Source organism: Zalophus californianus, chromosome 13 (assembly GCF_009762305.2).
Source record: "Zalophus californianus isolate mZalCal1 chromosome 13, mZalCal1.pri.v2, whole genome shotgun sequence".
NCBI classification, from domain to species: Eukaryota; Metazoa; Chordata; class Mammalia; order Carnivora; family Otariidae; genus Zalophus; species Zalophus californianus.
Window position 1 is genome coordinate 70,476,385 of NC_045607.1, and position 126,516 is coordinate 70,602,900.

The following is a 126,516-nucleotide window of genomic DNA, read 5'->3' on the forward strand; positions in this document are numbered from 1 at the left end:
GTGCCTGGGTGGCTCAGTTGCTTAAGCATCCTAACTCTTGATCTCAGCTCAGGTCTTGATTTCCTGAGTTTAAGCCCTGCTGTTGGGCTCCATGCTGGGTGTAGAGCCTACTTAAAAAAAAAAAAAAAAGTTTAGGTGAATTTGATTATTTGCTTTATGTTGCAGACATTTTGTTACCTACCAAGCACTCATTTCCCACCTTCACCCCCACCTTCCTTCTAACGTAATCTTGATTTTTGTTAGTCACCAGCCTTGTCAGCTCGCTGTGACTGTGTGTGAATGAGAAAAGGCATCCTTTCCCCCAAGCACTTTACTGCCATCTGCTGAAAATTTATCCTACTAACCTTACAAATGACAGTGACTGAACGTGAAGGTGCCTGGCCCACACCCCTCCCCCTCCTCGTGCACTGCACAACTAGCACCACCATAAGCAGTGCTTTGTTTTTATCCCTCCCTTATGTGACTCAGGGAAGGTGATCCTGTCTTCATCTCAGAAGGTAGACCGATTTAATATGAAAGGTTTATTGACAATCCTATCCTCTGCCTGTGATTGCTTTACTAATGGGTATATAATCTGGCCAGTGACATTGGAGGGCAAGTCTGCGGGGGAAGCTTCTGGGAAAAGGTTTCTTCACCTTGAAGAAGGAGATAGAGGAGAAGGTCCCTCTTCCTCTGAGCAGAGTTCTGTCTGAACTCAATGCCTGAAGCTGTTAGTAGCCCTTGTGTGGAGCCAGAGCCGGCGCCCCTTCCCTGCTGCACCTGTCCCAGCTACTGGCCTCATTCCTGAGGTGATGGACACATTGCCTGATTGCCACCATTTTCAATGGGTCTTCTGTAACTTGGACTAGAATGTATCAAAACGAATAGTTTGCAACTTAACCCACTCTCAGGGGACTCCTCCTCCCGATGCCTTCCTGCCCCTCTCCCTCTCCTGCCTACCCCTGTCCCCTTTCTTCCCCTCCTCTTTTTTCTCTCTTCTTCCTCCTCCCACTTCTCTCTTCTCCTCTCCCTGATCTCTCCTTCCTTCTTCAGGCTCAGCCAGCCCCGGGCTTCCTGTTTTCCTAATCCATCATGGAAAGACAGGGAAGGCGGTCCAATGGTGCACTTTTGTGTCCAAGACACAGCTGTCTTTTCTCTTGTGCCACTGAGCACAGCTTGGACTCATGACCCAAAATGATGTTCTAATCTGGGCAGCAGGATTGAAGAAGCAATGAAGCTGAAGAGGGCAGGGGTTGCCAGGAAGGTTCTAGCTGCTATCACATGTGTGTTTTTTTTTTTAATTTTTTATTGTTATGTTAATCACCATACATTACATCATTAGTTCTTGATGTAGTGTTCCATGATTCATTGTTTGCGTATAACACCCAGTGCTCCATGCAGAATGTGCCCTCTTTAATATCCATCACCAGGCTAACCCATCCCCCCACACTATCACATGTGTTTTTGCTTTCATGTCACTGACTAGAACTTAGTCACAGGGACCACAAGTAACTGCCAGGGAGGGCAGGAAAGTAGTTTCTCTTGTAGGCATTGGGTACCAGCCAAGCTATGTAAGAAGAAGTATGGATGGATATTGGCAAACAGCAAGTTTTCACCACCATGCATGGATTTTCTGATTTTCATACCTGATACAGGCTAAGAATTTAAATAACATTTCACGTCACGGTTTTAACAACTGATGATTATTTTACAGACCTATTATTTCACTGGGGATTACAAAATGGTAATGCTCTTTTTTTGTGAGTCTGTGCAAGGGTACCCCTCGATGGATTTCAGGGTGGTCTGGGGGAACATAATGAACATGGAGCTGGCCCTTGGCATCCCAGAAGATGAGAATATTGAAATAGGATCTGGAAAGGGGTTGTTTTTGTTTTTGTTTTTGTTTTTGTTTTGTGGTATTGATTCATTCTGTACACCCTCTTAAAAACAGTTAATGAAAATGTGCACAGCTCCAGGAGTCCCCTCATCACAGCCCTCCATTCAGAGAGGTCCTTGGTTTACTGTTGTTACAGGATTTCTTTTCCTTCAGTGCCTGCAATTCTTGGTCACCCCACTTGGAAGAATGAAGAGGTAAACCAGACGAAGAGTGGTGGGCAGCAAAGTTTATTGAGTGACAGTACAAAGCTCCCACAGAGGGAGGGGACTCCTAGAGGACTGCCACCGACATTTCTAAGTCTAGGGGGTTTTATGGGCTTGTTGGCGGGCTGTTTTCATCTGATTAACCCTCCATGCCCCGGTCACCCAATCAGGTTTTTGTCATCTACCTATCACCTGGGAAAGGGTGGAGGCCTCCTTCCAGGGTGGTGTAAAATCCTTTTAAGGGTGGTTTCCTCTAAGGGCCAGCAGCCTTGTCCCCCCTGCCTTTCTTCTGACTCTCCTTTATTACTGTCACTAAGCCAGTTTACTAGCAGAGATGGAACATTAGTAATGAAGGAGAGTTGGAAGAGAGGCAGGCGGGGACAAGGGCATCCCCCCTCCCTCCTAAAAGGAAACTAACCTTAAAAGGAAAAAGACCCCAGCCTGTTATTCTAGGCTTTACTCAGTGGCCCAGCTTTTGTACCAGACAGAAAGGAAGGGGATGGCCTTGGGTGTCCTAACCCAGGCCCCAGGGCCAGCTCAACAGCCAGTGGGATATTTAGTTATTTTTTTTTATTTTTTTAAAGATTTTTATTTATTTATTTGACAGAGAGAGACACAGCGAGAGAGGGAACACAAGCAGGGGGAGTGGGAGAGGGAGAAGCAGGCTTCCCACTGAGCAGGGAGCCCGATGCGGGGCTTGATACCAGGACCCTGGGGTCATGACCTGAGCCGAAGGCAGACGCCCAATGACTGAGCCACCCAGGCGCCCCAGCCAGTGGGATATTTAAACAAAGAGTTTGATGTGGTGACCTGCAGCTGGCTTGTCTTCGGGCAGTGGCAGCAGCTGCCCTCTTGGTCCCCAAGGCTATGAAACAACACCCTGGAAGGAGCCCTAGGCCCTTTCCCACTGAACAATGAACGACCTGATAGGTAGAGGAGCTGGGGACAAAAACCTGGTTGGGTGACAGGCTCATGGAGGGTTAATCAGATTAAAACAGCCCATACCAAAGAGCCCATAAAACCCCCTAGATTTAAACACCAAACCGGCAACCTCCTTGGATCCCCTCCATCCTCAGGAGCTCTGTATTATCCCTCAATAAACTTTGCATTGCTGCCCACCACTCTTCATCTGGTCTACCTTTTCATCCCTCAAAGTGGCAGGACCAAGAACTTCTGGCGCTAAGGGAAAAGAAATCCTGCAACGTTAGTTCTTATTCCTTTGTGACTTAGTTCCCTTTAATAAAGCTTTTGCTCTGGGGGCGCCTGAGTGGCTCAGTTGGTTGGGCGACTGCCTTCGGCTCAGGTCATGATCCTGGAGTCCCAGGATTGAGTCCCACATCGGGCTCCCTGCTCAGCAGTGAGTCTGCTTCTCCCTCGGACCCTCCCCTCTCTCATGCTCTCTCTCTATCTCATTCTCCCTCTCAAATAAATAAATAAAATCTTTAAAAAAAATAAAGCTTTTGCTCTGTAACAAGTTCAAAAACATTTTGGCTTTTTTTTTTTCATATTTCATAAATTCTTCAGTGGCTGCCTGATGATTTGCCTCCCTCTATAAACTCAAGTAAGTTGGGCATGAGACCAAGTCAGTGCCCTCCCACCGAAGCAAACAGGTTGGGTTAATGACTTGTCACTGCGTGGAGGTGTCTCAGTAAGAGGATGATTTGGGGGAGGGTCTAAGGATGCAGTGCTTTCTCTAGATTGGATGCTGTCAGAAAACAGAGGCAATCGGACCTTTGGCTCTCTCAGTAAATCTCATCTATAAAGAGAGGGCTAGGGCAAGGAAGAAGTGGAAGCTGTCCAGCAGATGCCACTCATTCACCAAGATAGAAGGATATTTGGTACCGTGTGTGTGGCACAACGGCCTTGTTTTTGTCTGTGCTTGGACAACATTATCAAGCAGCCTTATTTCATCTCACTTTTTTAGTCTTGATGTTGGTATTCTGGGAGACTCTGTTCAACAGGAGCATACCACGGGGCGCTGTGAGGGCCAGGCCAGCTTTCCCACGGGCTGCGTTCATTCTTTTCACAACCTTTTCCTTCCCCCTGGCTAGCACTAAAGAAATGAATAGATTTCATTCGATTTAATTCAGAAATCATTTATTGAGCTCCTTTCCCGTGCTCCCTCCCCTGAAGCTGAATGGGTTATGCTTTAATAATCTGGTTGAGGAGGTACAGGTTGAATGAACCACAGCAGGTGATGTAGGAATCAGCCTTGAGACAACTTCACCTTGTTTTTCCTTGTCAATCTGTGACCCATCTCTCTCAGTGTACTTAGGTCACTTTTTCCTTTTTTTTTTTAAACTTTGGTTTTTGATTCTTAGCCGTTTGGTGGATGCCATTGTCAAAGACAAAACCTGCTCAAATAAGGAAGTTGGTCTTGTTCCGCACATTGCACCATGAAGAACACCCCAGATCCAAAGATTAGAGTCTCCTGGCAGGGTGGTGGTGCCTTAGACTTTTCTAGGGAGGTGTAGACACGTTACAGGTGGGGGTAATTTACAGGTGGGGTTGTTTTGCAGTCAGAAGGCTCACTTCACTGAACGGATTTCCCAGTGCTTATCTCGCTGTCTAGCTGTTTTCAGGGGGACAGATGGTTCTAACCTCAGCTAATCATTAACAACACAAAGAATGAGGGATTAGAGAGGCAGTGTCTGGCTGTGTTAGCAGGTTTAAGCAAAAGGGGAAAGATCTGTGTTGGGCCTTGTCACAGGTGAACAAGGGAAATGTGAGAAAGAGTTAATAGTCTTATTTAAGTCACTTAGAGAAGGGTGCTCCTTTTGGATAGACTGTTTCCCAGAACATAAAAGGGTGGGGAATTTCATTAAACAAAAGGTTGGAGAGATTTCATAATGTCACTGTTTTCTGGAAATACAGAGTCCAGGTAAAGTTGAACATTGTCACCATCAACCCTTTCTTGTGCTTGGGTATTGGTTGGAACAAAGTAGGCTGTCATGGCCCGGGCAACATTTTTATTTGCTCATTTATTTTATTTGCTCCCAAACCATGGGAGGTAATGACTCTCAAAGTAAGGAAGTCTAGAATTGAGTTCTCCACAGTATAAAATGTCTAGAGTTAGGATCCAAAGTGCTGGGCTCCCCTCAGGGGAATCATAATATGCTCCCTGCCTTGGTTCTGTCATCAACTTTTGAACAAATCAGCTAAAATCTCTGTGCCTGTTTAATTCACATATGAAATGGGATAATCTAACTCTGATTTTTAGTTCTGGTTACAATTTCCTTTTTTAATCATTTTGTAGAATGTATGCATGCCTCGAATCATTTATAGGATGAGGTAGGATGAGACTGTGGTGGTTAATTTTATATGGCTAGGCTACAGTGCCCAGTTTTTGGTCAAACACCAGTCTAGATGTTGCTGTGCAGGTATTTTTTAGATGTGATTGACATTTACAATCAATAGAGGAGTAAAACAGCTACACTCTATTAAATGGGTGGGCTTCATCCAATCAGATGAAGGCCTTAAGAGCAAAAACAGGTTTTTCAGAAGAAGAAACAACTCTGCCTCAAGACTGAAACATAGAAATCCTGCCTCAGTTCCCCACTTGCTGGCATGCAGATGTTATTTTTATTTTTTATTTTTTTATTTTTTCTTTTAGAGGGAAAGAGAGAGCGTGTGCATGCACAAGTACTTGGCGGGGGGGGGAAGAGTGGGGAGGAAGGGAGGGGGAGGAAGAGAGAGAACCTTAAACAGGCTGTACACCCAGCATGAAGCCCAATGTGGGCTGACCCTGAGATCATGACCTGAGCCAAAATCAAGAGTCAGATGCTTAACTGACTGACCCACCCAGGGACCCCTGGCCTGCAGATTTTGGACTGAAGACTATAACATCAATTCTTATCTGAATATCCAGTTTGCTAGCTTGCCCACCAGGTTTTGGGCTTGCCAGCACCCCGCCAATTCCTTAAAATAAATCTCACTTTCTCTCTAACTGGACTGATGGATGGATAGATACAAGTTATATCTCTATGTCTATCTTTATCTCTACACATTCTATTGGTTCCGTTTCTCTGGATAACCCTAATACAGGTATGAATCAGTAATGTGGCCAAATAACTCTTGTCTAACTCAAGAGTGTTGAATATAAAATAAAAAATTAATAAACACATGGCAACACTAAATCATTTGCAAGGTTCCTTTCCCGTATAAAATTCACTAACTCAAGTCATTGGAAGTTTGAAGAAATACATTATTGTGGCATTCATCGAAGTTTCTCTTTTTCCTATAAACTACATTCCTTCTTTTCTTTTTCCTTTCCGTTTTGATTTATCCCACTGGGTTCAGGATATTTTAGTTTCAAGTGAAAGAAACCAGACTGAAACCAGCTTAATGAAAAAGGAAATGTAATGATAAAAAAAAAAAAAAAAACCACCCCCAAACCCAGATAAGTCCAGGGAAAGAGCTGGCCTTCACCATACCCAGTTATGGTCCAGGGATTAAAATGCACAAAGACTACATCTTGTAGTTCTTTTTTGCTCTCTTGGAGGAGATCACTCTAATAGTTAGTGATTCCAGGCCACAGAATGCAAATCTTTGCCAGTAGCACAAGCAAAAATCCGGGCTTGGCTGACAAGCCTGGCTTAGGTCCCGGGTCCCTGTGGCCTGAGGCAAAGGCCAAGTGATTGGCTGGTCTACCAAGTGGAGCAGGGGCAGTTTTTGAAGAAATAGAGAGGGGGTCTGCTTCTAGAAAGGAAGAGGAATGGTAGGTAGCCCCAAAACCTTGTCTTCTACACCTTTGTATGTTCAGAATTCTTCGGCAGATGGGGATCATTTCAAGTTGGCAACTGCCGAGGAAGAGCTAGGAAAAGGGTAAGGCTGCATTCTGAATTGATCCAAGGAAAGAAATAATCCAATTTCCTGTCTGGGGGTGGGAAAAACCTAGTAACTCCCTTCCTGCACTATTCCGATTTTAATATTCTCAGGATAGACTAAGGATTGGTTGGCAGATGAATTAATTAGTATTCTTTGGTTGTGGGAATGGAATTCAATTATTAAGGCTCAGTAACTTTGATGCAGGCTGAGTTAAAATGAAAAGAAACAGTAGCTCCCAATGGTGTTTAATAAGGAGTCTAGAAATACTTTGAGGAGTGGTGAAAATGGCCTTTGGACGGCAAGTAAGAAAATATAAAACCTGAGTTCATAATCACTCTGCCCCCACTCCAAAAGAAGAACCCTATTGGTTGACTTTAGAGCTTGGTAAGGACCAGTTCATTATTCTCAAAATCAATCAATGAAAGGGAAAAAAAATCAAGCATGCATCCTGTCATTCCTAACTGCTGTACTATTTTCAGGATAACCCGATAGAGGGAAAGCTCTTCTTATAAAACAATTCCAGCTAATAAATGCGAAAAAGGATATTAGAATTAGAACATTACCATTTTGGAAGCCCTATTAAAATAATAGATCCAGAAAGTGATCATCAATGTCTGTTAAACCATTAGGTAAAATGGTAGTGGGGAACTTTTTATTTTTATTTTATTTTTTTAAAGATTTTATTTATTTATTTGACAGAGAGAGACACAGCGAGAGAGGGAACACAAGCGGGGGAGTGGGAGAGGGAGAAGCAGGCTTCCCGCTGAGCGGGGAGCAGGACTCTGGGATCATGACCTGAGCCAAAGGCAGACACTTAAAGACTGAGCCACCCAGGCGCCCAATGGGGAACTTTTTAGATGGATGGATTAGGCTGGAGGCATCTGAACTCACTCGTAATTTTTATTTATTTATTTATTTTTAAGATTTAATTATTTATTTGACAGAGAGAGACACAGCAAGAGAGGGAACACAAGCAGGGGGAGTGGGTGGGGAAGAAGTAGGCTTCCGGGGGAGCAGGGAACCCGATGCGGGACTCGATCCCAGGACCCCAGGACCACGACCATAGCCAAAGGCAGACGCCTAACGAATAGCCACCCAGGCGCCCCTCACTCGTAATTTTTAACACGGAAAGTGGGATATGCAGACACTATGTGCCTCCTGGTGTGTTGCAATAGGAAGTACACAGTCCTGTGTATGAATTATTTTTGCCAGAAAAATTGAACCTGAATCTAATCAGGAATCTAGATCTAACTACTAGTTTTCAGGAAATGTAGGAAATACAAGAACAAGGTAAAATGAAATGACAACACAAAGATGCGATTGCCAACTCTAAGAATGTGAGATGTTCTAAAGAACAAATGGGCACTGTTTTTTCAATAGATCGTTTTTTTGTTTGTTTGTGTTTTAAAGGCGGGAATTGGCATGGGTGTGGAGAAAAGGGAATCCTTGTGCACTGTTGGTGGGAATGTAAATTTGCGCAGCCACTCTGGAAACAGTATGGCAGTTCCACAAAAAATTAAAAATAGAATTACTACATGATCCAGCAATGACACTTTTGGGTATATATAAAAAAATAATTGAAAGCAGGATCTTGAAGAAATATGTACACACCCTTGTTCATAGCAGCATTACTCACAATAGTCAAAAGTTGGAAACAACCTAAGTGTCCAATGGAAGATGGGTGGACAAACAAAATGTAGTCTATCCAGACACTGAAATATTACTCAGCCTTAAAAAGGAAGGACATTCTGACACATGCTACAAGATGGATGAATCTTGAGAACCTTGAGTTGTTGTTTAATGGGTACAGAGTTTTGCAAAATAAAGAGAGTTCTGGAGATTGGTTGCACAACAGTGTGAATGTCCTCAACACTATTGAACTGTACACTTAAAAATGGTTAAGATGGAAAATTTCATGTAATGTGTATTTAACCACAAATTTGAAAAAGGCAGAGGGTAACTGTTACTGATTATGAGAGAATGAAGGGCCATATCAACCCAATGCTACATGTGGACCATGTTTGGATCCTGATTTGAGCAAATAAACTGTTAGAGAGTGAGCGAGGGAGAGCGATGCATTATGTAGAAAGCCACAACTCAGCTCAGCCCTTGGGGAGGCAGCGTTGACTTTGTCATCCAACACACATAGGCTGCATGCAGTCTTCCCTCTGCCACTTACGAACCATGTAGCATTGAGCAAATTGTTTTCTGGTTTTGATTTTTTAAATTTCTGTAAACACTTACTGAATCTCTGCAATGAGCTTAATATTTACTATCTATTAAATACTGACTATACTCAACAACGTGGACATAAAAATAAATAAAACATGGTCTCTGCGGATGCTGGAGAATTGATCAATACAAGAGAATAAAGAACCCCTCAAATAAGACCATGAATATGTGGGAATTTGTCCCATTTCATTGATTCTAAGACAATTTTTTTTCACATTTCACTTCAACTTATATGAACTGTATAAACTTATATGAAATATATTTTCTTATTCAAAATAATCTGACTTGGGGTTTCTGTTACTTGTAACATAAAGCACACTAATGATAAACTTTTCAACAAAGTCTTTTTTTATTTTAAAGTAACCCAGAGTTGGTTTTTGTTCCTTGGAACCAAGACTAATTGATTCAACTATAAAAATGACTCTAACCCAGTGTTGCTGATGGTTATCATTTTGGTGAATTTTGTTGAATATTTTTACTACCTTGTGTTCTTACATGTGAATTTCTCCCCTGAACAAAACTGAAAAAATTATTGTCAATCTAGCTACCTAACAATTTTTGAGTAATTATTCCTACTTTCAAACCTCACAACAACCCTATGAAGTAGGGATGAGTTTTATCCCAATTCTTCAGGTGAAAAAACTTGATATTATTTTGTATCCTTATTTGAAGCATTTTCCTATACCAATTTTTTGTAAACAGGAGTTTCAATGAATAGATAATATTATTTTATAAATATACCATTAATTTATCAATCCCTTTCATTGAACATTTATGTAATTTCCAAGTTTTTGCTATTACGAATAGTATAATAAACATTCTTGCACATGATTCTTTTTTTTTTTTTTTTTAGATTTTATTTGTTTGAGAGAGATAGAACAAGTGGGAAGGGGGAAAGGGCAGAGGGAGAGGGGGAAGCAGACTTCCCGCTGAGCAGGAAGCCGGATTCAGGACCCTAGGATCATGACCTGAGCCAAAGGCGGATGCTTTACCAACTGAGCCACCCAGGCGCCCCAAGCATGTCATTCTTTATCCATGTATCTGTTTTCTCAGGAAGATGACAAGAGGTGGGATTATGTATAAAAGTGATTCTTGCTAAATGCTTGTGGGTTACATTATGAAAAGTTGCTGCCAACTTTACAGGTGAGAATGGTTTATTATTTTAATTTGCATTGCTTGGTTTATTAGTGAAGTAAAATGCCATTGACATGCAAGCCAGACTTCAGTTTTCTAATCTTCTGCCTTCCAGGTCCACAGGGCCAATCTCTGGTTTTGTCCAGCACTAGACTGGACTTGGGGACTGGCATATCTTTAAGTTCCTACAAAAAACCCTCGGTCACAAATGCCTCAGTTAGCAACGCTGACTTTACTGAAGATTTTGCGGGAGAGAGGGAGGAAGGGTTCACATTGCACACCTCTCAGCATACAGCCTAAGGATCCCTGTTAGCCATTTCCGTTCTTCCTGAACCTCCCTTACCAGCTGTCTTCTCCCTCCTCTCTGCTTCAGCCTCTTCCCAACACCTTCCCCTCCCTCCATCTTACTCATTTCTTTTCAAGAGCAGTCAAATAATTCTTCTCCTGGTCTCATATGAACAATATTATCCTCTTTTCTGAAGCCTGGGTACCAACCAACTCAAACCCAGCTGTAGGCTCCAAAGTGTCTCCTCAGCAAAATTGTGTCTCTCTGGACAGGGGTTTCTCATTCCAGCTACTAAAGGTAATATCTCCATGGCTTTGAACGTGGACTTCAACTACCTCCATTTTGACCTCAAACTTTCTTTCTTTTCTTTTTCTTCTTTTTTTTTTTTAGATTTATTTATTTATTTTAGAGAGAGGTGGAAGAGGGGCAGAGGGAGAGAGAGTCTTAAGCAGACTCCGGGCTTGAAGCATGGAGCCTGGCTCTGGACATGGAGCCCCATGTGGGGCTTGATCTCACAACCCTGAGATCAGGATCTGAGCCAAACCGACTGTGCCACCCAGGTGCCCCATTGACCTCAAACTTTCTATTGAAGTTCTTCTTTCCAACTTACCTCTTAACTCAGGCAAAGGATCCTGTGGGCAAAGCATCCCCTGATGGGAACAAAACCTACCCCCTCAAGCAATGACAACTGCCCTGAGCCAGCAAGACCCCATGTGATTGACCCCAAGAAATGGTCGATTAGATTTTCACTGCCCACCTGCACATATCCTCCCACTTTTGCTGCACATATTCCTTATATCAACTTGGAAGCATTTTCAGCACTTTGGGGACAGTCTTTGGGATGCTAGTCTGCTATCTTTCCAGTGTTGGCCTCACTGAAATAAATTCCTTTCCTGTTTCACCACCATTTGTCTCTCTGCCTTCAGATTTTGTCAGCGGCCAGTGGCCGAACTGGTCTGTTTGGGAACCCTGGAGCCAGGTGCTTTCTGAAAATAGCATGGTCCTGCAAAAACTTATGTAAGCCAAATGGTGTAAAGTGAAGAAGCAACTACCATTAAATTTTACGGAAAAATTTTGACCATTCCCAAACCCCAAAAATGACCTATTGTAATTCCTCTCTGATACGTTAGGACACATCTTGCTAACAAATGCACAAAATAAATCAAGATAAAGCACAGATGCTCACAGACACACACAGAACTATGGCTGCTTGATGCCCAGGTGCTAAGTGTGGTTTCCCTGAAGGCGACTCTCTTCTCCCGGGGTGCCCGCTGCCTCTGTAAGGGTTGGTTGCAAAACAAACGCTGAACCTTATTTTGGCTTTCACCTTTTATCATAAAATCGAAAATCCTCTTTGGATTTCTTCCATTTAGCAGAAAGAGATAGTAATGTAAGTTTTTCAGCCAAGAAGCATAGTGTGAACTTTTGAAAAGCAGGGGATACCTGTAATTCAATTTAATAACTAAGTAGCTTTTTTCCCCCACCTTCATTCCTAAGTTTCATGAGAGAAGGGATGCTTTTTGAAAGTTACTTAAAAAAAGAAAAAGAAGAAACATCTCTTGGAAGAAAATGCTTGGATTGTGCTACTAAAAATGGGGAGGCATTACGGCATTTAAAACTAGATTGGAAAAATTAAACATAGAATTATCATATGACCTGGCAATCCCATTCCTAAATCTATATCAAAAGAACTGAGAACAGATATTAAACAAATACTGGTACATGAAAGTTCCTAACAGCATTATTCATATTAGCCAAAAAGTGGAAACAGCTCACATGTGCATCAAATGAACTGATAAATAAAACGTGGTATGCCCACGCAATGGGATATTATTCAGCATAAAAAGGAATAAAATTACTGATACATGCTACAACATGGGTAGACAAGGAAAACATTGTTTAGCAAAAGAAGCCGGACACAAAAGGCCACAAACTGTATGATTTGGTGAATCAAAAAGGCCCAAAACAGGTAAATCGATACAGACAGAGAAATCGGACTGGTGGTTGCCAGGGACTGTGGGAGAGGGGAATGGGAGTGACTGCTCATTGACACGGGGATTTCCTTGTGGGGTGATGAGAATGTTTTGGAACCAGAGGTGATGGTTGCACAGCTTTGTGAATGCCTAATGTACACCTTAAAATGGTTTGATGTATGTTATGTGAACTTTACTTCAATAAAAAGAAATGGAATTGGCTGCAAAAATACTGAAACAACGTGAGTCTTTCTCACATTCATTTTACAAACCGGTGGGGAGTTACTTTGGTTCCGCACTCTGCCAGAGGTCCCAGAGAGTTGGCTTTGTAGCCACGCCCGGAGCTGGCCTCCCACCCCCGTGGGGCGGGGCTTGTGGGGGCGGGGCTTGCCGGGGACGGACTTCGTCGGGGGCGGGGTCTGGGGCGGGGTCTGGGGCGCGGCCGAGCGCCCGGCCGGGAGGGGCCGCGTCCGGGACTGGCTTCGCCGGTTGCCCGGAGAACCCACGACAACAAAAGGCCCGACCGGCGGCGGCGGCGGCGGCCGGGCGGAGCGAACCTGGGTAGTTCTGCGCTGTGCTCGCCGCCGGAGACCGGGGCTTTCTCGAGCTGGTCAGTGAGTGGAGGGCCGGCCTGGCCGGGCAGGGTGCGGTGCGGCGCCCTCCCGCCCTACTGTCCGCCGCGCCCGCGCTCCAGCCCGCTGTTGCGGAGAGGGGGCGCCGCCTAGGGGTGGGGGTTCGGGCGCCTCTGCGGGACGGCTCGTGGGGTGGGGGGCGGTTGGGGCGCCTGCACAGCCGAGGAGGGCGCCGGAGGGGGCTGAGGTCGGTGCCGGGAACCCCGCCGAACGGCCGGGGGAAGTGGGGTCCCCCATGAGGTAGAAGGGCCCGGGAATTAGGGACGCGCGGGAACGCCGGACGGAACCCCACTAAGATCCTATGTTTCTGGTGCTGGTGCTTCCAGCTGCGGGAGCTGAAGGGGATGGGAAGGCCCACCCTCATGGGGGTTTCGTTTTGTCACCGGCCTCCTTTTTCCATGCGGATATTGAAACTTTGGTGCAACCCAAGCGCCGAAGAAGTCTGAAAGTCTCCTCCCTCAGGGGCAGGTTTCGTTGAGAAAGAACGGTGCCCAAGTTCTTAAGTTGAAACACCTTTTAAATAACACTTCGCTCCCTCCAAGTTTTCAATTTTTGTTTTTCCACTTTACTTTCTCTATTCTCTCTCTAGTTATTTATGCATTTGTGACCTTTTCTGAGATACTTTTGCGATTCACTGTCCATTTGCTGGGAAGTTTCTTACGGAAATATTAGCAAACCGAAATTTTTAGACAACCACTACTTCTGAAAAATCACGGGTACTGGATGGCAACAGTATTTGGAGACACTTCTTTTTGATCAGCGACATGACATCAGTGATCAAAGATTCTCTTGCCTTTCTCCGATTTCAAAACTCCATGGAGTATGCCTAAATATTACCAGCCAATCAGATTTCACCTTTCTTTACTTTTATTGGTGACATAATACATATGCTTGTGATGACTGCAATTGAGAAGAATCTGAAGTTTAAATGCTATGGATTTTTGTTAAAGATTTTATTTATTTATTTATTTGACAGAGACACAGCGAGAGAGGGAACACAAGCAGGGGGAGTGGGAGAGGGAGAGGCAGGCTCCCCGCTGAGCAGGGAGCCCGATGCGGGGCTCGATCCCAGGACCCTGGGATCATGACCTGAGCGGAAGGCAGACAGCTTAACGACTGAGCCACCCAGGCGCCCCAACTATGGATTTTTTAATACTTAAATTGGATACTAATTTTTGACAAGCGATAGATTTAGGGGACCTTATTTATCAGAATAGAATAGATAGAATTTCTTTGGCCTTTTTAGCAAAACTTTCCCATTATAAAAACCGAGAAAGTGAAAATATCCCAGTTACACTGGACCTTTTATTAGCAGTTTTGTTGGAAATAGTTAGGTTTGGCTTAACAAAGACCATAACTTTTGTTTTAACGTGATAGCATAAATAAAAAAAATAATCTGTATAATAAAAACTTCAAATGTAGATGTTTAAAGACATTTGGAAGAACCAACTCATACAGCATCCTTGTAGTTTATTTGGAAAAGTTTCTAGTACCAAGTGATTGCAGAGTCCTTTAGGATCCAAGAAAAGATATATCATACATATGAGTATTTTTTCACAGCTGACTTTAATTAGAATGATTAAAACTGCCAAGGTTAGGTGCATCTCTTTATTGTGGCCATTAAATATAGCATGTTGACTCGGGATTTTGCAGCCCAAGGGAGCTGATCTTTTTCTTTTTTTACTCTTTTGGGCTTTTAGTAGAGTGATGTATTTGTTATTTTGATCCTTTTCAGACTGTCCACTCACAAAATTATAATGCACAGTACTGCTGCAGAGTTTTTTAAAGGCTAGTGAATATTAAATATGTATTAACATTTCCATAGCAAGTAGGGCTGAAAATGTTATTTTAGTCTATTAATAGTCTACTAGGCTACTTAATGATACTGTGCAAGACTCCCCTTCTCCAAAGAGCCCAGCCATACCCCAACCTGGTTATTTTTCATTATCTGCACTTACACATTATTAAGACTACTTGTTACATTTTCTTTTTAGCTTTTCTTTTTTAAGATTGTATTTATTTGTCAGAGAGCACAAGCAGGCGGAGCGGCAGGCAGGCAGAGGGAGATGAGCCTGGTGTGGGGCTTCATCCCAGAACCCCGAGATCATGACCTGAGCCGAAGACAGACGCTCAACCGACTGAGCTACCCAGTCGCCCCTCTTTTTAGCTTTTATATGGTATGGTGTAAGCTTTATCCTACCAAAACCAAACATTCATGCACAAGTTTTTATGAAAGCTTATGTTTTTATTTCTCTTGGGTATATACCTAAAAGAGTGGAGTTGCTGGGTCAAATGATAACTATGTTTTAACTTTTTGAGGAACTGCCAGACTCTTTTCCAAAGCTTGCTGCATCATTTTACATTTCCATCTGGAGTATGTGATGTTTCCGTATTCTATACGTTCTTACCAACACTTATTTTGTTTTGTTTTTTAAATTTTATTTATTTATTTGAGAGGGAGAGTGGGAGAGAGAGAGCACAGAGGCAGGAGGGTCAGAGGGAGAAGCTGACTCCCCACTGAGCAGGGAGCCCGATGCGGGCTCGATCCCGGGACTCCGGAATCATGACTTGAACCAAAGGTAGACGCCCAACTGACTGAGCCACCCAGGCGCCCCTCACCAACACTTGTTTTGATCTGTCTTAAAAAAATTTTTTTAATATATTAATATCCATCTTTTTAAAAATTGAAGTGTATTTGACACACAGTGTTCCATTAGTTTCAGGTGTACAGACAAGTCTATACGGTATGCCATGCTCACCACAAGTGCAACTATGATCTGTCATTGTACAATGCTATTGCAATACCATGACCCTATGCTGTGCATTTTATCCCTGTGACTCATTTCATAACTGGAAGACTGTATCTCCCACTACCCTTCACCCATTTTGCCCACCCCACAACCTACTACCCTCCAGCCACCATCAGTTTGTTCTCTGTATTTATGGGTCTGATTCTGCTTTTTATTTGTTTGTTTGTTTTGTTTTTTTTTAGATTCTACATATAAGGGAAATCATATGAGGGGCACCTGGCTGGCTCAGTCCGTTGAGCATGCAATTCTTTGTCTCACACGTGAGACTCAAGCCCCACACTGGGTGCAGAGATTACTTAAAATAAATAAACAAACAAACATTAAAAAGAAAGGAAAAAATCATGGTATTTGTCTTTCTCTGTCTAACTTATTTCACTTAGCATAATACCCTGTAGGTCCATCCATGTTGTTGCAAATGGCAGGATTTCATTCACTTTTATGGCTGAGTAATATTCCATTGCATATATATACCATATCTTCTTTATCCATTAATTTATTTTTTTTAAAGATTTTATTTATTCATCAGACACAGAGAGAGAGAGAGGCAGGCTTCCCATGGAGCAGGGAGCCCGATGCAGGACTCGATCCCAGGACCCCAGGATCATGACCTGAGCCAAAGGTAGACGCTTAATTGACTGAGCCACCCGGGCGCCCTCCATTAATTTGTTGATGGACACTTGGGTTGCTTCCATATCTTGGCTATTGTAAATAATGCTAATAAACATAGTGGTACATAGATCTTTTTGAATTAGTGTTTTTGTATTCGTTGGGTAAAATACCCAGTAATGCAATTAGTGGATCATAGGGTAGTTCTATTTTTAATGTTTTAAGGAAGCGCCATACTGTTTTCCAGAGTGACTGCACTAGTTCACATTCCCACCGATCATGCTTGAGGGTTCCTTTTTCTCCACATTCTTGCTAACACTTATTTCTTGTCTTTTTGATTCTAGCCATTCTGACAGGTGCAAAGTGATACCTCATTGTGGGTTTGATTGCATTTCCCTGCTGGCTAATGATGTTGAGCATCTTTGGATGTGCTTATTAGCCATTTTTCATATCTCTGAGGAACAAAAGATTTAAATTTGCTCAAATCCATTTCATCTATTCTTCCTTATAAAGCTTATTTCTTTTGCTTTTGGTGTTATACCTGAAAAACCGTTGCAAACCCAAGGTTACCAAGAGTTACCCCTATGTTTTCTTCTAAGAGTTTTATGAGTTTTAGCTCTTACACTTAGGTATGTGAACGATTGTGAGTTAACTTTGTATATGATGTGAAGTAAGAGTCCAATTTCATTTTTATGCATGTGGATATCCAGTTTGTGTCAACCATTTGTTGAAAAGCCTGTTCTTTCCCCCACTGAATTGTCTTGGTGCTCTTGTCAAGAATCATTTGCCCATAAATTTGAGGATTTATTGGGACACCTGGGTAGCTCAGTTGGTTAAGCATCTGCCTTTGGCTCAGTCATGCTCCTTGCTCGGCTGGGAGCCTGCTTCTCCCTCTGCCTGCCACTCCCCTTGCTTGTGTTCTCTCTCCCCTCTCTCTGACAAATAAATAAAATCTTAAAAAAAATATGAGGATTTATTTCTGGATTCTCAGTTCTTTTCCATTGATCTTTAAGTTTGTCTTATACCAGTACCGTACTGTCTTGATTCCTGTTGCTTGGCTTTAGACTTGGGGAAGTGTGTCCTCTGACTTTGTTCTTTTTCAATATTATTATAGCTATTCTGTGTCCCTTGAATTTCCATATGAATTTTAGGATCAATCAATAAATAAAATCTTAAAAAAAAAAAGAATTTTAGGATCAGCTTGTCAATTTCTGCAAAGAAGTCAGCTGGGATTCTGATAGGAGTTGCATTGAATCTGTAGATAAAAATTTGGGGAATATTGCCGTCTTAACAATGTTTTAAGTCTTTCAACCCATGAACATGAGATGTTTTTCCATGTATTTAGATCTCCTTTACTTTCTTTAACAATATTTTATAGTCTTCAGAGTATAAGTTTTACATGCTTTTATTACATTTTTATTTCCAAGTATTTTATCCTTTTTGATGCTACTATAAATGGAATTGTTTTCTTAATTTATTTTTCAGGTTCATTGTTAAGTATAGCTACCAATTTAAGTTTCCCCCCCACCATGGCTTTCTTGACTTTTATTTCTTTTTCTTTTTATTAGCATATAATATATTATTTGTTTCAGGGGTACAGGTCTGTGATTCATCAGTCTTACACAGTTCACAGTACTCACCATAGCACATACCCTCTCCAATGTCCGTCACCCAGCCACCCCATCCCTCCCACCCCCCTCCACTCCAGCAACCCTCAGTTTGTTTCTTTAGAGTAAGACTCTCTTATGGTTTGTCTCCCTCTCTGGTTTTGTCTTGTTTCATTTTTCCTTCCCTTCCCCTATGATCCTCTGCGTTGTTTGTCAAATTCCATATATCTGTGAGATCATATGATACTTGTCTTTCTCTGATTGACTTATTTCGCTTAGCATAATACCCTCTAATTCCATCCACATCGTTGCAAATCCAATTTAATTTTTAATATATTCTATCAGCGATTTTCAGAAACAAGTACAAAAGTGGAAAAGCAGTTTTTCAGTTAGTTTTGATTATTTTTGAAAAGAAATGATTTAAAGTTATAGAAATCCTTAAAACTGTTTTCTTGGATTTATCTCTAATATTTGTGGCAAAGAGATATAGCTATAAAATCTAATAAAGTGTTTGCTTTCAACACATGTGTACAATTACGCAGTTATTTCCTTGCCCTAATTTTCTCCCCAGTTATTCAATATTTAGATTAGTGAACTGGGAAACATATTACTGCTGCAGAAAGAATGGCATGATGGAATCCTGTGCACTTATCTCTTAGCTTCATCATTTGCCAACTCATGGCCCCTACCCCTTAGATTGTTTAGTAGCAAATCCAGACATTTCATATCATCTGTAAATTATAGGTATATTTTTATAAGACAGATTTACTTGTAACTATCTCTCAATGAAACAAACCTGCTTTAATTGACTTTGTTTTAGAAGATGCTTAGTTTATTACGATAGAGAAGTCCATAATTAAGTTTTGTTTTTATTTTGATACACAGGAGTCCAGATCTTACATAAAATGGATATTTCTCACACTAGATATTGAATATTAAGTAGAAAGTTATTTAGTAACATCTAAGCTGCTATGGAAGAAATACCAGTAAAAGTTGCTGTAAGAATCCGACCTCTGCTGTGCAAAGAAGTTCTTCATAATCATCAAGCTTGTGTGAGAGTTATTCCAAACACCCAGCAAATTGTCATTGGGAGAGATAGAGTCTTTACTTTTGATTTTGTTTTTGGCAAAAATTCCACTCAAGATGAAGTTTATAATACATGTATAAAACCACTAGTGTTATCACTCATTGAGGGCTATAATGCAACCGTTTTTGCCTATGGACAAACTGGATCCGGGAAGACCTACACCATTGGAGGAGGCCATGTTGGTAAGATTCTCATATTCTTTGACTTTTATTTGAGACACTAGAATGAAGCTAAAATATGACTACCAGACACATAGTAGGTGCTCAGCATACTGACTGAATGAAATAATGTATAGGATAATCAGATGTGTTCATAATATCATCATCTTTGAAAGATTTATTTTTAAATATTGAAGTTTTCATTCAACAATTTAATTTATGATTATATTTGATTAAGGAAACAAGTTTAAGACAGTGTTTAGTGTTCAGCCCTTTGCCATTTTTTCCCAGTCTTACTGAGATATAATTGACATATATCTTTGTATTAGTCCAAGGGTACAATATAATGATTTGATATATGTATATATTGCAAAATGATTACTACAGTAAGTTTAGTTAACATCAATCACATCAAGTTATAAATTTTTTCTTGTGATAAGAACTTTTTTTTTAAAGATTTATTTATTTATTTGAGAGAGAGAGCACAAGCAGGGTGAAAGGCAGAGGGAGAAGCAGACTCTCTGCTGAGCTGGGAGCCTGATGCAGGACTCGATCCCTGGACCCCGGGATCATGACCTGAGCCAAAGGCAGATGCTTAACCGACTGAGCCACCTAGGCATCCAAGAACTTTTAAGATCTCATATTTTACCACCTTTCAAATACACAATGCAGTATCATTAACTACAGTTACCATGCTGTACATTACATCCTCAGAACTTACTTACAGCTGGAAGTTTTTATGTTTTGACTACCTTCACCCATTTCCCCTACTCCCTGCCTCTGGCAACCCTTTGTTGTTTTGAACAGAACTTAAAGTAGAAAGAAATGAGTTAACATGACCAGATTTTGATCTTTTAACATAGTCCACGTGTAAATATCAAGAGTCCTACAACCAGAACTTCAAGGCGACAGGAAGAATTTATTACGTGGTTTAAGGTGTCTTTTTTCCCCATTTTTAAGTCAAATTTTTATTTTATTTTTTCCATTTTATTGAGGTACAATTGATAAATAAAATTGTACTATATTTAAAGTGTACATCATGATGATTTGATGAATGTATATGTTGTCAAAGGATTCCTCCAATTTAGTTAACACATCCATCACCTCACATGTAAATACAGATTTCTATTTTATTTTTAAAGATTTTATTTATTTGAGAGTGAGAGCATGAGCGGGGTGAGGGGCAGAGGGAGAAGCAGATTCCTCACTGAGCAGGGAACCCGAGGTGGGGCTCGATCCCAGGACCCTGGGATCATGACCTGAGCTGAAGGCAGACACTTAACCGACTGAGCCACCCAGGCACCCCGGATTTCTATTTTAAATACTAAATATTTTAGGATATAATTTCTCCTGCTTGTAATTCTAGTTTGGAAAAGGTGGAATCCTTAGGATTTCCTTTAGAGCTGGAAGGAAACTTGAAAATCATTTCTCTTTATTTATAAGTGTGGTGCTCCAGCTATGGAGCGATCAAAGAAGGAGTTACTCAGAGGGCTAGTGACAGCTGGGATTGAAGTCAGGTCCTCTGTTGAGATTGCTTACTGTATTGGTATTTTTCTACTAAAAGCAAACTTTTGAGTATTGTACATATATATGTATTATTGTCTAAAATTATTGCTAGTATTCTGCATATGGATGATGACTCTCAATGTATTTCCTACTTTCATGCTTTTCAAATATGGAATATGTGACTTTGAGAAATATTTCTCATTACATTTAGGGATTGTGGGGGAGAGTTGGAGGCTGGCTGTGTGGTTTGAGGAAGCCCTGATTGCAAAGAATAAATGGAGAGTCCATAAGTGCCCAATACCCCCCACCCCCCTCACCACCATTTTTAGAATCACTGTTATGCAGGATTTAGGAGATTAAAGATACTAGATTATTTTAGGGTCTCAAAGTAGAAAAATTCAGTTTTTCTACTATAAGTTGTGTTTTTGTTTTTGTTTTTTTTTTTAGGATCATAGCCTTTTTTTAATGGGCAAATGTTTTATGATCTTTAAGACTCACTATGTTCTTTATACTAATAAGAGTTATAAAATGTTTAGAACTTGGTGACTTAATTATCGCTATATTTGCTTTTATTAAGAGGCCATGCATACAATTTAATACCTTAAGGGAAAAAGTTATTATCTATTATCCTGAAATATTTTAACTGCTATAAAATACTTTATACTTGATAACACCATTAGAAGCAGTTTTTGATTTTTTTCCCCTAGCTTTTTTTATTTATTTATTTTTAATCATTTTTTTCATCATGGTAAGTGTGCTCTTTAATCCCCATCCCTATTTCCTCATTACCCCATTCACCTCCCCTCCGGTAACCATCTGTTTATTCTCTATAGTTAAGAGCCTGTTTCTTCATTTGTCTCTCTCTCTCTCTTTTTTCCTTTGCTTGTTTGTTTTGTTCCTTAAATTCTACATATGAGTGAAATCATATGGTATCTGTCTTTCTATGACTGACTTATTTTGCTCAGCATTATACTCTCTAGCTCTGTCCAGGTCCTTGCAAATAGTAAGATTCATTTTTTTTTTTTAAAGATTATTTATTTATTTATTTATTTGAGAGAGAGAGAATGAGAGATAGAGAGCACGAGAGGGAAGAGGGTCAGAGGGAGAAGCAGACTCCCTGCTGAGCAGGGAGCCCGATGCGGGACTCGATCCCGGGACTCCAGGATCATGACCTGAGCCGAAGGCAGTCACTTAACCAACTGAGCCACCCAGGCGCCCCAAGATTCATTTTTTTATGGCTGAATAATTCCATCGTGTGTGTGTGTGTGTGTGTGTGGGTGTGTGTGTGTGTGTGTGGTGGGGTGTGTGTGTGGGGTGTGTGTGTGTGTGTGTGTGTGTGTGTAGGGGGTGTGTGGGGGTGTGTATGTGGGGTGTGTGTGGGGGGGTGTATGTGTGTGGAGTGTGTGTGTGTGTGTGTATGTGTGTGTGTGTACTACATCTTTATCCATTCATCTATTGATGGACACTTGGGCTGCTCTCATAGTTTGGGTAAATACCCAGTATTGCAATTACTGGATCATAGGGTAGTTCTATTTTTAAAGTTTTGAAGAACCTCCATAGTCTTTTCCATAGTGCCTCCACCAGTTTGCATTCCCACCTATAGTGCAAGAAGGTTCCTTTTTCTCCAGATCTTCACCAACACCTGTTGTTTCTTGTGTTGTTGATTTTAGCCATTCTGTTGACAGGTGTGAGGCAGTATCTCATTGTAGTTTTGATTTGTATTTCCCTGATGAGAGATGTTGAGCATCTTTTCATGGGTCTGTTGGCCACCTGGATGTCTTCTTTGGAGAAATGTCTGTTCATGTCTTCTGTCCATTTTTTAATTGGATTATTTGTTTTGGGGTGTTGAGTTGTATCAGTTCTTTATATATTTTGGATACTAACCCTTTATTGGTGTTATTTGCAAATATATTCTTCCATTCAGTAGGCTGCCTTTTAGTTTTGTTGATTGTTTCCTCCTCTGTGCAGAAGCTTTCTATTTTGATGTAGTCCCAATAGTTTACTTTACCTTTTGTTTCCCTTGCCTCAGGAGACATATCTAGAAAAATGTTGCTACAGCTGATGTCAGAGAGATTACTGCCTGTGCTCTCTTTAAGGATTTTTATGATTTCAGGTCTCACATTTAGGTCTTAAATCCATTTTGAATTTGTTTTTGTATATGGTAAAAAAGGGTGTTCCAGTTTCATTCTTTTGCATGTAGCTGTCCAGTTTTCCTAGCACCATTTGTTGAAGAGATTGTCTTTTTCCCATTGTATAATAGGAAAGATTAATTAATCTTTGTCAAAGATTAATTGACCATATAATTATGGGTTTATTTCTGGGTTTTCTATTCTGTTCTTTTGATCTATGTGACTGTTTTTGTGCCAGTACTATACTGTTTTGATTGCTGAAGTGTTTTTTTTAAATTTAAATTCAATTAATTAACACATAATGTATTATTTGTTTCAGGGGTACACGTCTGTGATTCATCTGTCTTATTTAATACCCAGTGCTCATTACAGTACAATTACATACCCTTCCCAATGTCCATCACCCCCGTTACCCCATCCTCCCACCCCCCTCCCCTCCAGCAACCCTCAGTTTATTTTCTGTAATTAAGAGTCTCTTATGGTTTGTCTGCCTCTCTGGTTTCATCTTGTTTCATTTTTTCCTCTCTTCCCCTATGAGCCTCTGCCTTGTTTCTTAAATTCCATACATCAGTGAGATCATATGATACTTGTCTTGTCTCTGATTGACTTATTTTGCTTAGCATAATACCCTCTAGTTCCAACCACATCATTGCAGATGGCAAGACCTCACTTTTTGATGGCTGCATAGTATTCCATCGTGTGTGTGTATGTGTATATATATACATACCACATCTTCTTGATCCATTCATCTGTCGGTGGACATCTGGGCTATTCCCATAGTTTGGCTATTGTGGACATTGCTGCTATAAACATTGGGGTGCAAGTGAGCCTTCGGATCACTACATTTGTATCTTTGGGGTAAATACCAAGTAGTGCAATTGCTGAGTCATAGGGTAGCTCTATTTTCAACTTTTTGAGGAACCTCCATACTGTTTTCCAGAGTGGCTGCACCAGCTTGCATTCCCACCATCAGTTTAGGACGGTACCCCTTTCTCTGCATCCTCGCCAACATCTGTCACTTCTTGACTTGTTAATTTTAGCCATTCTGACTGGTGTAAGGTGGTATCTCATTGAGGTTTTGATTTGTATTTCCCTGATGCCGAGCGATGTTGAGCACTTTTTCATGGGTCTATTGGCCATCTGGATGTCTTCTTTGGAGAAATGTCTGTTCATGTCTTCTGCCCATTTCTTGATTGGATTATTTGTTCTTTGGATGTTGAGTTTGATAAGTTCTTTATAGATTTTGGATACTAGCCCTTTATCTGATATGTCATTTGCAAATATCTTCTCCCATTCTGTCCATTGTCTTTTGGTTTTGTTGACTGTTTATTTCCTTTGCTGTGCAAGACTTTTTATCTTGATGAAGTCCCAATAGTTCATTTTTGCCCTTGCTTCCTTCGCTTTTGGCGATCTTTCTAGGAAGAAGTTGCTGCGGCTGAGGTCAAAGAGGTTGCTGCCTGTGTTCTCCTCAAGGATTTTGATGGACTCCTGTCTCCCATTTAGGTCTTTTATCCATTTTGAGTCTATTTTTGTGTGTGGTGTAAGGAAATGGTCCAGTTTCATTCTTCTGCATGTGGCTGTCCAATTTTCCCAACACCATTTGTTGAAGAGACTGTCTTTTTTCTATCGGGTATTCTTTCCTGCTTTGTCGAAGATTAGTTGACCATGGAGTTCGGGGTCCATTTCTGGGTTCTCTGTTCTGTTCCATTGATCTATGTGTTTGTTTTTGTGCCAGTACCATATCGTCTTGATGGTGACAGCTAGCTTTATAATATATCTTGAAGTCCGGAATTGTGATGGCACCAGCTTTGGTTTTCTTTTTCAACATTCCTTTGGCTATTGGGGGTCTTTTCTGGTTCCATACATATTTTAGGATTATTTGTTCTAGGTCTGTGGAAAAAGTTGATGGTATTTTGATAGGGATTGCTTTGAATGTGTAGATTGCTCTGGGTGGCATAGACATTTTAACAATATTTGCTCTTCCAATCCATGAGCATGGAATGTTTTTCCATTTCTTTGTGTCTTCCTCAATTTCTTTCATGGAATGTTTTTTCATTTCTTTGTGTCTTCCTCAATTTCTTTCATGAGTATTCTGTAGCTTTCTGAGTATAGATTCTTTGCCTCTTTGGTTAGATTTATTCCTAGATTCTTATGGTTTTGGGTGCAATTGTAAATGGGATTGACTCCTTAATTTCTCTTTCTTCTGTCTTGTTGTTGGTGTTTAGGAATGCCACTGATTTCTGTGCATTGATTTTATATCCTGCCACTTTACTGAATTCCTGTATGAGTTCTAGCAGTTGTGGGCTGGAGTCTTTTGGGTTTTCCACATAGAGTATCATGTCATCTGCAAAGAGTGAGAGTTTGACTTCTTTGCCAATTCGGATGCCTTTTATTTCTTTTTGTTGTCTGATTGATGAGGCTAGGACTTCTAGTACTATGTTGAATAGCAGTGGTGATAGTGGACATCCCTGCCATGTTCCTGACCTTAGGGGAAAAGCTCTCAGTTTTTCCCCAGATTGCTGAAATTTTGTAATATAACTTGAAGTCTGGAATTGTGATATCCCAGTTTTGTTTTTCTTTTTCAAGATTGCTTTGGCTCTTCAGGCTCTTTTGTGGTTCCATACAAATTTTCGGATTGTGTGTTCTAGTTCTGTGAAAAATGCTGTTGGTATTTTGATAGGGATCGCATTAAATGTGTAGATTGCTTTGGGTAATATGGGTATTTTAACAGTATTTCTTCTTCCAATCCATAAGCATGGAGTGTCTTTCCATTTCTTTGTGTCATCTTCAATTTCTTTCATCAGTGTTTTATAGTTTTCAGATTGCAGGTCTTTCACCTCTTTGGTTAAGTTTATTCCTAGATATTTTATTATTTTTGGTGCAATTTTAAATGGGGTTTAATTTTCTTTCTGCTGCTTCATAATTAGTGCATAGGAATGCAACAGATTTCTGAACATTGATTTTGTATCCTGAGAGTTTACTGAATTCATTTATCAGTTTTAGTAGTTTTTTGGTGAAGTCTTTAGGGTTTTCTATATGTAGTACCATGTTATCTGCAAATAGTGAGACTTTCACCTTTTCCTTACCAATTTGGATGCCTTTTATTTCTTTATGTTGTCTAATTGCTGAGGCTAGGACTTCCAGTACTATGTTGAAAAAAGTTTTGAGAATGGACATCTTTGTCTTATTCCTGACCTTAGGGGAAAAGATCTCAGTTTTTCACCATTGATTATGATGTTGGCTGTGGGCTTTTCATAGATGGCCTTTATTGTGTTGAGATATATTCCCTCTGGACCTACTTTGCAGAGCGTTTTTATCATGAATGGATGTTGTACTTTGTCAAATGCTTTGCATTTATTGAAATGATCATATGGTTTTATTCTTTCTGTTACTGATGTGATGTATCACATCGATTGTTTTGTGAATATTAAACTACCCTTGCATCGTGGGAATAAATCCCACTTGATTGTGGTATGATTTTTTTAGTATATCATTGGATTCGGTTTACTAATATTTTGTTGAGGATTTTTGCATCTATATTCGTGAGAGATATTAGCCTGTAGTTCTCTTTTTTTGTGGGGTCTTTATCTGGTTTTGGTATCAGGGTGATACTGGCTTCAAAGCATGAACTTGGAAATTTTTCTTCCTCTTGTATTTTTTTGGAATGGTTTGAGAAGAATGGGTATTAACTTTTTTTTTTTTAAGATTTATTTATTTATTTTACAGAGAGAGTGAGAGCTGGGGGAGGGGCAAGGGAGAGGTAGACAAGCAGACTCTGCTGAGTGGGGAGTCCGATGTGGGGCTTGATCTCAGGACCCCAGGGTCACAACCTGAGCTGAAATCAAGAGCTGAATGCTCAACTGACTGAGCCACCAAGGTGCCCTGAGAAGAATGGGTATTAACTCTTCTTTAAATGTTTGGTAGAATTCTCCGGTGAAGCCGTCTGGTCCTGCATTTGTGTTTTTTGTGAATTTTTGGATTACTGATTCAATTTCATTGCTAGTGATTGGTCTGTTCAAATTTTCTATTTCTTCCTGCTTTGATTTTGGTAGGTTATATGTTTTGAGGAATTTCTTCTAAGTTGTCCAATTTGTTGGCATATAGGTTTTTATAATATTCTGTTATGTTTGTTTGTATATCTGTGGTTTTGGTCTTTATTTCTCCCCTTCCATGAGTAATTTTGTTTATTTGGGTCTCTGTCTCTAGACGTTTTTCTAGGCATTTTAGAAATACACATGTAGTTTTTTTTGTTGTTTTGTTTAATGAGTTGAGTTATTATACCTGTGATTCTATAATTTTCCTTTTGCATTTGACAATGTAAAATATTTCATTACTTCCCGTATGGGTCATAGAATTTCACCTCGTTTTTTGGACTGTATAATATTCCACAGTTTGAATGGACCATAGTTCCTCCACTATTAATGGACATTTAGGTTGTTTCTGATTTTTACTCTCATGAAAAGATAAAGTCTTAAAAAAGTTGCAGTGTGTATCTTTGCACCATGAGTTAGTATTTGTATAAAACAGATTCCTGGAAGTGGATTTATTGAGTCAAAGGGAGTGCACATTTAAAATGTGCATAGACACTGACAAATCACTCTCCAAAAAGGCTGTAGATGCCTACCACCAATATAGGAAAGCCATTTGCTCATATGCTTGTCACTTACTGGATATTATAAATCCAAAATATTTTTCTTTTGTCATCTGATAGGTGAAAAATTGTACTTTGTTGTTTGAAGTTACATTTCTTGGTATATTAGTGAAATTGGTAGCACTTTTTATTTCCCAGGCTGTTAAGGACACCAATTCTGGGTCAGTCATCTGCTGTTTGATTTTTAAATAATGCTGTTTTTTTTTTTTCTCCATTAAATAATTTGTCGAGCATTTGTAGTATCTAGGGTACCATGCTAGGCACTGTGGCAGAATAATAATCTCTTATTTTTCAATATGGTGCTTATTTACTAATATTCATTTTCCTACTTCTCAGAACCTTGGATTTGTACCAGGCATAACATTCTTTAGAAACTCTTGTGTGTTCTTTACAGGTTCTTTCTCTGAAACAGTCTATCTCAGGAAAGTAATTATAACATTGAAAAATGTGATATTTAGGTTACTAAAATATATATTGAAGCTGTATTTTAAATATTATTTGAAATTCAGCATTTTGATAAGTCTTTTCAATTATTGTGCTTTGTTATCTGTTGAAGTAGGAAATGAATGAGCTGTTTCAAATCAGCCTTATAGTCTGGCTAATCTACAATGCATATATTGCACTGTAATTTATACATAATGCTGTTGGCTAGTTCCTGGAAACTCTCAAAAAGGGATTTTCAGGGGCGCCTGGGTGGCTCCGTGGGTTAAGTGACCAACTCGTGATTTCTGCTGAGATCATGATCTCAGGGTCCTGGGATGGAGGCCTGTGTTGGCTCCACACTCAGCAGGGAGTCTGCTTCCCCTCTCTCCACTCGCACACACACACTCTGTCTCTAAAATAAATAAAATAAATCTTAAAAAAAAAAAAAGGAAATCTTCAATCTTCACTTTTTCCTTTGTATTAGAAAAACCTACAGCTTCCTTGACTTGCCACATGATGGCAGTCTTGCATCTTAAATTAGGTGAAAGGCAGTCCACGTTAATAGAGGTTCAGATTTTCAGGATGCTGCCCAAGATCTAAACATTGGTCATTTTCAACCTGGAAGCTGTTTTTAAGGTTCATTTGCAAGCCAACTTTTTGTAGCTTAGAATGTATTTTCCATGGAACAATGCTACAAATGGTGGGCAGGTTTCTAAATTGGCCTAACATATTTAACTTTAAGTATCAATTTATTCTTTGACTTATTTAAAATTTTTAAAACTATTTTTAAAAAATTGTGGAAACTTTTACACATGAATTTTGTAGTTATGGTTTTAAAAAGTTTGTAATATAGGTATTTTCTTATGAAAATATAAATTTTGGGTTTTAGCTTTTCTTATATCTTAATTTTCACATGTGCTTTCTTTCTCTAAATTTTTAGCTTCAGTTGTGGAAGGACAAAAGGGTATCATCCCTCGAGCTATCCAAGAAATATTTCAAAACATCTCTGAAAATCCTAGCATTGACTTTAGTATTAAAGTGTCTTATATAGAAGTATATAAGGAAGACCTAAGAGATCTTCTAGAATTGGAAACATCTATGAAGGATCTTCACATCCGAGAAGATGAAAAAGGCAACACAGGTAAAGTAGCTTACTTAATTGATAGCCTTCATTAGCAAATAGATGTGATTTAATTCAGTTTCTGGATATATTCCAAAGAATCTTTAAAACAGATATCGAAGCAAAATGCATTTGTTTTTACTTTAAAATTGAATAGCTTTTTGATCACCAATATCCAATAAATCACCCAGGTGAAGCATAATTCAGACAGGTTGGTTAGATGAAGTTAGTAAGTTGTAATTCAAGGTACTTATTTTTTATGATTGCCCCCGCTCTGGGTTCATCTCCAGCGAGACTTTGAAATAGGCTAAATTAGTTTTAGCTAATTTAGCTAAATTAGGGATGGCTTCTTCCTTTGGTGTTTGTCCAAGTTGCTCCAGAATTCTCCTTTCTTCCTCTTTGATTTTGTCCCAGCACATCTATTGTCTCCTCTCTCTCTCTCTCTTTTTTTTAATTTGGACAGTTTATGTGTTTGCTCCTCCATATTGACACTTACCTATCTTTTTTTGTGCATCTCAAGGTCGAATTTCAGTGCTAACAACCTGTTAATTTCATTAAATATCCAATTGTTTGGAAATGGGAGAAAGCTAGAATAGGTCAAAATACAAATATTTTAAAGAATAACACTTTCTGGGGTGCCTGGGTGGCTCAGTCATTAAGCGTCTGCCTTCGGCTCAGGTCATGATCCCAGGGTCCTGGGGTCGAGCCCCTCATTGGGCTCCCTGGTCGGCGGGGAGTCTGCCTCTCACTCTCCCACTCCCCCTGCTTGTTTTCCTGCTCTATCTCTCTCTGTCAAATAAAAAAGAAAAAAAATCTTTAAAGAATAACACTTTCTGCTCTTCTGATTTAAAGGGTAATATGTTCAGCATAGAACACTTTGAAAACATAGAAAAGTTTAAAGAAGAAAGTTAAAGTTCATCTTTAATCCCAGAACCCAGAAAGAGCAACTTCTGTTTTTGGTGTTTCCTTCCAGATTTCTTTTTCTGTGCACATATAAATTTTTTTTGATATACTTAGAACCCTGCATATAATATTGCATCTTATTTTTTCACTTAATATTTATATTGTGATGGGCGCCTGGGTGGCTCAGTTGGTTAAGCGACTGCCTTCGGCTCAGGTCATGATCCTGGAGTCCAGGGATCGGGCTCCCTGCGCAGCAGGGAGTCTGCTTCTCCCTCTGACCCTCTTCCCTCTTGTGCTCTCTATCTCTAATTCTCTCTCTCGAATAAATAAATAAAATCTTAAAAAAAATATTTATATTGTGAGCATTTTCACACACCATTAAATACTTTTCAAACTTATGACTCTGGTCATGTGGTAATTTTGTCTTCTGAATGTATTATACGTTTTTAAATTAATGTTCCATTACTGGACATTTAAGCTGTTTCTAGATTTTCACGATTATTAATAACACTGACTTGGGTGTGTTTCTCTCGTAGAAAAGATACTTAGGTAGAACCCTTCTTGGCGATAAAGGAATCACAGACTCCTTGAGGAAATTTCCTAGCAGTTAGGAAAGGAAGATCACTCAGACTGCCTGCAGGGGGCAGTGAAGTTTGTCACCTTATTGGCCCTGTCTTGGCAGCCCTGGCATTCCTGGATGTTTGGAGAAATTGGTTTTTGTTTTGTTTTTTAGAAAGCAGACATGGTAGTTTATGGTCTTAGTAGATAATTCAGTATAGTTGATCTTTTCTGGACAGAATTCAGGCCAATGTTTTGAGCTTCTGTATCATATAAAATGTAATTATTGAATGTTTTTATCTTTGGTTAAGAAGATACAAAAATAACACATGTTTATTATAAAATAGTCAGATGCAGAAGTGTACACTATCACTTCTGATAAACTTAATAACTAATATCAATTCTGCAAAAGTTTTGGAAAGATGCAGCAAATTGTCTTAAGCCAAATTGCCATATGTCTTATATAATATTCCACTCACAACCAAAGTGTATTTGTTTGACATATTTATTTAGATCCTCTGTGTGAAGCAATGGTTGGTATCCAACCTGGATGCTGCACCATCAGTATCATTGTGGAAGCTTTTTAAGAAATACTGACTTCTGGGCCCCACTTTTCAGAAATTCTGATGAATTTGTCTGGAATGGGGCCTGGGTCTTGCTACTTTCTCTTTTACAAAGTTTCCAGGTGATTTGCAGCTGGGTTTGAGAACCATAGGTTGTGCTAAACTGTAGCCTAACAGGAAAATTTTATGAAAGTTATCCTTTGATTTACAGTTACATTGTCATAGTTTATAATTGCCGATATTTTAGCATTCCCTTTTTGTAGTAGAGGTACTTTAGAACTTTAAATGTACTAGGTTGTTAAAAAAGGTGTCATGTTGGAAATAATGAAAGCAAAATGATTATTTTTCAGGAAGACAGTGACATAACAGGATCTGAATAAAGAGGAAACATGACCTGTAATTCAAGCACAAAATCAGGAGCTTTACTGCTCTGATTCAAATCCCAAATCCACCTACTTCTTTTAGAAATATGTTTGAATATAAACAAATAATGTGGGCAGTAAGCTTTGGTTTATTTTTGGTTCTTACTCTACTGTTCTTGAAATAGAAACTTTTTTTTTTTTGAATTGCCATCACATTTGTTTACCTTTTACTCTGCTATTATGTAGGGCATACCTGTTTTTAAAATGAATAACCAATTTTATTTATACTGAAATTGTCATTTATCATTGGTCATGACCACATAATACTAAAAACCGTAAACCTAAGGATGGCTTGAATGTTAATAAAACTCAAAAGACACTAATTTCTTTTAATTAATCTACTAATTCTTAATTAATTAATTTAATTAATCTATTTTTAAAAATAGGTCTATTAGACTCTACAAGTCAAAATACTGGAATAGAGAGTTTTTCTTTTGTCAGTCATCTTAAAGAATTGAGTAGGACTCCGAAGAAACCAGATTGTTTAAAATATATATATATACCTACATTACATCTTTTAGAATGTAAATATCAAAATGAGTGCTGTCTATTAAAATAATTCCTTTGGGAGATTATCTAAAATTACTTAATGATATTGCTGACGTCACTATTATTTGGAATGCTATTGATTTTTTTCTTTTTAAGAGCTTTTCTTAGCCTGGGCAGTTTAGCAAATATTAACTGTTGTGTGGTTAATGTAACTATACTGAGTTCTGATTAAAATTTGGTTTAAAAACTTGCTGTTACTGTTTTAAGTGATTGTTGGGGCCAAAGAATGCCAGGTGGAGAGCGCAGATGAGGTGATGAGTCTCCTGGAGATGGGGAATGCAGCCCGGCATACAGGTACCACCCAAATGAACGAGCACTCCAGTAGATCACATGCAATTTTTACAATCGGTATTTGTCAAGTGGAGAAAAACATGGAGGCCGGTGAAGACGGATCGTGGTACTCCCGTCGGCAGATTGTCTCAAAGTTCCACTTTGTGGACTTGGCTGGCTCCGAAAGAGTAACCAAAACAGGGAATACTGGTGAACGGTTCAAAGAATCCATTCAGATCAACAGTGGGCTGCTGGCTTTGGGCAACGTCATCAGCGCTCTTGGGGACCCCCGCCGGAAGAGTTCACATATTCCATATAGGGATGCGAAAATCACCCGGCTCCTGAAAGATTCCCTGGGAGGCAGTGCCAAGACAGTCATGATCACTTGTGTCAGCCCATCCTCCTCAGACTTTGATGAGTCCTTAAATTCCCTCAAATATGCCAACAGAGCCCGCAACATTAGAAACAAGCCCACCTTAAACTTCAGCCCCGAGTCAGACCGCATGGACGAAATGGAATTTGAAATCAAGTTGCTTCGAGAAGCTTTGCAAAGCCAACAGGCTAGCATCAGCCAAACCAGCCAGATCCATCAAGAGGAGACTCCTGATAAAAACAGGATCCATTCTCTTGAGGAGCAAGTAGCTCAGCTACAAGGAGAATGTCGGAGTTACCAGAATTGTGTAGAGGAAGCCTTTACCTTTCTGGTGGACTTAAAGGATGCTGTCAGACTGAACCAGAAGCAGCAACACAAACTGCAGGAGTGGTTGAACATGACTCAGGAGGTGAGGAAGGCGGTTTTCACCTCCTTCCGAGGGAGCCACAGCATTGGCAACCTGGAAGAAGGGCCTCAGCATGTTACGGTTCTCCAGCTGAAGCGAGAGCTGAAGAAATGCCAGGTACGTGGATGCCTTTTGTTAGTGACTTGTTGAAGGACTCCTTTTATTTGGGCAAGGGTCATTTTGGAATTTCAGAAGTTTTTCAAAAGGATTATGTGTAAAATCTCATTTGCCTTTGCTCAGTTTCTTCTTCCCCTTTCCTGCTGCTTTGTCCTCTTAAGTCACACCCTTCTGAGCTCCTTCTCCTTTCTCTTTTAATATCTTAACTTGTTATCTTTATGAAGCAGAATCTTGCAGACCTGCTCATTAATTTAGAGGATGAAGAGAAACCCAATTTCAGAAACAAAATGAAGTTGTATGTTAGTGAGTCTTTATTCCTCTTTGGGTCAATGGTTCTTGAAGGGAAAAAATACTTCATCCCTTGAGTGTGGAATGTTGATTTTTTGAATAAACAAATCATCTTATTTGACAGTATTTAAGGGACGTAAGTATGTTTATTCATATTATATGTATGTATGTTGAGTTTAGAATTATGTTTCTCACTTTCCATTCAAACACAGTATGTGAAGATCTTATGTTACTGGGAAATCATGGAAAACAAGATATATCCAGTTCTCCTTACATGGTGGAGTCTGGTGGGCAAATGGATATTCTGCCAGTTTTTGAAAATAGGAAAACGTATAGTTAAAAAACATAGCTTTCTAGTTAGAAATCTTTCCTCAATACCTTTCTATATATTAGAAAGAAACCTCTATTACAGCAGTTCTTAAACTTTTTGTTCACATGCTTTCTTTACATTTTTAAAATTGAGGTCCCCCAAAAAGCTTTTGTTTATGGGGATTGTATCTATTGATATTTACCACATTAAAATTAAAACACAAAAATTTAAATGATTAACTCACTCAAAGCTAACAATAATAACCTGATTACATGTTAAATAAAGAACTTTTTTTTTCATGAAAGATAACTATTTTCCAAAACAAAATAAGTTTAATAAGAGTGGAACTGTTTTCACACTTTACATGTGTCTGGCTTAGTAAAAGACAGGTGGATTTTCATATCTGCTTCAGCATTCAGTTTGTTGAATATGTTGTTGTAGTTGAAGTACGTGAAGAAAATCCAGCTTCGTATAGATTTGTAGTTGGAAGGGAGGAATCTTTTCATGGCTTTTTCAGATAATTATGGATGTTCGTCTTTGCTATTACACCAAAACTCAACCAGTAGAGATTTCCTCTAGGTTACTTGCCATGTAGAATTTGAAACTGTCTTTGTTATATTAATATTTATACCTTAAAATTCATTGATCTATATGTTGTACTTTGAATGGATCTTTCATCACATGATTCTGAATTGTCACTTATTGGTCATTTGGAAATATTTGTTTCCTAAATCATGCAGATCTTCCAAATGTTAACACATATCATTAGACAGTGTCAAATAATTACATTCACTAATCTTACCCACTGATCTTACCAGCAAGGTCTTTAAGTATTGGAAGCTGTCAAAATTGTAGCAGAAATGTTTTCCAAAATTCTGATTTTTGCATGAAACTTGAATTTTATCATTTGCAACAAATATTGTTGTTTTCCTTGAAATGATGGTTTTCATTTTTGAGAAAATGTTTGTCACATTCCCAGGTGTGAGTAACCATAGTTGATCTGTCATATTTTAGAATAAAAATAGTTCCCCATGAAAAATGTGGCTAGTTCAGCTTGCAACTCAGTTGCACAAATTTTTTTCCCTATAGATAACCATCACCCTTGCTTATGCAGCAGAGCTACCATTGGAATACCTCCCATTTTGTCACATGGAATACTAAAAGTGCTCATAGGTTGAGATGAATAAAATAATTTTTATTGCTTCATCAAGATATTCTTTTTTTTTCTTTTTTCTTTTTAAAAGACTTTATTTATTTATTTGACAGAGAGAGGTACAGCGAGAGAGGGAACACAAGCAGGGGGAGTGGGAGAGGGAGAAGCAGGCTTCCCGCCGAGCAGGGAGCCCGATGCGGGGCTCGATCCCAGAACCCTGGGATCATGACCTCAGCTGAAGGCAGACGCTCAACCGACTGAGCCACCCAGGCGCCCCTCCTTTTTTCTTTTTAAAGATTTTATTTATTTAGTTGAGAGCATGAGAGCACAAGCAGGGGGAGAGGCAGAGGGAGAGAGAAGCAGGCTCCCCACTAAGCAGGGAGCCCAATGCGGGGCTCGATCCCAGGACCCTGGGATCATGAACCTGAGCTGAAGGCAGCTGCTTAACCGACTGAGCCACCCGGGCGCCCCCATCAAGATATTCTTAAGTGAAACTGGCATTTGTTTGTATTGTGAGTGCGTGGCAGTGAGGAATACAGTGACTCCTAAGACAGTCTGGTGACACTTCCTTTTTTCACGCTAGGAGCCAGCAGTTTTACCCACCCTTATGGACCATCAGTGCAAATGTCAACATGGTAAACAGGGCAAATAATGTCTTAGTATTATTAGGAAAATAGTTTTGATCTCCTGGATACGCTGAAAGGACCTAAGGAATACACTGAAAGGGTCTTTACTGAAACGCTATGATCACTGCTGTTCTATCTCAGAGCTTCTGATATTTAAATATAAGCATTTAAAGTAAATACTTCTAAAATCATGGATTTTTTTAAAAGCAGTAAGTCTGCCCTACCTTCTTTGTAGAGAGAGCAGGTCTGGCCCTTCGTCTTTGGTATAAGAAACTGGCAGAACGGGGAGTATTGTTGATGGGAAGCTTGAACTTTGAGATGCTGTAGGAGTTGGCAGTAGAAAGTGCTTTTCCTTCCTGCTCCTAAGGTGACTGAAAGTGGAAACTCAAAACCCCCTGGTTGAGGATGGGGTGGATAGTAACTTTTTCTTTCCATCTGTTGGAAACTCTGAATTAAACTTGCTCTAGATGATGAATTCTAGATTAAGACTTCCCAAAGATATTAACAGTCTTGGTGGAAAAGGATTATCATTCATGAGCAGATGGTTTTCGAGGATGCTAGCTAGACTGCAGAAATCCCAAGACTTCTCAGGACTTTGAAAGTGCTAGTGTATGTTATTAATCTCAAAGTGAGAGATAGAACGTTCAGGATTTCCAAATTAAAAAAAAAATGGATTCCTTCTTTTTGGTCTGCAGTCTTGTAGGACTAGTAATCTTGGATACCACTAAGTAGCAAATCGAGAAATATAGCTGTCATTCCTCACCCCGTATGTCTCTTTAAAAAGTTGTTTTTTAAACTTCCTTTTCTGTTCTTCTTTTCTGTGAGAGACAGAGTAACATAATAGTTAAGAACGTGTATACCAAAACCCCAAGATTTGAATCCCGACTCCTCTGCTTACTTGCTCTGTGACCTTGGGCAAATACTTCACCTCTCTGTGCTTCAGTTTCCCCATCTGTAAAATAGAAACAATATTAACAAGCACCTTGTAGGGTTGCTGTGAAGATTATTAAAGCACTAGTTCCCATAAAACGCTGAGAGGGATGCCTGGCCAGGAGTAAGGCTCCATAAATGTCAGGTCATTATTGTCTCATTCACTTTCCACCTGCCTGGGCCGATGTTACGTAGCAGCGGCAGCTAAGTGATTGGACTTACTAGTGGTACGTAGGGCCACATGCCAGGAATTACTGTGAAGGCCGCTTGATAAACTCTGTGCAGGGAGATAGCAACTCTGTGCAGGGAGAGGTGTGGATGTTCTTTTCGTTCAGCCCTGCTTCCTCAAGCCTATTACACAAGCAGGTAAGTACTTTTAAAAAAAAAAAAAACAACTCCTAATCAAGATGAGATGTGGGCCATCTTGCAGGTAGAATTACTGCCAGACTGTTGCTAGGGAAGTAAGGGCCACTTCAAAGTTACCATGTTCTCCTTTTTAGACGCCATCAGGTAGTGTTGGAATCCTTGGTTTTTGCTATTAGTCAATTATTGGAACACTCCATCCGCTAATAAATACCTGTTAAAGGACTCCATTGCCTTTCTATTCCAGATTTTGATTACAAGAACAGTATGTGAACATGAGTTTATTCAACAGTTAAACACTTTTAAATAAATAATAAATAATGTAACTGTAGTTTATAAAGCATATGTAAAAATAATTGAGTATGCAGTACTGGGAGACAAACTACATTTAAAAAAAATTTAGAGATGGAGTGGGGGGCAGTGAGGGAGGGAGAAAGAGAATCTCCAGCAGAGTCCCTGCTGAGTGCAGAGCCTGACTTGGGGCTCAGTCTCACAACTCTGAAATCATGACCTGAGCCGAAACCAGCAAGAGTCGGATGCTCAACCGACTGAGCGACCCAGGCGCCCAAGACAATTACACCTTAAGCTCAAATGCACAATTAATTTTACCATAAGAGAGGATATTAGCCAATGAGAATCAGTTATATCTTATTTTATGAAAGGTCCTATAAACATACAGAGTTATCAGGGTCATCAGTCCTTTCCTTATTTGGTCATTTGAGGATCCCAAGCAGAGAAAAGAAGGGCCTTGCCCTAAGTGCTACTATGAGGCTGTGACAAAATCGAGGCAGGCCTCAGTCTGTGGGTTCTCAGTGCTGGGCCCATCTACCCCGATGCCTTTGCCTGAGAAGTCACAAACATACTCTTTCTGTGAATTAAATCTTACGTAAAGTGAACACTGGTTTTTGCAAATTAGCTACTTGTTCTTTTCCTGTAGATTAGTAGAAAGAGCATGAGCTTTAGATCCAGGTAGGCCCTGGGGTAGAAGATCAGGAGTTGGGTTTATCCACTGTGTCATCTTGGGGAGAGGTTTTAATCTCTTAGTTTCTTCATGAAAAAGGAACCCTGTCTATTCAGTGAGATATTTTTAAAATGTCAAGTCACTATGTAGCATAGAATAGACTCTTGACAAATGTTAAATTTCTTTCTGTTTATTTAATTTAAAAATTGTTTTCAAGTATTATTTGCATATCCCAAGTTTATTTGAAAACAGGCATAATTCACTAGAAATTAAGAAAACTCTTTGTTTAACCATATTTTTAGACATCTTCAAAATATCTCTTCATAGTGAAAGTGCATAAAATTAGCAAATATTCTTTATTTGGAAATCCAAATGCATTCTTAACTCTATAGGTCAATTTGGAAAATGTGACCTCTGATTTTTAAAAACCCACATTAAAAATCTCATGGCAATTCTAGCAGACTTGTAAAAAATCTTACTGAGTGTACTCTAGAAACGGAGTAACTTTTTGTTTTAAAATAAAACCAGGAAAAATTTTCTATATAGTAATTAATTCTTAGGTTGTAGCCATGATAGGTCCTTCACACTAGAGAACAGAAAAAAGTTGAAAGTGAATGGGATAAGAAAAATTTCAAGAGACGTCATCAAACCATCAACAAATCCCAGTTTTCATGGTATTTTCTGGGCTCTCTTGAGTATTTTCCATGGTGAGTCTCTTGTGCTTTCTTTCCCTCCTCCCAGTGTGCGCTGGCTGCTGATGAAGTTGTATTTAATCAGAGAGAACTGGAGGTGAAGGAGCTAAAGAATCAAGTGCAAATGATGGTCCAGGAAAACAAAGGCCACGTGGTATCTTTGAAAGAAGCACAGAAAGTGAATAGATTGCAGGTAGAATTTCTTAACGTATCTAGTGCTGTAGATTCAGTTGAAATAGTACTTCACTAAACAGTAGGATTTGATTTGATTTGATTTGATTTGATTTATTTATTTTTAAAGATTTTACTTATTTGACAGAGAGACACAGCCAGAGAGGGAACACAAGCAGGGGGAGTGGGAGAGGGAGAAGCAGGCTTCCCGCCGAGCAGGGAGCCCAATGAGGGGCTCGATTCCATGAGCCGAAGGCAGATGCTTAACGACTGAGCCACCCAGGCGCCCCAACAGTAGCATTTTAAATGATAAATGGGAGTGTTTACAAAAACAGGTTTCAGTTGAGTTTCAGGTAACTAAAAGTGTTATTGCAGTTTTTCCCCTAAATCGGTGTAAGGGGAAATCATTTTTATTGTTACCCTGACTTATCCTTCACAAATATGAAGATGATACCCAGGAACTTAATTTGCACATCATATTATGGTTACCTTTCTCTGTGTTTTTCCATTCCATTGTTTGCCAAGGTAACAGGCAATATGATGGTGTTAAGAGTTAGAGGGGAAACACATACTTTAAAATTTATTAGATTATCCTTTCATACATCAGTGATTTGCTCTTAAACTTTGGTTAAATATTTCAACTTTTCTATCTTAACCTCCCTATTATTAACCCGAATATGACTGCATGGAACATGGTACGTCCCTAAATATTACATTCCTTGGCTGTGAACACCCCCCCCTCCACCCCTGCACCCCCAAACAGTTAATTTTATTTGAAGCCTTTCACTTCCTGTCAGGGAGCAGCTACTTTCCCAAGGGATAACCTGATCCAGCACAAGTTAGATTTTGATTTTGACATTTCATTTTTATTTTCTTTTTTAACTCTTCTAATTCTAGAATAATTTTCTTTTTTTTAAGATTTTTTATTTTTTATTTGACAGAGAGAGAGAGAGAGAGCGAGCACAAGCAGGGGGAGGGGCAGAGGGAGAGGGAGAAGCAGACTCCCCGCTCAATAGGGAGCCCGATGCGGGGCTCGATCCCAGGACTCTGGGATCATGACCTGAGCCGAAGGCAGATGCCTAACAACTGAGCCACCCAGGCGCCCCTCTAGAATAATTTTAAAACATAAAACATATACAAAACAAAAGGTACTGTTCAGTGATGGATGGCAAAGAGAGCAGCTGGGTAACCACCACCAGGTGAAGAAATAGTAGACTTTTGAGGCATCTAGGTGGCTTGGTCTGTTGAGCGTCTGGCTCCTGATTTTGGCTGGGGTTGTGATCTTGGGCTTGTGGGATCTAGTCCTGTGTAGGGCTCCATGCTTGGCTCCGTGCTCAGTGGGGAGTTTGCTGAGATTCTCTCTCTCTCCCTCTCTCTCTGTAAAATACATACTATATGAGTTCATTCATAGGTGGAATTTAGGAAACAAAACAAATGAGCATGGGGAAAAAATGAGAGAGGCAAACCAAGAAACAGACTCTTTTTTTTTTTTTTAAGATTTTATTTATTTGAGAGAATGAGAGAGAGCACGAGAGGGAAGAGGGTCAGAGGGAGAAGCAGACTCCCTGCTGAGCAGGGAGCCCGATGTGGGACTCGATCCCGGGACTCCGGGATCATGACCTGAGCCGAAGGCAGTTGCTTAACCAACTGAGCCACCCAGGCGCCCCAAGAAACAGACTCTTAACTCTAGAGAACAAACTGATGGTTACCAGAGAGGAGGTGGGTGGGGGGATGGGTTAGACAGGTGGTGGGGACTAAGGAGTGCACTTGCTGGGATGAGCCCTGGGTGTTGTATGAAAGTGTTGAATCACTATATTGTATACCTGAAACTAATATTACACTGTATGTTAACTAACTGGAATTTAATTGAAAACTTAAAAAGAAACTTAAAAAAAAAAAGAAATAGTAAACTGTCGGCCCCTCAAAAGTCCTTGGTTCATCAGGCTCAGAGAGAGTCACTGTCCTTACTTCATAGTAATGCTTTCCCTACTTTGCTTTGTGGTTTTACTATGTATCCCTGAACACTACAGTTTACATTTTGGATTTTTGTAAATTTAATCATTCAGTATATATATTCTTTAGTATCTAGTTGCTTTAATTGAATGTTTTTTTGTTCTGATTCATCCACAATGTAACTGTAGTTTGTTACAGTTTATAGCTGTATGGGATTTCATTGTATGAATATATTGCAATTAATTTTTCTTTTTTTTTTAATTTTATTATGTTATGTTAGTCACCATACAATACATCATTAGTTTTTGATGTGATGATGCACAATCCATTGTTTTTGTATAACACCCAGTGCTCCATGCAGTATGTGCCCTCCTTAATACCCATCACCAGGCTAACCCATCCCCCCACCCCTCTCCCCTCTAGAACCCTGTTTGTTTCCCAGAGTCCATCGTCTCTCATGGTTCATCTCTCCCTCCACTTCCCCCCCTCATTTTTCCCTTCCTTCTCCTAGTGTCCTCCATGCTGTTCTTTATGTTCCACAAATAAGTGAAACCATATGATCATTGACTTTCTCTGCTTGACTTATTTCACTTAGCATCATCTCCTCCAGTCCCATCCATGTTGATGTAAAAGTTGGGTATTCATCCTTTCTGATGGCTCAGTAATATTCCCTTGTATGTATGGACCACATCTTCTTTATCCATTCGTCTTTTGAAGGGCATCTCAGCTCTTTCCACTGTTTGGCTATTGCGGACATCGCTGCTGTGAACATTGGGGTGCACATGGCCCTTCTTTTCACTACATCTGTGTCTTTGGGGTAAATACCCAGTAGTGCAATTGCTGGATCATAGGGTAGCTCTATTTTTAATTTTCTGAGGCACCTCCACACTGTTTTCCAAAGTGGCTGTACCCACTTGCATTCCCACCAACAGTGTAAGAGGGTTCCCTTTACTCCACAACCTCTCCAACATTTGTTTCTTTCCCTGTCCATTTTTGCCATTCTAACTGGTGTAAGGTGGTATCTCAGTGTGGTTTTGATTTGAATTTCCCTGATGGCTAATGATGATGAACATTTTTTTCATGTGTCTGTTAGCCATTTGTATGTCTTCTTCAGAGAAGTGTCTTTTCATATCTTCTGTATTGCAATTAATTTTTCTATTCTATTGATGGACTTTTTTGGTGATGGACATTTTCTTTCTTTTTTTTTTTTTTAAAGATTTTATTTATTTGAGGGCGCCTGGGTGGCTCAGATGGTTAAGCGTCTGCCTTCAGCTCAGGTCATGATCCCAGGGTCCTGGGATCGAGTCCTGCATCTTCTCCCTCTACCTCTGCCTCTCTCTCTCTGACTCTCATGAATAAATAAATAAAACATTTTTAAAAAGAGATTTTATTTATTTGAGAGAGAGAGTGCAGGCATGAGTGGGGGGAGGGACCAAGGAAGAGGGAGAGAGAGAATCTTAGGTGTGGCTGGATCTCACGACCCTGAGATCATGACCTGAGCTATAATCAAGAGTTGGACGCTTAACCGACTAAACTACCCAGGCTCCCCTTCACATCTATATTTTTACTTATTCTTGGGGTCTTTTTGTTATATCAGTAATTTAGAGGGATGTTACAATCTTCTGCTATGATTTTGGATTTGTCTTCCTTACTCTCCATGAAGTAGTGACAATTTTTGCATTATACATATTGAAGCTGTGTTACTAAGTACGTAGAAATGCACAATTGTTACAGCATCCTGGTGAATTCACCTTTTTAATATTTTTTACCTCTTCTAGTGGTTTTTGCCTTAAAGTCTATTTGGGTATTCACATAGCCCTACCAGCTTTCTTTTGGTTAATATTACATGATGTCTCTTTCTCCAATTTTTGTGTGTCTATTTTAGTCGTGTTTCTTAGTAAGCAGCAAGTTAGATAATTTTATAATCCTCTCTGACGAATTATAAGCTTTTAATTGGATTACTTAGTTCATTTATGAGTGTAATATAATCACTCTTATATCTTGGTTATAATCCCACCATTGTCCTTTTACTTATCCTGCTCTATGTTCTTTTTCTCTCTTTTCTTATCTTCTTTAGGATTGTGTATTTTTAATTTTCTATTTTTACTTTATTAGCTTAGGTATTGTACTTTTTTTTTTTAAAGATTTTATTTGACAGAGAGAGACACAGCGAGAGAGGGAACACAAGCAGGGGGGAGTGGGAGAGGGAGAAGCAGGCTCCCCGCTGAGCAGGGAGCCCGATGTGGGGCTCAATCCCAGGACCCTGGGATCATGACCTGAGCTGAAGGTAGACGCTTAACGACTGAGCCATCCAGGCGCCCCTTAGGTATTGTACTTTTACTCTTTATGCTTTTGGTGGTTATCCTGGAGAGTATACCATACACTCTTGATTTAATAAAGTCTAATATTATTGGTATTTTTACCCTTTCCCAGGCAGTGTAAAGACTCCAGTATATGCCATTGGCATATATTTTAATTATCTGAATACGTGAATTTTTAAAAAGGTTGCCTTTTTATAGCTTAGCATTAGCATGATGAAACTTTAGGGTTTTTTTTTCTTCCTATTTAAACATTGTAGTACATGTGAAGTGTTAAGATGAATGACAATTTCTTGTTTACATAATTTTGTGCTGATAAAACAAGGATTGATGTTAGAGCTTGCTGGATTGGGTATACTTGAAAAAGTTTCTTTAGAGGATACATAGAAAGCTAAGCCACGGGCCTGCGCACGTGCGCACACACACACACACACACACAGACACACACACACAGACACACACACACACACACACACACACTGACTCCTGATACACAATTTGTTCAGCTTTTGATTTCCAAGTTCTTTTTTCTCCCAGGACTATCAGTTACCTATCTTTTATCTCTTGGTGCTTCGGCTTTCTTTTGCACTGAGGAAAGGCTCTCACTTCACTGTACTTGTGACCAGCTCATCTCCTTTGCTGCCGCCTCTACCATTTGCAATTCATTCTCCACTTTGCAACTTTCTTCTCTCTTGTTACTGCTTGGATTTCCCTCAGAAAGGCCAACGGTTTATAAAGATCAACGAATCAGAGTGCTTCAGGATGGCAAACCAACCAATCACAGTGTGCGGGACATTTTCTTTGAGTATTTAACTCTTCAGGCTCTGTTTATTGTTGCTTCCTTTTCAAAAGTTTTTACCCTTCAGAATGATCCTAGGTGCTGGTGAACATCAGAAGACTAATCTGTGGAGAAATGAGGTTTTACGGTCCTGTTAAGGTGGTTGTGGTTTGGGGCAATGTACAATTTATCTTTAATCATTACACACATATGGAGGGTCTCTATTTTAAAAATGTTCATCTCTCTTCTACAAAGAATGAAAAAATAATAGAACAACAACTTCTTGTGGATCAACTGAGCGAGGAACTATCAAAACTTAACCTGTCAATGACCTCTTCAGCTACGGATCCTTGTGGAGATGGGCCAGATGCCAGGACAGCCACAAAGAGGCCGTGTACTGTACCGTTTGATACTCGTCTGGGGCATTATATTTATATCCCAGCCAGACCCGGTTCCAGGAAGGTAATGTCGAAACACTGATCTCTTTCTGATTTTGAGATTTAAAAAATATTCTGTATAATATCACAGTGTATTTGTATGGTCTCAGCGGGGGTTTTTTCTGTTTGATTTCATGGACTTTTATGCATATTCTTTCTTTTTTCGTTATGCTTCTTTTAAATAATAAATTAATAAATAGAATGTATAGTTATATTTGGAAGGAATAGTTGAAGATGATGTCTGTATTCACCAAGGAGAAAAAGCTATCCTTTGCCATCATATTTTCAAACGTGCTTTAGTCTGATATCTTGCATGAATTTTTTTCTTTAACTACACCAAGGTTAAGAGGAGATTGGAGGGTATTTATTTTGATTTATTTGGCCTGTTTTATTATTTTCAAAATGATATTTATCTATTACTCGGTCTTGCCAAGCTGACATAATCAAGGCTATGAAGATCAATACGAAGTTTCATTTTAATTTTTGTTGGTAAATATGTGTGTGGGTGGTAAATACATGCACACAGATTTTTCTTGAAAAACAAGGAATCTCAGGATGCCTGGGTGGCTCAGTTGGTTAAGTGTCTGCCTTCAGCTCAGGTCATGATCCCATGGTCCTGGGATCGAGTCCCACCTTGGGCTCCCTGCTCAGGGGCGGGGGGCTGCTTCTCTCTCTGCCACTCCCCCTGTTTGTGCTCTCTCGCGCTTTCGCTCTCTCTCTCTCATAAATAAATAAATAAATAAATAAATAAATAAATAAATAAATAAAATCTTAAAAAAAAAAAGAAAAAAGAAAACAAGGCATCTCTACTGGAATGGAAATCTCTAATGGAAAAGACTAAGTAGCAGATTCATGAATTTTGGTTTCGATGTATTAATTTTATGAAGGGAAATGCGTTGTTTGAGGTCTCTCTGATGGTTACAGTTAAAGGGATGAGTAATAGGAGAGGTGTCCGAGGCTGCGCCATGTGGCAGGCTTGGGTGTGAACACCAGCTCTGTGCTTAGGCCTGTACATATGCCTAAACCCGTGTGGGCCCCAGGGTCCCTATCTGTCAGACTGGGGGAGACATTGTGGGGGGTGTGGAGGATTTACGTGAGATAAGGAATCTGAAACTGCCTGACACGCTGCGTCTCCAGCACATGCGCGTGGGGTGCCTCTACTGTGTCCCAGGCTCAGTGCCTCAGAGCGAGTAACACAGATGCTCCCTTACCGGTGTGGTTTTCAATCCCAAGTGGTTGGGTTTAAACATTTAAATCACTGTTATTATTCATCTCAGCTTTACTTTGTAGAGTTATCGACATGTTCTTTATGGTTGAATACATGGTAAATTTTCATGGAACATGACAAAAGGGTTCAAATTTGATAACTCTTAATTCAACTTTATGATTATATATCTTCTATATTTAATTTATTTACTGTTGGTTTGTAATGTGAAAGAATTTTCTGTTTCTTCTATTCTTTTATTTTTTAAAAATAACATCTGGGTTTTTTCCCCCCACTGATTACAAAAGTCATACATATTTATACTTTCAGTATAAAGTCTCTCTTTCTTTTTCTTTTTTACTAGACATTCACACACATACACGTACACTCTTTCAGGAGACAGAGCTCTGTGGGCTCTTGAAAAAGGTTAGGCCCTTAGGGGTTCTTACCTCTAACTGTTTGATTAGGCTTGAAACAGACATGACTGGAATAACGACTTCCATGGTTTTTTTTTGCATTTTTTTTTCATTTTTTATTGTTATGTTAATCACCATATATTACATCATTAGTTTTTGGTGCAGTGTTCCATGATTCATTGTTTGTTCATAACACCCAGTGCTCCATGCAGAACGTGCCCTCCTCAATACCCATCACCAGGCTAACCCATCCCCCTACCCCCCTCCCCTCTAGAACCCTCAGTTTGTTTTTCAGAGTCCATCATCTCTCATGGTTCGTCTCCCCCTCTGACATACTCCCCTTTTTTTCCTCTCCTGTTATCTTCTTCTTTTTCTTTTTTCTTAAAATATGTTGCGTTATTTGTTTCAGAAGTACAGAACTGTGATTCAACAGTCTTGCACAATTCACAGCGCTCACCGTAGCACATACCCTCCCCAATGTCTATCACCCAGCCACCCCATCCCTCCCACCCCCAACCACTCCAGTAACCCTCAGTTTGTTTCCTGAGATTAAGAATTCCTCATATCAGTGAGGTCATGTGATACATGTCTTTCTCTGATTGACTTATTTCACTCAGCATAGCACCCTCCAGTTCCATCCACGTCGTTGCAAATGGCAAGATCTCATTCCTTTTGATGGCTGCATAATATTCCATTGTGTATATATACCACATCTTCTTTATCCATTCATCTGTCGATGGGCATCTTGGCTCTTTCCACAGTTTGGCTATGGTGGACATTGCCGCTATAAATATTGGGGTACACGTACCCCTTCGGGTCCCTACATTTGTGTCTTTGTGGTAAATACCCAGTAGTGCAATTGCTGGATTGACCGGTAGCTCTAATTTCAACTGTTTGAGGAACCTCCATACTGTTTTCCAGAGGGCTTGCACCAGCTTGCATTCCCACCAACAGTGTAGGAGGGTTCCCCTTTCTCCACATCCCCGCCAACATCTGTCGTTCCCTGACTTGTTAATTTTAGCCATTCTAACGGGTGTGAGGTGGTATCTCATTGAGGTTTTGATTTGGATTTCCCTGATGCCGAGCAATGTTGAGCACTTTTTCATGTGCCTGTTGGCCATTTGGATGTCTTCTTTGGAGAAATGTCTGTTCATGTCTTCTGCCCATTTCTTGATTGGATTATTTGTTCTTTGGGTGTTGAGTTTGATAAGTTCTTTATAGATTTTGGATACTAGCCCTTTATCTGATATGTCATTTGCATCTATTTTCTCCCATTCTGTCGGTTGTCTTTTGGTTTTGTGGACTGTTTCTTTTGCTGTGCAAAAGCTTTTTATCTTGATGAAATCCCAATAGTTCATTTTTGCCCTGGCTTCCCGTGCTTTTGGCAATGTTTCTAGGAAGAAGTTGCTGCGGCTAAGGTCGAAAAGGTTGCTACGTGTGTTCTCCTTTAGGATTTGGATGGACTCCTGTCTCACGTTTAGGTCTTTCAACCATTTGGAGTCTATTTTTGTGTGTGGTGTAAGGAAATGGTCCAGTTTCATTCTTCTGCATGTGGCTGTCCAATTTTCCCAACACCATTTGTTGAAGAGACTGTCTTTTTGCCATTGGACATTCTTTCCTGCTTTGTCAAAGATAAGTTGACCATAGAGTTGAGGGTCCATTTCTGGGCTCTCGATTCTGTTCCATTGATCTATGTGTCTGTTTTTGTGCCAGTACCATACTGTCTTGATGATGACAGCTTTGTAATAGAGCTGGAAGTCCGGAATTGTGATGCCGCCAGCTTTGCTTTTCTTTTTCAGTATTCCTCTGGCTATTCTGGGTCTCTTCTGGTTCCATACAAATTTTAGGATGATTTGTTCCATTTCTTTGAAAAAAGTGGATGGTATTTTGATGGGGATTGCATTGAATGTGTAGATTGCTCTAGGTAGCATTGACATCTTCACAATGTTGATTCTCCCAATCCATGAGCATGGAACGTTTTTCCATTTCTTTGTGTCTTCTTCAATTTCTTTCATGAGTATTTTATAGTTTTCTGAGTACAGATCCTTTGCCTCTTTGGTTAGATTTATTCCTAGGTATCTAATGGTTTTGGGTGCAATTGTAAATGGAATCGACTCCTTGATTTGTCTCTCTTCTGTCTTGTTGTTGGTGTATAGGAATGCCACTGATTTCTGTGCATTGATTTTATATCCTGCTACTTTACTGAATTCCTGTATGAGTTCTAGCAGTTTTGGGGTGGAGTCTTTTGGGTTTTCCACATACAGTATCATATCATCTGCAAAGAGTGAGAGTTTGACTTCCTCTTTGCCGATTTGGATGCCTTTGATTTCTTTTTGTTGTCTGATTGCTGTGGCTAGGACTTCTAATACTATGTTGAATAGCAGTGGTGATAGTGGACATCCCTGCCGCATTCCTGACCTTAGGGGAAAAGCTCTCAGCTTTTCCCCATTGAGAATGATATTCGCTGTAGGTTTTTCATAGATGGCTTTTATGATATTGAGGTATGTACCCTCTATCCCTATACTCTGAAGAGTTTTGATCAAGAAAGGATGTTGTACTTTGTCAAATGCTTTTTCTGCATCTATTGAGAGGATCATATGATTCTTGCTCTTTCTTTTGTTAATGTATTGTATCACATTGATTGATTTGCGGATGTTGAACCAGCCTTGCAGCCCAGGAATAAATCCCACTTGGTCCTGGTGAATAATCCTTTTAATGTACTGTTGGATCCTATTGGCTAGTATTTTGGTGAGAATTTTTGCATCCATGTTCATCAAGGATATTGGTCTGTAATTCTCCTTTTTGATGGGGTCTTTGTCTGGTTTTGGGATCAAGGTAATGCTGGCCTCATAAAATGAGTTTGGAAGTTGTCCTTCCATTTCTATTTTTTGGAACAGTTTCAGGAGAATAGGGATTAATTCTTCTTTAAATGTCTGATAGAATTCCCCTGGGAAGCCTTCTGGCCCTGGGCTTTTGTTTGTTGGGAGATTTTTGACGACTGCTTCAATTTCCTTAGTGGTTATAGGTCTGTTCAGGTTTTCTATTTCTTCCTGGTTCAATTCTGGTAGTTGATACATCTCTAGGAATGCACCCATTTCTTCCAGGTTATCTAAATTGCTGGCATAGAGTTGCTCATAATATGTTCTTAGAATTGTTTGTATTTCTTTGGTGTTGGTTGTGATCTCTCCTCTTTCATTCATGATTTTGTTGATTTGGGTCATTTCTCTTTTCTTTTTGATAAGTTTGGCCAAGGGTCTATCAATCTTGTTAATTCTTTCAAAGAACCAGCTCCTAGTTTCGTTGATCTGTTCTACTGTTCTTTTGGTTTCTAGTTCATTGATTTCTGCTCTGATCTTTATGATTTCTCTTCTCCTGCTGGGTTTAGGCTTTATTTGCTGTTCTTTCTCCAGCTCCTTTAGGTGTAGGGTTAGGTTGTGTATTTGAGACCTCTCTTGTTTCTTGAGAAAGGCTTGTATTGCTATATACTTTCCTCTCAGGACTGCCTTTGCTGTATCCCAAAGATTTTGAACACTTGTGTTTTCATTTTCATTGGTTTCCAGGAATTTTTTTAATTCTTCTTTGATTTCTTGGTTGACCCATTCATTCTTTAGTAGGATGCTCTTTAGCCTCCATGTATTTGAGTTCTTTCCGACTTTCCTCTTGTGGTTGAGTTCTAGTTTCAAAGCATTGTGGTCTGAAAATATGCAGGGAATGATCCTAATCTTTTGGTACCGGTTGAGACCTGATTTGTGACCTAGGATGTGATCAATTCTGGAGAATGTTCCATGGGCACTAGAGAAGAATGTGTATTCCTTTGTTTTGGGATGGAATGTTCTGAATATGTCTGTGAAGTCCATTTGGTCCAGTGTGTCATTTAAAGTCTTTATTTCCTTGTTGATCTTTTGCTTAGATGATGTGTCCATTTCAGTCAGGGGGGTGTTAAAGTCCCCCACTATTATTGTATTGTTATCAATGTGTTTCTTTGCTTTTGTTATTAATTGCCTTATATAATTGGCTGCTCCCATGTTCGGGGCATAGATATTTACAATTGTTAGATCTTCTTGCTGGATAGACCCTTTAAGTAGGATATAGTGTCCTTCCTCATCTCTTATTACAGTCTTTGTTTTAAAATCTAGTTTGTCTGATATAAGGATTGCCACCCCAGCTTTCTTTTGGTGTCCATTAGCATGGTAAATGGTTTTCCACCCCCTCACTTTCAATCTGGGGGTGTCTTTGGGTCTAAAATGAGTCTCTTGCACACAGCATATGGATGGGTCTTGTTTTTTAATCCAATCTGAAAGCCTGTGTCTTTTGATTGGGGCATTTAGCCCATTTACATTCAGGGTAACTATTGAAAGGTATGAATTTAGTATCATTGTATTACCTGTAAGGTGACTGTTAACTGTCTGTTGTCTGTGTTCGTTTCTGCTCTTTGCTGCTTTTAGGTTCTTTCTTTGCTTAGAGGACCCCTCTCAATATTTCTTGGAGGGCTGGTTTCGTGTTTGCAAATTCCTTTAGTTTTTGTTTGTTCTGGAAGCTTTTTATCTCTCCTTCTATTTTCAATGATAGCCTAGCTGGATATAGTATTCTTGGCTGCATATTTTTCTCGTTTAGTGCTCTGAAGATATCTTGCTAGTCCTTTCTGGCCTGCCAGGTCTCTGTGGATAGGTCTGTTGCCAATCTAATGTTTCTACCATTGTAGGTTACATATCTCTTCTCCCGAGCTGCTTTCAGGATTTTCTCTTTGTCTCTGAGACTCGTAAGTTTTACTATTAGATGTCGGGGTGTTGACCTATTATTATTGATTTTGAGAGGGGTTCTCTGTGCCTCCTGGATTTTAATGCCTGTTTCCTTCCTCACATTAGGGAAGTTCTCTGCTATAATTTGCTCCAATATACCTTCTGCCCCTCTCTCTCTTCTTCTTCTGGGATCCCAATTATTCTAATGTTGTTTCATCTTATCATATCACTTATCTCTCGAATTCTGCCCTCGTGATCCTGTAGTTGTTTCTCTCTCTTTTTCTCAGCCTCTTTATTTTCCATCATTTGGTCTTCTATATCGCTGATTCTCTCTTCTGCCTCATTTATCCTAGCATTCAGTGCCCCCATTTTTGATTGCACCTCATCAATAGCCTTTTTGATTTCGATTTGGTTAGATTTTAGTTCTTTTATTTCTCCAGAAAGGGTTTCTCTAATAACTTCCACGCTTTTTTCAAGCCCAGCTAGTATCTTTAAAGTCATGATTCTGAACTCTAGGTCCGACATCGTACTAATATCCGTATTGAGTAGGTCCCTGGCTGACGGTACTACCTCTTGTTCTTTTTGCTGAGGTGATTTCTTTCGTCTTGTCATTTTGTCCAGAGGAGAATAGATGAATGAGAGAACAAAATGCTAACAGGTTTACAACGTCCCCAGCAAATATACTGTATACAAATCAGAAAAGACCTGACACCAGGGGAAAAGAAAGGGAAAGAAAGAAAAAAGAAAGAGAAAAAGAAAAAAAAAAAAAGAAAAAAAAAGATAAAAACTAAAACAAAACAATACAAAAAAGGCAGAATATGATCAAATATGATCAGGCTAGTGCATAGATCAGTGCCACACACTAGATTTTGGGCGTATTTTGGTCTGTTAGAAAAAAGTGCCTCCTAAAATTTTAAAGGAAGAAAGACATATATGTACAAAATAAGGGTTGATACAATGAAGGGATGGAAGATGACTGTAAAGATGAAAAGTATAAAAGATTTTATAAAAGGACTTGGTAAGATAAGTTGTTTGAAAAAAGAAAGAAGATTTAAGAAAAAAAAAAAGGAAAAAGGGAGAGAATGTGATCAGGCAGGAGACTAGAACAAAGCCATACACTAGTGATTTAGGGTATATTTTGATCTGTTAGAAGAAACTGTACCTCAAAATTTTAAAGAGAGAACAACTTATATATATATATGCCAAAAATAAGGGTAACTACTATGAAGGGATAAAATATGACTCTAAAAATGAAAAATAAAAAATGTTTTTTTTTTTAAAAAGGGATTTATAAGATGGTTGAAAAAGGGAAAAAGAAAAATAAAAAAAAAAGTCAACAAAAATTAACTTTGATGAAATAATGAATCATGGTAAAAAAAAAAAAAAAAAAAGCCATGAATCTATGTGCAGTATTCCCCTAGCGCTGGAGTTCTCCTATTCTCCTTTGATCGATCAACTTGGTCTTGGCTTGCTGGCTGTTTGTGCTGATCTTCTGGGGGAGGGGCCTGTTGCTGTGGTTTCCAAATGTCTTTGCCAGAGGCGGAATTGCCCCGCCCTTGTCGGTCGGGCTAAGGAAGCTGCTCCGGTTTGCTCTCAGGAGCTTTTGTTCCCTGCAAGCTCTCGGCACAGCTTTGGAGGCCCAGGGCAGAAATGGTGGCCTCCCAATCTCCACTTGGAGGAGCTGAGAACTCGGGGCCCCGCTCCTCAGTGTGCCCCCAGAGAAAAGCAGTCACTTCCGTGTCCCCGGTCTCCGGCCGCACTCCGTGCTCACCCGGCCTGTGATCGAGCGTTGCTATCTCTGGCTCCCGACCCCGTGTGGAGTCTCCAAACCCAGCAGATCCCTGCAGTGCGTTCCCGCACCGCTCCTCCCCGGGAAGGAAGGGGAGTGTCCCCGGATCTGCTGCTTGTTGGGTCCCTGCTGGGGGAGCCGTGCCCCGACTGGGCCGCAGATCACAGTTTATGGCAACCCCGAGCTGAGAGCCCACGACTCTGCTCCGTATCTGCAGCCGGCTTCCCTGCTCTGATACCTGGGAGCTCTGCTGCACTCAGGCACCCCGGTCTCTCTGTGACCCCAAGGGTCCTGAGACCACACTGTCCTGGGAGGATTCCACCCCCCGCTTAGCCACTGCAGCGACTTCCCTTCGCCGAGCCAACTTCTAAAAGGTCTGATTTTGTGCTCTGTGGTTCTATCACTTGCCAGAAGCGGCCGGCGGAGGCCCCTCCCCCGCCGTCTATCCTCCCGAATATCGCCTCGGATTCATTTCTCCGCAAGCCCTACCTTCCAGTAAGTGGTCGCTTCTCTGTTCAGAGAGTTGTTGCTACTCTCCTGTTCGATCTATTGTTGAGTTCGTAGGTGTTCAGAATGGTTTGATCCCTATTCAGCTGAATTCCTGAGACCAGACGAAATCTAGGTCTCCTACTCCTCCGCCATCTTGCTCCGCCCCCCGACTTCCATGGTTATTGTTTCAAATAAGCAAATCCTTAGTTTTGTTTGTTTTTAAAATTTTCCTCCTACCCCAAAAGAGCCCTGCTAGCCAGTAAAAGGAGAGGAAAGGAAGATGTAAAAGTCATAGGATTAGCAGTTTTGAGGGTTCTCTTGGTCCTACCATGTGTCCAGTAATCCAGGCCACCTCTCTTGTTTGGACTGGTTGCTGCAGCAGACGTGAAAAGGCAGGCTTGCATGGGAAGACACGTTGTATGGCCAGCCTTGTCCTGCTTACTGTTCCATTGTTCTAAGAGTGAGGCGAGAGTTTCGCATTGAATACCAGAACTAACCAAATTACACCAAAGAGGACATCTGAAATGCCATTTCATTTTCTCCCTGGAGTTTTGCCTCCTTGGCAGAGGTCTAGCTAGTATTTTCTAGCTCTGCTAATTTCTTTTAGAGTTCATTAGCTCTAATATTTTCTTGAAGTACAAATAGTCTGCATTTCTTAGGAGGAAATATTTCTGTTCTGTTCTTCATTGGAAATATTTCTTTTTTTTTAGGAAATATTTCTTATATGCTTGTTTATACATATTGGAGGGAAAGAGCAAAAAGCTCTTATTTTTAAAAGTATTATTTGTTATATTTATGCATGTACTTTCATTACTGGCTTTTCTCAATATATCATGAACATTTGACAGTCACTAAATATTTTATAACATCATGATTTTTAATAGCTGAACAATATTTATCCTGGGGGCATACAATTGTGTACTTTTTCCTATTGTTACACATTTGTTTTCAACTATCTTTTAATCTGAAAAGTTAAACACCAAAATGGAATTATAGGACATACCTACTTATGCAGAATTCCTGAAGAAAGTGCCCCTCACAACTAAATAGTATACAGGTAAATAAAAGAAAAAGTTTCCAAATTATTTATCAAAATAATAGGAAAAAAGAGAAAAAAACCCTTCTGTCTCAGTAGATATCAAAAACTCATCTGATGAAATGTAAAACTGAATCTTGATTTAAACTTATATAAAAAGGTATAACAGGTTTTTACTCTCTTAACATGGTAAATATGATATACTTGAAGCCAAGAGCCAGTATTATACATACTAAGGGCACTTCGGAAAGAAAAAAATTACAGAGGTCGTCCCACAGTGCTTAGGTATAATGTAATATCACAAATGCTGATGAAAATCTGCCATGTTTCATTGATTGTAAGACTCACATTTTTTTCACATTTTGTCATCTTTCATGGCAGGGTATGTTTTATAATTGATGGCATGTCATGGTTTGACAGCTTTTTTTCTTGATGGAATAAAAATAATTGTGTGTCTTACAGTTGATAGCATTTCAGATTTGATGAGATATACTTTTTTTTTAAAGATTTTATTTATTTGTCAGAGAAAGAGAGAGAAAGAGCACAAGCAGGGGGAGCGGCAAGCAGAGGGAAAAGTAGCGAGCCTGACACGGGGATTGATCCCAGGATGCTGGGATCATGACCTGAGCCGAAGGCAGACGCTTAACTGACTGAGCCACCCAGGCATCCCTAATATCACTTTCAGTACTTCACATAATTGTATGCTAAGAAAACCAACCGAAGTATTTTTTTTTTAAATATTTTATTTATTTATATGACAGAGAGAGAGCACACATGAGCAGGGGGAGGGGCAGAGGGAGAAGGAGAAGCACGCTCCCCGCTGAGCAAGGAACCCGATGCGGGACTCCATCCCAGGACCCTGGGGTCATGACCTGAGCCGAAGGCAGCCACTTAATGACTGAGCCACCCAGGCGCCCCTAGATAAATACTTCTTGAGTTGGTTCTTCTGTAAGTAATTCCCCTCCTCACTCCCTCATACCCCAGGATAGGGAGTTCGCCTAGAAAATTTTACTCTGCCTCCATCGTGGTACTGATATGACAGATGGTCTTATTAGGTGGCCAACTGCCGAGCCACGAAAATCAGATATCAAGGAATCTTTAGTATCAGGCAGGCTTTTCTGGGAGGGATTATGTGAGAGACCTACATCACTTGAATCTTGTCACCCATGTGTTACACATATTCCACTATATGTTAAAATTTTAATAGCTTATAATGATTTCTAGTAATAAATTGAATGCTTCCTCTAATATTTTATTTACCTTTTTTGAGAAAAAACTCTGAGGTCTGGTTACAAAGAGGTGGTGAAAAAGGAAATATTTGGTGACTAAAACTAGAATAAATGTATAACGGCAGTTTCTAATTTTTGTTGTTTTCCAAGGTCATTTTTTAAGAAGATTTATTTTTTATTATTTTAGAGAGAGAGAGCACATGAGCAAGCATGGGTTGGGGGCAGAGGAAGAGGGAGAGAAAGAATCTCTGGCAGACTCCCCACTGAGTACAGAGCCCGATGTGGGGCTCGATTCCATGACCCTGAGATCATGACCTGAGCCAAAATCAAGAGTCGGATGCTTAACTGACTGCACCACCCAGGCGCCCCTCCATGGTCATTTTTTGAGAGCTTAAGGTGCATTACCAATGGAAGCATATTATAGTATAGAAAGTTCCCATGCTAGCCCATGAAAATCTATTTATCCATGATACATATTAACTGTGTCACCTAGAGCATTAAGTCAGCTATCCCTAACCACCACCTGTAAAGTGTGAGTAAATCCATTTGGATTTCCTGCAGCGTAGTACACAACTTGTCATTGCCTCTTGTCACACCATGTGCGGGTTTCACATTGGCTGGGGAGTGCCTGTGCTATGTTTAAGAGCTGTGATCTTTTCAGTCCTGCCTCTCTTTGGTTTCATTTTTGAATACTATTTTCCATGAAGGTATAATTGGAGATAGAGAACTTTCTAGAAGGAGTAAGAGCTGTGTAGATTCTAAAAGATGTATGTGTCCATGGGGCACAACGGTATTGTGAAATTTATTTTGACTTTTGCGTATTTTCAGTAATTGGCTATTTTAAGTATAACTATCTAAGTGTCTCTTTAAAGACATTTTGAGTAATAGGATAAAAATAAACGTTAAAAAAATCACTTTTTTTGTTGGGTGGTCACTTGTAAGGTCTACACAAGTCCTTCTGTGTACTCTCTGGATCGAGTAGTTGCTGGATTTCGAACACGAAGTCAGATGCTGCTGGGTCACATAGAAGAACAAGATGAAGTCCTCCACTGCCAATTTTCTGACAACAGTGATGACGAAGAATCTGAAGGCCAAGAGAAATCTGAAATTAGGTATGATAAATATTGACTGATTTAATAAACATGTGATGCAATAAATATATATAGATGTAGGTCTTTTTTTCATTAACATGTATCTTTACCATTTAATATAAGAGTAAGTAGTTTTTGCTAAATGCACTGTCTGCTAATGTGTTATAAAAAAAATTTGAACAAAGTTATCAGTCTTAAAATTGAAAAATGATATTGCATTTAGGGCTTTTATACTTGTTGGATTTTAATTTTCAGAGAGAGTGTTTTTGGATTTCTTGATTTTGCTGCCACAGTGGGTGTGGCAGCAAAATTTTCCACTGAGTTCATCTTGGGGGAGATATCCGTTTATTTTGAGGAATATTAGTAAAATTAGTAAAATTCTTTTTATATAATTAATAATTTTGGGATTTTTTTATTGAATTTAATTTTATTATGTTATGTTAGTCACCATACAATACATCATTAGTTTTTGATGTAGTGATCCATTAATTCATTGTTTCCATATAACACCCAGGGCTCCTTGCAGTAATTTTTTAACATTACTGTCTGTTTTAGGGAACTAATTTGAGGGCAGAGGAGAAAATGCTAACAGACAAGTTACCTTTGATCCTGATCTTTTTTTTTTAGATGTAGAAGTCGCTCATGGATTCAAAAGCCAGGCTCTGTTTGTTCTCTTGTTGAATTGAATGATATTCAGGATCAAACACAAAAGTCAAGTTTGGGGAATGAAGGTACACAGACTTTCTCAAGTAATTTAGATTTAATGTTTATGAAACTTCTCTTTTTCTTTAGTCAATAATTTAAGAAGCATCTAGGAATTCTCAAAGATGGGAACTTGGTAGGAGTGCCTTCCTGTTGGTAAAACTTCCTTTATGTTCTCTGTTCTACCTCTAATTTTTCACTCTCTCTTTTTTTTTTTTTTAGATTTTATTTATTTATTTGTCAGAGAGAGAGAGAGAGCACAAGCAGTGGGAGCGGCAGGGAGAGGGAGAAGCAGACTCCCTGCTGAGCAGGGAGCCTGATGTGGGGCTCGATCCCTGGAGCCTGGGATCATGACCTGAGCCAAAGGCAGACGCTTAACCGACTGAGCCACCCAGGCGACCCTCACTCTCTACTCCTTAATAAAAAAATTTTCCCAACAGTCAGTCCTGGCTAGAGTTATAGGCTAAATGTCTCAGAATGGGGATCTTGTAGCCAGACTTGAGTTGATATTTGCATTGTACTCTTGACTACTTTAAAATACATTTTAATTAATTTACTAGGGGCGCCTGGGTGGCTCAGTCTGTTAAGCATCTGACTTCAGCTCAGGTCATGATCTCAGGGTCCTGGGATTGATCCCTCATTGGGCTCCCTGCTCAGCAGGGAGTCTGCTTCTCCCTCCCTTCTGCCCCTCCTCCCTGTTTGTGTGCTCTCGCTCTCTCTCAAATAAATAAATGAAATCTTTTTTTAAAAAAAGTAATTTACTAGCTGTCTACTGCTTCAAGGGCGCACCTGCCTACCAGTAGCAATGCATGCAACATTAGAGCCAAATTAGTCTGCTGAGTACTCATAATGTTCTAGCATACAACTGATGAGAATTTTTATCATCAAAAAACAGCATCAAAATGTTTGTGTTGCCAAAACTATGGTTATTTTTAACTCATTTCTCTTGGCCTATGAGTGGTCAAAACACAAAAAGAAAGAGCATAGGGAATATCAATCACATGACAGATAAGTCCTACCCTATGAAAATAGAGAGTATCTTATCTTTTAGAGAGCCTATATGTGTAATATTAACAAAAATGGACTATACCACAAATAAAACACATTTTAAAATGTATAAATAGTATAGATAGTGCTATAAATGTATAAATAGTGCCTATGCAAGTCACCATCCTTGAACTGTTTCGTACTGGTCTACAACCAGGTAAGAAACTTATGCCAGAATGTAACTCTGTACACTAACTTATTCACTGAGGAAGTCTTGTTGTGACAAAAACAAAAAGTTAGCTGAATTAAAACAGTGACATAGTTGAATTACATTCCAATAGCCAGCAGTCTTGGACTACACTTTGAGTAGTCTGCTTTAGGCCACATTCTCGGATTACAATAAATGTAGAAGTTAATGGGAAAAAATTTCAACCCTCTACCCACCCTGGAGATTTTATACCTTTTTTAAAAATTTTTTATTGTTATGTTAATCACCATATATTACATAATTTGTTTTGGTGTAGTGTTCCATGATTCATTGTTTGTTCATAACACCCAGTGCTCCATGCAGATTGTGCCCTCTTTAATACCCATCACCAGGCTAACCCATCCCCCTACCCTCCTCCCCTCTAGAAACCTCAGTTTGTTTTTCAGAGTCCATCATCTCTCCTGGTTCGTCTCCCCCTCTGACTTGCTCCCATTCATTCTTCCCCTCCTGCTATCTTCTTTTTCTTTTTTTTTTTTAAATATGTTGCGTTATTTGTTTCAGAAGTACAGATCTGTGATTCAACAGTCTCACACAATTCACAGCGCTCACCGTAGCACATATCTTCCCCAATGTGTATCACCCAGCCACCCCATCCCTCCCACCCCCCACCACTCCAGCAACCCTCAGTTTGTTCCTGAGATTAAGAATTCCTCCTATCAGTGAGGTCATATGATACATGTCTTTCTCTGATTGACTTATTTCACTCAGCATAACACCCTCCAGTTCCATCCACGTCCTTGCAAATGGCAAGATCTCATTCCTTTTGATGGCTGCATAATATTCCATTGTGTATATATACCACTTCTTCTTTATCCATTCATCTGTCGATGGACATCTTGGCTCTTTCCACAGTTTGGCTATTGTGGACATTGCTGCTATAAACATCGGGGTGCACGTACCCCTTCGGGTCCCTACATTTGTATCTTTGGGGTAAATACCCAGTAGTGCAATTGCTGGATCGAATGGTAGCTCTAATTTCAACTGTTTGAGGAACCTCCATACTGTTTTCCAGAGGGCTTGCACCAGCTTGCATTCCCACCAACAGTGTAGGAGGGTTCCCCTTTCTCCACATCCCCGCCAACATCTGTCGTTCCCTGACTTGTTAATTTTAGCCATTCTGACGGGTGTGAGGTGGTATCTCATTGAGGTTTTGATTTGGATTTCCCTGATGCCAGGCGCTGTTGAGCACTTTTTCATGTGCCTGTTGGCCATTTGGATGTCTTCTTTGGAAAAATGTCTGTTCATGTCTTCTGCCCATTTCTTGATTGGATTATTTGTTCTTTGGGTGTTGAGTTTGATAAGTTCTTTATAGATTTTGGATACTAGCCCTTTATCTGATATGTCATTTGCAAATTTTTTCTCCCATTCTGTCGGTTGTCTTTTGGTTTTGTGGACTGTTCCTTTGCTGTGCAAAAGCATTTTATCTTGAAGAAATCCCAATAGTTCATTTTTGCCCTGGCTTCCCGTGCCTTTGGTGATGTTTCTAGGAAGAAGTTGCTGTGGCTGAGGTCGAAGAGGTTGCTACCTGTGTCCTCCTTTAGGATTTGGATGGACTCCTGTCTCACGTTTAGGTCTTTCAACCATTTGGAGTCTATTTTTGGTGTGCTGTAAGGAAATGGTCCAGTTTCATTCTTCTGCATGTGGCTGTCCAATTTTCCCAACACCATTTGTTGAAGACACTGTCTTTTTTCCACTGGACATTCTTTCCTGCTTTGTCAAAGATAAGTTGACCATAGAGCTGAGGGTCCATTTCTGGGCTCTCGATTCTGTTCCATTGATCTATGTGTCTGTTTTTGTGCCAGTACCATACTGTCTTGATGATGACAGCTTGGTAATAGAGCTGGAAGTCCGGAATTGTGATGCCGCCAGCTTTGCTTTTCTTTTTCAATATTCCTCTGGCTATTCTGGGTCTCTTCTGTTCCATACAAATTTTAGGATTATTTGTTCCATTTCTTTGAAAAAAGTGGATGGTATTTTGATGGGGATTGCATTGAATGTGTAGATTGCTCTAGGTAGCATTGACATCTTCACAATGTTGGTTCTTCCAATCCATGAGCATGGAACGTTTTTCAATTTCTTTGTGTCTTCTTCAATTTCTTTCCTGAGTATTTTATAGTTTTCTGAGTACAGATCCTTTGCCTCTTTGGTTAAATTTATTCCTAGGTATCTTATGGTTTTGGGTGCAATTGTGAATGGGATCGACTCCTTGATTTGTCTCTCTTCTGTCTTGTTGTTGGTGTTTAGGAATGCCACTGATTTCTGTGCATTGATTTTATAGCGTGCTACTTGACTGAATTCCTGTATGAGTTCTAGCAGTTTTGGGGTGGAGTCTTTTGGGTTTTCCACATAAAGTATCATATCATCTGCAAAGAGTGAGAGTTTGACTTCCTCTTTGCCGATTTGGATGCCTTTGATTTCTTTTTGTTGTCTGATTGCTGTGGCTAGGACTTCTAATACTACGTTGAATAGCAGTGATGAGAGTGGACATCCCTGCCGCGTTCCTGACCTTAGGGGAAAAGCTCTCAGCTTTTCCCCATTGAGAATGATATTCGCTGTAGGTTTTTCATAGATGGCTTTTATGATATTGAGGTATGTACCCTCTATCCCTATACTCTGAAGAGTTTTGATCAAGAAAGGATGCTGTATTTTGTCAAATGCTTTTTCTGCATCTATGGAGAGGATCATATGATTCTTGTTCTTTCTTTTGTTAATGTATTGTATCACGTTGATTGATTTGCGGATGTTGAACCAGCCTTGCAGCCCAGGGATAAATCCCACTTGGTCGTGGTGAATAATCCTTTTAATGTACTGTTGGATCCTATTGGCTAGTATTTTGGGGAGGATTTTTGCATCCATGTTCATCAAGGATATTGGTCTGTAATTCTCCTTTTTGATGGGATCTTTGTCTGGTTTTGGGATCAAGGTAATGGTGGCCTCATAAAATGAATTTGGAAGTTTTCCTTCCATTTCTATTTTTTGGAACAGTTTCAGGAGAATAGGTGTTAATTCTTCCTTAAATGTCTGATAGAATTCCCCTGGGAAGCCATCTGGCCCTGGGCTTTTGTTTCTTGGGAGATTTTGGATGACTGCTTCAATTTCCTTAGTGGTTATAGGTCTGTTCAGGTTTTCTATTTCTTCCTGGTTCAGTTTTGGTAGTTGATACATCTCTAGGAATGCACCCATTTCTTCCAGGTTATCTAATTTGCTGGCATAGAGTTGCTCATAATATGTTCTTATAATTGTATTTCTTTGGTGTTCGTTGTGATCTCTCCTCTTTCATTCATGATTTTGTTGATTTGGGTCATTTCTCTTTTCTTTTTGATCAGTCTGGCCAGGGGTTTATCAATCTTGTTAATTCTTTCAAAGAACCAGCTCCTAGTTTCGTTGATCTGTTCTACTGTTCTTTTGGTTTCTAGTTCATTGATTTCTGCTCTGATCTTTATGATTTCTCTTCTCCTGCTGGGTTTAGGCTTTATTTGCTGTTCTTTCTCCAGCTCCTTTAGGTGTAGGGTTAGATTGTGTATTTGAGACCTTTCTTCTTTCTTGAGAAAGGCTTGTATTGGTATATACTTTCCTCTCAGGACTGCCTTTGCTGTATCCCAAAGATTTTGGACAGTTGTGTTTTCATTTTCATTGGTTTCCATGAATTTTTTTAATTCTTCTTTAATTTCCTGGTTGACCCATTCATTCTTTAGTAGGATGCTCTTTAGCCTCCATGTATTTGAGTTCTTTCCGACTTTCCTCTTGTGATTGAGTTCTAGTTTCAAAGCACTGTGGTCTGAAAATATGCAGGGAATGATCCCAATCTTTTGGTACCGGTTGAGACCTGATTTGTGACCTAGGATGTGATCAATTCTGGAGAATGTTCCATGGGCACTAGAGAAGAATGTGTATTCCATTGCTTTGGGATGGAATGTTCTGAATATGTCTGTGAAGTCCATTTGGTCCAGTGTGTCATTTAAAGTCTTTATTTCCTTGTTGATCTTTTGCTTAGATGAGCTGTCCATTTCAGTCAGGGGGGTGTTAAAGTCCCCCACTATTATTGTATTGTTGTCAATGTGTTTCTTTGCTTTTGTTATTAATTGCCTTATATAATTGGCTGCTCCCATGTTCGGGGCATAGATATTTACAATTGTTAGATCTTCTTGTTGGATAGACCCTTTAAGTAGGATATAGTGTCCTTCCTCATCTCTTATTACAGTCTTTGTTTTAAAATCTAGTTTGTCTGATATAAGGATTGCCACCCCAGCTTTTTTTTGGTGTCCATTAGCATGGTAAATGGTTTTCCAACCCCTCACTTTCAATCTGGGGGTGTCTTTGGGTCTAAAATAAGTCTCTTGCAGACAGCATATGGATGGGTCTTGTTTTTTAATCCAATCTGATAGCCTGTGTCTTTTGATTGGGGCATTGAGCCCATTTACATTCAGGGTAACTATTGAAAGGTATGAATTTAGTGCCATTGTATTGCCTGTAAGGTGACTGTTACTGTATGTTGTCTGTGTTCCTTTCTGATCTTTGCTGCTTTTAGGTTCTCTCTTTGCTTAGAGGACCCCTTTCAATATTTCTTGGAGGGCTGGTTTCGTGTTTGCAAATTCCTTTAGTTTTTGTTTGTTCTGGAAGCTTTTTATCTCTCCTTCTATTTTCAATGACAGCCTAGCTGGATATAGTATTCTTGGCTGCATATTTTTCTCGTTTAGTGCTCTGAAGATATCTTGCTAGTCCTTTCTGGCCTGCCAGGTCTCTGTGGATAGGTCTGTTGCCAATCTAATATTTTTACCATTGTAGGTTACATATCTCTTCTCCCGAGCTGCTTTCAGGATTTTCTCTTTGTCTCTGAGACTCGTAAGCTTTACTATTAGATGTCGGGGTGTTGACCTATTTTTATTGATTTTGAGAGGGGTTCTCTGTGCCTCCTGGATTTTAATGCCTGTTTCCTTCCTCACATTAGGGAAGTTCTCTGCTATTATTTCCTCCAATATACCTTCTGCCCCTCTCTCTCTTTCTTCTTCTTCTGGGATCCCAATTATTCTAATGTTGTTTTGTCTTATCGAATCACTTATCTCTCTAATTCTGCCCTCGTGGTCCTATAGTTGTTTCTCCCTCTTTTTCTCAGCCTCTTTACTTTCCATCATTTGGTCTTCTATATCACTGATTCTCTCTTCTGCCTCATTTATCCTAGCAGTTAGTGCCCCCATTTTTGATTGCACCTCATCAATAGCCTTTTTGATTTTGACTTGGTTAGATTTTAGTTCTTTTATTTCTCCAGAAAGGGTTTCTCTAATAACTTCCACGCTTTTTTCAAGCCCAGTTAGTATCTTTAAAGTCATGATTCTGAACTCTAGGTCCGACATCGTACTAATGTCCGTGTTCAGTAGGTCCCTGGCTGACGGTACTACCTCTTGTTCTTTTTGCTGAGGTGATTTTTTCGTCTTGTCATTTTGTCCAGAGGAGAATAGATGAATGAGAGAACAAAATGCTAACGGGTTTACAATGTCCCCAGCAAATATACTGTATACAAATCAGAAAAGACCTGAAACCAGGGGAAAAGAAAGGGAAAGAAAGAAAAAAGAAAGAGAAAAAAAAAAAAAGAAAAAAAAGATAAAAACAAAAACAGAACAATACAAAAAAAGCAGAATGTGATCAAATATGATCAGGCTAGTGCATAGATCAGTGCCACACACTAGATTTTGGGCGTATTTTGGTCTGTTAGAAAAAAGTGCCTCCTAAAATTTTAAAGGAAGAAAGACATATATGTACAAAATAAGGGTTGATACAATGAAGGGATAGAAGATGACTGTAAAGATGAAAATTATAAAAGATTTTATAAAAGGACTTGACAAGAAGTTGTTTGAAAAAAGAAAGAAGATTTAAAAAAAAAAAAGAAAAAAGGGAGAGAATGTGATAAGGCAGGAGACTAGAACAGAACCATACACTAGTGATTTAGGGTATATTTTTATCTGTTAGAAGAAACTGTATCTCAAAATTTTAAAGAGAGAACAACTTACATATATATGCCAAAAATAAGGGTAACTACTATGAAGGGATAAAATATGACTCTAAAAATGAAAAATAAAAAATGTTTTGTTTTTTTTTTTAAAAAGAGATTGATAAGATATTGGTTGAAAAAGGGAAAAAGAAAAAGAGAAAAAAAAAGCAGTTAACAAAAATTAACTTTGATTAACTAATGAATCATGGTAAAAAAAAGCCATGAATTCTATGCGCAGTATTCCCCTAGCGCTGGAGTTCTCCCGTTCTCCTTGATCGGTAAAGTTGGTCTTGGCTTGCTGGCTGTTCCGGCTGATCTTCTGGGGAAGGGGCCTGTTGCTGTGGTTTTCAAATGTCTTTGCCGGAGGCTGAATTGCCCCGCCCTTGTCGGTCCGGGCTAAGCAAGCTGCTCGGGTTTGATCTCAGGAGGTTTTGTTCCCTGCAAGCTCTCCGTACAGCCTTGGAGGAGCAGGGCAAAAATGGTGGCCTCCCAATCTCCACCCGGAGGAGCTGAGAACTCGGGACCCCGCTCCTCAGGGCACCCCCAGAGAAAAGCAGTCACTCCCTTGTCCCTGGTCTCCGGCCGCACTCCGTGCTCACCCGGCCTGTGACCGAGCGTTTCTATCTCTGGCACCCGACCCTGTGTGGAGTCTCCAAACCCAGCAGATCCCTGCGGTGCGCTCCCGCGCCGCTCCTCCCCGGGAAGGAAGGGGAGTCTCCCCGGCTCTGCCGCTTGTTGGGTCCCTGCTGCAGGAGCAGTGGCCCGACTGGGCCGCGGATCACAGTTTATGGCCACCCCGAGCTGAGAGCCCGCGCCTCAGCTCCGTCTCTGCAGCCGGCTTCCCCGCTCCGATACCTGGGAGCTCTGGCGCACTCAGGCTCCCCCGGTCTTTCTGTGACCCCAAGGGTCCTGAGACCCCACTGTCCCGCGAGGGTTCCACCCCCGCTTAGCCACTGGAGCGACGTCCCTCAGCGGAGCCGACTTCTAAAAGGTCCGATTTTGTGCTCCGCGGCTCTAGCACTTGCCAGAAGCGGCCGGCGGAGGCCCCTCCCCCGCCGTCTATCCTCCCGAATATCGCCTCGGATTCACTTCTCCTCACGTCCTACCTTCCAGTAAGTGGTCGCTTCTCTGTTCAGAGAGTTGTTGCTACTCTCCTCTTTGATCTCCTGTTGAGTTCGTAGGTGTTCAGAATGGTTTGATCCCTATTCAGCTGAATTCCTGAGACCAGACGAAATCTAGGTCTCCTACTCCTCCGCCATCTTGCTCCGCCCCCCGATTTTATACCTTTTTAAAAAATAACTCAGGTTAAAGAAACACTCAAATCACATATCTAAGGGCAGTGAAATACTGTGTATCAGAACCTACAGGATATGACTAAAGCTCACCATAAGCTAGAAAATTAAAGTCCCAAATGCCATGTATTTTCTCCTTTCCGTCTCTTCCTCTTCTACCTCTAGGCTGTTTCTCTGTCTGCTTCTCTTATTTAACTTCACTGCTGTTGAATACTTTATAAGCAGGTAGTTTCATTTCTCAGTTTTGCTTCTTTTTCTTTAAAGATTTAAAGATCGAATGTCTCCAGGAGAGTCAAGATATGAATTTGCAAAAATTAAGGAATTCAGAACTCATACTTACTGAAGCTAAACAAAAAATGAGAGAACTTACAATTAACATCAAGATGAAGGAAGATCTAATTAAAGAATTAATAAAAACAGGTAATACTGTCCTGTAAACCTGCTTATATGAGAAAGAAAAGCTTCTAAAATTGCTTCTGATGTTGTAACATTTATTTTAGCTTTTGACACTGAGCTCTGTCCACTGTAGTTTGGAACTTGGTATAACAAGGTGTGTTTCACAGCCAATAGGTGGAGATTAGTTACCAGAAGAACTTTGTTACATTGGGATTTCATCTATGAAAGGTTCTGCCATTGTGAGCCCTGTGTTGTGCTGAAACTCTAGGGGCACTTTTTTGCCACTTTTTAAGAAACATTACACTAGCTATCTGGGAATATGTCAGATATTTTTCTGACTCATTTTAATATTTAATTATTAGCTCTCATTCTTTTGGATAGTTTGTTTTCAACATTATTAGTAAACTTTATAGTTCAAATGTAGATCCTTTTTATTTCTCTAAGGATGTAAGGATTTATCCTTGAGAGCTATTCTCTTAGTGAGCCGAGCTTTTAGCTCTTCCCCTTAGTTTCAGATTCTGCCTGGTTGGGCGTATACACCACATCGTCTCCTCACCCTTAGCTACATTATTAGCTTTGTCTTAAAAAGCATGTCTCAGGCTTTTGGGGGTTTTGCCCCTTATAGACTCAAAGTATGAGCTTTGACTACTTTGAAATTCAGTACGGAATTGAAGGGATAATAGACCATAGCACTTCTTATTCTCACCTCCAGTGAAACATGGGTCACATTTAAGGGAACTGAAGGAAATATTACCTTCTTTTTCTTTAAGCCCAAGGCTATAATCACACTCAGATTACATGAATGATGGTGGCTCCCAGCTTCTCTGCCAGCAAGGGGCACTCTGCCTTCCCGCTTCCTTCCTCTTTCTGGCAAGCTTGCCTTCTGGCTGGCTGTACTCTTTTCTCACCCTCTCCCGCCAACTGCTGTCCCGAAGCATTTCCCTTCCTCAGTCCTAGTGATGAATGTGCTGTGCATCATTCCAGCTCCAGGTGTCCCAGATGTTTAATTGAGCTTGACCATGCTACTCCTTCACAGGCCGGATCGATGCCAGTAAATCTCTCTCAGGAATGTCTAGGAACTGATTTAGGGGTTTAAATAGCTTCTCCATCAGGGATACTGCCTGTGGAAGTTAAGGCTATGTGCCCCTCTGGAACAAATGATTTTCTTTTCGATCGGTGAGGCTACCGTGGGATCTCTCACTAAATCAGCACACTTTTGTAGCCCGGTATACTCATCCTGGTTGCCTTAAAGTAGAGGATACTTGAACTTACACAGAGAAGGTCCTCGAGGTTCTTACTCGTTAGAACCAAGGGCAGTTTGGAGTTTTCCTCAGAGATGGTGACTCACAAAAGGGTCAATGTGTGCTTGCTTTTCAGAGCCTCCTCACCGAAGTCTTCCCCCAAGTAGCAGTTATTTCAGCCAACAATAAGTGACAACTACACTGTATTTCATCATTTCTAATTACATTCTTTCACATTTTCATATCTCTGAAATCAGGATGCACCTTACCCTCCATGGCTTCCGGGCATTTTATCATGTAACTGGTGTAAATGGGACTCTCCCTTTTTTTCTTAGTGACTCACAAAGTACTGGTGTGTTGAACAATATATGGGGTCTTAAATTCATTCAAATATAGTAGCCATGTGTATTTTAAAGTTACTCAGATAATCAGAGAGTTTTAGAAGACAACTCATAGTGCATTTAGTTCAGTCATTGCTTTTTTTTAAAAAATGGAGATATTCAGTTATAGCAGTAGAACGCACTTCCCCTGATGATAATTCATCCCACGAGCTTTGGACTCTTACTTTTCCATTGCCACGAGTTTGCTGGTCTAGTTCAGGGATAAGTTGGCTGCTCAGAACAAATCAAAACCAAGTTTTTAGGGTCAGTAGCTGAGCTTAGGTTGAAAAGAGATATAGAAGTATCTGTATTTTGTTTTTCTCTATGTTCCAAATATACGAAAATGATTGAAAAAAATTCATCTTTGACAAGTTCAACCGAATGGAAAAAGAGGGGGCCAGCTCTAGAATGAAAGATTCATGAGAGACAACAATCAGATGTATTGTGGGCCTTGTTTGGACGGTGATTACAGTAAACCAATTGTAAAAGACATTTTGCGACAATTGGGGAAGTCTGAATAGGGTCAGGTAGGGATTAATATCATGAGATGTGAAAGAATTTTTGGCTATGTCCATATTTGGTATAGATGTTTATTGAAGTATGTGTAGGTGCAAAGACATGACATCTGAGATTGTTTTTACAGTTCTTCAGCAAATTAAAACAGAAGGCATGCATAGATGAAGCAACTATGGCAAAATCTTGTTAACTCTCGAATCTCAATGATGGGGATTCATCATATTATTTTTTTACTTTAGATATGTTGGGAATTTTTCATAGTAGAGAAAACACAATTATAGGGAGCAGGAAGCCAACGTGTAGTAAGCAAAAAGCCAAAGAGTCACCCCAAATATTTTTCTTACCTGGAGTTTGATGCCAGCAGAGCTAAACCCCAAATTCAGAAAATCAGAAATGTCACCCTAACACACAAAGATGAGCCTCTGAGGGGGGCTGGGTTGGCACCACGTGCCAACAGTCAGTAAGCAGCTGATTATTAAGAGGCCAGGTATCAAGTTGTATTTGATGGGGTTGGGTGAGGACAGCGGGGCTCATACTGCTGGGTCTTAAATAGATACATGCCCAACTGGATTTTGAAGAATAGAGCATTTTTAGGGTTTTGATGTTTTACTTAGTTTATTTTTTTAAACATAATTTATAATTGTTATTACTATTATTACTGTGGTGAAGGTAACGATGCCAAGTCTGTAAGCAAACAGTATTCTCTGAAAGTAACAAAACTTGAGCACGAAGCAGAACGCGCGAAGGTGGAATTAACTGAAACAGAGAAGCAGCTACAAGAGCTAGAAAGCAAAGATCTTTCTGATGTTGCTTTGAAGGTAAAATTACAGAAGGAGTTCCGTAAAAAGATGGATGCCGCAAAGCTAAGAGTCCAGGTAATTTTCTCAAAATGTAATTGTGAGCCAACTTACTTAAGGCTTACTGCTTTCGTAGCTGGCTAGGAAAGTAGTAGGATTGGGTTTTCACCAGCAAGAGAAACTGGATGGCATCTTTTCTTTCCTGGTGTGCTGGCGAGTTTGCCTCCTTCAATCTGGGTCCTATATTCTTCATTTGAAAGGTATATTATTTTAAACTTTTTACCAAGAACCATGGTGAGAAATAAAGATAACCACAGAAATTGTGTTCTTTTCTGAAGGACAAAAGATTGATGATTAAATAATACATAGAAAACATCTGGTAGGCATAGGGCACCTTGTAGACACACTCAACAAATGCTAATTATTTCAGACCATTTTCTGAAACCATCACTGATTGCCTTAAGAAAGGTTAATAACTGACTACTAACATCTCATTCTTGATTTCCTAATGCTGGACTTAGCTATGGCCTCAGAAATAGCTACCATTAAAAATGCCATTCTATGAGAAACACTCCATTACCGAGAGATTTTGTGTATAATGAAGCCATTTTCAGATGCTTTTGGGATGATCAGATTGCTCTGTGAGTCCGATTCTAATGAATTTGCTAGAATGCTATCTCCATTTTTTTCATTCATCATCTATATTACTTTCCTATTGTTTCCACTGTAGGGAGAGTGGAATTGTAGTTCACCTGTTCAGAGCATGATTTATTTATTTTTGGAACTGTGCCACAATTATTTTCTCTCAACAAGGTCACATCCACTGCACGTGACCGGACCAAACACCAAATCTCACCTCAAACATCTGGCCGTCCCCGCTAAAATTTTTACCTAAATAGCCTGTCAACACAGAGCTAACATAGTATGACTTAACATATGAACTGCTTAGAGGAGAACATGGTAGTGGTATGTGTCACCCATTTTACTTTCCTTCATAGTACTTATTTCAGGAATACATGTTTCCGTTTAGCACTTCACCTCAGAGAGTCTTGGGATCAGTTCTTTTTCACTTCTCGACCCTTAAAATTGGGACTGCAATGTCTGACAAAGTACTCATGTTAACACAACATTAGTAGAACAAAACAAGATTTTTCCTTTGTGTTTATTATGAAATTTTACTTTAATTTCATAGTTTTATATCCCAAGCTTCAGTCTGATTGTAATTTTTATACTCAGTATTAATAACCAAAATGAGTGTTTTTCTAAGGACGTTGTTTATCATATACAACTATGGTTTAAGCCTTGTTTGTGGATTTAGTAAATATTTTTTTTTCCAAGTTTTTATTTAAATTCAAGTTAGTTAACATATAGAGTTGTATTGCTTTCAGGAGTAGAATTTAGTGATTCATCACTTACACACAACACCCAGTGCTCACATAACAAGTGCCCTCCTTAATCCCCAACACCCATTTAGCCCTTCCCCTCCACCCCGCTCCTCTCCATCATCCCTTAGTTTGTTCTCTATATTAAGAGTCTCTTACGGTTTGCCTCTCTCTCTTTTTATCTTATTTTATTTTTCCTTCCCTTCCCCTGTGTTCATCGGTTTTGTTTCTTAAACTCTACATATGAGTGAAATCATATGGTATTTGTCTTTCTCTGACTGATTTATTTTGCTTAGCATAATACCCTCTAGGTCCGTCCGCATTGTTGCAAATGGCAAGATTTCATTCTTTTTGATGGCTGAGTAATATTTTATATATAATATATATATATTATATATATATCTCACATCTTCTTTATCCATTCATCAGTTGATGGACACTTACGCTCTTTCCATAGTTTGGCTATTGTTGATAATGCTGCTGTAAACATCGGGGTGCATGTACCCCTTCGAATCTGTATTTTTGTAGCCTTTAGGTAAATACCTTAGTGTAATTGCTGGGTTGTAGAGTAGCCCCATTTTTAACTTTTTGAGGAACCTCCATACTGTTTTCCAGAGTAGCTGCACCAGCTTGCATTCCCACCAACAGCGTAGGAGGGTTCCCCTTTCTCCACAACCTCTCCAACATTTGTTGTTTCTTGCCTTGTTAATTTTTGCCATTCTAACTGGTGTAAGGTGGTATCTCAGTGTGGTTTTGATTTGAATTTCCCTGATGATGAGTGATGATGAGCGTCTTTTCATCTGTCTATTAGCCATCTGGATGTCTTTAATGGAAAAATGTCTGTTCTTGTCTTCTACCCATTTCTTAACTGGATTATTTGTTTTTTTGGGTGTTGAGTTTGATAAGTTCTTTATAGATTTTGGATACTAACCCTTTTTTTTTTGGATACTAACGCTTTTTTTTTGGATACTAACGCTCATTTGCAAATATCTTCTCCCATCCTTTGCTGTACAGAAGTTTTTTATTTTGGTGAAGTCCCAATAGTTCATTTTTGCTTTTGTTTCTCTTGCCTCTGGTGATGTGTCTAATAAGAAGTTGCTGTGGCTGAGATCAAAGAGGTTACTGTTAGTGTTCTTCTCTAGGATTATGATGGTTTCCTATCTCACATTTAGGTCTCTCATCCATTTTGAATTTATTTTTTTAATCTTTTTTTCCCCAAGATTTTAATTTGAGAGAGAGAATGAGAGAGAGAGAGAACATGAGAAGGGGGAGGGTCAGAGGGAGAAGCAGACTCCCTGCTGAGCAGGAAGCCTGATGTGTGACTCAATCCGGGGACTCCAGGATCGTGACCTGAGCCAAAGGCAGCCGCTTAACCAACTAAGCCCCCCAGGTGCCTGTTTTTTTAATTTATTTTTGTGTATGGTGTAAGAAAGTGGTCCAGTTCATTCTTCTGCATGTTGTTGTCCAGTTTCCCCAACACCATTTGTTGAAGAGACTGTCTTTTTGCCATTGGATTTTCTTTCCTGCTTTGTCAAAGATTAATTGACCATATAGTTATGGGTCCATCTCTGGGTTCTTTATTCTCTTCCATTGATCTATGTGTCTGTTTTTGTGCCAGTACTGTACTGTCTTGATGATGACAGCTTTGTAAAAGAGCTTGAAGAATCATGATGCCTTTTGCTTTGCTTTTCTTTTTCAACATTACTTTGGCTATTTGGGGTCTTTTCTGGTTCCATACAAATTTTAGGACTGTTTGTTCTAGCTCTGTGAAAAATGCTGGTGGTATTTTGATATGGATTGCATTGAGTGTGTAGATTGGTTTGGGTGGTATAGACATTTTAACAATATTTGCTCTTCCAGTCCATGAGCATGGAATGTTTTTCCATTTCTTTGTGTCTTCTTCAATTTCTTTCATAAGTGTTGTATAGTTTTCAGAGTACAGATCTTTTACCTCTTTGGTTAGGTTTATTCCTACTTATTTAATGTTTTTGGGTGGAATTATAAATTGGATCTATTCCTTGATTTCTCTTTCTTCTTCTTCATTATTGGTGTATAGAAATGCAACAGATTTCTGTACATTGATTTTATATCCTGCAGCTTTGCTGAATTCGTGTTTCAGTTCTAGAAATTTTTTGGTGGAGTCTTTCCGAGTTTTCTACGTAGAGCATCATGTCATCTGTGAAGAGTGAAGGTTTGACTTCTTCCTCACCAATTTGGATGCCTTTTATTTCTTTTTGTTTTCTGATTGCTGAGGCTAGGACTTCCAGTACTATGTTGAACAACAGTGGTGAGAGTAGACATCTCTCGTGTTCCTGACCTCAGGAGAAAAGCTCTCAGCTTTTCCCCACTGAGGATGATATTAGCTGTGGGACTTTCATGTATGGCTTTTATGATGTTGAGGTATGTTCTTTCTATGCCTACTTTCTTGAGGGTTTTTATCAAGAAAGGATGCTGTATTTTGTCACATGCTTTTTCTGCATCCATTGAGAAGATTGTATGGTTCTTATCCTTTCTTTTATTAATGTGGTGTATCATACTGATTGATTGATTTGCAGATAATGAACCACCCCTGCAGCCCAGGAATAAATTCCACTTGATCATGATGAATAATTCTTTTAATGTACTGTTGGATTCAATTTGCTAGTATCTTGTTGAGAATTTTTGCATTCATGTTCATCAGGCATATTGCTCTGTAGTTCTTTTAGTGGGATCTCTGTCTGGTTTTGGGATCAAGGTAATGCTGGCCTCATAGAATGAGTTTGGAAATTTTCCTTCCATTTCTATTTTTTATTTCTTCTTTAAATGTTTGGTAGAATTCCCCTGGGAAGCCATCCGGCCCTGGACTCTTGTTTGTTGGGAGATTTTTGATTCCTGATTCAAATTCTTTGGTGGTTATGGGTGTGTTCAAGTTTTCTATTTCTTCCTCTTTTGGTTTTGGTAGTTTATACGTTTCTAGGAATGTATTTCTTCCATATTGCCCAATTTGTTGACATATAAGTGTTCTAATACTCTCTTGTAAGTGTTTATATTTCTGCGGTGTTGGTTGTGATCTCTCCTTCTTTCATTTGTGATTTTATTTATTTGAGTCCTTTCTCTTTTCTTTTGGGTAAGTCTGGCTAGGTGTTTATCAACTTTGTTAATTCTTTCAAAGAACCAGCTCCTAGTTTTGCTGATCTACTGTTGTTGTTGTTGTTGTTGTTGTTTTTACTTCTATATCATTTATTTCTGCTCTAATCTTTATTATTTCCCTTCTTCTGCTGGTTTTAGGCTTTATTTGCTGTTCTTTTTCTAGTTCCTTGGGTGTAACTTTAGATTGTGTATTTGAGACTTTTCTTGCTTTGAGGAAGGCCTGAATTAGCGAAGGTTATTTTATATGTTCTATATTTCACACAGATACAATGATTGAATTAAAAAATTAAATGAAAGGTTATTAATAGGGTTTGAGAATTATGGTCTTTTGTTTTCCATGTTTCTTGTTGCATATCCTTTTCTGCTAAGGGGATTGATAAGGAAAGGAAAGAAGACACAGAACATAATTAAGCTCAAAAGAAACGTCCCACACAGCAGGGGACTGACACAGGATTCCCACGTAGTTTTAGAAATGTCTGTGCTTTTGACCTGTTCGTGCACACCCAACGGGGATGGGGATAGTGGCGGGGCGGGGGAGGAGGATGGTAGTTACCAGTTAAGTGGCTACATACCAGATGTTTCATATGTGTTATTTAATCCTTTAGAGAGTATTTTTACTGTGTTTTACAAATGAGAAAACTAAGGTTTAGAAAGGTCAAGTAACTCAGAGTTGCATAGTTGAGGTGACAATAACAGTTTTCAGTACTCTAATATCTCATGCCATTTTACAGTATTGAAACACTGTTTTTATTGGTATAAGGAAATTTTTTTAAAGTTTTGAAAGCTTAAATTCTTTTATTTAAAATATCTAAAATCTGTATTCTTTATGTCTACATATATACAGAGAGTTATATAATGCGTCAGTACTTTACTGCTGCCAGTAAGGTGCACTTCTGAGCATGTGTGGAATAAGGGCAAAAGACAATGGCGACCTATCTCATTTTTTAAAAATAAGATTATCAGTACTTCTACTGAGATTTTCGGTATTATGTGGAAAGACACTAAAATGCCAGTATTATCATTTTTGCTCCAGTATTGCAGTTACTATCAAAAGTAAGTGGCAAAGCCAGTGTCCAAATCTAGGAATGGGAAACTACAGAGTCCTGTGGCCTCCAGGCTAGTGGTGCTCAGTCATTGTCTGCAGATTGTTCATTATGCGTCTATGATGAGAGAAAGGCACATGGGAGCACAGCTCCCTTCATCAAAAAGGTCTTGATGCAACCAATGTATGTTCGGTGGTACAGGCTGACAACAATCTGTGGCCAGTACCGGTCCACAGACCACATTTTAGTACTGCTCTAAGCGTCAATGCCTCTGTGAATGCCTAGGTTAATGAAAACCAAATGTGTTTTTGCCAACAATTTATTGCCAAGATAAGGGAGATAATTGTAGCCTGCATAATTTACAAATGACCTCACCTTTTTTATGTCACATAAGAGGTACTTAGTGCAATGCTAAAGCACATAGTTTGTTTGATCAGGATTAAATTGGAACCTGATATTTTCTATTAGTAGTATAAACTCTTTGCAAATGTTCACAAATTTTTTATGCTACTCATCGATAATTTTAGCAAGATGAGAAGCTTTAAGATAATTAAAATGGTAATGATAACGGTGGTCACTGTACGGAAAATGGTATCAGTTCTGATCATCTTAACTTAGGGATTAATTATTTAGGCTATAGCTGGATGTAAAAGAGGAACACAGTGGACTACTTTGCAATCACATGGAACAAATTTCTGTGAAAAGATCTCTAAGATGAGTAAAAAAAAAGTGGGGTGAAAAATAGTCTATTTAGAATATATATGAAGTTATTTGCATGTGTGTTAATTATTTCTGGAAGAATAATTAAGAAATTGGTAATTTGGTGTTAGGAAGCAGAACAGTAGATTTGGGGTCTGAGATAAGTCTTATAAAATAGAAGTACAGTTTTGTATTTTAATTTTTATCATTTTTATTTATTTTTTTAAAAGATTTTTATTTATTTGACAGAGAGAGAGACAACGAGAAAGGGAACACAAGCAGGGGGAGTGTGAGAGGGAGAAGCAGGCTTCCCGCCGAGCAGGGAGCCCGATGCGGGGCTCGATCCCAGGACCCTGGGATCATGACCTGAGCCGAAGGCAGATGCTTAACGACTGAGCCACCCAGGCGCCCCAATTTTTATCATTTTTAAAAACACTCAATAAAAAAAGCAAAGATACTAGTTTTGTTCTGTTTGGCTGTTAGTATCAGGGAGTCTCATCATTCATGATATCTGGTGAAAATTATGATGGCCCAATTGTCAAAGCAGACCTGTAGAAAGCAATTGTTAACCTGCGGCAAAATGCCTACCTTTGCCATAGAATGAAAAGTTTAAATTTACTCGAGATTTGTTAGAGATGCAGTTTTTCATTTTGAAATATTCCATATGATCCGCAGGTCTTACAGAAGAAACAACAAAATAGTAAGAAATTGGCATCACTGTCAATCCAAAATGAGAAACGTGCTAATGAACTAGAACAGAATGTAGATCACATGAAATATCAAAAAGTACAGCTGCAAAAAAGACTTCATGAAGAAAGTGAAAAAAGGAAGCAACTGGATGCCGAAATCAAGCGAGATCAACAAAAAATCAAAGTAATACTGTCCTACTTTCCTGTTAAGCCTAATAGGAAATGTTAAATGGCTCAGGGCTGATGAAGCCAAGGTCTCAATTCACTTGGCTTCTGAGGTATCTCCCCTTGGCCTGTCTTCAGCTGCTGTCCTCATTCACTTAAAGCTTTGTTCATCTACATAGTAAAACCTATTTATTGACTTCTGAGTCCTGTCTTGAAGGCTTTGACTTCATAAAAGAAGGTACAGTGAAAATGGTTTCTCTAACTAGGACCTTAACTTTACCTGAGGCTGTCAAAAACATATAAAGCTGACTTTCAAAAAAATACCTAACATTTGATAGGATATCCCATTTCCAGAGTGCTTCAACGTACATTGTCCATGTGGCAGCATGGGAAAAAGGACAAGGTAAAATGGTACCATTTCATTCATAATGAGCAGAAGGATGATGAGACCAGTCTGGCCAGCAGTTGTGTAGAATGGATTGGTCTGGGAAAGAACTGATGCTGTCCGCCTGGGCCCTGGGGCCAGGCTAGCGTGGGTTCAGATCCCAGCTTTCTCAGGTCCTGGCTGGCTCGTTGACCGAGAAAATCACTTACCCTCTCTGAGTCTGTTTATTCTCCTCGAAAATGGCCTTAATCACACTTACCTCACAGGGCTCTTTTGAAAAGAGGAGGACGATAAAGGTCATGACAATGGCCGTCACAAACACTTACCTGGCACTAGGTACCAGGCTCTTTTCTATTGAAATGTTAAGCTGAACCGAAGGCTTGGAACATAATTGATTTCTAGATTTTTAACTTTGGAATATGGTCTATTCTTAGACCTTAAAAAAAAACAACATAGAATTTAGTGATGGAACAAAGGTTAAATAGCATTTAAGCCAAGTTACTGATTCTTCTTTTTAACAGCTATATTGAGGTATCCTTCACATACCATACAATTCACTCACATAAAATATACAGTTCAGTGGGTTTGGGTATATTACATTATTTTTGTAAATTTTGGTAAAATAAACATAAAATATTCCATTTTAATCAAGTTTAAGTGTACAGTTCTGTGGCATTGATTACATTCACAGTGTTGTACAACTGAGACCACTAGCTATTTTCAAAACTTTTTCATCACACTATAAACAGACACTCTGTAACCATTAGGCAGTAATTTCCCGTTTCTCCCTCCCCTGCCCCCCCAGCCCCTGGTAACTTCTGATCTACTTCTGTCTCTCTGAATTTGCCTATTCTAGCTATTTCATAAAAATGGAATCTTACAATATTTATCCTGTGTCTGGCTTATTTCACTTCCTTTAACATTTTCAAGGTTCATCCGTGTTGTAGTATGTATCAGAACTTCATTATTTTTTGTGGCCAAGTAATATTCCGTTGGGTGTATATACCACATTTGGTCCATCCATTCATCTGTTGGTAAACACTTCAGTTGCTTCCACCTTTTGGCTACCGTAAATAATACTGTGGTAAAAATTGGCCTATAGGTTAACTGTTCAAATCCTAGGAGTGGAATTGCTGGGTCATATAATTCTATGTTCATTTCTTCAGGAATCACCAACTGCTTTCAATAGAGAACAGCACAATTTTACATTCCCCCCAACAATGTATGAAAGTTTTAATTTCTCCATATTTTTGCCAACACACGTTATTTTTCTCTTTCTTTTTTATTAGTCATCCAAGTGTGTGTGAAATGGTATCTCATTGTGGTTTTGATTTTCATTTCCCTAATGAGTAATGATGTTGAGCATCTTTTCATGTGCTTATTGGCCATTTCAATATCTTCTGTGGAGAAATGTCTGTTCAAGTTCTTTGTCTACTTTTTAAATGGATTATCTTTTTATTGTTAGATCATAGGAGTTCTTTATGTACTCTAGACATTAAACTCTCTCACATACATGACTTCCATATACTTTTCCCATTCTGTAGGTTGTCTTTAAACTTTTTTTTAGGGCAGTTATTATGGGCAGAAGGAGAGGGAGAGAGAAATTTTTTTTTAAAGATTTTATTTATTTATTTGAGAGACAGAGAATGAGAGATACAGAGCATGAGAAGGAAGAGGGTCAGAGGGAGAAGCAGACTCCCTGCTGAGCGGGGAGCCCAATGCAGGACTCGATCCTGGGACTCCAGGATCATGACCTGAGCCAAAGGCAGTCGCTTAACCAACTGAGCCACCAAGGCGCCCGAGAATTTTTTTTTTTTAAAGATTTATTTATTGTAGAGAGAGAGAGTGAGCATGTGAGTGTGGGGAGGGGTAGAAGGAGAGGGAGAGAGAAAATCTTCAAGCAGACTTCCCGCCCAGCATAGAGCCCGAAGTGGGGCTCGATCTCACAACCCTGATATCATGACCTGAGCCAAAGCCATGAGTTGGACACTTAACCAACTGAGCCACCCAGGCGCCCCAAGAGAATCTTAAGCAGGCTCCACTCCCAGTGTGGAGCCGGACAGAGGGCTCGATCTCACAACCCTGAGATCATGATCTGAGCCAAAATCAAGAATCGGATGCTTAATCGACTTAGTCACCCAGGCATCCCTTTAAACTTTCTTGCTAATATTCTTTGATGCAGCAAAATTTAAATTTTTATGATTTATTTTTTCTTTTGTTGTCTGTGCTTTTGGTATCTTTTAAAGATTCATTGTCAAATGTAAAGTCACAAAGATTTACCCCTTTGTTTTCTTCTAAGAGTTTTATGGTTTTAGCTCTTATATTTAGGTTGTTGATTGATTTTGAGTTAATTTTTGCCTATAGTGTGAGGTAGAGGTCCAATTTCATTCTTCTGCATGTGGAAATCTAGTTGTGCCAATTCCATCTGTTAAAGAGATTATTTTTTCCCCATTGAATAGACTTGGTACCCTTGTCAAAGATCAGTTGGCTGTAGCCTTATGGATTTATATCTAAACTCAGTTCTAGTCCATTTGTCTGTATGTCTATCCTTATGCTAGCACCACACTGTTTTGCAGTTAGTTTTGAAATTGGAAATAAGTCCTTCAACTTTGTTGTTGTTCATTTTGAAGATGGTTTTGGTTATATGAGGCCCCTTGCAATTACATATGAATTAAAGGAGCAGCCTTTCCATTTCTGCAAAAAAGGCCATTGGAATTTTGGTATGGATTGCACTGAATCTGTAGAGTTCTTAGGGTGTATTGACATCATGACAATATTGTCTTCCTACTCCTGAGCATGGGGTAACCTTTATTTAGGTCTTCTTTAATCAATTTCAGCAATCTTTTCTAATTTTCAGTGCACAGTCTTTTTACCTCCTTGCTTAAATTTATTTCCAGATATTTTATTCTTTTAGATGTTACTGTAAATGGAATTATTTTCTTAATTTTCTTGAGCTACTCATTCTTAATAATGTAATAGTTATTATAGCAGTAGTTAACATTTATCTTCAGTCAGTACTATTCTAAGCGCTTATGTGCTTTATCTCATTTAATTTTTTTCTCCAGTATTTTCAACTTTTTCTTTCCTCCTAGATTTTCTTTAACACCTTAGATTTTTCCCATCTTAAAATTATCCTCTTTAAACTTAATACTTTTCTCTTTCTCTCTTCTCCCCTTTATAGCCAAACTTGTTGGTTATAAAGTTGACTGCATCTGTTCCTGTTTCCTGTGCTTCCATTCATTCTCTCATCCTCTCCAGTCTGGCATCTGGCTCCTGGTTTTACCATCCACTTCAGTGCTCTGGAGAAATTCACTAGTGCTCTCTCTGTCACTAAAGTCCTTAAAACCTCAGTTGCATCCAGCATAGTTTACCACTCCCTCCATCTTGAAATATTTTCCCCTTGCTCTTTGTTTTTTCTCTGATTTCTTGTTCTCTGTCTTTGCTAACTTATCCTACACTATCAGTCCTTCACATATGAGAATTCCTCAAAGCTCTAGCTTTATGCCTCTTCTGTACTATCTTAGATACTTCATCTTTTTCCATGGCTACAGTTAAAGTCTGACAACTTCCAAATTTAATCCTCAATCCCAGATTTGCCTTTGAGCTCTAGATTCCTGTATCCAACCACTGACATCTTCATGCAGTTGTCTTATAGATGAATTCATGATCTTCCTTACTTCTCTCCCCACAATTCCCTCTCCCTGCTCCCTTAGGGGAGAATATATAGTTTTCCATGAGTTTTTCCAGACCTTTCAACCATTCGGATAGGTAAACTAGCAGTCACCCTTGACTCTCTCTTCTTCCTTATTACCCATGAACCACTAAGTCCTATAGATGATATCTTCTGAATATCTTGGATCTGTTCATTTCTCCTTACTACTGCCAACAACCTAGTCTCCTTGTTATGGTCCTTCCTCCAATGTGAGGATTAGGCCTGCCTATCAGTCATGTGATCTGTGGGTCTCAGCGTCTCATCTCATAGACCATGGTTTAAACCAACAAAACATGGCACTCTCTAAATCTCAAAACAAGAGTTTTTTTTTTCTTTTCCCTAAACAGTGCATAGTGCATAGTGTGCTGAAATGCAAATCTGCCTGTAACTTAAACTTTTTACATTTTTATCTAGGGCAGTTTTGCTTCTTTTAGCCATATCTCTCATTCTAGGGAAACGACCCTATTTAAAGGAAGAACAAGTATCCAGAAAAAGGAACAGTGTGCCCCAAAGATATACTGAAGTTTCCACTACTTCACGCAAAAATAGAAAACCTGCTCACAGTCCTCTGGAGCTAACTTTCTAACATTCCTGTTTGTCCATTCTCCATTTGACGAAACCATTTCCAGAGAATACTAGGATTTCTGCGTAGGTTCTCCTTAGAGCAGCAGTTCTTAACTGAAGTCTGTGGATAAGCTATAAAGAAAAGGTACGGGAATGCAAAATTGTGGGCCATCATGTAATCTTGAGCTTTTTACTTCTCTAAATACCAGTTTCCCCATCTACGAAATGGGAGTTTTTAATAGTCTCTTTCTCATAAGATTATTGTGAGGACTAAATGGGATAAGTAAATAGATGTGAAAAGCCTAGCGTCATAACCAGTGAACAGTTACTTTAATATTATAACAGGGATTATATTACAAGTAAAGGCAATAATGTCTGGAGCAACATGTAGCAGAGAGGGTGAGACCTACTGCGGTTACTTTTAAAGCATTTGTGGAGGGAGAGGAATAGCAGAGAGTCTGCTCCCAGTAACTATAAGGTGTCTTTATTTCTGCATCTTGGAGTTGCTGTGACTGTGACAGGGGCTAAGTTGTAACTATGGACCAGAGCCTGGGCAGCATGAAAGAACTAATGGGTCAATATAATGGGGTCAAATTCACTTGTAATACAATGCAGGTTGAGCAGAGAAAATGTCTTTATTGAGTCTATAGCAGACCTATCTTCTTTATGACACCACCACCCCTCTTGCCCTGTCCAGCCCGTATCATGATAATTGCTGGAAATATAGGAACTAACCATATGCTCAATCTGTTCAGACCTTGTCCTGGTAATTTCACCATTTTCTTTTAAGTAATTCCCGGCTCTCTTGAATAAGAATATTCAGTTTCTTAGCCTCTTCCATCTTCCACCCTGTGCTTCTCTCCCTAAGGTTGAGTCCAGTGTATGTGATGGTTGGGTATACACCTTTTACTGAATCGTATGGTGTTGAAGGGAAAGGGACCTCCTGAATTTCAGTTGGTCTTTTGGGTGTGACTACTGTCCTTCGTCTACCTTTCTTTGTTGGGCCCTGATGATGAAGCTCAGGGTTGGTATAACCTGTAGTCTGGGCTCGCTTTCAGTTTAGAGCGCGAAGGTGCTTTGGTTTCATCTCGTCTCCTAGTGGCATTATAAATCCTCGTGGAGGCTACTAGGTCTTCTGTCTAGCTTGCTAGCCCAGTGGCCTGTCCTCATCTTCAGTTTTGGGGTCAGTGCCCCATGATAACGGACTCCCATTGGCTGTCAGGATCCATGTCACTTGAGGCCAAGGAGTCTGTAATTAGTCTGTCTTTCCTAGTTGTACTTCCCTGCTCTGTCAGCAAGGCCAGGCAGTTCCATATGGGTGTGGGACCTCTGCACTGCAGTCTGCCTTCTGTCCCTCTGTCCTCAGTGATACCTTATCACCCCATTTCGGGGCCAAAACTCACAAGGCCAGATCTCAGGAAAATTGGGACACACATCTTTCTTACCATCTCTTTTCTCCTTTCTGCCCTTCCCACGGCTGGAAAATTAGGTAGAGTTTCCTTCTGCTTTCTCTATATTGGTACTTCTGAAATTACCTGTGGAAAAGGTGCAGTTTTCAATCTTGTTATTAGTTTGTCACAGCCCAATACTTTTGTAAAACATGAACTAGTTGTAAAATGAAATAAAAAATTAAAATATATAATAAAAGTCCAGGGGCGCCTGGGTGGCTCAGTCGTTAAGCGTCTGCCTTCGGCTCAGGTCATGGTCCCGGGGTCCTGGGATCGAGCCCTGTATCGGGCTCCCTGCTCAGCGGGAAGCCTGCTTCTCCCTCTCCCACTCCCCCCTGCTTGTGTTCCCTCTCTCGCTGTGTCTCTCTCTGTCAAATAAATAAATAAAATCTTTTAAAAAAAGTCCATCTTTTCATTATTATAACTATTAATATTCAACAGACATAAAATTATTCTGTCCAATTGTTTTAAAGGTTTCTAAACACTTTCAATTTCTATACTTACCCATCACGGGCCAGTAAGAGACAATAATGTGGACCAGCCCACTTTGGTTCATGGCCTCCTTCCTTAGTCCTGCTAAGCATTGGTGGTAGACAGCAGCATCTTCTCTGAACCCCTAGGAGAGCACCTGGGGCCTCTTAAGATGTGGATGGAAATGGAAGGAATTTAGAAGATACTCTTCATAGGACCATGATCTATCTTGAAAGGCTGTTCTCATGCTGCTAAATCCTATTTCTGAATGCCAGAAACAGAATAATACTTTTCATATTTCTACTGTCATAAATTCTAATATCCCCATGGCAGATGGGTGCCTTGGGTAGCCCGACTAAAGGTCATGAGCTCAGGAAGGAAGACTAGAAAAGCACATTTGTAATTTTCAGACTCTTATCCCTGTTACGCTGATTTGTAACACTGGCAAGCCATCGGAAAAAAACAACAACAACCCTAGTTTTGTTAATAAACCCTGATTTTTGCTTCAGTGAGGGGCTGACATTTTTTTCTCAAATAGCCCCAGCCTTCATCTACTTATTTTCTTTCTTGTTGCAAAAATATTTAAGAAAATATTAAATAAATATTTAATGATGGCCAGGTAGAAAAGCAATAAGGTGTTTTCAATTTCTGGTCTCTGCAGGAACTAAAGTTAAAAACAGAACAGGAAGAAGCTCTGAAACTGAGAGCTGAGGACCTCGATGCATTTAAGATGAAAAAGAGAAAAGGTTCATTTGGAACAACAGACCAACTCCAGGTTTGTCTATTCTATTCAGTGTTTCCTGCTTTCTCTTTGCTCTGATGATGGTCTAAATAGAGGTAAAAAGTGGTGGACTCTGAATAAAATCTGCAAACACTAGACTTTGCCACTTGAGTACAAATTTTCTAGTATTTCTCCTGAAACGTTTCTCTCATTAAAAAATTACTCTCTCCTCCAGAAATGTGCTGTGTTCTTATTTCAGTAGAAATAGATTTATTTGAATGTTGTAGAATGTAAACATGAAATCCGTTTTCACTAGATTGTTTCCATGGGACTAAACCAGTCTTGATATGGGAATAAAGCTGGCTTATTCCCATGGAAACAATATATGTCTAAGAATCAGAGCCCCCCCCCCCATTCCTACATAACCAAATTGTACATGCACCATATAAGATGAATTGAAAAGTTATTGTATTAGTGCCATATTTAAAAAAATGAAATCCAGGGGCACCTGGGTGGCTCAGTCAGTTAAACATCTGACTCTTCATTTCGGCTCAGGTCATGATCTCAGGGTTGTGAGACTGAGCCCCATGTCGGGCTGTGTGCTGAGCATGGAGCCTGCTTGGGATTCGTTCTCTCTCCACCCCCCTGCCCCCGTCCCTCCCCTGCTCTCTCTCTCTCTTTCTCTAAAAAGAAAGAAAGAAAGAGAACCGTAAACTAATCTCAAAGTTCAAAGAAACAACCTCTTAGTTTTATGTAAATTCAAAATGGCAATTCTAAAAATCTTACTGAAAGAAAAACAAGCACTGAAAACTGTAATTACACTCAAAAGCTAATACATGACCTTCATTCTGAAAAATTTATTTGCTCTTTCTTAAATTTTATGTATCTTAATAGTAAAATTTAGTACATGAATGTCTTCCCAGTTATTTATTTATCTGAGAGAGAGGGAGAGTGAGCACCAGAGGAAGGAGAACACAGGGAGAGGGAGAAGCAGGCTCCCCACTGATGTAGGAGTCCGATGCGGGGCATGATCCCAGGACCCTAGGATCATGATCTGAGCCGAAGGCAGACGAGACGCTCAACCGACTGAGCCACTCAGGTGCCCCTCCAGTTATTTATTTTACTAGTGTGTTTTAGACATTGGTTAAAGTGCTGTCACTCTGACATTCTGTGCTGCTTGGTAATAATATTTCTGGGCAGAAAGGGTATACTGGGGAGTAAGAAAGGTAGGAATGCAAAGAATAGTGAGACCTGTTTTTCAAAATGTTAAGGATCTAAATTTTAAATGAATATGATAACAAAAAGATTCCCACAGCTTGCACTATGTTGAGTTAAACATATTAATAAAACAAAAACAGAACTTCCATGTTTTTCAATACTGCAAAACAAAAACCCGCTTTCCAGAATTTGACTTTAAATAAGAACAAAATTAGAAGGTAATCCATATGAGTATCCGAAGAGCTTAGAATAGGACATTGATTTGTAATGAAGCTCCTTTATAAGAAAGCATTTAAAATTGGAACTGTGTGATAGGAACCTTTGCTATTAAAAGAGAAAAAACAAATCAAGAAATTTTCAGAAAACTTCCTAAGATACAGTGAATTATACAAATCATAACCTTTATTATGTCAAATGCAGAAAAATCTACTCATTTATTAGTTTCCCTAAAAAAATTGTATTATGTGTACTCCTACTGTAGCATTCTTCAAAGCACTACTAAGATATTACTTACTCTGTGAGGCCAGCACTGACATTCCTTCCATTTCCCAGACAGAGCCAATCTCTCCCTCCATTTTTGCTGACACAGTACCTAGGAGTTAGGTGTATATAGCATTTATTATCAACGATCATAGTTTTTCGGGTTTCCCTCCTATTGGAACAGACCTTACAAAAGATGTTACTCGTCTTTCAAACCCCACTCACAGTCAAGGAGTGTTTGTAGAGTGTTTCAGCTAATTGGTAGACTTCATAGGGTCTCATCTATGCAGTTTCTAAGGCAGAGTTGGATATAACAAAACTAAAGTATTTCTGTAGTTCTGGGATATCCTTCCTGTTCCTTTGATTGTAGAGCTACTATTTTAGGCTTCAGTATTATTTGGATGTGATAGTGCTTATAGGGCCATGCTATGTAGGTCTGGATGGAGGACTGCATAGCTCTGAATCTTCTTTGGTTTGGCCATTTTGCTCTCTTTTTCTCATGCATATTCACTGTTTCATTATTTTTTTTAACTATTTTTTTTAAGATTTTATGTATTTATTGAGAGGAAGAGTGAGCAAGAGTGAGGGAGAGAGCGAGCTGGGTGGGGGAGAGGAGCAGAGGGAGAGGCAGAAGCAGACTCCCTGCTGAGCAGGGAGCCCGATGTGGGGCTTGATCTCTGGACTCTGGGATCATGACATGAGCCGAAAGCAGACGCTCAACTGACTGTATCTCACTGTTTTAATACAGATTTCTAGGCACCATTTTTATCAACCTGGAGAAGAACTGGGAAATAGTACTGTATCGATTTGTTTTCCTATTACTTGTTGGTTAGCTGGCGTTGCTTCGTTACTATGTCCACAGCACAGATGGGCTCTTGGTAGAGCTCATCTTGGACGGTCATATTCCATTCATATTTTTGTTTTCTTTGTTTCTGGGTGTCCTCAATTCAAGAGAATACTAAGATGCTTCTTTTGGAAATCTTTCCAGCTCTGTTTATTTTATAATTACTTGATGTTGACAGGCTACAGTGCAGAGTGCATTCCCATGCTCCATCATATGTGTCATCCACTGTATGGATTCATTTATTCACCTTTTTGATTAATTGATAGAATCAGGCGTTCATTCAGTTAGCCATCTGACATTTTATTGAAGGCCAGTCACAGGCTAGGAAGTATACCAGGCACTGGGGATAGAGAGGGAGAAGAGACAGTCTCTGCAGTCCATCAAGGGCTCAAGAAGTGGAGGGAGACTGTAGGGCGGCCAGCAGTCTAAGTGCTGTGATGAAGGTACGCTCCTCTATGTCAGAGAAGATCCCAGCATGTTCTCAGAACTAACTTTAATATACATGTGGAAAATTGTCAGCTCTTTCTTTGTCAGCCTTGAAAATCCCAGACTCCAACATATTTGGGGAAGACATCTTAATTCCTTATAAAACACAGCAAGATGTTAACTGGAACCACTTCTTGGTGGGTTTAGACAGGAACACTGTTTTATTATTTTCACTGAGAGTTTTTAAAAGTTCACTTAAGGGCGCCTGGGTGGCTCAGTTGGTTAAGTGTCTGCCTTCAGTGCAGGTCATGATCCCAGGGTCCTGGGATTGAGTCCCATATTGGGCTCCCCGCTCTGCAGGGAGTCTGCTTCTCCCTCTGCCTGCCGCTCCCCCTGCTTGTGCTCTCTCTCTCTCTCCGCCAAATAAATAAAATCTTAAAAAAAAAAGTTCACTTAAGGTGTCCCAGATAGTTTAAAAATGTTCATTTAGGGTGTGTTAGTCAATCAGAAGTTCTGTTATTACCATATATGTCTTATGGCAGAAGAAAAACAAATGATGTAACATTTCTTTGGAATTTTAATGTAGAAATTGGATGAGCAAAAGAAATGGTTAGATGAAGAAGTCGAGAAAGTCCTGAACCAACGCCAAGAATTGGAGGAGCTGGAAGAAGACTTAAAGAAGCGAGAGGCCATAGTTTGTAAGAAGGAGGCCCTGTTACAGGAGAAGAGCCACCTGGAAAATAAGAAGTTGAGATCAAGTCAGGTATTCTCTTTGTTATGCTCTTTGATTGTGGTTGTAAGCCAATGAATGAGGATTTTTTTTTCCCTAAGAAGTAAATCAGACCGCTGTGAACTTCGAAACCCAAAGAAAAACTCTCCTCGTTTTCAGTTTATTTTGCATGTTAGTGCTTATTTAATGACCACCACTAAAATCTGTCGCAATTTTGACATCAAATGTTCAATGTTCTGCCAAGTATGATTTATTATTAACTTCTTTTGGCATTTACAAAATTATGGTAAAATATATGTAACATAAAATTTGCCATTTTGACCATTTTCAAGTGTATGATTCAGTGGCCTTAATCACATGCACAGTATTACACAACCATCATCCTATTTCCAAACCATTTTATTACCCCAAACAGAAAGTCTGTAACCATGAAGCCGTAACTCTTCATTTCCCCTGGCAACCTCTATTATAACATAGGTGCATATTTAAGACATAGATTGTACTGTTTGATGCTGTATAGAGAACACTGGTAATTTGGAAAAATAGACTTAAAAATGATCTACTACTACCCAAAGTTAGGGGTTTGCAGGGTATCTTTAGAAGAAAGATTTTATGTAATGAAGATTTGTTCATTTTTCAAATTATAATGACATGGGGACCTTTACAAGAACTTTTGCTGGAGAACTCGGGTTTTGTGAGCCAAAAAAAAAAGTGATTTTATGAAGGAGTTTGCCTCAATTTCTAGTTCTGAAAAAGGAATGATTGTCGTGGGAGTAGAAGAACCAGGAGATAGCTTTTTTGGATGTAGCTATAGATATTTTCAACAATAGCACCAACAGCATCTGAAAATGAAGCTGGCTTGCCCCAAACTTGAAGAGGACTTTTTATCCAGCAAGCCAAGGACACACTGAGTAATGGAACAGAGAGGATCAGTGACCTGCCTCTTTATTAGACCTGCCTTTCAGCCAGCGTCTAGACCAGTAGGGTCTGAGATGATGGTGGCGTGTTCTTAACCTCTCCTCCTAGGTATAGCAGGTAGACAAGCATGGAGACCTGTACTTACCTCTGCCCTGTCCTCCATTCCCCAGTCGTGTTGAATAGCTATTAGCACCAGGCTGTGGGACACAGGGGTAGGTGCAGCCCCTCCAGTCAGCCTAGTTGCTGGTGCTGTATCCAGGTAGCTTGCTCATGCTGGCTGTCAGGGTCAAGTTATAAAAGCTATCCTTCAGAACACATCAATAACAGCAAAGGAGATGAACAAATTAAAGTATCAAGTGAGTAAATACAAGAAAATAAACTGGGACCTTTATTATATGTTCTGTATCACAAAAGAAAAAAAATAAAAAGGAATAAGGAGGAAAATCTTTTTCCTGAAATAAGTTTACTTCATGATCCAGGAAAAAAAAAAAGAAGGAAGTTTTCCACTTTTAACACAATGTAAAATTTAGGAGTAAGAACATACTGAGATAAGGAGAGGGTACAAATAAAACCCCCAGTAGAGCAAAGCAAAATGGATTCTTTGAAGATCGTTTTAATGAAACAGAAGAGAAACTTGAGACTGTTATATTGCTGGGTTCTTTTCTGAACAAAATATAAATAGATTACATCTTTTTTCAGTGTTTAAGAGATATACAAGGTTCGATCCTATGCATTTCGGACAAGGAACATGATATTAAAAAATACTATTTTCATCCCATATACGATTTCAAATCAAAATAAGTCAAAGACCTAAATGTAGAAATAAAACTATAAAACTCTTAAAGAAAACAAAGGTGTAAATCTTTGTGACCTTGGGTTAAGCAGTGGTTTCTTTGATATTACACCTGAAGAACAAGCAACAAAAAAATATTAAATAAATTGGTCTTAATCATAATTAAAAACATTTGTTATGCAAAGGCCCATCAAAAAAGTGGGTGTTGAACCCACAGAATGGGGGGAAATATTTGCAAATCCTATACCTGATAAAGGACTAGTATCTAGAATATATAAAGAAGTCTTAATAATAAAAAGACAACTCAATTAAAAAATGGACAAAGAATCTAATAGACATTTCTCAAAGAAGATATACAAATGGCCAATAAACATGAAATGATGCTCAACATCACTAGCCAGCAGGGAAATGCAAATCAAAACATAGACGAGCTCCTACTTTACACTTACTAAGATGGCTGTGGTCAGAAAAATAGGTAAGAAGTGTTGGTGATGATATGAAGGAATTGGAATTTTCATACACTACTTGTGGGATTGTAAAGTGGTGCAGTTGCCTTGGATAACTATCTTGCAGTTCCTCAAAAGGCTAAACATAGAGTTACTGCATCACCCAGCAGTGCCACTCCTAGTACACATCCAAGAGACTCAAATGTCCATCAGCTGATAAACGGATAAACAGAAAGTGGTATATCCATACTGTGGAATATTACTCAGCAATAGAAAGGAATGAAGTTCTGATCCATGCTACCCCATGGATAAACCCCAAAACATTGTGTTAAGGGAAAGAAGCCAGCCACAAAAGAACATGTATTGTATGGCTCCATTTATATCAATGTGCAGATGAGGCAATTCCACAGAGACAGAAAGTAGAATAGTGGTTACTTAAGGCTGGGCTGGGAATTGGGGAAGAAAGGAATGACTGTGAATGGGCATGGGGTTTCATTCTTGGGCGCGATGAAAACGTTCTAAAATTGATTGTGGTGATGGTTGCACAACTCTGTGAATATACTAAAAACCATTGAATTATACACTTTAAATAGGTGACTTAGGGGCTCCTGGCTGGCTCGGTTGGTGGAGTATATGACTCTTGATCTTGGGGTTGTGAGTTTGAGCCCCACACTGGGTTTAGAGATTACTTAAAAAATAAAACCTTGATCAATCAATAAAATAAATAGGTGAACTGTATGGTATGTGAATTATCTTTCAATAAAACTATTACTCAAAAAAAGCTATATATCCATAAAGGGGGGAAAAAAGATAAGACAACAGAAGACAAAACATTACCAAGAAATGTAAAATGGAAAGCAATAGATAAGTAGTTACTGACGTAGCAGAAGAGGCTGAAATCCAAGCGCCTTGAGAGGGACATGAATGAGAGCCATGGCTATAGCATTAGCCTTTTTTTTTTTTTTAAGGTAATAACAGCTTTATGAGATAGAATTCACATAGATAAAATAAAAAAAGACTCAGCGAGGCACCTGGTGGCTCAGTTTGTTAAGCGTCTGACTCTTGGTTTCTGCTCAGGTGTGGGGCCCCACGCTCAGCGCAGTCTGCCTAGGATTCTCTCTCCCTCTTCTTCTGCCCCTCCCCCCTGCTCATGCATGCATTCTCTCTGTCTAAATAAATAAATAAGTAAAATTTTTTTTAAAAAAGCCTCAGAAATGAACGGACCAAGATTTTCAGAAAGCAGGAGTGAGACATAAGAATGAAAACAGGGAATTATCAGGAAACCATCCTTTTCTCACTCTGAGACTAGACAATTTATTTTCTGAAGGTTGAACCAGGTACAACAGACGGTTGGGGTAAGTCAGAATACTCACAACAGGGAATGAATGAAAGTCCAGTCTACATACGAATCCTGCGATAGCCATTTCCTAACCCCTACTTGGATCCCAGAATGCTGGCAGCCAGATTTACACCTCCCAGCAGGACATTGGCAGATTTTCTGAAACAGTCCTTGAAAAAAGGCCTAAAAACACCCTTGGGTACCCCAACTAAGTGGCCAGACCCCAGATATATTCTATGGTAACAAAGCATACCCACCACACAGCATATCAGCATTTTCATACCTGGGATGACCGTTTCAGGAATGCTACTAACATGAAAGAGACTGAGAAGAAAAGAAGCCCAGAGACATTAGAGATAGGGAAAAGAGCTGAAAAAACTTCCAACAAAACCTTAATATCCTCAAGGTGGTGAAAGATGATGCTCTATCCATAAAATGGGAACTGCTGGAAATTTTAAGGGTTGGAGGAGAACATTGAGGAAATATCCCAGAAAGTAAATAAAAGGATAAATAGAAAATAGGAAAAAAAAATTTTAGTTGGCAGATTAGAATCCAGGAAGTCCAACATCCAAGAAATAGGAATTTCAGAAAGATATAACAGAGAAAACGGGAGAGGGGATTATCGAAGACAATATACAAAATTTTCCCAGCACTGAGGACATGAGACTCTAGATTGAAATAGGTCATCAAGGGCCCAGCAAAATGAATGCCAAAGGCTTATCATTGTGAAGTTTTGAGTACATTACGGGAAAGAAAGATCCCGAAAGCTACCGGACAGAAGAGATGAGTTGCTTACAAATCTCAACAATCAGAATGGCACTGGACTTCTCTACCTTCTTCAGTAGAAACTAAGAGACCTGCAGCAGTCTTCCAACTCAGAAGGAAAGTGATTTCCAATCAAGACTTCTCTCTTGAGCCTAACTCTGAATAATAGGAAGGCAGAATAAGGACATTTTCAGGTGAAAAAATGGCTTCCGACCTAGTGTGTCTCAGAAAACTACTAGAGGATGTGCTCCACAAACATGAGGTCATCAGCTATGAAGAAAGAAGACTCAGGGTCCTGAAAGTGTGATCCAACATGGAAATTCCCAGGATAACACCAAAAGGAGGTCCCAGAACAACTAGTTTGGAGAGGAGGATGGAGACTTCAGGCAAAATGTTTCCAGAAAAGAATGAAACAAAAAGACTCCCTGAACTCTGAGAAACAGAGAGTTCTAGAGGGGAGGGGAGTGGGGGGATGTGTTAGCCTGGTGATGGGTATAAAAGAGGGCACATACTGCATGGAGCACTGGGTGTTATACGCAAACAATGAATCATGGAACACTACATCAAAAACTAATGATGTAATGTATGGTGATTAACATAACATAATAATAAAAAAAAAAGACTCCCTGATTTAAGTTTGGTCAAGTGAAAAAAACAGTATTGAGAGGAATTGTATAGTTCTGTGGGGGAAGAATTAGTAGATGGTACCAAAAGTTATATCCTATGGAAAAGGGTCATTTTATACTAGATAGTTCAGCTGTGAATAATATTCACAAAGCCATGCAAACTGAGGATAATTGATTGATTGATTTTTAAAGATTTTATTCATTTATTTGAGAGAGTGAGTGAGCGAGATAGAGCACAAGCCAGGGGAGGGGCAGAGTGAGAGAGAGAGAAGCAGGCTCCTTGCTGAGCAGAGAGCCGATGCGGGGCTCCATCCCAGGACCCTGAGATCATGACCTGAGCCAAAGGCAGATGCTTAATGCCTGAGCTACCCAGGCGCCCCAACAGAGTATTGATTTAACATAAAATTGCAACATAGCTTATATTGGGAGACTAGAAGAAGGGAAGTAGAGGAGGCATAATGGTGCCAAGTCTTTGTCTTCCATAATAGTCAGTCCGTAGGTAATATCTGAAATTGGTCATGTTACTTAGAAGCATGGACATTAACACCAGGAGAAACGGCTAGAAAGGTTGAAGATGATTGTTTCTGGGGAGTGGGACTCAGGTCAAAGGGTGAGGTAGGGGGCTGCTTTAAAAAATATATATATACACACATATAATTAACTTAGATGCAAAACTATTTTATTTATTTATTTAAAAAAATTTTTTTAAAGATTTATTTATTTGAGAGAGAGAGAATGAGAGATAGAGAGCACGAGAGGGGGGAGGGTCAGAGGGAGAAGCAGACTCCCTGCTGAGCAGGGAGCCTGATGTGGGACTCAATCCCGGGACTCCAGGATCATGACCTGAGCAGAAGGCAGTCGCTTAACCAACTGAGCCACACAGGTACCCGCAAAACTATTTTAAAAATTCTCTTAGGTTAGACCATAATGAGGATCTCCATTACTTTAACTGGCCATATTTTCTGACCAGAATGAAATAAGAGTAGAAACAAATTATGTGTTTAAACAGCACCAAACCAAATCTCAATCTTTAGGGAAATTATAATATACTTAGTTACAAGCCATATAACCATGTAACAGGCCAAGGAAGGAAAGTTTAATTTAGGAAATAATAAAAAAGAAAAATACCACCTTTCAAAACCAATATTCTGTGGTCTGGTGTGGCCAAGCAATACCTGGCAATAAATTCAACATTCAAATCTCTCTTTTTTTTTTTTTTTTTTTGTGAGAGAGTATGAGTGGGGTGGGGGAGGGAGAGGAGAGGGAGAGAGAGAATCTTAAGCAGGCTTCATGCCCAGCGCAGAACCTGACACAGGGCTTGATCTCACCACCCTGAGATCATGACGTGAGCCAAAATCAAGCGTCAGACACTTAACCACTATGCCATCCAGGTGCCCCTTGAATCTCCATTTTTTAAAAAAAGACATTCAACTTAAGATTTTAGGAAATGAAACCCACCCCCCAAAAAACCCCACGAGAAAACAACAATGTGGAAGCTAAAAATATATTCAGTTAGTAATTTTCTCTATTTTTCTAATTTATATGCTGTCTGGATTTCGAGTAACTGTTTTTGGGGTGTTGGGCTGATTGTGTCTTTTAGGTCTTAAACAAAGATAGTTTGAAAATATCAACTCGCCTGAACTTGTTGGACCGAGAGTTGTCTGAAAAGAATGTAGAGCTTCAACGCAGCACAGCTGAGGAGCAAGTAAAGATTTCAGAGCGAGTTCAAGCCCTCCAGAAAGAAAAGGATCAGCTACAGAGACGAAGGAACAGTGTGGATGAGAGACTTCAAAATGGTAGTGTGTTATCACCTGAAGTAAGTCGGTACTCTGTAGAACTGGAAGTGCTCTATGATGGGTCACTGCAATGATTGCCTCTGTCTTTGTTAACTTACACATAAAAATGAGAAATCTGGTCAGCTTTGTTTCCTTGAGACTTTGTCAGATGTATCGAGTTTACCTGGCTCCTATTAGGTGCCATAAGCCGTGCTTGACTATGACCTGTGATATCCTCATACACGGGTCCATGAACATGGCCCCTTGCTGGCATTGCCAGGGATTGGGAAACTAACACTTCCCTTGAATAGGGCCTTTCTCAGCTGAGGTTTCTCACCTGACATCACAGAATACAGAAGATGATTTGAAGGGACTCTTCCTCAGTTCTTTCAAAGAGAGCACCTACCTTCCCTCTGCTTCTTTCTCGAACAGTTCTAGGTAATCTGTGACATACTATGGATGGCTAGGGCGTTAAGGGTTAATTCTTTCAGAAAATCCCAGCCTTTGAGAGCATGTTCCAGCCAAGTAGATGCATGGAATTCAAATCCCAATAAAAATACCTTTGATAATTTATCAGTTACTGATAAATTATTGAACACTACATCTGAAACTAATGATGTACTATAAGTTGGCTAATTGAATTTAAATTTAAAAAAAGAAAATATAAAAACAATATAAAAATAAAAAAGATACTTCTGAGTTTGAGTCTTCATTTATGAGGAGCATATGACTCCTCTTAGCTTTCTTTTTTAAAACTATGTAAAAGATACTACACTTATCATTGTCAAATTCCCCCAGACTTTTGTCTTTTTTCAAAATTTTACATCAGTTGGCAACCCCATCCCTTACTTTATCAGACAAGTATGAATTTTTGAGCCTGAATTTTCTCTGCCAGTATTTATTGTTGAAGTCCTGTCATGACCAAAGCAAGAGAAAACTGCTAAGAGAAAGTGAGTAGTTGGGAATCATGCACCTTGCTGAATCTTGTATCATTTTAGAATGGAGCAAGTGGGAGAGAAAGTTAAGGGGGCTGGTTAAGAAAGAACAGGAGCAAGGATTTCATAAAATTAGATCGTTGTTCACTGCGTGGATGAAAGGAATTGAAGACTGACTGGATTGGGGGCTGTGTGGCATTATAAGTCTCACTGCCCCATTTTATAGCCTGAGTGCTGTGCCGAGGATCACAGAATCAGACTGTCCTCCCAAGGGTGTTAAATTGGAGCCTGGCCTTGTAGATTTGAGGGTATGAGAGCCTGAAATAACGCAAAATAGGAGTATTTAAGGAATTCTTGCCTGCCCAGGACTGTTACTAAGCCCTATGGAAGAAACAAAAAAAGTAAAAAGCATTATGCTTCTTTTGAGAAATTCATACTCTACCAGGGGAAAAGAGACAGATACAAGAAAACTCTAAACCCTGAAGAACATTTAAAAAAAACAAGTTATAATAATATACTAAAACTATACTTGTTACATTATTTATAAAAAGCAATGCAGTGGTCATTTGAGGGGGAAGATTCATCAAGGCAGCTTTGGTGGATTGGAATCTCAAGCTGAATTATGAAAACCATGATATTGGTGGATATAAGAAAGAAGGCCTTTGTAGCTAGAACACCATTATATAAGGCATGAAGAAGTGAATGAGCAAATGATGTTTGCAGAAGGGTAGAGGGCCCGTTATCAGCAAGAAACATTGACTTTTCCGTTTCATGTGGAATTCTATAACTACAAATCATGATGTAGAGTTTGTGGTGAAAACCATGCGTAATACCTGTTTAGCAGCCAGTCTGGATTGGTTTGAGGGAATGAGGGAGCCTCCTACCACTGGTGGGGTTCCATTAGCCATGTGAGCTTCTTGCAGCCTTCTTCCACAAGGTTGGTTCTTCTTAGTTCACTCTGCAGTGGGCTCTGCTCTGACCACTCTCTTAAAGCCAAGATTACTCTTACCAGATAGATCTGCCAATAGCAGATGATCAGCAACATGAGATTCTGTTGTGACACAAGACATCAGTAACATCTAGGTGGAACAGTCTGCTGCTTTGATCTCTTTAAACTAGTTTAGGATTACTTTCTCTTTCTACAATAAATTAAAATCAGTTTCATAATCATACTACTTAATCAGAAGTGACTGATTTTAGATCACTATACTAGTACAGGATTACCCAACAATTTAATATAGACAAATACTTCCTTTTTTTTTTTTTGGAAAACTCCGTAAACAAATTAAAAAAAAATACTCCTGACTCCATTTTTCTAATAATGCAGAGCAGTTGCTCAGTAAGTGGGATATAGGAAGAAAATATGAGACTATTATATCTATGATTATTTCATCTTTTACACTTTCAATTTCATATTTTATCATTAGAACATGCATATAATTTATGGAGAAATATGCATATATGCAGTGCTTACTTAAAAGTTTTTGCTTTGTTTGCTTGTTTGTTTTACTGATAGGGATGTATGACCTAAACTGTTTGGAGACCACTGCTTTAGGTCCTTGTTCCTCACGGTGTGAGGTCGTTGGATCAACAGAACTATCACCTGGGAGCCTGTTAAAAATGCAGAGCCTCAGGCCCCCCACCCAGACCTGCTGAATGAGAAATCTGCCTTTTTTTTTTTTAATTGGATAGTGCAGCACCTCAGTTTTTCTTTTTTCTTCTTCTTTTTTTTTTTTTTTAAAGATTTTATTTATTTATTTGACAGAGACAGACACAGCGAGAGCAGGAACACAAGCAGCGGGAGAGGGAGAGGGAAAAGCAGGCTTCCTGCCGAGCAAGGAGCCTGATGTGGGACTCCATCCGAGGACCCTGGAATCATGACTGAACCGAAGGCAGGCACTTAATGACTGAGCCACTCAGGCGCCCGAGAAATCTGCATTTTAACAAGACCCCTGGTGCATGTGTGAAAAGCAGTGCTCTCTGATTAAGCATAGTCAACTCGATAATCTGTTGTTTGCCGTGTGGCAAATTTTTCATCCTGGACCAGTTTCTCATTGCCATTCATCTTCTCACAGCTGTTGCTTGATTAGAGGGCATCAGGATTATTTCCACGCCGCAGCCTCACTGGAGTGGGCTATCCTTAGGGTTCTGGAGTCATACTGCCTTATACTATCGCAGTACTTCCCTAACTTAGGTCCAAAACTGTAGAAACTATATATTTTGCCAAATATATAAAGGCAAACTCTCCACATTTGTTTTTGGTAAAATATCAGTATGCATTATTCAGAAGTCAAATAAGTTCTTTGGATAATCCACTTTTATTTTCTGGTCCCTGTTACCCATTCACTGATGTACCTTTCAGGACTTAAGTTTGTTTTTCTTAAAAAGGTGATTATTTTCTTCTGGATGATCAAATCATCAAATTTTTGATGGTTAGTGATTGCACTAACAAAATGGCTGTTAATTTTTTTTTTTTCAAAATGGCTCTTTCAGGAGATTTTTATATAAAGTAGCTTTAAAAAATAAGTATTATTCAACCTCCCACTGGACTAGGTTATTACATACCTTTTCCCTGATTTCCAAAACAGGAGTTCTGGAAGTCACTTTAACTATTCTTTAGGTAGATCAGAAATATTAACATAATTTTCCTTTGAAATGCTGGGGGAAGGAGTGGAGAGAAGTATTTGGGTCATCTAATCAGACATATGAAAATATTTTTTTCTCCTTTTCCTTCATTAACCCATTCAGCAGATACTTACTGAGTTTAAACTATGTGATATGTACTGTACTAGGCAATAAGGACATGAGTATGGACAAGATGGTCTGCCTTCAAGGAACCTAAAGTTGTGGTAACCGCCACCACACATACAGGTATACAGAAATATCTACCCAAGTCTCACCAGGTCTGAAATAATTTCTTACTAGAAATTTGGACACTCTCAAATAAGATGTTTGGATAGTTCAAAGAACTGCTAGGTTTTCTGACAGGGATTCATCAAGCTTTTTGTTTTTTTTTTTTCCTCCCTACAAAGAAAATCTTCTCTGGCTTATGAAAAAATGTTACATCGTTGACATTTTTAATGCCTTTGTTTGCTCTTTAATGACATCTCATAGGAATTTTATGAAATGTTTCATGTCCTTAAATATTCCCTACTTTTTTTTATGCCATACTCTTTTTTCCCTAGAGACCTTCTTCTGATGACTAGTTCTTAATAACTTATTCTAAATCTATTTCTTCTTTCCCTCCTGGCAGTATATTTTTTCAATAGATCCTTGAAGGGACACCAGGGAGTCTCCAGATCTCTCTTAACACATAATGTGAACTTCAGAAGCTGTGGAGGGAGATACATAGCTATAGTGCTGGTCCTGGAGGCTGAGGCTTTGTTCAAGTGTATTCCTTGGTTATCAGCATTTGCTGTATGACCTTGGGACGTTTCATACATGAGGTTTAGTGCGAGGATTCAGTGATTGTGTGTTTTATATATGTGTGTGTATACACATATTGTACTGTGTAGTATTGCAAGCACTCAGTAAACATTATTTTCTTAAAATTTAGTAGACGAATGATAACATCCATTAGACTCAGACAGCATAGTGAGATCTTAGTATATGACAAAGTCTAAGTAATATTATTTCATTTGAAATGAGTGATTTCTATTATATTATATCTAGGAAGAACATGTTCTTTTCCAACTTGAAGAAGGGATTGAAGCTTTGGAAGCTGCAATTGAATACAAGAATGAAAGTATCCAGAGCCGCCAGAACTCGCTCAGAGCTTCACTCCAAAACCTCTCTCATAGCGAAGCAAATGTCATGGAAAAACTCATTTGCCTGAGTCCTGCTGAGATTAGAGCTATTCTTTTCAGATATTTCAATAAGGTTTGTTTCGGAGGGACAGAGGATTTTCTTATACAGGGGGGCCAAGATGCTTATACATGTCACGTTTCAGAAATTGAAAAGCCTAAAACTTTGACAGTGTAACTACAGATTTAAGCATGATTTCTCCTTACACTATTGAATGTGGTCATCTGAAAGCTGTGTGCTTATCCAAGTATGTACGCCTCACTTTGGGAGGTTCTTAAAGTTGGAAGGACCTTTTGAAAGAAGGGCTTTTTGAAATAGTTTTAAAAAACCCAAGGATTCAAGTTATATTCCTCAATCACTGTTTCTTGGATATTTTTGAGATTTGGTTGTTGCTACTCAGCATTCATGAAAAATCAAGGGCCCTCCAAGTTCAGGCTCCCTTTCCTTCATTGCTATAAGGTAGGGGCACCTGTACTTTATCATCATACCTATGAATTGAAATGAAGATGAACTGGTGCATCAGTGACAAAGATAATAAATTTTAGCATTAACGTGAATAATGTTTTTTCTTAAGGTATATATTATGAAGTGGTAAGCAAGGAATAACTCTTTTCTCTGAAAGTTACCTTCAGTTTAAGGGACTATCAGACAATTAATGAAAAATCAAACACTTGAGTTTTAAAATAAAGTTCCAATTCTGTTAGACAAGTGAAATATAGATGAAAAACTTCATGGAAATGTTGTACACAGCCCTCCTCTTGGGTAATGACTGTGGTAGTAAGCTACTATTATTAATAAGAGTGCATCCTATCACTGCATGTGTGGATGGCAGAAAAATGGTGTGGTGCTGTTGGAAGCTTTGATAGAATTCTTTTCTGGTGTTCTCAGAGAAAGGGTTCTTAACCCAAACCACGCAGGCCAAGGTCAGTGGATTTTCTGACCCTGGGTACCCTTTGTAGAAATGAGCATTTTTCTAGAGAGAAGGTCATTACATTAGCAAGTTGTGTGACACAGACCTTGAAGTATATTCACTTCATAGCAGTGCAGAGAAGAACCCATTGGACTAAATGCACAATCTGAGACTGAAATCTGTATAGTTTTAAAAAGTCTGTTACTAATTTATAACATCCATTTTGGAGTTAAAACTGGGAGGTATCTAGATGTTACAAGAGTCTGTAGGCTCCCATTCTCTTCTTAGACTAGAGAAAAGGAGTTAGAGGATTGTAAATGTAAATTGCAGTGACCATGTCTAAGAGCTGATGGAGGGGTGATAGTTAGAGCCACATTAAATTTAAAGTGAAGTTGTTACCAATTCTGAATCCCAACAAACTCAAAAGGCTATTAGGTTATTTTGTTGGGTATGTTAGAAAGCATTTGCTTAGTTATACCGTGGTGACTAAGGAAGTTATTCCTGTAGCCTAAGAGAAGTAGGTTATTACATTAGGCTATCTTAAGACACATTTAAAAGGTCAAAAAATGTCTTTGCTAGGTGGTCAATTTGCGAGAAACCGAACGGAAGCTACAGTTACAGAATGAAGAAATTAAAATGAAGATTCTGGAACGGGATAATATGGTTCGTGAATTGGAGTCTGCACTGGAGCATCTGAAATTGCAGTGCGACCGGAGACTGACTGTTCAGCAAAAGGAACATGAGCAAAAAATGCAGCTGCTGTTACATCATTTTCAAGGTACCTGGCCCTTCTGGTCAGCTGTAGAAAGGTGATGTGTCGGAGGGGCTGGGAGAGGGGCACGGGACAGGATCCGATGGCAGAAAAGCCCAGCGTGGATACGTAGTTCCTACCTGTGTTTGTTTTCGTGCTTTACGTGTCTGGGTTGCCACACGTGGGGATAGCTGACTGTGATGTAGGGCTCTTGGTGCTTGAAATGCCAGCCCTCTGCCTGTCCCCGTGCCACATGTAAGAACTCCCATCCGTTGGTTGTTGGTCTATTTTTTATGTACAAATGCGGGATTTCTGGCTTCCTGGTGTACAGTTGAAAAGTGTCTCTCAAGGATGGAGTGCTTTGATATTTAAATTACTTTCCCTTCACATAAGTAAAGTGATAAGCCCTGTCAGATTTCTAGTTATATTTCTTGTTAAAATTTTCAGTTGATTGTAAATTTTATGCATTAAGGTTATATTTTAGGTCAAAATTAGTCTGTGTGTCCACCAATGGACGCATGCTGTTATCAGTGCGCAGTAGTTCAGCCGTCAACTCTGGTGTGGAAAGAGCTGTCAGAGCAGTTGGTCCTCATGTTACCTGGGCATTTGGCCAGTACACAAAGAGTTGCTATGGCAACAAAATCACTGCCTGGCAGTACTGGTAATGCTTCAATCCAGGCTGCTTAGCTGCTTAGTCTTGATTCTTGTGAGTCTATAGCTGGAAATGGGTTAGAAAGGATCTGGAGAAACAACCTGAGTAAGCAGAAAATCAGAAAATATATAAATTTGAGTGTTGAGGTAATTTGCCTCTAAGTTAATTTTATAACCAGTCGATTAACAACCAGTTGCCTGATGACAGGATTTCCTTGACAGGATCCTATACATCACTTCATTCAAACATGCTCTCCTTTCCTTATTTTTAGTTCTGCCTTACATCTCTATAAAGTGATATTTTAATAGAATTTTTAATGTATTTTTCAAGTGATTGGCATTGCACCACAAAAGCTCATGCTGCAGCCAAATGAGAACATTTTAAAAATCATTTCTATACCTGGGATAAGCTTTTCATAACAAAGTTACAGCTAAAAATGATTATGAATTTTCTAATTTCAACTGAATATGTTGTATAAAATTCAGTTGACATATGATATTCTTTATGGGGATTCTAATTTATGGTGTTATTAAAGTATTTATTTTTTAAAGATTTATTTATTTATTTTAGAGAGAGAGTATGGTGGGGAGGGGCAGAGGGAGAGGGAGAGAGAAAGAATCTCAAGAAGACCCCCCACTGAGCATGGAGCCCAACACGGGGCTTGATCCCACAACCCTGAGATCATGACCTGAGCCAAAATCAAGAGCCCGATGCTTAACTGACTGAGCCACCACCCAGGCATCCCTTAAAGTATTTTTAAATACAAGACAATGGGTTAATTTAAAATATCCAGGAGTGCCTGGGTGGCTCAGTCGGTTCAGCATCTGCCTTCGGCTCAGGTCATGATCCCAGGGTCCTGGGATCGAGCCCTGCGTTGGGCTCCCTGCTCAGTGGAAAGCCTGCTTCTCCCTCTCCCTCTGCCTGCCGCTCTGCCTACTTGTGCTCTCTCTCTCTCTCTGTCAAATAAATAAATAAAATCTTTAAAAATAAATAAATAAAATAAAATATCCAATATACTTAGATCAAATTTTTCAAAACAGCCAATTACAACAAAACAACATTAAAACCACTAGGATCATGTTATACACAACTAAGGAATCATTGAACACTACATCAAAAACTACCGATGTACTATATGTTGGCTAATTTAATTTAAATAAATAAAAAAAATTTAAAAATTAAAAACCCAGTAGGATCATTTTATAAATATACCAATAGGAAAGAGTAGGTCTGAGAGTATGTATTTTCAGAAGGTCAATAAACTAGTTTTTTACTGGTTCTAAAACACCCAATAGGGACAGTCTTATACATTTATAAATATTAATTAGAAGCTTTAAGTTATATTGTAGCATAAGCTACAATTTATTGCTATTTCCCCTCTTTTTGTATGAGTGTTTTCTTTTGTAATTTAATCTCTCTAGCCTCTTTTGGCAGGTTTTTGGATTTGGGGTTTTTTGGCTGTAGATTTCTTGGGCCTATAAACCTGGGCCTATGACTTTCCATGTATCCACAGTTCCTGATGTGAACTTTATTTTTTATTTTTTTGAAAGATTTTATTTATTTATTTGACAGAGAGAGAGAGCACGTGAGCACAAAGAGGAGGGAGCCGCAGAGGGAGAGGGAGAAGCAGACTCCCCACTGAGCAGGAAGCCTGATGTGGGGCTCAATCCCAGGACCCTGGGATCATGACCTGAGATGAAGGCAGACGCTTAAACAACTGAGCCACCCAGGCGCCCCCTGATATGAACTTCAAATAAGATATTGATACAACTGATGGATACAGTTCCAAATGTGAATTTTTTATAGAAAACACCTTATTTCTGCTGTTCTAAGGATAAATCTAGTTAATGTTACTCAAAAAGTGCTTATGAATCATGAAGATGCAGTAGTTGATAGGGGTTTGAGCAGAGAAGGTGACTTAGGGCAGAAGAATCCAAACTGTAGCTGAAAGCAAATCCATTCAGGTAACAGATACATGTAACATACATCTGACCCTTTAAATATAATCTGGAGACTGTGTTAGAACATAGTTTTTAGTCATTTAGTTGAAACCGATCTTAAATGCAAATCTCTGTTTCATAGAGCAAGATGGTGACGGCCTTATGGAAATGTTAAAAACATATGAAGATAAAATCCAGCAGCTGGAAAAAGATCTTTATTTCTATAAGAAAACCAGCAGAGATCTTAAGAAGAAACTTAAGGAATTGGTAGGGGAAGCGGTTCGGCGGCAACTAGTACCATCTGAACGTAAGACCTTTAGTGTTACTTGTCACGCTAACAGTATTTGATGTATCTAGTATTTGGTGAAGTTGTGCCTGACTTAATAGTTGAGCCTTTCCCAATTGATTTGGTTATTTAGAATTAGATATTGAACTTGTATTTGTCTCTGTAAACAAAAATAGTTGTCTAGTTCTAATCATCAGGGAAATGCAAATCAAACCACAATGTGACATCACCTCCCACCTGCCAGAATGGCTAAAACCAACAACACAAGAAACAACAAGCATTGGCGAGGATGCGGAGAAAAAGGAACCCTCGTGTACTGTTGGTGGGAATGCAAACTGGTGCAGCTACTGTGGATAACAGTATATAGGGTCCTCAAATTAAAAACAGGATTACTATACGATCCAGTAATTCCACTACTGGGTATTTACCCACAGAATGTGAAAACACTAATTCGAAAAGATATGAGCATCCCTCTGTTTATTGCAGCATTATTTACAACAGCCAAATTATGGAATCAGCCCAAGTGTCTGATAGATGAATAGATAAAGAAGATGTGGTATATACATACAATGGAATATTAATTCAGCCATAAAAAGAATGGAACCTTGCCATTTGCAAGGTTATGGGTGGATCTAGAGAGTATAATGCTAAGTGAAATAAGTCAGAGAAAGACAAATACCATATGATCTCACCCCTAAATGGAATGTAAGAAACAAAACAAATGTTTTGATTTGGTTATTTAGAATTAGATATTGAACTTGTATTTGTCTCTATAAACAAAAATAGTTGTCTGCCTGACCCTCACCCTAAAACATGACATAACTAAACTAGAAAGTGCCATGATTAAAATATGCCCTCTTTAAGTCTTCCAATTAGAGAAGAATCAATATTTCTAAAATAATATATTTTACATTTTTTCAAAGATTTTATTTATTTGAGAGAGAGCGAGAGCAAAAGCAGGGAGGAGAGGGAGAGGGAGAAGCATCCCTGGGATCATGACCTGAGAAGGACCCGAGAAGGACCCTGGGATCATGACCTGAGCTGAAAGCACACACTTACGTAACCGACTGAGCCACCCACCCAGACGTCCTAATATATTTATATTTAAAGGCACCTGCCTTTAGAGAAGGTATCCTTCTACTAAGTCACGTATGGTTTATGCAAAGTTGACTTTACAACCTTTTAGGAACACAGACCTATTCTGTACCTATAAAGACCATTTAAAGATGGGTAGAACAAAATTGTAAAGAGACCAGTGAAAACTATATGTATGCATAATGAAAAGATACATGCTGAATATATAATGTAAGCAGAATTAACATAGCTTGAAAGTTTAAAACAGTAATATCTTAGAAAAGTGGTTCTAATGCTACCTTATACTTATGATATTTATAATTTATAGACATTTTCACAAGTAGTTCTATTTAACCCTCAAACTCAAGGGTCAGTGTCTGCTAATGCCATTTTTAGAAATGAGAATTGAAACTTAGGTCAAGTAACTTACAAACACAACAGTAATTAGAGCATGGTCTAAGGTCCTTCATCTTATGATTCCTGGTTTAATATTCTAGGATAAAATTTGTCTTAGGACAGAGATGTGACACAAACAGACAGATCCTGCCAGAGACACTAAATTTTCTGATTTTCCACATAGTAATGCAGAGGTGCTAATGTAATTAAAACATATACTTGAAATACTGCCCGCACTATATAGCTGAACCTTTTACTTGAAACATGACTTACAAAAAATTAAAAAGTAAACAGGCGTTAAGTAGCAAACAGAACAATCAGCATAAGACCATTTTAGCTGTAAAAAAAAATCCACTTTCAAACTTGAGACATCCGAAATTAGATATCTAGTGTTTAAATGGCCCATGTTTATATTACGAGTTAACTAGACATCTTTCAAATGCCAGTGTGGGATGGTGAGGTTTCATCCTTGTCCTGCATCTTCATGCTGCTCTTCAATGAGACAAATGCAAAAAACTGAAAAAGTTAAGTAATCTTGGAGTTATGTAAAATGAGGATACCTGTCTGACCAACTTACTTGGGAATCTAGTCTTATTTGTTTTTAAGTAAACTCTGCCACCAGCGTGGGCCTCGAACTCACAGCCCTGAGATCAAGAGTTGCATGCTCTACCGACTAAGCCGGCCAGGTGCCCCAGGAAATCTAGTCTTGATACTAATGTGGAAGATACTATTTCAGCTAACTTGCAATCCCACCTAGAAACATCTATAAAAAGTAATAAAAGTAATAATCATTGTAGAAAATTTTGAAAATATAGAAAAGAGCTGGAAAAAATCACCCATAATTCTACCCACAACTATTAACATTTAGCATAATTCTTTTCATTATTGTCTCCATGCTTTAAAAAAATTACTGTTGAAATCATATTAGAGATACAGCTTATACTATATAAATACTATCTCAAAATGCTATTCTAATATAATGACATTAAACAGGACTTGTTTGAGTTATAAATATAGCAATTTAGATATATCAAAGTCTGAGTTCCCTAAAAAGTATTATACACTTCATAATCAGTGATCTTAAAACTTAACTGTCTTGGTATTCAGTTCGTTAGTTTTTGATAGTAGTCTTTTCATTGTCTGCATACCACACTTATATTTATCTTGAGTATTTTTAGCATTTTCAAATGCAGAAAAATTAATCTTTGGACTAAAATATCTTGGTTACCTCTTAGTCATGCCTCTGTTACAGTTAATCTGTTTTCTAACAAATATATTAGGGTGTGAGGATAAAATATGTAAGGATAAAATCAGTTTATATGGACATGCAGTCAATGTACTTATTTAAGTATTTAAAACTCTATCCTTGTATCAATTTAAATCACTGTAAACCTCTGTGAGGATACTTGAGTCAGAAGAGTTGAATAGGGATCCTAACTTCTTTTCCTCACTCTGTGATCTCAGGTGAACTAATCTTTCTCTGGTTTGTTCCCTAATGGAAAATTCTGGAAGAGGGAAACTCTACTGTGAAATATCCAAGTCGGGTAGGGAGTAAGCCTCTCCAGTGAGCCCATCTCTGCTCTTTCGCATATGATCTTTCAAAAGTAAGATGCCTGGCTCCCTTCCCCAGGCACTGGGACCTGAACATCAGTTCTTAAAAGCTTCCGGTGACTAATAGGCGGCAAAGTTTGAGAGCCACTGTCTATCGTCAACTTTGTGAATGTCTGCTAGTTCCATATGAGAATCTATGTCATTTGTTAGTTCAGCTGGTTTGTTTGTGAGAGTATGTTAAAAGTTAGAAAACCAGTTATATTTTCAACCAGGGGTCACAAACTGAAATGCCTTCAGGAACCAGGGAGCCAGAGTGAGCTGGAGGGAAGGTAGCAGTTGTCTGAACAGGCAGGGCCAGCTCTGCTCCAGCTGCTGTGGCGAGGCAGAAATTGTCAGTTCTCATTTTTTTCTAGAAAAGATGGAAATCTATATTTTTATATGAACCTTTCCAATTAAAAAATTGGGGGTCACGTGTTATTTCATAGGCTAAATAAAACGTGTCTGTGGGCCAGATTTGGCTAGGAATTGCCAGTGTGCAATTTCTGTTTTTTAAACTTGGTATTCATAGGACTAGAAGTGTACTAATCTAATTAACTAATTACTAGTTAATCTAATTAACTAATGTATGTTAGATTGGCATTTTTCATCATATTAGGTCTTGGGCCTAAATGGACTCCTCTTACGTAAATTTTGATATTAGATAATTCTATGATTTGTAGACCTCAAGCTTTGATCTCTTCACTCACTCCTTCACTCATTCCAGCAGGGTATCCCCACTGAGGTGGTACGCTGTCATCTCCATTTTGATGGTGGATCCCCAGAGTACCTTCAAGGAGCAGAACCCTGCCATCATGCTGGGAGTTATGACCAAGAATAGATTTTCACATACACGATGCCACATCCCAAAAGATCCCCCAGACATAGAGCCAGTATTCTCCGGTGCTGGCTTCACTTAGCCAAGGTGTGGACTGTGGTTCACCGGTGGCAAGGCAGTGGAGGGCAGGTGTGGAAGGGCACCAAAGAGGCCCAAAGCACTCCTGTGTTTCCAGGGAAAAACAAAATCACTAGATGACTATTTTCTCAACTTTGTTCTTTGAATTAAAAGTTCTGTTATTCACATGCAAAATGCCTATAAGTGAAACTTCTGTTTGTCTAAATCACCTAACGAAGAAAAAAAGCTGAAAGACATCATTTATATTGAGTGATAATAATATAGTTATGTTAGGATATCATGATCAAAATACCTGTTTTTGAGGAAATCTCTAATTTTTTTCTTTTTGTATTATTTTTAGATCATGATGCTGGGGATAGAGTTCTGACCCCTGAAGAAGTAGGCATGGTTCCAGAAGAATTAAAATGGGCATCCAGAACTGAAAGTATGAAATTAAGTGGAAGAGAAAGAGAATTGGACAATTCAACAAGCAGTTTAAGAACACAACCAAATCCTCAGAAGCTCTGGGAAGATGGCCCAGAATTACCTTCAATCTGTAGCTCTTTAACACCCACTAGTGGGCATTTGTTAAACAATGAGGATAAAGTAGAAATAGATGAAAATCATTTTACAAAATCTCACAGTCGACTATCACCCCAAATCCAGCCAGTGGGAAATGTGGGAAAGCTTCATGGTGTCACGTCTGTAAAGTTGTGTCGTAAAGAGTTACGTCAGATTTCTGCTTTGGAACTATCATTACGACGTTCCAGTCTTGGAGTTGTTGGATCTATGACTGCTGATTCCATTGAAGTAGCTAGGAAACCGAGTGACTTAAAAACTTAGACCTTTAATAATAGAACTTTTAATTTGGTAGAGGTGTAAGATTCCTTTGTCTAACCTGTTAGAAATGAAAGTTTATGCTCACTAGCTCTTCCTTCAGGATGAAGAAGGGGAGGAAGGAATCATTTTGTATACTATAGATGTGTATATCTTCTACGATATATTTGGGGAGTTTTAATTGTTTACAGATATTTCCATAATAACCAAATGAACGTGTATTCTAATACTGTCAAGTAATGGAACATTTAAATATTTCCACTTACAAATTTGCTTAAAATCCAGGCATTTTATAAAGAAGAAAACAAAGAGTGGAATAGTAATATTGCTATATAATGTAGAAGTATGTTATAATACATTAATTACACGCTATAAGTTTATAATATTGTTATCAAATGTATTTGTTACTTTGAAGAGGTCCAGTTAAATATTGCTTGTATGAGAGGGGGCGTTACCTGCTGCATATCTTTTGGTACAGCTGAAAATATGTGCCAAAATGCAGTCTGTGGGTTTAAGGCAACTAACTAGATTTATGGGTTGAAGTTAATTTATGGTCCTCAGAGTCCACAGAGCTTGAGTGATCAGTCTTGACTTTTTAAACACAGTTCTCTGCTCTTTTTCTGGGATTGCTTTTAGAATGTCATATTGTTGGTTTGCTAATATTATGGAATATAAATTTTCATCTCACTCCTACCCTGTCTATTCAACGTGTCTCTCCCTAGGCTACTAGACTGGGGTAAAGGATGCAGTTCCATGCCACAGGGAAACAGAATAATGGTAAAGCATTCTAGCATTTCAAGGAAAAGAGATCTGGTCACATGGAGTATGCCTGTAAAGCTTGAAGTCTCGCCAGAGGCTCTTTAGCTAACAACCTGATGAGCCTAATGGGAGATTTTTCTCTAAAGCCTGCTTACTCCGGTCTTGCACACAGGCACGCCAGACTGCACTGGGGCTGTAAATATGTAAATGAAATTTTTCTTCAAGATTTTTTCAGTCTAAATCTTATTATATAAATTTCAGTTTGGAATTAAGAACTAAAACACTGATTTGCCCAACAACTAGTTTGTACTTTTTCATCATACTTTTTAATCACAGAAAACATCCCCTTATAATGACCAGAGGTATTCTGTTACTTTTTGTTACTTGTGTTGTTATTTTTGTCACTTTTCCAAACTTTCACTTGTAAAATAAAGTGGTTTCTTAAACTAACTACTGTTTGGGTGGGCCAGTAGTAAAGCCACCCTGACTTATGGATGTCTCCTCAATTCTTGCAGATTCCAGGTTTTCTTAGGTGATGCTGCCACTAACATTTTCCTTTTGTCCTTTCCTTTGTTGTTATTGACCCTGCCCATCTTACCTAAGACCCCAACTGTCACTCTGTGCTCAAATACTTCTGGTTTCCTTTTTCTGGTTTCTAGTGCCTAGGGAGTAGGGTTCCTTGGTTCCCATTGCTAAAAACCAGTTCCTAGAGGAGAAGAAAACCAAACCAAACCAAACTTCTCAATCGGTAATAGTTTCTGTATCTCTTAAGCATGGTACTGAAATTCATTTAAATTGTGGGTTAAATAGACTGCCATGGACTTTGCTGGGAATTGAACCACAGTGTAAAGCATTGGCCCAATGAGAAACTGCTTTAGACAAGGAATTTGCAAACTAATTCAGAAAATAGGTTTTTAGCAGAGACTATTTCAGGTCAGACTCTGGTTTTAAGCTAGTTTCTTCTTTTTGCCTCTAGTTTGTATGATACATACTTAGTATATATTATATGTAATGTGTGTGTGTATATACTGTATATAGATATGGCAAAAGCCAGTACCTTAACAAAACACAACAATGATATATTTATTAATGAATACATATTTTATGGTTAATGAAGGTCCTAATTGTAAATTCCTTATAAAATTAAGTAATAATTTAGAAAGAGAATATATTGTAACCCTGGATTCTTAGTTTGCCTAAGAAATTGACACATACTTGTTTTACCTGTGGAAATAGAAATATATTTTCTAAAAGCCAAAGCATTCTACTCACAAAGCAAGAAAATTTATGTCAAACCAACAGTGATTAGATTTAATAATGCAAATGTGAACTGACTTCTAAATAAGAAAGGTACAATTTTTTTCTTCCTTTGGGTTAAACATATATCCATATGCTATGATAGATTTCATGTACATACAGAAACACACACATATAAATAATGTCCTGAATAATAAATACATTCTGGAAGTGAACCTCTTGTCATTCTAGTTTAGTGCCCTCACAAAGGAAAGAAAAATTAAGGCACCTCCCCCAAGGCAAGTAAAATTTTTTTTTTTTACATATACTAGTAATAAATTTTCCTCTGTTTCATGTGCTTTTCTTAGTCTAATCATTTTGTCACCGTGTTTGCCTTTTTGTATGCACATAAAATATGTCTGTGGTTTTCTTTTTTTTGTTCATTATGAGTTTTTTCCGCTACTTATAACAGAGCATTTGGAAGGAAACATATTTGCCTCTGTGAAGTACTGGTTCCTTCCCTAACTTCAGAGTGTTAAAGATAACAGGGTTGGAGAATTATATAAATATGGGAACTATGGGTGGCAAGAATACCAATGAAGGTGATTTTGTGCTTTAATGTTTGTTTTCTTCTGCTAATGGGTTTTTTCAGGTCAATAGCGTGATAAGTGCTCATTTAAGAATAGGTGTCTTATGTGAAAGAAGTTAATAAAAGTCTTATACTAAGTCTTAGAGTGAATTGCTAGGGAGTCAGATCCTTTTTGGGAGTTTGATTCTATAGTAAACATAAATTCTTATGTACCAAATGCAAGAATGACATGTTTTGCTCTTTCAGTTATTTCCTTAGGCACATACCTGTGACTGTTTAAAACACTGGAGTATCTTTCAGTATCTGAAAGTTCAGTGTCCACTTGTCCACCATTCTTCTCTCAACTTCGCTGAAATATTAAGAAATATTAATTATGTATATTTTACATTTAAATTTATAACAGGCCTCAGGTTGCCTTCATTAATACTAACACATTCTTCCACGTTTATATTTTCGACAATTGGAAATGAAGGTGGGAATGAGATCCTTCGACAGTAACCATCTCAAATGCATTGGATTTGTAATATTTTTGAGCTTGTATGGACAGTAGTGTTTTCAAAGTCGTAGAAACACCTGCCCAAGGGGGAGGAATATTTGGTCACTGTCATTGTTTACCTTGATGCTGACAATAAAAAGCAAACTGACTTTTGATAAGTTTTGATGTTTTAAATCCTCTACAAACAATGCACCCCTTTATCACCTGCACTAGGAGTGACTGCTTCCTTGCTGTTGGGATGCAGAGCATACATGGCACCAAATACGAGAATGGTGTTTGATTTTTATAATGACCCCAACAATACCCCAACATGGAAGTAATTAGAACAAGAGGAATTATGAAAAGAAAGCTCAGAAAAACTTGATGTTATAATATTGACTTTTGTATTTTCCATAGTTCTTTTTCCCTTTAAATATTTTTTCCCTAGGAATTTCCAAAATGAATCAAGAGGATAGCCAGTATGTGAAATGCTAGCAGTATAATATGATTGAACCTAAATGTATTGACTTAGACTTAACTCTTAGGTTCTGTGGGTAAATTATTACACACACTTCTACTGAATTATCTCTATATTACTTTAAAAGAAAAATACAACAATCTCATAGACTGTTATGAGCAAGATCCTTATAGACCAAAGAACAAGATCATTCATGCAGAAGAGTAGAAAACTCTTTAAACATTTTTTAAAAATTCATATTTATGATTGTTGGAAATTTAAAACTCCATTTTTAGTTAATACTTGTGTAATTAAAGTACCACAAAAGAAATGTATTTTAAAAACAATGTTTGTATACTGTATTAATGTGTTTTCAAGTTTACTACAGTATAGAGAAAGGGAGGTATAACTTTTCAAGTCCAAAGTGGTAAATGCTGTTAGAATTTAATTGATCTGACAGGTCTTTTAAAAGAACCACTTCTTGGACCCTCCCCACTCCTCCCAATTACCAACAACAAATTATATGACAATTATGGCTTACTTACCTCTCATTTCCCACATGTTCCAGGATTCAAATAGCTCTGATAAGAACAGAAGATAAAAAAAGTTTATTTTAAAGCATTCTGTAGACCAGCAAAGGATTTTCAAAAATATTTTGAGAGAATATATTTTATTTCTCTGGCAACAACACTAAAACTTAACTTCAATCTTTGGCTATCTCTAAACCCGGAAGAACACTCCTACTTATGACTGGATTTGCCTTTTGAAAATACACATCCCAGTTTTTATACTGGGTCCTTTTCCTATGATTGCTAAAATTCAGAATTATATGAAAAGCCACCCTAGATAGAATTTGAATGGAAATTGTGGAGCTATTCAAGAGAGAATTACAAGAAACGGTAGTTTTGGATAAATTCCAACAACCAAGACATAAACCAAAGAAAATAAAACTTAAGTGATTTTACCATTGAAGAGCCATGAATAGTATGCCAAAACGAACACTGTAGGCAAATTTACTGGGATTTATCTTTATACAATACGTAACCATTTTGCTTAATTTTTCTCTCTGCTAAAATATCCCCGAATTTTTCTACTGAAAAACCCCTGGATAAAAGACTTCCATTCATGATTACAAACCAGCAGTGATTGGCCTGCCTGAGAGGCTGAATTGACGTTATTCATTTTTGTTTGTGGCCTGCAGTGGTACTTCACTGTCCCCCATAAAAAGGAGTGAGGAGTTAATCTGAATTTGGCTGATTTATGTAATAATGCATAAGTATTAAAATGGTCAAAGTTTTGTTTTTACTCTCTAGCCATGATTTTTTTTTATTCTAGATGGGAAGAACGGGAACAGGGCAACATATTTGTATACCGAGAGGCCAATCTCCTTTTGAAATGCCCTTCACCTGGGGGTTGGGCAGCATCTGAATTGTTCCAGTTGAAGCCTGGAATGGAACTAAGCCTGTCTGTTTCATTGGACACTTTCCCAGCTAGCACCAGGTGTCACCAGTTGTAAAACATGCCCACAACACGACCAGAATTACCCAGGTTATAATCTTAATGGGAGTACATCAAATAATCATATTTTTCTGAAACACCAGCCTTTCCTTTAAAAAAAAAAAGCAATTTATGAGTCACTCCCTTGCATTTTATAGGAGTTTTTTTGTTTGTTTGTTTTTGTTTTTTTTTTTAGGGGAGGAGGAGGGACAGAGGGAGAGGGAGAGAGATTAAGCAGGCTCCATGCCCAGCCTGGAGCCCCACATGAGGCTCCATCTCAGACCCTGAGAACATGACCTGATCTGAGATCAAGAGTCAGATGCTTAACTGATTGAGCCACACAGGCGCCACCCCCCTCCCCCCACTTTCTTTTCAAGTAGGTTCTACACTGGGCATGGCAGGACTTAAACTCACAGCCCTGAGATCAAGACCTGAACTGAGATCGAGAGTTGGATGCTGGGGTGCCTGAGTGGCTCAGTCATTTAAGCATCTGCCTTTGGCTCAGGTCATGAGTCCAAGGTTCCCTGCTCAGTGGGGAGTCTGCTTCTCCCTCTGTTCATCCCCCAGCTTGTGCTCACTTGTGCTTTCTATCTCTCTCTCTTTCTCTCAAAGAAATCTTTTTTTATTTTTTTATTTATTTTATTTTTTTTAAAGATTTTATTTATTCATGAGAGACAGAGGGAGAGAGAGAGAGAGAGAAGCAGAGGGAAAAGCAGGCTCCCAAGGAGCAGGGAGCCTGATGCGGGACTCGATCCCAGGACCCTGGGATCATGACCTGAGCCGAAGGCAGACGCTTAACCATCTGAGCCACCCAGGCGCCCCTCTCTCAAAGAAATCTTAAAAAAAAAAAAAAAGAGTTGGATGCTTAACCAACTCAGCCATCCCGGTGCCCCCACTCCCTGGCATTTTAAATAAAAATCTAATCTTTCAAATGCAACTACAAGTAATTAATTGGGAGGGAAATTGCTAATTTTTCTATAAGGCAAATAGTCTGTTACTTTGTCAAATAAATGCATGAAAACACTTTGAAAACTAAAACATATATGTTTATGATGGAATTTTAAGTAGATTTTCCATAGAGTTGGCTGTCAAAATGGGATAACGTTTTAGCACAAATGTGGTTGCTTATTTTATACATATATCCTAAAACATTTTTAAACAAATTCTGAGTTTTAGTTATATTTGTTAGCAACAGTGGGAATAATAGTACTCTCTGGAAAAGTTTCATGTGAAATCTATACTCCTAAGAAAATAAAGACTTGGCTGAGTATTTTATAGGCATAAGAAATGCTTCATGACTATTTGAGTTATGAACTTAAGAGCATGGTGGGTTTTTTTTTAAGGTTTTATTTATTCGTTTGAGAGAGAGACAGAGACAGCATAAGCAGTGGGAGAGAGAGGGAGAGGGAGAAGCAGACTACCTGCTGCACTGGGAGCCCGACATGGGGCTCGATCCCAGGACCTGTGATCATGACCCCAGCCAAAGGCAGATGCTTAACCATCTGAGCCACACAGGTGCCCCTAAAGAGTATGTTTTTATTGGGTTTTTAACCATCAGTTTTTGCCTATTTGTTCCTTATTTCTTTAATAACAATTACATTTGTGAGTTATTGATGAATTCTGTAGAAAACAACTTCTTAAAACTGAGAAGAATGGTTTCCATTTGGTAGTCACAAAGATGTTTTAAACTTAATTTTTCCCATCAAGGAAACTAAAAATGTAAGTTAATTTGGGGGACATGTATAAGTATGTGATCAAATTAACAGCAAAGTCATTCATTCTTTGGCATTTGATACTCTTGCTACTATATACAAGAAGCATATTAGGATGAAATCTGACATTACCATGGTGGTCTTTCCTTCATAGGCATTTTGAGGGAAGCTCATTCCCCTCAGTTTGCAAGCATCTGTCAGTGTTACAGAATATTTTGTCTCTATTTAGATCAGAGCACCCATGATCTGCACAGCCAAGTAATCAAAGAATAGGCCAAGACTTCAAGAGTAATGGAATCTACAATCAGAAGTATTCTAGTGGATTGTGAACAAATAAATCAGAAAGGAAGAATACCAATGGAATTGGAATTGGAATTCCAAGAATACCAACTCTTCCTGGAAGAGTTACCTTCAGGGTTACTGAGGTCTTCTCAGTAAGGTTTATTACAAAGTTTACTATCTCCCAGTAAAGAGAAGGGAAACTAGACATTAAGGACCTGATTGTGTGAGTTTAACTGGCCAGGCCAAAACACCCTTTAGAGCCAGGGCCAGTGCCCTAGGACTTAGCTCTTACGTGGGGAAGAATCTGTGCCTCTTGCAAAGGGTGAGCTGGTAACTTAAGTTACTTGTATTCTAAGAACATAACAAAAAGGGTATCTATATACAACAGATTGAAAATTTCTTTAGATATTTATTTTATAAATAAAGCTTTCTTCCTGCTTAGTGTATCTATTAACCTCTTATTACTGAGGATAGAGCTGAGAACTAAAAGCCCTGTCACCGGGGTGTCTGGGTGGCTCAGATGGTTAAGCGTCTGCCTTTGGCTTAGGTCATGATCTCAGGGTCCTGGGATTGAGCCCCGCGTTGTCGGGCTCCCAGCTTAGGGGGGAGTCTGCTCTCCCTCTCTGTATCTCTGTCTCAAATGAATAAATAAAATCTTAAAAAAAATAACAGGCCTGTCACCTAAGGAACTTATATTTCAAAGATAAGTACTATGGAGAAAATAAAGCAGGGTAAAGGAGTAGAGAATCAAGGAGGCTTATTTAGATGGAAATGTTTCTGAACCAGGCACACACATAAAGCTGTAAAAACTAAGTTGTAAACTCACTGACTTAAAAATTGCTTTTCACTTGACCTAAGGTATGAATGCTCAAAAGGGGCAAGTATCATAAACTGTATCTGAACACAGAAATCATATCCAACCAGCTTTTATGAGAGGACAAGAGCACTGATTAATTTTGCTGGGCAATTTTGTCCTTCCATGAACAGAAAACTCCAGATCTACTGGTTTTTTAAAAAATATATATTCATTTATTCATTTATTTACTCATTTATTTGAGAGAGAGAGAGCAAGCAGGGGGAAGAAGAGGAACAAGCTGACTCCACGCTGAGTGTAGAGCCCAACTCCGGGCTTGATCCCAAGACCCTGAGATCATGACCTGAGCTGAAACCAAGAGTCGGATGCCCAACTGACTTACCCACCCAGGCGCCCCTAGATCTACTGCTTTGATCACAGTTGCTTATGATTTTTTTCCAAGTTTAGGATCAGATTTCACTTTAAAAATTTTTTTAGGGGCACCTGTGTGGATCAGTTGGTTAAGCATCTGACTTCAACTCAGGTCATGGTCCCAGGGTCCTGGGATCGAGCCCCACTGTCAGGATCCCTGTTCAGTGGGGAGCCTGCTTCTCCCTCTCCCTCTGCCACTCCCCCTGCTTGTGTGCTCGTGTGCATTCTCCCTCTCTATCTCAGATAAACAAATAAAAATCTAAAAAAATTTTATTGTTATGTTAATCACCATACATTACATCATTAGTTTTTGATGTAGTGTTCCATGATTCATTGTTTGCGTATAACACCCAGTGCTCCATGCAGAACGTGCCCTCTTTAATACCCATCACCAGGCTGACCCATCCCCCTACCCCCCTTCTCTCTAGAACCCTCAGTTTGTTTCTCAGAGTCCATCGTCTCTCATGGTTCGTCTCCCCCTCCGATTTACCCCCTTCATTCTTCCCCTTTTTTTAAATAAAAATTTTTAAATTGAGATATAATTCACATAAAATTTACCAAAATTTATCATCTTAAAGTGCACAGTTCAGTAGTTTTTAGTATACCCACTATGTTGTGCCATCACCTAATTCCAGAGCATTTTCATCCCCCCCCACTCCAGAAAAGAAAATCTGTCCCTATTAGCAATCAGTCCCAATTTCCCCTTTCTCTCATCCCCTGGCAACTTCCAGTCTACTGTCTGTCTTTGGCACTGCCTATTCTTGACATTTCATATCAATGATATCATATAGTATGTATCCTTTGGTGTTTGCCTTCTTAGGATAATGTTTTCAAGATTCGCTAATGCAGCATGTAACAGTATATCATTCCTTTTTATGGCTGAATAGCAATCCATTGTATGGATATGCCACATTTTGTTTATCCATTCATGAATTGATGGACATGTGCGTTATTTCCACTTTTTGGCTATTATGAACATCTGTGTATAAGTTTTTGTGTGAATGTTTTCAATTCTCTTGGGTACATGCCTACGAGTGGAATTTCAAGGTCACATGATAATTCTGTTTAACTTTTAACAGCAGCTGTATCATCTTACATTCCCATCAGCAGTGTGTGAGGGTCAGCTCATCAACATTTGTTGTTGTCTGTCTTTTTCTGGATTATAGCCATCCTAGCGGATGAGGTAGTATCTCATTGCAGTTTTTTTTTTTAAGATTTTATTTATTTGAGAACGAGAGAGTGAAAGAGAGACAGCACAAGATGGGGGAGAGTCAGAGGGAGAAGCAGACTCCCCACTGAGCAGGGAGCCCAATGTGGGGCTTAATCCCCAGAATCCAGAATCATGGCTTGAGCCAAAGGCAGATGCTTAACTGACTGAGCCACCCAGGTGCCCCTCTCATTGCAGTTTTAAGTCACATTTCCCTAATGACTAATGACATTGAGTATTTTTTCATGTGTTTATTGGCCATTTGTGCATCATCTTTGGAGAAATATCCATTCAAATTCTTTGCCCTTTTAAAATTATTTGTCTTTTCAATGTTGAGTTGTAAGAGTTCTTTATATCTTCTAGATATAAGTCTCTTATCCAATATATGATTTGCAAATATTTTCTCCGACTCTGTGGGTTGTCTTCACTTTCATGATGGTGGCCTTTGCATTACAAAGTTTTTACTTTTGATGAAATACAATTTTATTTTTTTTCCTTTGGTTGTTTGGGATTTAGTTGTCATATCTAAGAAACCATTGCCTAATCCAAAATCGTGTAGATTTACACATATGGTTTTTTCCTAGAGTTTTATAGTTTTTAGCTCTTATGGCTATGTCTTGGGTATATTTTGAATTAATTTTTGTGTATGATGTGAGGTAGGGATCCAGCTTCATTCTTTTGCATCTGAATATCCAGGTGTCCCAGTACCATTTGTTGAGAAAAACTATTTTTTGCTTATTGAGTTGTCTTGGCACTTTTGTTGAAAACTAACTGATCATGGATGTTTGGGTTTGTTTTTGGACTCTGGATTCTTTTCCATTGGCTTATGTCTTTCCTTATGCTAATACCACACTGTCTTGATTACTATAGCTCTGTAGTAAATTTTGAAGTGTCATTTCACCAGCTTTGTTCTCTTTCAATGTTGTTTTGGCTATTTGGGGGTCCCTTGAGTTTCCATATGAATTTTGGGAACAGCTTATGCATTTCTGCAAGAAAAAAAAAAGGCTGCTGGAATTTTGATAGGAATTGCTTTGAATCTGTAGCTGCATTTGGGGAGTACTGCCATCTCAACAATATTAGGTCTTCCAATCCATGAACATTGGCTTACTTTCCATTTCTTTAGGTCTTGTTTACTTTCTTTCAACTATGTTTTGTAGTTATAAGTCTTATGTTTCTTTGGTTAAATTTGATCCTTAATATTTTATTCCTTTTGATATTATCATATGTGGACTTGTTTTCTTAATTTCATTTCCAGATTGTTCATTGCCAGTGGATAGAAATACAACTGATTTTTGTATATTGATAATAATTTGGTTTTGATTGATAGTAAATTGGGTTAGAAATATACCATACCACAAATCAAGGAATGTAGGTAATGTTTACTCATACAAACTGACTAAATGAGCAGAAATTCCAACTTGTTGTTGCTGTTGTTGATAAATTTTTAGCTGGTTATTTTAAGATTATTCCTTTAAGAATTATTTTTATTTTTTTTATCTAGGTTATGGGTGGTAAGATCATAGAGCACAGCTGGGTAATTTGGCATTTGTGGTCTCCAGTCTTGGGTCTTCCACATGTACTTTTCCTATTTAAGTAAAACACAAAAGGAATAATCCTCAGCACATGGTCTCTCTGTATCATGAGGATACTTTGTATATATTCCTCAATGCATATATATATATATATACACATATATATATACATATATACAATTTGTTTTTTAAACATTTTATTTATTAGAGAGAGAGAGCACAGAAGCAGGGGTAGGGGCAGAGAGAGAGGGAGAAGCAGGCTCCCCACCAAGCAGGGAGCCTGATGCCGGGCTTGATTCCAGGACCCTGAGATCATGACCTGAGCCAGAGGTGGATGCTTAACCAACTGAGCCACTGAGGCACCCCCTCAACGCATGTACTTTAAAGATTAATGATAATGCAGAGAGAGCTAATTTATTCAACAAATTTCTGTGTGCTAGGTCTTGTGCCGAGTGCTAAATGCTAAAGGAAACAAAGGTGAATAAATCACAGACCCATCCATCAAGGAGCATATAGTCCATTGAGAAAAGACAGACAATAACATTTGGCCCATTTGAATGTATACAATGAGTCTGGCACTGTAGTGACATACCAGTGAGTAAAACAGGCCAGGTTCTTGCTTTAATGGGTCTCACAATATAAAGGAGAATATAATGGCTCTGGTAAAAATATAGAGAGTACTATAGGAGTATAGAGGAAGGGCTTTTAACTTTAAGAGTTAAGGGAAGGCTTCCCCAGGAAGGTACCCCTTGGGTCTTAATGGACAGGTTGGCTTTTAGAAGGTATAGGAACGGGAGGACTAGCATTTTAGATCAGGAAACTCCTTTGCAAAGGCTAAGAAGTGGTAGACATCATATACTCAGGGAACTGCATGCTAGTACACTGGGGACCCCAAGTAAGTATCTGTTGAATGACTGAATTAGTGCTAGGTATAGGGGATGGCTGGGAATGAGGATAGGAAGAGAGCTCATATCAGAAAGGGGCCACACCAAAGAGTCCAAAGGCTATGGAATGCCTGCTGCATTTATTATATGGCAGTTGGACTAGTCTACTTTTGCTGCTCCAGATCCTTTAGACATAGACAAATGGTGTACAAAATATCAGAAGAGAGTTAAAAACCCATTAAGTAGAACAAATTGTTTACAAATAATTTATAGGTGAATAATGGATATATATCTGAACCTCATATATATATACACGCAGGATATAGATCTGTATATACATATCTCTAACTATATATAACATCAATTTTAATCACCGCAAGGCAGCTGAGGAAAAAAATTGTTTTGGTCTAATGTAAGACCAAAGGGTATTTTTAAAAATAATCATTTTTGAAAGTATAAAATAGTTTTTCACAAGATAATTCCATATACAGGTAGGTCATTTTTTAAATTCAAGTTAGTGACATTTGACTTCATATAAATAGTACACTATAAATAACACCACAGTAAGGGCGAGGAAGGAGGTAGCTGAGTCAAAATACCAGGAAAGCAGCATGAACATTTCTATTTTGCAGTGGACAGTGTGAAGGTACAGTGAAAAAGTGCTTCAATTTATTCCATATTCTTGAAAAAAAGGTATTTTTAAAGCACTAATCAAGAATTAGGTTCTACTTACAATCTTAGTATTACAGTGGGATGATTAATGGTCAGTCTATTAAGCTGGCTGAATCAAAAACAATAACACAACCTTTCCTCCTTTCCCTTACCAATTCATTTGTTTTTAAGATTTTATTTATTCATTAGGGAGAGAGAGAGAGAGACAGAGGGAGAAAGAGAGAAAGAGCATGAGCAGTGGGGAGAGGAAGAGGGAGAAGCCGACTCCCGGTTGAGCCAGGAGCCCGACGTGGGGCTCGATCCCAGGACCTGGAGATCACAACCTGAGCCAAGGGCAGACGCTTAACCATCTGAGCCACCCAGGTGTCCCACTTACCAATTACCAAATGTAATTCTTATTTTTTTCAAAGTGACAATGTATATGGTTTAAAAGTCAAATGATTACAAGGCTCATAATGATGAACAGAAGTCCCTGCTCCTTCTGTCATCACTCTGATGCCTGCTTCCCCCAAAAAAGTTGTTCTGCTACTTAATTCCACATATCTAAAGATCTTATTTCTACTGCCACATCTTAGTTTTTCAGTTTTAGACACTTTGCGCCATTTACTAATTGCCCAATATGTTTCTATCACCTTGTTGAGTATTTATCGTATATATTTTAATGCCTATTATATATTGTCCACATTGCTCCGTGTTGTGTCAGGAGCGGTTAATTATGCCACATTAACAAACTACCACCAAAACCTCAGTGGCCTATGACAATAAAGGTTGACTTCTCATTGACACTGCCTATCCAATGGCAGGTCAGTTGGAGTTCTGTGCCATGTGTCTTCACTCAGGACTTAGACTGTCAGAGGCGGCCTCTGAACAGTGCCTGTCTTGTGGCAGGGGGCAGAGACATGGCTCCTAAGCTTCTGGAAGTCACATATTCGCTTGTGCTCCTATTTCACTGGCCACTGCAATTCACGATGGGGCAGGGAAGTATACTTTTCCTCCAGGGAGGTAACACTGAATATTCTTAAACCATCACACAGTCCACCAAAAATCTTTTGTTTCCCCTGGAGTTTATAGTCCCCTCTTTCTGGGGTTGCTTACTGTTCTCCATACTTGTCACCATTTCATCTCTTCCATCAGAGCTTTGAGATTTTGTTCATAAGATTTGAACACATTAGGTAATCGATCAGTTCTGTGTTTTTGTTTTTGTGTTTTCTTGGTGACATCCCTTCTGGAGCCCGCCATCCTCCTGTGTTGAAATGGACTTGTTGCTCTCCAAGCTGTTACACAGGTGTCAACCTGGACCTTTTCTTCAGTTTCATCTCAGGAATTCTCTGTTTTCTCCTTTTGTTGGAGCTCCTGTTTTATCAGGTCCTATGTGTTTCTGTGTCTTGGTTTACACACTGATCTTGGTGAGGTACCTCCCTCCAGTAGCCACCTGAACATATGTGAGTTAGAATTTCTTGAGTTAGAATTTTTGAGATTTTTTTTTTCATTTTGACATTTTTTTCTGTTCCCTGCATTAGCTCTATTTCCTCTATTTCTTCTTTTTTTCTTCCTTCCTTCCCTCCTTCCTTCCTTCTTTCTTCCTTCCTCCTACCTCCCTCTCTGTCCTTCTCTCTCTTTCTTTCTTCTGTTAGTTCATCTGAGGATCTTTCCTGTGAGGTTTCTTCAAATACCTAGAACCTGAATTTGAGAATAGAGCAGGCAGGATATGTCTTGTGATTCAATATGCACAACTTCATTTAATTCTGCTTTTCTGTGGAGTGAGTCACCCCTGTCCTCAGCTCTGCCTGGGGTCCATAGGAGCTCTGACTCAACCTCTTCAGAAAGTAAACATCCTATCTTCTACTGAGGTAAGGCAGCATGGAATGGGATAGGGATTCGGGGGAAGGAAGGATCCCACTGTTCTTTATGCAACTTTCATAATGAATTCTGGTTTTCAGTCCCATTTCACCTCTGCTTTCAGAGTTATGGCAGCTCTAGTTTCAGAGCCTTCCCACATCAGAGTTTGTCATGTGAATGGGTCCACTCTGGCCGGCTCTACCCCCTCCCAAAGGCTTAGGTATTAATTTTCTCAGTTTTGGTAAGTCACTTATCACTCATCCATCTGTTTTCCCTGTTCCTAAGGTTTGTTGACATCCTTCTTCAGCAGGGATCTTTTCCTCTTTGCTTCATGTTATGGGTTTATACTTTTTTTATTGCTTCACCATCATTTTATTTTATTTTATTTTATTATTTTTTTAAGTGGGCTCCACGCTGAGCATATTGGCCATGGAGCCCAATACGGGGCTCGAACTCACAACTGTAAGATCAAGACCTGAGACGAGATCAAGAGTCAGACGCTCAACTGACTAAGCCACCCAGGCACCTCTCATTTTATTTTTTTATTTTTAGATTTTATTATTTCTTTATTTCTTTATTTGGTTTTTAACTAATCTCTATATCCAATGTGGGGCTCAAATGTACAACCCTGAGATCAAGAGTTGCATGTTCTACTGACTGAGCCAGCCAGGCACCCCTGCTTCACTGTCATTTTAATGAGGTATCTGAAGTAGAGAAAAAGGTGTGTTCGATGCACCACATTTAACCAGAAGTCTCCTTATTAATAGGTCTTAACATGTATAGATGTAATGAACATATCTTCTAAGTAGAAAAGGCTGAAATATTGTTATAGGCAATTCCAGAAGAATTATAGTACAATAGAATAACTATAACTTTTATCGAGTGCTTATATGTGCTAAGCAGTCTTTTAAATGCTTATCTATATTGTATATATTACATATCTTATCCTCACAATAACCCCTTAGATAGGTTTTATGATTCAACCCCCAGCAATCTGACTCCAGAGTCCCTATGTATATAATGCGGTACATCATTTTCTAAGTTATAAGCAATCTTTTCATTTTCAATTTGTCAGATCTCTAGTCAATCCCTATTATTGTTGACTTAAGTTATACCTAAGGTTTTTGATGTAGATTTTGAACATATACAGCCATTATTTGATGTAGCATAGCTAACATCACATTTGATGTATCTATTTGAGGATACATGTTGGAGGTAGAACAGAGTAGTTTATGACAAATTTTAAAGCATAGTCATTTAAACTGGGAAGCCTGACATGTGTTTGTTTTATAATACAGACAGATGGGCATTTCCTCTTAAAGAAAGCAGTTACCATCTGTAATCTGAGAGGTCAAAGAGAGGCAATTACAAATCCTACATTAGTAACACAAAACTTAAAAGCGCCTGTTTAAATGAAACATGATCTCTGCAAGAGTTTTAACACACTGAAGCACTGATGGCCTTGAACACCCTAATTTAGAGAATTCAACCCCTCATTCTTTGAAAATTTTAGTACCAGGCTCATTATCATTCTCTCCAAGGCTACTTGCTATGCCAACATTACTAACAGTCCTTTGGTAATTCTTTGTGAGATGAATACATATATATCATATATTTCAAACACTCTCAATTCCTTGACCAGCTCTCTTCAGACGATCTTATACCCGCTGCTATCTCAGCAACCCGCTCTCATGATTATTCCCTACACCTTGACATTACTGACAACTACAGTCCCACCTCTCATTTTAATTTCAAGCCTCCTACTCTCCAACCCTCTCTTATCTTTTCAGGTTATTCTTTATAGTACCAAAACTCCAAATCTTCTTCAACCTGATCAGAAACACCAGTCTATTCGCCCTACCATTTTTGCACTGTTTCCCACCCCTCTCATAGCCTTACCTCTTACCTCCTCTGAAGTTACAGTGCCTCCTTTGCTTCTACCCTCAGCCACTTCGCCCATCGCTCCCCATCCTACTTGCCTGGCCAAATCTCAGTCCTGGTTAATCCCAAACCACACAAAAGCAATGGAATATGGGTAGCGGAAAATGCACAACCATATTCACTGGTCTGACTGTAAGTTCTTGACCACTCACTCAGGCAAGCCCTTACTAGTGCCTGAAAACCCTACTATGCTTCCCTAGTCAATCTCTCTCCCACAGTCAGACTGCTTTTTCACCTCTCCTCCCTCCACCTTCTCCCAAGCCCCGACCCCGTCAGTTATTGACTACATTAGCTAGAGTAAAGCTAAAAGAGACGCCCCCCCCCGCAAAAAAGCTCCAACCTAATAGAGAAATTTAGATCTTGCTCACATAATAATTGACGGTGGGGGTTCCAGATCAGCAGGCAGCTCTCCATCGGGGCACCTTCTTTCTTGTGGCTCTGTCAACCCCAGGGGCTTGTAGTCCTCTGCATAATCCAGCCGGCCGAAAGGAAAAATGCATGGAGACACACTGGCCAGAAATGATGTCTGCTCACATTCCACTAACAACAACTTAATACTTGACCATACTCACTGGAAGAAAAGCTGAGAAAAATAGTCTGTGTGCCCAGGAGGAAGGGGAGAAGAGATCTTGACGGACAATTAGCAGTCTGCCAAAATGATCTTGCTTCTTAGTTCACTGAGAAAATAGAAGCAACTAGAAAAGAATTTCTATCAAATCCACAAACCTACTTCCATATGTCCCATATACATGGGGGGGGGTAGGGGATTATATTTCTAGGCTGTCCCCATCACAAAGGAGGAATTTCCAAGCTTTTAATTAGAACAACATGGTCATATGATCATACCACCCAATTACAAAATTCAGACACACTTTCTTTGTGCTCTTTAACCTCTGTGATATTAGATAGGGTCGATAAACACTCCTTCCTGCCCCTGCTTTTGTGAAACTCCAATTTACCTTGCTTTGGTGATTTTGCTTTACCCTGGTTCTTCTCTCACTTCCTCCTTCTTTGCCGGTTTCTCTCATCTAGATTAGATCCCTTCTTTATGTGTTGGCTTCTCTTATCTAGGTTAGAGTTTATCAAACAATGATGTGATGCAAATTACTTAGGGTTCTTGTTAAATTGAGGGCACTGATTTAGCATGTTTGAGGGTGAGGGGGCTGAATTTCTACCTTTCTAACCCCCTGGTGATGCCAACGCTGCTGGGCCATTGACCACACTTTTGAGTAGCAAAGTTCTAAAGAAGATGTTCTCCAAGATTCTGCCCTTTTCTTCTTTTCTCTCACAGTGATAGCACCACTAAGCTGCTAATTTACCAATCTGTTTTCTAGTTCAACCCTCTTTCCTATATTTCAAAGTTTTTATTTCTAACTTCTTAGTATCCACCTCTATCTGGCTGTCAGATTCTTAGTGTCCAAATCTAAATCGATCTCTCAAAAGGTAGTTCCTACTTCTGTCTCTTCTATAACTACCTACACACTCAGAACCTCCACTCTCTTTGATTTTTCGCTTCCACCTTTCATATACGTTCTCATGTTATCCCCTCTTCCTGTAAAACCAATTAATCAATTGCCAAATTTTGTAGATTTTGCTTCCACATCATCTTCCTGCCCTACCTTTAGTTCAGACTCATCATTACCTTTCACCTGGCCTTTTGCAGGTCTATCTGGAGGTTTTCCCACCTCTGATTTCTGTATCCATTCACAGAGAGGCCTTTCTTTCCCCAAACTTTTAAACCACGAAAACTCAAAGTACTGTGTTAAATACAAATTCTCCCACTTGGCATAGGGCCCCCCTTTCCCCGTTGTCTCCGCCACTTCTCAACATACCCTGGAATTTAACCATTTACTTTTTCCTGACCATGACTTTCATTGATTGATCTTCATAAACGTTCTCATGCTACCCCTTCTTGCTGTAAAAACACCCCCATCTCCTTCAGGGTCAATTCCAAATGCCTCCCCCTCCATGCTGCCTTTCTTTCCTGATCCCCCAGACAAATACGAGCAGTTTTTTGATCTTCAGTACTCTCTGTGTTTTTTCATATGGCACCTATCGTGGTTTGTCTTTTATTAGAACTGTTTTATCTTTATTTTATTCCTTACTCTCCGAAGGTAAGGGTAACATCATTACCGGTCCGTAACCCTGCCGACGTTACTTATGGGAGCTTATGTCTACCGTTAGTTAAATCAAAGTAATTTAGGGAAATACTGTGATCAATGGTAAGCGTACAGAATCTGAAGTGAATACAGCTGGGTTCTGGCTCTGACATTTATTAGCTCTGAGGCTTTGGGTGAGTTACTTGGCTTGTAAAATGAGAATCCTGCTACCTGATGGAGCACCAAGGAAGATAACTCTGAAGTGCTGTGTAACTCTACAGAGAACTGAGCAACGTTGATTATTTTCCTTACGGAG

At 39.1% G+C, this 126,516-nt stretch overlaps 1 protein-coding gene across 3 annotated transcripts; it reads left to right on the forward strand.

Moving 5' to 3' along the window:
• The first annotated feature begins 12,980 nt into the window (after positions 1-12,980).
• Positions 12,981-110,651, forward strand: KIF27 (kinesin family member 27). 3 transcript variants are annotated; one of them, XM_027616645.2, is made up of 18 exons: positions 12,981-13,141; positions 19,072-19,455; positions 29,081-29,281; positions 32,463-33,421; positions 38,794-38,937; positions 44,220-44,426; positions 56,246-56,415; positions 57,022-57,125; positions 65,894-66,049; positions 68,832-69,037; positions 75,888-76,085; positions 83,308-83,421; positions 86,922-87,098; positions 93,553-93,768; positions 98,335-98,541; positions 99,956-100,154; positions 102,862-103,026; positions 107,319-110,651. In XM_027616645.2, exons 2-18 carry the CDS (start codon positions 19,158-19,160, stop codon positions 107,798-107,800), a joined length of 4,203 nt encoding a protein of 1,400 aa, XP_027472446.1. In that variant the 5' UTR covers positions 12,981-13,141; positions 19,072-19,157; the 3' UTR covers positions 107,801-110,651. The 3 variants fall into 3 exon arrangements, with proteins under 3 accessions (XP_027472446.1, XP_027472448.1, XP_027472447.1); XM_027616646.2 differs by lacking the exon at positions 12,981-13,141 and adding an exon at positions 16,549-16,592 and having other exon boundaries at positions 107,319-107,800; XM_027616647.2 differs by lacking the exon at positions 38,794-38,937.
• Positions 110,652-126,516: the final 15,865 nt, after the last annotated feature.

Coding starts and splice junctions, on each gene's coding strand:
- KIF27 (XM_027616645.2), top strand. CDS start 19,158: ATGGAAGAAATACCAGTAAAAGTTGCTGTAAGAATCCGACCTCTGCTG. Junction 38,938..44,219: donor AGAAAGTGAATAGATTGCAG/GTAGAATTTCTT, acceptor TCTTCTACAAAG/AATGAAAAAATAATAGAACA. Junction 98,542..99,955: donor TTTTCAGATATTTCAATAAG/GTTTGTTTCGGA, acceptor TGTCTTTGCTAG/GTGGTCAATTTGCGAGAAAC.